Source organism: Lates calcarifer, linkage group LG5 (genome assembly GCF_001640805.2).
Source record: "Lates calcarifer isolate ASB-BC8 linkage group LG5, TLL_Latcal_v3, whole genome shotgun sequence".
NCBI lineage: Eukaryota > Metazoa > Chordata > Actinopteri > Centropomidae > Lates > Lates calcarifer.
In genome coordinates, this window is record NC_066837.1 from 20,395,479 (window position 1) to 20,504,010 (window position 108,532).

Sequence of the window (108,532 nt, forward strand, 5' to 3'; positions counted from 1 at the left end):
GGTTTGTAAAATATTGCCGTGGGAATATAGGATAGATGCCAGATGGACAAGCCCTGCATATTTCTACAGGAAAGGAGAGAAGAGGAGGGGTAGTGAGATAAGGTGAGGCAAAATATTCAAAACCTTTCTCTCTAAAGGTCCCTTTGACAGCTCAACCCAGAGGCAACCTCTTCCCTCTCCCCCCATCTCTCACTGTCTCTCTCTCCCCCTCTCGTAATCGACTTTATATCCAGGTCCTGTACAGTGACTCAGGTTACATTTCTCTGCAGCAGCTTCAGGATATCTCCAGACAATCTGAATGTCAGCCAGGCAGACAATAACGTGATGTAGCCATCTGACTCACCAAGACATGCCTTTTTAGCTTTGCCAAGTGGACATATACTATATGTACTTTCTTTCTTTACACCTAGACACTGACGCACATGCAGATGAACACACAGTCATGCCCATACATACACATACACTTATGGCGTGGAAATGCACATACGCAAGTGATATCATGGCAGACAGGAAGACAGTAACCTTTGGCTTTTTGCTAGTTGAGAAGGCGAGTCCCGCACACACAAGGCAGACACACTCCTGGTTTATCCGCCTGCAACAAACAACTTATGGATACAGAAATGCAGAGACACACAAATACAAAAGAAGGAAGTGCATCAGTGTTGGGCACATCGCTTGAAAAATGTAATCAGTTGCTTATCAGATACTACATACATTACATTACTTTAGAAAGTAATTACATTACTAAAAAAGTAATTGGTTACAGTACTTTCCTACGTTTATTACTTAGCTGCACTTTATCAGCTGTGCCTTTAGGCAACTTCACATGTTACATCTCCTGTATGTAACACATGTAGAAATAGAAAACAAGACATTAAAAGTACTCTTGTTTGTCTCATGCACACGTGCACACAGATGCACAGTCCTGCCAGTGGTTTCCCAGCATTCCAACAAGGTGGCGGCAACATGCCAAGAAACTAATATTGTTCCAATAAAGGCAGGGAAGAAGAGGAAAAACATGAATGAAAACAATACAAGATTGGAAAAAAAAATAAAAAGGGCTTTGTTTATGAGGAAAGAGGTACATTCAACGTTTGTTAGACTTCAAGCATACACACAATACATTTTGGTGAGTAATACTGAGTGTAAGTACAACTTTTGTTTGTTTACAAGAAACCTGCACAGGGCACCTTTAATGTTTAACATAAAAACTCTTTGTGTCACAGTTCTGAGTTACCAGGAGTTGCATTTGTCCTCGTCTGTTAGAGGCTATGCTTCTCCTTGTCTTCAGCCTTTGCACCAAGCTAACAAGTCCTGCACCAGTTTTTCCAATGAACCCACAGAGACCAAACCTACACCAACTCTCCATCCAATTCCCAGTAAATGAGCAAACAGTATGATACCAGAAAATTGCATGCCCAACATTCATATCAACAAACATTCAACCACATTTTCCACTCCCCTGTGGGTCAATGCAGCTGTAGACACATGCACAGGTCACAAAAACAACCTCAGGACACTATGAAGCAAAAGAGGAAGCAAAGACTTAAAATGAAGAAAACTTGAGACAGTGATAAATGAGAGGAAAGAAAGGGAACAATAAAAGAAGACAGATTTATAGAGAACAACAAAAGAAAAGTGAAATGTTACAGTGAGAGAAGAGAAGAGAAAAAGATGGGGGAGTGGGGTTGAGGGGGAGATACAGAGGGAAAAGTACTCCCAAAAGAGTTTGGCAATTAAGAGCACTTCGTTAAGGAAGCTCTCAGTGACTAATGGACAAGACACACAGCTGTACACACACCGCAGGGGATGAGTGATGGGCAAATGCAGACATTTAACAGCTTCTGCAGTGAAATCTTTGCATCCTTTGCATTTTCTTCCCCTCTCCCCATCTCTCCCCTTCTTGTCTCCTCAGCTTACCTATAATGAAATCTGGAAAACATGACTTTCCATTCTACACTTTTATCTGTCTAACTGTCTGCCTTTTACACTCCTCGCTTGATATTATTAAACAAAGGAGGTTTGCATTTTTGCTGCTCTAGGTTTTGAAGGTCAGTACTAAAAAGATGACGTCAGTGTATTAAATGTCTTCTTCACCGTGTGCCATGGGCGATAGTGCAGCTTTTGTTGCTGCTTAGGAGACAGTTAGTTTCATTTCATCACTTTTGTGTGCAAAGATAATTCTCTGTTAATGACTGTGCTTGATATCAGAGTTTCATTTGTGTAAACAGGTTGACTCTGCAGTGTCTCAATTAGTGGGAATGGGATGCTTTATTTCCGTGTGCAGCCCCACTTTAGGCTGATTAGATGAGTGTATTTTTACGTAACAGTCTGCTTTAGCATAACTGCAGTGCCATGGTTACTCACTGAACCCATTTCCACTCTCTGCTTGTAATGTAGCAACACTGAACTGAAATGAATGTAACATAAATGTGTCCGCATGGCTGGATTCCCTGCACATATGATTTCCTGTACTCTCAGGATCAAATCAAAGTAAGGTTCAAGAAATGCCAGCTGCATGCTGCTGTCCAGCTCTGTCTGGTTTACCTTTTGAGCAATGAGTCCACCAGGAGCTGTCTCATGTTGTTACAGTCAGTTCACTTGCCTACACCACACCAGTCCCGTGGCTCACAGTGAGGGCCAGACTGGGTTGTTTGTAGTCTGGAGATTGGAAAAGCCGGCTTGTGATTGTAAGGTCACAAGAATCATAGTACATCAGGGTGGGGAGATGTTGGTATGAAAGTTAAAGCACCAGTGTGTAACATTTACAGGGATGTTTTGGCAGAAATTGAATGTCATATAATATCATATAAGTATGTTTATTAGTGTATATTCACCTAAAACTAAGAATTGTTGTGTTTTCGTTTGCTTAGAATGAGCAATTTATATCTACATAGGGAGCAGGTCCTCTTCCATCAAGTCTGCCATGTTGCGTCAGTATGTTTCTATAGTAGCTCAGATTGGACAAACTGAACCAAACAGCGGCCTCTCACATTTTAAGTTGACGCCACAGCTTCTATACGAAACGCAAAAACAATGTACAGGAAGAAAGGAGAAAGTACATGTCAGCTATTACCTATAGTTTTATAGACTACAGTTAGAGAATAAATACCAATACCATACCTAAATACCATATCTATCCATATCTATCTATCTATATATCCAACTGATTGGCCCAGAGTGTTGGGCTCTCTCTCTCTCTCTCTCTCTCTCTCTCTATATATATATATATATATATATATATATATATATATATATATATATATATATATATATATATATGAATAATTACTCTTGTAGCATTTTTGGAAGTGCAAGTGCACTGTTTTTAACTATGTATGTAGCAGTGTGGTTTTAGGTTTGTTGCTGGCATACATGGTAAACAGACAAAATACCACAACAGAATGGCTGTAGTGTGTGTAAACTGTAACGATCATATGGACGTTGGCCTGAATGTTATATTTCCAGTGCAGTACATTATGCAGTACATTATAGATAGCCCCAGATTTAGCCTCTCATGTGTTGTCATTGTCACATGTTCCAAGTTGCATGTCCATTTCCTATGAATGTACATGCTAATAAAGATGTTGACATTTTGTACAATTTTTTGTACACACTATTAGATTAATACCTCACGTCTATGTCAGACACGTTGTCATTTTATTTTGAGACAACACACACAGTATAGCAATCAAAATCAATACCAGCTGTGGAGTGTTTCCCTCCCTCTCACACAGGAAACAGCAAAAAGTAATAACTTTGATAAGTTAAACATTATCAAATGTAGGGATCATGATAACAATTCTGAAGTGTTTATATTGTAAAATGGAGGAGGTATTTCTAATATGATATGGGATTTTGTAGGTCTGCAGCTTCCTCCACTTTTCAAATGCTGCACACATGTTTACTCAGGTTTTGGAGAGACTAACCAAAGTGTAGAGCAGACAGTTCTTAGTTACAGGGAAATGTTGTATGTTCAGCAAATACAGAGCTACACAGTTTGAAATCTCAGCAGTCACTAACACAGGAGTGACTGGCACTGATCAGCAACACTTAGAAACCCTTACTGATAACTGTGTGAAGGAATATTACAGATTGCACCTTTAGTCAGGCAACCTTCTCCCTGAACAACTTCTGCAGTGTTGATTGTGCCGAGCTGCCTCCAGTAGTGATTGCAGCACTCAGGTGTGAACATGCTGAAGAGAAACAAGCTCTGCAACTTTTAACAAGCTGGAGAAAACAACTGGGAGCTGCAAGCTGTGCTTTACAAACCCTCTTTTTTAAAGGTTACCAAAGATATTGCTCTCTGTGCTCAGTCAATTTTACTCTCACAGGCCATATTATATGATTTGTCTGTCATGTGCCCATCAATACATAATCATGAAAATAATAGTTCCAGTGACTGGCTAAAGAAAATGATGACAAATTAGCTTTGAGAGACTGAGACACTGTTACCTGGATTGGCATAAAAATGATGTCTAGCTATGGGTATGAAACACCCACGCACTCTCCATACTCCATTGCTAAGAACAGGCTATAATTTCTTTCATATCATTTTAGTTTTGATTTTGAAGTTTTGATTGAATCACTTTCTCATCTGGTGGCTCAATTACATTTTTAATGGGAAACTAAATTGAGTTGAAATTGTTCCCTGTGTTAAAAAACGAACCGCCTGCCACTTTGATTGAGGAATAAAGTCACATTTTCCTCCTCATGTTCCCCCACTCCTTTTTCATGTTCACCATCCACCTGTCTTCAGAGATCCATTTTATCTTGACACTGCTGTTTACTTTCACACGATGCTTTGTCAAAACCGTGGCAACTTTTGAAGTGGCAGACTGAAATGAATGCATGCACCTACCATGCCTGAATGATTAATCACTTCATTTCTGTGTTTGTCCTGTCAGTAAGGTTTCATTTACTTTGTAAACATCTAAGTCCTCATCATCAGTAAAGGCTGATATTGTTTTATCATTCCACTTTATATTTTTTGGAAACATGCGTATATGCCACACTCAGATTCACTAACAGCACCAACTTACAGTGATGGATGATGATGATACATGGTGCTAAGATAAATGATGATATCTGGAGAGAAAGGGGAGAAAAAACACAAAGGTAATAATAGATAAAGGGAAAGAATGCTCTGAAAAAAACAATAAGAGGTAGTCACGAAAAGACAAAATGGTAGATTAACAAAAAAAATATGCAAAGTATGCGGCGATCGTAAGATGAAAAAAGTGGTAAGATACTAAGATTGTCAGGGTTTGAATGTTTCCTGTTTTATTTTGGTATTTTTGTCTTGTCTTCCTGTTTCCTGTCCCTTGGTTACTCCAGTTCTCTTTACTTCCTTGTCTTGATTACTGTCCCCGCCCTTATGTGTTTCACCTGTGTCTCGTTATCTCCTTGTCTAGGTGTATTTAGTCAGCGTCTCTTCTTCTTGGCAGTTGCCAGATTGTCTTGTCCCTCGTGTCAGCTTTCCAGCGTTGTTTCCTGTTTTGACTTCTTGTGTTCCTGACCGTTGCCTGTTTACCTGATTTTGGATTTTCGCCTATTCCCTTTGGACACTGTTGCCTTATCGGACTGCCTACTCGTGTACTGGACCTTTGCTTGTAATAAAGAACCTGAACTTTGATTGTGTTTGAGTTCTGCATTTGGAGTCCTGTCCTGCCGTGTGCTTGATAGTACAATCTGGCCACATTATGGACTCCGCAGACTCAGATCACCTCCGGTCTGCCCTCAGAGCCCAGGGGCAGCGGATCCTCCATCAAGAGGAACAACTTAATGCTCTCCGTCAAGAGATGAGGGAGATGACAGAGCACCAGGGGCAGATGCTCTCGGCCTTGGGGTCTCAGCTAAATTTCCTGGTCGACCATGTTCAGCGTGGGCCTCAGTCATCTGATTCTCCTAGTTCTGCTTCGCCCCCAGCTACTCAGGATGCAGAACCCCAGCCATCTTCACCGCCTCCAGGGTTGGGATTGAATCCCCACGTTCATCTCTCCAGCCCGGAGAAATTCTCTGGGGATACGGGAGATTGTCGCTCGTTTCTTGCTCAATGTGAACTTCACTTTGAGTTTCAGGCGGCCTCCTTTTCTACAGACAGAGCCAAGGTTGCCTATATGATCTCCCACATGTCAGGGCGAGCCGAGGCTTGGGCTACTGCTGAGTGGAGTCGTCGCTCAGCAATCTGTGAGTCTCTTCCCTTGTTCATCCGGACTCTTACACAAGTTTTTCAGACTGTTTCTCCGGGCCGTGAGGCTGCCAGGTCCTTAGCTGCATTACGGCAAGGGAGGCGCACAGTTTTAGATTATGCCGTTGAGTTTCGCACTCTAGCGTCTGACAGTGGGTGGAACCAAGCTGCTCTGTGTGATGCCTTTTTTAATGGACTGTCTGAAACACTCAAGGACTATCTCACACCACTGGATTTACCCTCAGAACTCGAGGCTCTCATTGCCTTGGCCTCCAAGATGGACAAACGACTGAGGGAACGGCAGAGATCTCGCCTCTCTTCCCATTCATTTCCTCACTTCCCTCAAGTTCCTAGTCGTCCTCAGATGAACTTTGAGTCCTCCAGGACACCACCTGGGTCGACGGAGGCACCTATTGTTCCCCCGGCAGAGCCCATGCAGGTGGGTCGCACCCGGCTTTCCTTGGAGGAACGTCAGCGTCGTATGGATGAGGGTTGTTGCATCTACTGTGCACAGATGGGTCACTTCCTCGCCAATTGTCCCATCCGTCGTGGTGGGGCCTCTAGAAGTCGTGAGAGCCTGGTGAGTAGCACACTCACTTCTACTAAGACAATGCGGCTGTTCCCCACAGCCACTCTACAGGCTGCCTCTGTTTCCCTTTTGCAACCTGTATTAATTGATTCTGGGGCTGACGCTAATTTTATGGACTATGAACTGGCTAAGAGACTGAGGATATCTCCTGTGTCTCTAGATGAACCCCTCGAGGCAAGTGCCCTAGATGGACGCCATCTTTTCCAAGTAACTCACCACACTCCTGAGATCTCGCTCTCCTTCGGCAATGTACACTCGGAGAAGCTCTCCTTCCACCTGGTTAATGCACCCCACCATCCACTTCTTTTAGGACTTCCTTGGCTCAAGACTCACAACCCCCATATTGACTGGTCCTCTGGTCAGATCCTCTCCTGGGGTGATGCCTGTCAACATTACTGTCTTTCTGAGAAACAGGCTTTGCCCGTTCCTGTCACAGTTACTGAGGAAACTGGTAGTCTTCCTGTGGACCTGGCTGGTGTTCCCTCCTGTTATGCGGATCTACAAGAGGTTTTCAGCAAGACCAAGGCGGCTTCATTACCGCCACATCGCCCCTATGACTGCGCCATTGATCTGCTACCTGGTACTATGCCACCTAGAGGACGTCTTTTCTCCCTCTCCACACCTGAAATGAAGGCTATGAAGGAGTACATCGATTCCGCACTGGCAGCCGGAATCATTAAACCTTCCTCTTCACCAGCAGGGGCTGGATTCTTCTTTGTGGAGAAGAAGGATAAGTCTCTTCGGCCTTGCATAGACTATCGGGGGTTGAATGAAATCACTGTTAAGAACAGGTATCCCCTTCCCTTGATTTCCACTGCTTTTGAGTTGCTGCAGGGCTCAAAAGTTTTCACTAAACTGGACTTGCGTAATGCATATCACCTGGTTAGAATCAGGGAAGGGGATGAGTGGAAAACAGCATTTAACACTCCTACAGGACACTATGAATACCTTGTGATGCCTTTTGGTTTAACCAATGCCCCTGCCGTGTTCCAGGCTCTTGTGAACGATGTCCTTCGAGATATGCTAAATGTTTTTGTGTTTGTGTACTTGGATGATATCCTCATCTTCTCTCCTGATGAGGAGACCCATGTCCAACATGTTAGGCAGGTTCTTCAGAGACTCCTAGACAACAACCTTTTTGTGAAAGCTGGAAAATGTGAGTTTCATGTGCCTACTGTGTCATTTTTGGGGTTTGTTATTTCTGAGGGTGTGATGCAGATGGATCCTGAGAAGGTGAAGGCAGTGGTCAACTGGGTCACACCTACCTCACGGAGAGAGGTTCAAAGATTCCTGGGTTTCGCCAATTTCTACAGGAAATTCATTAGGAACTTCAGCTCCCTGGCCGCTCCTTTGCACCAACTGACCTCTTCCAAGAACAAGTTCTCCTGGTCCCTTCAGGCTGAGCAAGCCTTCCAGATGCTTAAGCAAAGGTTTGCCACTGCTCCAGTCCTCACCCAGCCAGACGCCCAACGGCAGTTTGTGGTTGAAGTGGATGCCTCCGATGTGGGTATAGGAGCCATTCTCTCCCAGAGGTCAGTAACAGACAACAAGTTGCATCCCTGTGCCTATCTTTCTAGAAAACTGTCTTCAGCTGAACACAACTACAGTGTGGGTGATAGAGAGCTCTTGGCCATTAAAGCTGCACTGGAGGAATGGAGGCACTGGTTGGAGGGTGCTGAACAACCATTCATCGTCTGGACGGATCATAAGAACTTGGAGTACCTTCGAGCTGCCAAAAGACTCAACTCCCGACAAGCTAGGTGGGCTCTCTTCTTTTCCCGTTTCAACTTCACTGTTTCATATCGTCCGGGCTCCAAGAATGTTAAGCCTGATGCCCTTTCGAGAGCCTTTCCCTGTTCTTTAGAACCCAAGTCGGAGGTGCCAGTTCTGCCCCGTTCCTGTGTGGTGGGAGCCATAACTTGGGACATTGAAAGGAAGGTGCTGGCAGCCAACCAGGGTGGTGCTCCTCCCAGAGGTTTGCCACCCAATCGCCTGTTTGTTCCTCCGGACCTACGCTCCAACGTTCTCCAATGGGGACATGCTTCGCTTCTCACCTGCCACCCTGGGGCTCGTCGCACTCAGTTTTTTATCGCCCAACGCTTTTGGTGGCCAGGTATGAAGGGCGATATTGTGGAGTTTGTTGCAGCATGCCCTGTTTGCTCCAGCAACAAGACTTCACGGCAACCTCCACACGGTCTCCTTCACCCCTTGCCAGTGCCCAAGCGTCCCTGGTCAGACATCTCCATGGATTTTGTCACAGGCCTGCCCCCCTCTGAAGGTAATACCACCATCTTAACCATTGTGGACAGGTTCTCAAAGATGGTTCATTTTGTGCCCATGTCCAAGCTTCCCTCAGCTAAGGAGACAGCCGAGGCCGTTCTATACAATGTTGTCCGTCTCCACGGTTTTCCTAAGGACATTGTGTCGGATCGAGGGCCACAGTTCGTTGCCCGATTCTGGAGGGACTTCTGCAAATTGGTGGGGGCCTCTGCCAGCCTATCCTCTGGGTACCACCCTGAGTCCAACAGCCAGACAGAGAGGTTAAACCAGGAGTTGGAGACAGTCCTCCGTTGTGTGACCTCCCAGAGCCCATCTTCCTGGTGCCGGTTCCTTCCCTGGGTGGAGTACGCCCACAACTCTTTGCCCTGCTCCTCTACTGGTATGTCTCCATTTTTTTGCGTGTATGGTTACCAGCCTCCTGTCTTTCCGTCCCTTGAGCAGGAAGTCTCTGTTCCATCCGCCCACACTTTGGTCCGCCGTTGCCGGGCTGCATGGGTTCGAGCTCGTCGGGCCTTGTTGAAAAGTTCCCTGACCTATAAGAAGGCAGCAGATCAGCGCAGAATTCCTGCTCCCACTTACAGAACTGGGCAAAGGGTCTGGCTCTCCACAAGGGATCTTCCTCTCCGAGTTGAGTGCCGTAAGTTGGCTCCTCGCTTTGTGGGTCCTTTCCCAGTGTCTAAAGTTATTAATCCTCTTGCTGTGAGACTAAAGCTCCCCAGGACCATGAGGGTACACCCAACCTTCCATGTTAGTCGTGTGAAACCTGTTAAGGTGAGTGGGCTGGTCCCTGCCACCAGACCCCCTCCACCCCCCCGGCTCATCGACGGTGGCCCTGTATATTCTGTGAGGAGACTCCTCGCATCCCGTCGCCGTGGACGCCAGCTTCAATACTTGGTGGACTGGGAGGGTTATGGTCCGGAGGAGAGGTCGTGGGTTGCAGCCAAGGACATCCTGGACCCCACTCTTATTAGAGACTTTCTCCGCCAGCACCCTCAGGATCCTGGGCCGTCAGGTGCCGGCCGTAGAGGGGGGGGTACTGTCAGGGTTTGAATGTTTCCTGTTTTATTTTGGTATTTTTGTCTTGTCTTCCTGTTTCCTGTCCCTTGGTTACTCCAGTTCTCTTTACTTCCTTGTCTTGATTACTGTCCCCGCCCTTATGTGTTTCACCTGTGTCTCGTTATCTCCTTGTCTAGGTGTATTTAGTCAGCGTCTCTTCTTCTTGGCAGTTGCCAGATTGTCTTGTCCCTCGTGTCAGCTTTCCAGCGTTGTTTCCTGTTTTTGACTTCTTGTGTTCCTGACCGTTGCCTGTTTACCTGATTTTGGATTTTCGCCTATTCCCTTTGGACACTGTTGCCTTATCGGACTGCCTACTCGTGTACTGGACCTTTGCTTGTAATAAAGAACCTGAACTTTGATTGTGTTTGAGTTCTGCATTTGGAGTCCTGTCCTGCCGTGTGCTTGATAAAGATAAATCATGGCTTTAAAAAATGATCACCTATTTTCAGCATAGTTATTAAAGTTCTTATTTTTCCACTCTTTTTCTGCCTCATGGCTGCTCCTGGATTAAGAGAAAGTATCTGTATCTGCATTAGTAAACACGATTGGACCTCAGGACTCTTAGTAATTCATTTCCTCTTGTCCTGTGTTTGTATTCTGCTCATTTTTAGCTTCTGAATTTTCATCAGCTAATTCAGTGATAGATTACTGTAATTAGTTTTGTATCAAAAAGTACTTCAATTCTTGAATTTATCTCTCTGAGACTATCAGATACGCTAAAATAAAAGCACAAGCAACAGTTAAAGGATTAATAAGTGAGAGAGTGTGGTAGACCAAATGTAAGTGTATGTGTTAGAGGGAGAGAGTTACACAGAAAATAAAGAGAGTGAGAGTGGTAATACCCTTGTGAGACCTCTGTATTTACTGCACTGTTAAACAGCATTCATTTATCTTATGAAAAACCTGCTACACACACACACACACATATATATACAGATAGCCCGGTGAGAGCCTTCTCCCCAGACAGCTCCTCTAATTAGCTCCATTTAAATGAATGGGTTAAGCAGAGTTCTTTTTACAGTGTGTGCTGGTACTACTAATGCATTATATTTAATTATGCACTGCCACACACAGACACACACACTCTTCCACAGGAGAGTATGCATATGTCTTTAAAGCACAAATTTCTCCATCTTTTTTTCAAACAAATCCAGAAAAGGCATCCAGGTTGCTTCATCTGAATTTCTTAGGAGTAGAAGAAAAACTGGCAGTGTTACCAAGATGGAGCTTCTGTTTTCCTGCTGGTAGGAAGAACACATTTATTAAGATTTATTTTGGATCAGAGATGTGAGCAGAAAAATGCAGAAAGAGAAATAAAAAATATCAGAATAACAAAAAGAAGGCAGACAGAGAGAGGAGCTTAGTGCCCCAAGCTGTGGCTCTATGTTAACTACTCACCTCCTCCTGCCACTCCTCTATCCACAACTACATTCATAATGCTTTATAGCCAGACTCATTGTCGTAACAGCTGCCCTGACCCTCACTGTAGAGTGACAAGAGTACTGCTGACAAGACAAAACTTTATTCTTTCACACCTCAAGCTAAGCTATACACCCATAGTCCCTGAAATGTGTGTGGGGGGGTGTGTACTCCCACAGGATCACGTCCTTTAGCAATGTTAGTCACTTAAAAATACAAAATACAAAATAGTTTTATGTGAAAAATGACACAATAAACAAACAGAAACTATCAACATTTATCACCAAGCTTCCTTGAATACATAGATATTTGGTGTGACAGTTCCCCTCAGATGAAGATGCCATTCTGTCAGTTTGCAGGCCAAAGCCTGAACATACTATGTCAGATAGGTAAACTTCTCATTTTCACCATTGCCTTGTTCTGAAGCAAATTTCTTGCAAAATGTTCACCAGACAAAGGCATAATATCAACTGAGTCCTGCATTATTGTTTAATCATGGTCAGACATGGTGCATTTTCTCAGATAAAGTTGTGTTTCACCAAATTACTGTAAACAAACTGCCATACAAGAAAACCTGGGGCAGGTGGTGTATCAGTACAGAAGTACTGTGGTTTCTTGATCTTGTGGGAACTTGGAGGCAACAAAGGCCCAACAGCATTTTTTGGCCCAGGGCCCTCAAAACAGCTTAATCCTCCCATGGTCTCTGTTAGCAAAAAACATGCACATATACACAGTCATAGTTTTAGCTAAACTGTGGTGAAAACAACAAACTGCTCATCTCTATACCATCTATCCACGATTAATACCAGCTCATCTTTCGCAGGCTCGAAGGGGGCCAGAGCTGATCCTGGATCAGACTGTGTGAGCCACCACCAACCTAACCTGCATGTCTCTGGACTCCATGGAGAGTCCAGGGCTGCAAGGCCACTGTTTTTACCACCTCACCAATGTGTTGTCTCGATTGGGAATCAGTTTTTATAAAATTTGGAATGAAAATCTCTCTATGACCATGGAAGGACTCGTGAAAGTTTCACATCGAAACAAATAAAAAGTTGGATACAAATAAATCATGAAGAGAACTAGTCAAAACTCCTTCTTCATCTAACATTGCTTTGTTTTTCCTAAATAAATAGAACGGCTTTTAACACAAATGAAGCAAAAACAGTCTGTAGAAATTATGCATAAAAAAAGAGTGGGAAAGAGACACAAGAGATAAAGTATGTGTTTGTGAGAGAAAGACCTGAAATCCTGAGTGAAGTTCATCGCTGTTTATTGAAGTTACTTGGAGACCTGAGTTACCTCATGAAAAACTTTCAAACAAACTCAGTCTTAATGAGCACACTGGAACAAACACACACATAACTCACCATTTACAATTCTTCACTTCATAATGAGCAGAAATTCTTATTATTTCCCTCCATCATTCATCATTCGACATCCTTTTCTGTGGCATTAATAAGTCATGGATGTGCTTTTTTGCCATAACACCTCCCAGTACACCGGCAGGGGGTGGGGGTGGGGGGTGGAGTTGGGGTGGGGAGGGGGTTGGGGGCTGGTAAGAGAAAGTGTGTACTCCCTGAAATATTTAACAGCCCCATGTTCAGCAGCTGTTAACCTGCATGCTCTGTGTGGAGACATACTGTGTGTGGGTGTGCGTGTTTTCGTCTGCATTTGTGTGCGGGCAATAACCTGATTACGGCTCTGATTACCTGTTGGAATGCTATGAATATTTTAGATCCTCCCTGAAAGTCAATGATGATGGAGATGATAATGATGATGGAGATGATAATGATGATGGCGGCAATAATGATGATATTTGTGTGATGTGATCCTCTAATTACTAATTCCATTTGCTCTCATTTTGTTTGAACTTTCTCAAAAGTTTTGACTGAGACAGATTACTTACTTAAAAACATAATGATTCATTTACGAAAAATGATTCAAAGTTCGTCTGTGTGGTTCCAGACCTCTAAATTGCTTCCCTCATCTCTGATATCTTCAGCAAAATGAAAAATGAATCATCATTGAAAATCACTGAATAATGAAGTAAAAGCTAAATGGAAATTCAATATAGATTTGTATTGACAAGTAGCTGAAAAGCTGTGTTACTTATTGCTTGTAAGTTGTTAATATTAACAGGTCTGTGCTGTACTGCGTCAGCCAAACTGTTGTGGTTTACAGTTACTTTGTAACAAAAAAAATGAAAACGTTGTCATCATCAGTCCTTTTGAAAAGGTGTTTACTGAGAACACATTTCAAAATGTCAGATGTTAAATTCCAATACCCACTTGTGACTACAACATTTCTGATTATATTTAGGTTCTGGCAGGACCTGGTTAAGGTTGGAAAAAGATTGTGGTCTCAGTTTAACACAAGTCTGCGATGAACAAGACATTCTATTATCATTCATCAAGAAACACAATCTTTCCTTGCCTCATCCAAAATACTTTTTTCTGCCTAAACTGAACCGCTGGTGGGAGTGAGGGTGTCAAAGTCCTGCAGCTTCTAAAATTGCTATCCACCCCAACCACGTCCTTCTAATGTTGGTATAGTACATGAATACAGGATTGCATTCACACAAAATGTTACCTCTGAACATATTCCAGGCAAACACACAGACACAGCATCACTGAGTAGACATTTTAGTACTATAAATTCTCAGGAGACAGTTGCCTTGCAGCAAGAAACATATGTTTTGGCTGCATGGGGACATAAAATCCAAAATGCTTGTTGGAAAAAAAAAAAAAGTTAATGAAAGTCATTAAAAACTTTGAGCCTTATATTTACCATATCACAGACTGTTATTACTTTGTCAATGGAGCCTTAGTTTGACAAGTGTAAACTTCTAATCTATCAGAATTCATTACTTCTGAAACTGAAAACCAGAGACAAAGACTTGGGTACTGCACTTGAAATTTATGTAAATACACAATTGCATTTAGTATAGTGAAACTCAGATGAGTGCATATAAGGTGCTCTTGTAGCAGCAGTAGAGAAGTCAGTTCAGTTGTCAATTACAGTACATCCAGATGAGGTTGTCTGTTCACATATGAAAAATATTGACCTGCATCAACCACTTTGCATATTATTTGGTACAATTACTGGTTTGCAGCTGTGAAGCAATAGTATTATCAGAATCAGGGAATTGAAGTTCAGGAGGTGAACCCTGAGGGAACATTATCTCCCAAAAACTAGTAAACATCAGCTATTCAGTGATAGCTCTCCTGAGAAAAATGCACCACTTGAGTGGCAGAGAGCTCTCGTAAATGACAAGAAATGGTAAAGGAGAGAGGTGCAGCCTCCCAGTGGAACAGTGAAGCATGTGCAGAAGATAGAGTGTATAGATTTACACCAAGTGGGATAATATTTCTGTCTGAATGAATTTATTTTGACCTGTAGGGTTTGCAGAAGGCATTTTATTTTGACTGAGTTTAGATAAGTGGACAACAAGTCAGTATAAATTCAATGTTAATCAAATCTCCAGTTCAATTTTCAGTCAGCTATTTTTTCTTGTGTTCTGAGACCAGCAAAAACTGTAGGTTACTTATCTTTAAGATCCTGAACAGGGACTGCACAAAAATGGTGTACAAACATATTAAAAAGAATGTTAAAAGACAGTCCACCAGGTTAAAGCCAGCAGGTTCACAACCTATTTAAATCTGAGATTAAATGCAAAGATATCAACTGACTGTATCATCCACTGGTTCCTTCTTTATCATTTTAAACTCACAAACATAAATATCAGCTTTCAGTCACTTTGCCGCGAGTTCAGTCCATAAAGACACTTTTGCCTTAGTCATTTGTGACCACAGGGACAGATAACCAAAGCTGCTCCTGAAAGCATGACAATAATTTCCACCGAGTGATTGAGAGATATAAATCCACAGGTAGATTTGAGAGAACAGAATCAAGTGGACTTAAAAATAAAAACATCAATAAACGAAAGATGGAGGCCTCTGTGTGAACACAGCAGGCCAATCACCCTGAACATGCCAGATAATGGCGCTATATAAATAAAATTTGACTTGACTTGACTTGAGATAAATTCAGGACTAAGGGGATACAGTCAGATAAGTCTCAGTGCTCTATGACGCAGAGTGCCCGAGACAAAGCCACGCTGGCTGGTTAGTAAACAGTACCATAATCCAATGCCTACATCAAAGTGGTGGCGTTGAATTTCTCTCCAGCTTCAAATGAAAAACACAACTTGTTCCTAGTCTCAGTCATTTGAGCACTCAAATTTCCCAAGCTGAAACTATGTGAAATCTCATTTGTTGCAAAGTAAAAAAAAATGCTTTGAAAGCAGGACAGGCAGCAAGAGAATGGAGAAAAACAGAGAGAGATGGGAAGAACAAGAGAGGCAAACTAATTAAGGAGAAAGTGGCAGGAGGAGAGACAGGGAAGAGAAGGAATTGAGTCAGCAGGCTTTATTTGTCTGTATGGATGCGTGTGTGTGTTTGGACATGCTTGTCTAACTTCTAAATCCTCTGCAAAGTCAGAGGAGTCTTTCATTCCCAAGATGAGTAAACATTGGCCCACGTTCTGTCATCATGACTGCTACGCCTTCAACCAAAAACAGCCTGTTTGTTTCTCTCTCTCTCCTCATGCCAACAGCCCATTTTATGGAGAACAGATAGCAAGAGAGTAAAGGACGGAGTGTTGCCAAAAACTAAAAATTTGATTATTGTTCCTCACCCATCAGCTTAATGAGAAAATAGAAGAGGAGGCGAGGAGATAACACATATAGGCCATAACATTCACGCTCCCTCACACACACACACACACACACATACACACACAGCCCTCACTGTATAGGATGCACGCCTCATGAATAATTCAAGCTCCAGATGTAGTTATTATTAAAGCCATGCTTATGATTTCTCATATTCTTACTATTCATATGCAAAGTTGGTGTTTGGTTAGTAGGAGATTCTTTTTCATTTTCTGTTGCCTAGCAGGGTGTGATTTTTAACACTCGTCCAAATACAAGTTTATCACCCCTCCTCTCTCCGTCTTGTCTTCTCATTCAATCCCCAGAGCACCCCAGTGGAATCTGCTGCAATGCTGCTATCATATCAGGAAACACATGCACCTTATACAATATGTAGCCATTAGCTGCAATATTTTCTATTTTCTGTACAACAGAATACTGATACAGGGACAGGGAACCCAAAAAATATATCTTGCAGTGTACTTTAAATGTCTTATCTGCTTGGCCGACACTGTGTTATTCTTCATAACTCCATCTGAGCTCTCTTCAGTGCTCTGGTCAATGTCTGCTGCTGTTGGTTTGCAGGCCACCAGAGCACAGGAAATACTGAAGTAAATATTGGTCTGTTGGACCCTCAGGGCAGTTGTTTGTCCATAAAACACAGCTTATGCTGCACAAGCTGTTTGGAGAAATTTGATGGAAAGTGAATGCTTTTTTTTTGTGGAGCTGTAAAAACATGGCTGTAATGTACTGGAGATTGCCTTCTATTCTGAGGCCTGTTTGAGATCAGATAACCCTAAAATGACCCCATTCATTATGCAATCTACTGCTTTTTCCACAAAATGTCATGTGAACATAACAAATACTAGTGTGCATTAATGATCATATCATGAGTTTTTGTTATCAGACATCATCACTTTTTTTGGGGGGTGGGGGGTGGGGGTAAAGGAGCTCTAAAGGAGCCATGTGTCAAAATATAGTTTCAATTTACAAAAATCTATTTTTAATAAGATTTTAATATATACAAATATATGATTATGGCCCTTTTATGAAGCTCCTTCAGTAGCATGGACAGCAAAAAATAGAGTGACAGAAAGATTGTTTCTTTGTTTTTTCTTGTTTGTTTTTTGGCTTATCCAACATCCCAGCTTGTCTTCTCTATTGCCTAACAGCTGCAACAGCTCCTGCAAGTTTATCTTTGTCCACAGATCATTAGCTCATCCTCTGCAATACAAATCTGGACAAAAGTTGGCTATTACCAAATACGTACAGTAAATGATACATAACCCACTCTCAATGCAGGAATTCAAACAAAAAGCTGGCTATTATTTATTTCACACTGTCAGTTGTGAAATAACAGTACAAGATAATAAATTGACATATTCTTTGCCAGTGTCTGCAGTGGTGGCATCCTTAGCGACAGAATTGCCATACAGATTCATTACCACAGATGAATGTTGTTTGTTTTTTCTTGGTTTTTACATCAGTTATACATCAAATAAAATTTGATTTAATTTAGGGACCTGACATATAAACATGTTACATTTATGTTATTTTTGAAGAGTAAAGAATAACTGTGAATAGAACAAGTCCTACCTGCTGCAGAATAGTTTTTGAAACTCTTAATTATTCAGCAATGTGTTTTAAAAATGAGAAGCGTTTATTTTTTCAGGAATTCGTTTTTTCACAGTTACAGATCCACAAGCCTGGAACACCACATTCTTTTACAGCTGACTAATGAGCTGCAATGCTTTCACAGCAACACTTTGAGGGAACCATAACAGTACTGACAGTGACAGTGTCACTCAGACAAATTCCCCAACCCCAACTTTTGGCTCCAGTAATGGAGTTCAGACTGGTGAATTTCTAGTTGTGTTCTCCAAATTTGGAGCAAAAGAGAGCTGCATGTCTTGGCTTCATTTGGAGAAGATTTTTAGAACAGAACAACATGCTCAGTGTAACAGTGCTCAGTAATTGGGGAAACAGTTAAAAAAAAAATTCCACTTGTGTTTTACTAAAACCAGTAACCATGTTTTTGCACCAAACTTTCACTCTAATGTTTTTGTTATTTAAGCTTAAACCTCAAAACCAGTGAACATTTTCAAAGTTTGAAACCACTCAACAACATCAGCTTATCGTTTTATCACATATGCTCTTTGAAACCCTCTCATTCATCTAACTATATCTTGCTAAATTTGCTTGATTTGCTTTGATTTTGCTCTGTAGACCTGACTCTGTTCTTCCATCTCAGCCTTGACTCTTGTGCCTCAGAAAACCATGCTTGCAAACAACAATGACCATGTTATTACTCAGTTATTTCATTAGAGGCCACTGTTGGCCATCACACATCTGCCAAACACATTGATCACACAGAGAATCGATAGATGGAAAAGATCCTGTCTGTTGTATATAAAAATAAAAAATTGTAAAAATTACCTTGTCATACTAGCATCTGCAGTGTCATAAAACTCGCTGACAGTTTGTGAGCCAACAACAAACAGACAAGAAGAAACCATATTACGACCAACAGTCTTGCAGTTACTGGAAGCCAAATCAAAAATTATTTTCCTCCTAAAAGACAAGTAAATTAATATTAAATAAACAAGAGATGCACGGTAAAGGGTAACTATTATCTTCACTTCTACACTTTTAACTATACATTTTAATTTTCAGTCTAATCTCTGAGGTCCACTAATGTAATGGGTGTGTATATACACCATAAATGTTTTGCCTTTCTGCATACTGATCTCATCAACCCCTCCTTGGTTTGGTAAAATACTCTTGAATCAGGAGTTGAGGCTGTCTGCTGAGCAGGAAGGATACTGCATTAACCACAACAGGTGGAAATGTCTGCATCTTACCATTTCTTTGCTTTCCTCCACCACACACACATTTTGGGACACAAAACCTGATACCAGGATGGGTTTTAATATCCTGTCTGATTTAGTTACGGGGAGAAGTTTGGACTCAGGGTATCAACCAGGCAACAATGAGGCAAACAGGGCCATAAAAAGATAAGATATGGAATCACAGCCATGGCAGGAAGAAATTCAATACGACTGGCCAGCGACTGACAAGCCACCTCAATGGTAGGTTTACTCCTTTTCTTTCCAGGTGATGTTTCAATTATCATCAAAATTACTAGTAGGATTTTACATTTTCGCAGCCCACCAGTGATTGTTTAGATTTTTTGCATGCAAGTCAATGTCTTGTATTTTATGTTCTTGAACATAATGAAGTCATAAAAATTCAAATGAAATAGAGAATATGTGATGTTTTCTGTTACAACATGATATGTGTTTTCATTCGAGTTTAAAGATATTGTATTTATGTGCCGTTTCTGTAAAGAGCAGGGCAAAACCATAGAAGCAAATGTGGCCAGTACAACTTTATTAAGGAAAAGAAAAGAAAATAGGAAACCAATTTTGCATTTTAAAAATTCTAGGAGTTTACTGTACAAGAGTTTATTTGACTTCATTTAAATTTTAAATTTTTAAATTTTTTTATGTTCAGCTACTGACCAAAAATATCTGTTTTGCAAATGTAATTCCCCCTGAGAGAAAGTATCTCAAAGATGCAAATAAGCATGTGGGAGAGGTCATGGGCTGCTCTTCAACAGATGCCTTCCTTCAATGACCTGGTACTAGAACTAAACGAAATACAGAAGTCTGTATAAATTATTTGTGGAGGGAAGTGTGATAGAGATAGTACTTGTCCTTCCCTTTGTCTTTTCGTTCTTCCTCTTCTCACAGAGTGGTCTTTTTCAGTTCTTCGTTACCATGCTCCAAGAATGGCGGTGGCAGCTCATGTTCAAATGTGCCACTGCAGTTTGCTTCCTCGTCAGTATGATCCTGCTCTACTGTCTTTCTACGGTACAGATCAACTTCAGTCCTCCAGAGTAAGAATCTTTCTCAGCATTACTTTGCATTTTTAGTGCAAAAAGGCTTAAAATAATATAACAGCCCTACTAAAAATGTATTGGGAGTTATTAAGAAAATAAAGGCTTCAGTAAAATAAGGCTTTACTGTAAGTGTAGCCCAGCCAGATGCAGGATATTGTCAGAGATTTTAAAAAATGTTATAAGAAGTAACAAACGGACAGTAACTTTGTTAAATCCTTTTTACTCTACTTTTTACTAATGTAGGCTGTATTTTCTAATTTTAGCATTTGACAACCAAATAATTATATTAACAAACCTCATCTATAGACAGTAATAATAACTAAACACATCGATGGCCCTGAATGTAATTGTCCTAAACAGACAGACTGTGTGAACTTTGAACCAATGTGCAAACCATTTGAATATTCATCACTATAGAATTCAATGTGTTTGCTTAATATGAATTTTATAACTCCTAAGCTGCAGTTTTATTCAAATCATCTATTATTCATATGGGAAGTAAGGAAGACTCACACACTTTTTATCTTTTAGTAAATTGATTATTTATCTATATAAATATAATATAATGTCAGCCTCCTGTTTTAACTGCTTATGAACTTTGCTTGTCAATGTAACACATAGTGAGTGAGCCAATACAGCTTCATCTCAGCTTTTACTGAAGCACCATACATGACAGAAATGTGAAGACTTTCAAAACATGTCCCCAAAAATATTATAAAAGGATTCTATCTCATGTGTAATACTGTTAATATTTCATCAATACTAGTAATAATTTTACAAATGATGAATTGTGCTGTAAATCATAAACCTCAGTTTCAAAGTCCACATTTTAACTAAGTCACAAAACTGCACTTGCCCCGGAGCAATTTTACAGTCAGTGAATCTTTGTGCTTCTCTGTGCGCATTTCTGAGTATTTCATTGTCATCTTTTATTCATTTATTTATTCGTTGCCACCACTTATCAAGTTGTTGCCTATTCTGCCGTGCCAAAAAAGAGAAGAGAATAACTGCATTTGTACCTGTGATATATTAACTGAGAAGATGTTGTACAGTAAACATATAAAAAAAATCACATCTCAGCATTTTAAGCATAAAATAAACACTGTTCGCTAGTGAATTTCTGACTCTTAAATCATTTAAGTTGGATTACAAATTTGTCCATAGCCTCTAGGATTATGAGTTTACTATTGTGGTGACAGACGTGCACATCAATCTAAGAGAAAATTGAGGGGGCTAAAATGAAGTCATATCACTAGACTTCAAACTTCACTGGTGTTATAAGTGACATTAGGATAAAACAAATTTGTCATTTTGTTGATGACCTGTCCCTCTAAAGCTCTGTTCACTACAGGGATGTGTAATTAAATCAAGAGTTGAATTATCTTTTTTACATTTTGCTTGTCTTATAAGGCTTGAGGCTTTCAATATTCATGAGAATAAGGTTTGGAAAAACACTGTAAACTTGGACTTTTAGGAAAAAATAACGCAAAGACATGTATTGGCTCACTCTATCTGTTGAGCACCAGTAGACATTACATTATTGTTTTCAAAATAGAATGGAAATTTGTTGAGACAATTTGTGGTTACTCTAAATAATTACCATATGCTGACTTCTCTCTAGGTTTCCAGTGCCTCTTTCATGTGCTCCCCAATCAAGCCAACACAGCACCCAGTCAACTACAAATGTATTACAACAAGACAGTAACATCTGTGTTCCTAAAGTAGACATCATGTTTATGAAGACCCATAAAACAGGAAGCAGCACCTTCCTCAATATTCTGTTCCGTTTTGGAGAGAAGCACAAACTCAAATTTGCCTTCCCCAACAGTCAAAACGACTTCTCCTACCCCTCACCTTTTCAACGCACGCACGTTCATGGCTATAAAACTGGAATGTGTTTTAACATCATGTGCAACCACATGCGTTTCAATGCAGCTGAGGTGGCCAAGGTGCTGCCCAGAGACACTTTCTACATCACGATCCTGCGAGATCCTGCAGAGCTCTTTGAATCGTCTTTCCATTACTTTAGCCGCATTATTCCTCTGACCTGGAGGATACCAGGTGAACATAAGGTGGCTGAGTTCCTGCGTAATCCCAACCTCTACTTCAGCTCGGATGGATTTAACTCCTTCTACCTGAAGAACCTGCTCTTCTTTGACTTTGGGCAGGACAACACCCTGGATCCAGATGACCCACGTGTAGAAAAGAGCATCAGGCTCATTGCTGAGCGTTTTCACTTGGTCATGATAATGGAGCACTTTGAGGAATCACTCATCCTGCTCAAGGATACCCTGTGCTGGGAGATGGATGACCTCCTCTTCTTCAAGCTCAACTCCCGTAAACAATCCACTGTGTCTAAACTGAGCCCAGAACTGAGGGCGAAGGCCTTGCAGTGGAACAGCATTGACTGGAGGCTTTACAAACATTTTAATCTGACCTTCTGGGAGAGAGTGGAAGCTTACGGAAGAGACCGTATGACAAAGGATGTTGCAGAGCTCAGGAGGAGGAATGCAGAGATGGTGAAGATCTGCATTGAGGGAGGTCACTCTGTCGAGGCTGGAAACATTCATGAGGAGGCTATGCAGCCATGGCAGCCCATCGGAGAAAAGTCCATCATGGGATATAACTTGAATAAAAATGTAGACAAAGCCTATCAGGAGTTGTGCCGAAAGATGTTAACCCCAGAAATTCAATATCTAACAGACTTGGGGGTTAACCTGTGGCTTACTAAGCTGTGGGGACATGTAAGGAATATCATTGACTGGTGATGAAACACGAGACAAAAGATGAATGAGCTTTTTAAGGGCGGCTGTGGCTCAGGAGACAGAGCAGTCGCCCACCAATCGGAAGGTCGGTGGGTCGATCCCCAGCTCCTCCAGTCCACATGCCAAAGTATCCTTGGGAAAGATACTGAACCCTAATTTGCCCCTGATGTGTCATCGGTGTGTGAATGTGTATGAATATGTTAGGAAGCACTTTGTGTGTAAAGAACAAGTGCTGTATGAATGTGTGTGTGTGAATGGGTGAATGTGACCTGTAGTGTGAAGCGCTTTGAGTGGTCGATATGACTAGAAAAGTGCTATATAAGTGCATTCCATTTACCATTTACCATTTTGGAGAAATGACTGAAAAGTGAACGTGTTAGTGAGTGATGTTTTCTGAATTCCACTGTATTTATTTGATTTTGCCCTGAAGGCCTCTTTTTTATTGTCTGGCATAAAATAAATAATAATATATTACGTGCCATTTATTGTATTCCATCCATTCCATATTCTGTTAAAGCTGCAAGGAAAAATGATAGCATGTTCAGTTTTGAAATTTGTGCCATCTGCTTGCAATGTGTGTATATGTTTATGTATATGTATATGGACATGTATAACTACTTATTTCCTTTTTGTATTTGCTGTGTGTGTTTGTGGTTGTGTGTGACATTACAATGTAATATATGCAGCACGAACTGTTTGTATTTAATTTTAATCTGTAAAATGCTAATCCTATCCACATCTGTAATTAAATGCTGGTATTATTCATGCAGCCTCTGTGTTTGGAAAGCTTAATCTCCTTTTATGCTATCTTGCACTTAAAATCACACACTCATTTCTTTAGTCTTCACAAATTTGTTTGTTTGACCTTAATTTAAATGGAAAGCCTCAATTGTATGTATACCTATAAATGTACAGTGTTTCAGTAGGTTTTCTTTCAACTTGTGCAGACACAGTGTTAAACTACATTCATTACTGCTTCTTCAGGCACCAGAAGCTGAGGTATTTATATAAAGAAACAAATGCCTTATGTATTCCTTTGGATAACAGATGATTATAATTTTCAGAGATTATTGCAGTAATATCAAGTTATGTCTGCAAAATGATGTTAAAGTGCTGCAGGAACATGTGGCTGCTTTTCAAGGAATACAGTCAATAATGTCATTGGCCATTAGCATGGTTGCTGAGAATAGGACTAACAAGTCTATTGTTCCCTACTAGAAGCATTCACATTAGATTTAGAATTTGACAGACAGGAAAAAGGGAATTTTTAGACAGATGTGAATTCTAAAACAATTTTTTCACGGTTCTCACTTTTCATTAATGCATTAGTTAAAAAGCAAAAGCGAAAAAATGAAATAAGAAAAGTTCTGAAAATGGACCACAACACAATAGCTTCACTAAAGTTCACTAAAAAGAGATGCAAAACCTGTGCTGTGTTGCATGTTGATTGAAATCGTTGGTTTCTGTAGATCCATTTTAAGATGTAGTGAAGAGAATCCAAAGCCTGCAGTTTGTATAATATTGACAGTGAATGCGACGCTATTTGAAAATCCCCTTTCCAGTACTGACCCTTCTGTCCTCTTTACCTTGATCATTGAAACTGTCTTCAGAGGCCTGCCAGCAGAATATTTACTGTCCTTAAAAGCAGTTGTGCAGTCATAAAATCATTTGGTGTGTTTTTCAGTGGTACCAGGCTCCAGAACCACTCCTCAAACTCTATACCAAGTTATAGTCTTTGATATTAGAGACTGCTAATTATCATTTTGTGTGATGATGGTATCACTGATGAAAGGATTCACATATTTTGGAGACAATTTGCAACTCAAATGAGGAGTTGGAGGGTTAGAAAAGTGGGCTTGCAGCCAGAATGTTACTGGTTTTGGATATGTGGTATCTGTGATAAGTCAGTGTGCTCAGCTGCTCTATTTATTGGAGGCTGGCAATAGTTTTGAAAGTAATATACTTTGTGGGTGTGTGTGAGTTTATGTGCACATGTACTGTAAAGTTTCTCTTAAACAGCGCCTTCCTTCTTGAGACCAAAATTTTGAATTACTTTACTGATGTCCTTTTCACTGCTGGTGCAAAGAAATCAACAAGTGAAGATGCACTGGACCCAATTTTCTTTATTATTATCACAGTGCATTGTTGTTGCATGTTTATGATTTTGACACATTTAGCTTGAAAACTTTCAAACTGTTGACCACTCACATTCTTCCTCTGCATAAAGACAGATAAATAATTCATCATAATAACTGCCAGCCCAGCTACACTCTGTTTTTACTTGGCAGAAGTTGTACAACATCAGTTGATCATTGACAGTCTCTTGTTAATGATCAACTGATGCTACTCATCAGTCTGGTTTCAAGACTGGCTGATGATGCATTCACTAGTATTTCTTTGGTCTTCAATGAGAATGTATCAGCATTAGACAAAAGAAAACTTTGCACTGCTGTTTTTTACAGAATTCTTCTAAAAATCTTAAGTAAAACTAATATAGTCAGTTTCAGTTCACTAACTACACTTTTCATCTCCATGTGCTAATCTATATCTTTATGCTGTAATTGTTCTGCTGAAGGGGCGGCATGGTGGTGCAGTGGTTAGCACTGTCGCTTCAGGTTCCAGGTTTGAGCCTGGGGCTTTTCTGTGTGGAGTTTGCGTGTTCTCCTTGCACCTGTGTTGGTTCTCTCCCGTCCACAGACATTAGGTTAATTGGTGAGTCTAAATTGCCCGTGGGTGTAAATGGTTGTTTGTCTGTATATGTCAGCCCTGCGATGGACTGGTCATCTGTCTCTAGCCCAGTGTCAGCTGGGATAGGCTGCAGCACCCCTGCGACCCTTAATGGATAAGAGGTATAGATAATAGATGGATGTTCTGCTGAAAACAATTAATTTATGTCCATTGTGCACTTCAGAAAGACATTTTTATCTTCAGATGTGACAAAACCAATATCAGCTTTTGCTGCTGTTTCTCAAATCTCACTCTGGCCTGGTGTTAGAGAGACTTGTATTTTGAAATTCTCCCAAGTGTTCCATGTCCATAGAGTCCAAGGTTGTTCATTTTGGCCCTACAGTGTTTGTCAAGTGAGAAAAAAATTTATTAAAATAGATGAGAGCTTGCAAGGAAACTGATTCATTTCCATCTCTGTAGATGATGTAATCCAAAGTGCTGTATTTGACCTCCAATAGCCCTGCACTCAATCTTTATGGAGCCTGTGATGTAGTTATTGTTGGCAATGTGTGAATTTATAGCACTGTGTGAACATGAAGTGAACACAAATGACTGCACATAAACAGACATTTTGTAGGACCTACTGCAGAGTCAATTTTAGCAAACTCCAGCTGGATGACCAAGCATAGTTCAAACTAAGTTTTACTGGGGGGATCACAAAGGTTGAAAACACACCAAATATATCTGCCTGGATTTTGAATGGAGTGCAAACCTAGCAACATACTGCTACACAAGATATATTTAATGGTGCAGCTGCAATATTTATGATGGGTTGATATATATATCACTGAAGCATCATATCAGGTCAGGTACTGCAACAATATACTGTCTATGTGATATTGTCGTACGATATTGTTTGAGAGTTAAAATAATAATAATAAAGAAGAAAATTATGAGTTTTAAGGGAAATGCCGCCAATTTTATTCATTACTTCTACTATTGTAGAAGTATGGTACTATTCTAAGAGGTCAAATATTTCTGTAACTTTGGCTAATTCTGTCAATTTTCTTTTTCAGATTTCCCCATCAGACCTACAATTGTCTACTGATGTCAGCTCAGCATTTCCACTGAGGTAACTGTCAATCCTGAAACATCAGAATGGGAATAAACATACCTACTTTTCCCATATTACTTTCCCCATATTTCAATCAAGTGTCTTTTCACAGACTTGAGTATTGTAGAAGTGCTTTTCCCTGAGTAGCACAATAGATGGAGCCAGAGTCCAGCATTACTGCCTCTGCTATCCAAAGGGCAGAGGATGACTCACTCCACAGATGCAGACCTTCATGGTGACTTTAGAAAAACGTGATTATGTAACAACTGTGGACACTGGCACACACACATACATACATACTTCTGTACACCCACAAATAAAACAAAAGACGCACAGCATGGTGATTTACATAAAAGAACACAAAATGAAACACAATTAAAACATATTTTATATATATATATATATATATATATATATATATATATATATATATATATGTAATACCCCTCTGAGACTGAAATGGCTCAGATAGACAAGATTAGTTGAAGATACACTGACCTTCATGCATAAACAGCACTGATGGAAGCAATGCCTGAGTGACAATACCAGGAATAAGAGTAGTGTGAGGGAGAGAAAGTATAGAGGTGATATACAAGAGGAGATAGAGAAAAGATTATATTTGTTGGAAGAGATCGTTCAAAACAGACCAGCCACTCATGATGCACTTTTTTAAAATTACGTTTCATTTTTTCCATGAATTTTGCAGAACTCAAGATTATAAATTCTTAAATTGTTCATTGTTTATTCTTAATAAACAAACTGATTTGCATTAGAAATCACTGATCAGAAGACTTGACTACTTTGGATGGATATTTTAACTGTGCACGGATATATCCACATGCTACTTACGTATGTTAATGTAACAAAATGAAACGCTGATCATCATCACTGTGTGAGATAAAACTTTATTTTTCTGTAAAAGACCACCGAGGAGGGATTCACATTTATAGCGCTGATGTTGGAAATCAAATTTGGTGTTCTATCGAGCAAAGTATGTATCAAGATTGTCAAAGACTGCAGTATTTTGTTTGTCTGTCTGTTTGTTTTGAGGGCATGAATTTGGTTAGTATGTATGAATAACTAAATTCAGAATTTAGCCTACAGTAAAAAGCTAAAGATAACAAACTCTGAAATGAGGTTATTGAACTGGCTGAGCAAAACCAGAAGGTTCAAATAGAACAAGTTTCAGTTTTTATTCTTGTACAGAGCAAAGAAACTCAAGACCAGTGTTAAATTTCTGTTCTATTTGGGGAAATTTAAAAAGCTTATTTTGCAGGCACACAGACTGTTAGCATGCATGATAAGATGAATGAATAGTCATTGGTTTTTTGGGTTACCTTTTAATGGCCACTGCTAATGATGTCATTTCCTCTTTGACTTTCTCATTTCCATGTGGGCTCACAGGCAAAATGAAACCAAATATCTGGAAAAATTCTCAAATTCTCAAATTTTCTGAACTATTGTTCCTTTTTGAGGCCGGTCCTAAAAATTTTCAAAATGAGACATCAACCATTTCCTTGAAGCAAAGGCCTACTCCCACTAAACAACTGCTTGCATGACTACTGAGGTTGTGAGTCATTATTAAACTGCTGCTCTCTGCGCAAGTTTTATTTCCAATGAGAGAAACATGTGGATTCACTCTGGGACACATTCTTAAATATTATTTTGACATTGCTTTTGAACCCCGTATGATACATATCCACATCCTTTTTAGTACACAGTGGATGGAACACGAACGATCCAGGTTTTACTCGGACTGAACGTGGCTGACTAAACGATGATAGAAGACTGTAGTCGATTTCCCCATTCCCCCAGCCAAAACCATCACATAAGAGATTTATTTCTATCCCCAACTCATTAGACCAGAAAATCACCAAACCAGCTTAATCTGATTCTCAAAAAAAAAAGAAAAAAAAAACTGAGTCCAGACACGTGTGTAAGTGTGTGTTTTGTGAATGTGTATCTGTGTGCTCATGTGTACATCTGCAAAACTCATAACTGTATCATTTTGCTATAAAAATTTGATGTTGCGAATATCAATTTATTTAATTTAAACCTTTTTCTCACTTCTTTTATAGACAATATAAATAATATAATATAATATAATATAATATAATATAATATAATATAATATAATATAATATAATATTATATTATGCAATACATTATATACCAGAGACAAGAAAGGATAACTTGCTTGATACAAGTGGATTTTTTAGATTTGATGTCAGACGTTTCCTCCCATCCCATAAAAATGTAATTAATTAATTAATTGAATTAATCTAGTCTATTCTAAATTTTCAAATGGTGTTAAATATTTTTATACTAGAATTATTCCTAATAATGATTTTTTTTAATTTTTTTTGGGGGGGGGGGGGTTTCATCATCCCCTGTAGCCCACTACGTTCTGTTGTTTAAGAAAATGAAAATGTGCGACTAAATCTTCAACAAAACAACTGGCAAAGCTGGAGTTTTGGCCAAGGGATGGAGCAGGATTGCCATGCAGTGGTGTTCAGTCTTGATCCTCTTCCCTTTCCTCCTCCCAGCTTCCCCTGCCTCCTCCCTCCTTCCCCTCCTCTCTCACGTGGATGCGGCGAGAACAGCATGAGGGGGAATGAAAAAGAGGCTCATCTGTTCTTGACTGGGGCAGCTGTGCTACTTCACTGTCCCCCCCTTTCTTTCCTCCCCTCTCACCTGTTCCGTACACCTCTGCTCTTTTCTCTCCTGATTTTGTCAGTCTTTTCTTCTGTGTGTCTCTTTTCTGACCTCATTTGTTTTTGTCTTATCATATCTCTCTCTGCTCTGCTCGGGGTCTCCTCCTCTTTTTGCTGGCTGCGCTACATAATTTTTCTTCATCTCATCTTCTTTTCATCTTCCTGCTCTTTTGAGTTGCCTTCAAGGTCACTTGCAGAAAACTCATATACCTTTGGCTTTGTGCGTGCGTGTGAACATCCTTGCAGAACTCTCTTTGCCAGAGTTTGCTTTCATCTCTGAGATAAATTGTTTCTCATTTCATCCACTGTCCAATAATAGATGCAGCTGTACAGTGTGCTTCTAGTCAAAATTAAAGCCCTTTTTACATCAGCATTGCAGGCACTGCTGAAACATATTATTTTGCAAAGGCAAAGGCTACAATAAAACTGACTTCTGTGGTTCTGACAGTTGGATACTGTCTCTGTAATGATTACCAGCAGCGCTCTTAAGCCAAATGAGAGCTGGGATGAGGACTTTGAACTATTAAATTTAATTTTTCCTCCAGACTGGGTCAAATGCTCACAAGCAGAGCACTGCTTTGTGATATAATCTCATTAATCCAACCTTAAAGTAAAAGAGCAACATTTTGGGAGATACTCTTATTCATTTTCATGCGGAGAGTTGGTTGAACAGATTGAATCAGACAGAGCTGTGCTATATGTTTCCACCACACTTCCAGTTTTTAAGCAACTTGCTTGCTGCCTGCAGCTACAAATGTGTGGTATCAGTTGTCTCATCAAAATCTCTGTGAAAAGACAAGTGTGTTACTCAAAATTTTGAACTAGCCCTTTAAACTTGTGATTTGTCAGTGCTATGTCATCATGCCAATGAATGTACCAACAATTATCCTGGTTCTCCTACAGTCTCAAGAGGATCGCCTATTTTATTCAGTCTATTTTCTATAAACCCTCTCTCTCACTCAGTATTAAGTCCTCCACACTGCCCAAAATAGCCATGGGTTCTCCTTTGGGAACTACAGCAGAGCTTTGCTGTAATAATCTGTGTGTGCGTGTGTGTGTGTCTGTGTTGAATGATCCATGCCTACAAGGACGAGGCTAATGAACAGGAATTCATCACCTTCGTTATGCACAAGTGTTATTTCTCCATACTTCATTCATGTTTTGATGTGATGTTCTAACTGCTTGATTCCCCCTCTGTGGAAGGCTGAGTGCTCTAGTTTCAACATACAGTGACATTGTCACATATTTAGCACATTCATCCATTAACCACAATAACCACTGCCAACACAGTTTCACCAACTGAAGAGGAAGTTTCAAAGCTGAAACTATAACCTGTTGGGAAACAGTTTGTTTCAACACACTTAGATTTCCTAAATACTCAGGGTAATCTCTAAGCATGCGATGTCCATGTGTGTGTGTGTGTGTGTGTGTGTGTGTGTGTGTGTGTGTGTGTGTGTGTGTGTGTGTGTGTGTGTGTATGAATAACTTGCATGGGACACAAAATGTTGCTTTATCAGCAAGAGAGGCCCTGACAGGAGAAAACAACCACGGCAGCAGAAAGAGAGAAAGAAAAATATGGGACAACTATTCCAGATGGTGGGGAGAGAAAGATAGAAAACACACACACACACACACAGAGGGAGAGGGAGAGAGAGAGAGTGTGTGTGTAACTGGACAAACACAGCAACAGGCATTACCTCTCTCCAAACACAGACCAGAGAATCCTAAAATGGCCAAAAGTTGACAGGTAGATTATAGATAAATGGTGGAAGAGACAGGAGCAAAACACAGCCTACATACAGTAAATACAGGGCTACAGACAGAGAGGAACACAGTCAAATGACTTGAGAAACAGAGATAACCATGGAAAGCTAGATGTGTGTACAGTCTCTTTGTCGTGAAAACGAATGGTATCATCGACAGTGATAGCATATTGCTCAGGCTCATATGTGGTCCAGAATCAACAGTGCACAGTTCATATCTATTATTACCTGCATGCTCTTCCCCGTCATTGTTTTGGGCCTGCTCTGATGTTACAAACAGCCATCCATGTATTTGTTTCACATTGGTATAATTAAGCTTCTCTTCTATTTGTAATACACAAATAAACAGCATATGAATATACAACAACAACACACAGCGACATTGCAGCAATAACTCATACCCTTCATGTGCAGACTGACAAGATCATTAAGTTGTGTTCAAAGCTATTGTACATATGAGAGTTATGTGTAATTCTTTTCACCTATTTTGCTGTTCTGGATTTGGCAAAAAAAAAAAAAAAAAAAAAAAAAAAACAGGAACTACTGTATGTGACCCATTTGGTTGTCATACATATTGGTTTTGACCCAGAAGTGTGTGTTTCTGCCATACTTGTCATGACAGACCTGGAAACACAGTTTAATGTAACTGATTCACAACATGGGAGGGTTAATACTTGTTTCCGCTACAGCTGGACTGAAAAAGCATTACCACTCACATACTACTTCCCAGCCACTCTACAAATGTCTCCAACACCAAAATAGATCTGTGATATTCCAGGGATTCCACAAGCAGTGGGAGACCTCAATAATCAGACTGAGAAAAGAACAGCAGACAGACAGATAGAGAGAGAATAGACAGAGGTCAGTGTGGCTGCCAGCTGTTTGAGATGAATAGACCATTATATAGAACAGAGGGGTGGCAGATGGCGAGTCAGCACACTGATACACACACATGCAAAGAGGAAATTTTAGAAAGGCTCGTGGGTACACTACTCAAAAACACTATCTGATGGTTGGCATGTTATCATTGGTAAGTACTGATGAAATAAGGACATTTAAGTACAAACAAGTATATTTTTACATTTTACATTTTCATACTTTTTTACATTTGCATCATTCAAGGTCTGGTATCTGTTAACACAATGCTTTAAAAAAGAATAAATTAAGATTTAATATCAGTGAATTTCATCCACAGAAAATCCATGCTCACACCATTTGACTGACATGTGACCTCTATAAATGTACTGCACAAAACTTATCTGCATTGCTGCTCAGCAGCAGCAATCCAGATGTTCCATCAGTATGTAGTTTATAAATCAGCCACTTATCACAGCTGCTAATCAAACAGTACACACTCACTTAACCTCTCAACACAGGCCCATATGTGGAAAAAGATAATTTCACTCGAAGCACTTTGAAAAACCAACTCTCTCAAGCACACACAAAGATGTGAGTTGTTACAGATACACTCAACCTTAAATGCGCTCTGATACAACACTAACAGATGCTCTATCTTAGATACACACACACACACACACACACACACACACACACACACACACACACACACACAGTGGCTTGGTCTGTTGTAATTTTCCACTACCTTTCTTTTACTTTTTCCTTATAAACGTATTGTTATAGTTAATTTTCATTTCAGTTTTTAATCTTGGGCTGCAATAAGATCATTATCATTTTACTATTATAAGTGGTAATGGTTGCTCACTGACAGCACAATATGAACACATAATGCAACACACTGCATTCAATAAACAACTTTCACCAACACTAAACCCTGCATTATATGCAGTACTTACACACTTCCCTCGAGACCTTATATATTAAGAAATATATATTAAGAAATGGATTTTCTACACAGAAATATCTAAACTGTTTACTCATATGATAAGCTTGTTTGGTAATGTTTATCTGTAAAAGTAAACACAGGATACAACAGGGTGATACCATTCATTTATAAGAGAAATAAGCAATGTTTCCATCTTGTTAACTCCTTGCATAAGCCAGTTAAAGTCTGAGCACAGGTATGTTCTCAAGTCTTACATAATTATGTTTATTTTTAAACTTTTATGCAGGGAAGGGTTTTGTTGAGTGTGTCATGATCTCCCTTTGGCACCAGCTTCAGATTCAGCTGACTGGTACATACAAAGTCCTGACTGCTGGGCAGCTTCACATTACCCCATTTATTCACCTCTTTCATCCAGGCTGTACAAAGTCAAGTTAAACTTAAACTCTGAACTGGACTTTGGTTGTAAACTTGAGAATGTTTTACTTTATCAGTTCTGCTGGCTGGTAATTGTAACTTGACATCCATTCTTAGGTTTTTCCCCTCACATGGTAGTCTGAGAATTTGAAATGACATTATATAGCTTTTAGTGTTCTCACTGGTATTTTTTTTTTTTTTACTTGTGACTCAGTATCCTGGTCAGGGATTATAAACCTTTCCCACAGCAGACATCCTAACATGTTCTAGCAGGCAAAGCACAGGTGTAATTAATTACATAAACAATGGCTGCATTCCATTTAGCATTGCCAGTTTCAGGGCCCTGCTATTAGACAAATGGAACTGAGTCATTGTTAATTGTTAATAAATGTTATTAGTTCCACCTGGATTCTTCCTGACAAGTCAAAAGGTCTGCTTTTAAAAAAGTTTATTAACGTTTCAACTAATCCGATTCATTGTTGATATTCCTTAAAACTTTTTCAACCGGTCATCCTCTCAGTGTAGAAATACCCATGTTGACTATCCCTGCCATTTCCTACATGTTAAAAGACTGTGTTCACTAAGGCCTGTAATTGAGCATTTACCCGCAGCACATGACTTTCTCTGACTTTCTCTGAGGCATATTGTTGAAGGAAAGAGGATGTTTGCTGATGTCAACACAGCCTGCTCGGTCAACACCTTAGGAGTCTCTTTAAATAGGCATGAAATGCACACACACACATTTATTCAGATACTTGTGCACACACTTGTGAGTCATACCTGCTGCTGGATGCAGGCAAGAGAAAGAAACTTCTAGTGTGTGTGTGTGTGTGTGTGTGTGCGCGTGTGCATGTTAGACACAGAGAGCATTAATATGTTGCACTGTCTCCACAGAAATCTGAAACAAATTGCCATATGCAACACATCAATATTTCCTTGAAGTGTGTGCACAGGTCATTTCTCAAAGGCTGCTGAACACTTAATTTGATGTCTGTGAACATACAGTACTCTGGGGTCTGGTGGGTCACAAGGAGGCATTTATAGCCACTACATTTTAATACGGCAGTGATCCTTTGTGTGCTTTGTGCAACATTGTATTAATGATGACTGTAAATTAAATGTACCCAGTGAAATGTTCAGAACACAATATGCCACATCAAATCAGTGTCAGCAACAGAACTGATGCATTTATTTAATTCAGTCAACTGTAAAATTCAGTGTGTCTATAAAAAACTGTGGATTGTTTTTCCTGGAGACATGCAACTAAATCCTTTCACTTACTGTATAGAGGCCAGGCTAATGGGATCTGAAATAGGTGTTTTCTTCAAAGTCACCCTTGAAATGAGAAATTAGGCTCAGTCCTGAATTCTTGTTGCCAGCTTAGATTTACACAAATGTTATATACAATATCTATTTGATCATCTTTCTTATTCTATGCATTCTTCTTCCTTGACAGCACCTGAAGCCTATGTTACCTACAATTCAACTCAACCGCAGACGGTTCGGTCAGAGATTCAGGTATGTTATGCTTATAGTACCTAATGTAGCCGTGAGCTATTAGCATAAAGCACACTCCTTTCTAACTCCACACCACCAGATTTTGTTCATTGTCAAATTTGTAGTCTTCGGACAGAAATTTGTATGCTCCAAGACCTGTAAACAGACTTTGATGTGTAAAATTAGTGGGGTTACCCTTCAAGCTAGAGTTAAAGCCATCATCATTGATGTACTAAAGTCGGACAAAATATTAGATATGCAGCTCAATATAATCAATAGAACACCAAAAAGGTCTCTGCTGAGAGGGATCACTTTCATGCTCCACACCACTATTAATTACAGCCTCAAAATGACCTTTGACTTGATTCAAACATGGTTGTCATGGATTCTGACATACTGTAATAAAAAAAATCTAGCATTATACACTTACACAACAAGAAGAATCTGTTACACAACTGTTGTTGTGCACATGAACTAGAAATTCAGTCACAGTAATTTTGCAGGGGCTTGTTTGTGTTGCCTCACACAAATACTGCATGAAACATTAAATCTACAATTTAGCAATGAAAAATGAAACAGTACATAGTGCACACATAACAGGGCAGAAATTAGTCAGGGTCATGACTTATGATGGTAAACTGTTTTCAAGCAAAAGAAAAAAGAAACTCAGTGTTCCAACAATGGCCTCATTCACCAATTGTGTAAAGTAGGACACTTCTAGAGGAGCCAGAGAGCTTCATTACAGCTGCATGGGAAATCATTATTCAGTATGAGCCCATAGGTCACACAAGTGCTGTATGCACTAAAATGGGGTACACAGTAACATGTATGTGTGCAGTATGTATGTATATAGGACAAACACTACATCTTTCATAATAATTCTGTCACTAATTCAGGGGTTGGGGAAATATTGCTCATGTCCTAGCACATAATCCACACACATGAATTGTGGTACATGCACAAATGAACAACATAAATACACATGTTGTTCATACACATGAACAACATAAATACACATTTATGTGAAAAACATAAATACACATATATATCATGTTACAAGATTACTGCACACAGCAGCTGTGTATATAATCAAGGGTTTCACATTGGCCTGATTAGGTCGTGCAGTATGACTTTAAGGCTACTTATGGTCTTATCTGATTAATTATTTCTTAGAAATGTTGTTTTTAAAGCCATATGTTTCCTTGGACAGCACTCTGTAATAGGGTAATGCATGCAAAGCGATGCTCCTGTTCAGGAGACTCTGAGAATTTCTTGTCACGTCAAAGCAAATAGTAGCTGATTTATTTCATATCTTTTGAAGCACAGGTTGACCTTGTCATTCAGGTCTGATAAGAACAAACTCCTGCAAGCCTCCTAACAAACACTAACATAATTCATCTTTTACAGAAAATCATTGTTAAATCTTACCAGGAACCTTACTGGAAATCATTCAAACGGCTTTTTCTGAGTAACTCTTTCACTTGCTGACCTGATATAATTTATCATTGAGCAAAGACACGGAAGAAACTTCAACATTTATGTAAGAATTAAATACTGTATAAATATACTTATATAAATATTACAGAATTGCAACTGGAGAGAAAAATCATTGAATAATGACTGTGGATTACTGAAGATGCAGTAAATATCTCAGTGTTTTGATAATATGATAGGGGGTTCAACAATACTGTCACATCAAAACTATCTGGTAAAATGCAGCCATCCTCTTTGTTTAAGGAGGCTGACATTCTGTCATCAGTCATAGAGAAAAAAAATCAATAATCGGCTTCTTCGTTGCTCTATTTCTGCCCGGTAACCACTTCCAGTAGCTTTGGGGCCTTCATTGTTCTCCTCAGTCGTCCTCAGCCAGGCAGTGACATCATTCCCCTTTCACCCAGTTCTCTGATAGCTGCAGTGCGAGGTAACCAGCGGTCAAACCACGATGCATTCACGGGCTCTTCCACAGCTCCTTCATCCGAGCATCAAGGTAAGGTACTTGTGAGATAATTGGATTGCTTCTGCTCAGAATAAATAATTACAATAACTGACACATGACAAGGCTAACCTTAATGGTTGACAGTATATTACATAAATAAATTCACACAGAGGGGGGTCTAAAGTGAAATAGACTGTGATGTATCTGTGAATTCACTGACTGGCAACCAGGAAAGTTATAAACAAATTGGATAATGTTTGAGAAAGACAGTGTCTACCTTTTAACTTGTATGTGCTTGTTTGTATCTTACAATGCGAATCAGCTGAAAGTTATGATAAATATAATAAACACGCAAAGAGACAAGAGAAAAGGTTTTGCTAAAATAAGTTTTGATGTATGCCTTTGCCCGTCCTCTGTAGGAAGATGTGTTGAGCAAGAAAGTGAAATCTTAACATCACATTTATTTGACAGTAAAAAAAAAAAAAAAAAGTCAAAAAGTGGTCATCGTTTCAACATAAAATGTCACACAATTAAAATATACACTTAGTGTGCGGGCTAGTGAGTTCAGTTTAAGTGTGACGTGGGGTCACTTTAATGAAAACCTGTGTGACACGTTCATTTGTCCCAGAACATGGCAGATTAATTTACAGTTTTTTGTTTGTTTTGTTTTGTTTTGTTTTGTTTTGTTTTGTTTTTATCAATGGTCTTTAATTTGTAATTGCAGTGTTTCCGACAGCACCTGAAGGCTACATAGGTGTCGACGTTGCAAGCGGGAGGAAAGCCTCAAACCAGTGTTTGTTTAACACAGAATTCTTGCCGCTGAGACAGTTTTCTCTGTCAGCATCGTGGTTTTTTTTCGTGAAATGTTTCCCATCGTTCATCCAGTTCAGTGTTCACTCCATGTCAACGCTCACGTTAACTGCAGATTTAGATGAATTCTCGTGCACTCCGCATATCGCTTCGTCCTCAAAGCTGGCGTGGCATCGACATGGTTTCAAAAAACAGATGCATTTTGAGGACAATCGCTTATTTTTTTCAGTACCAAACAGATGTGACACATTTTTTGCAGTGCAGAGTTAAATATAGGCAATCTGTACACCTCCCCCCTCCTACCCAGCTTCCCTTCATCATACTCTGAGCTGGGGTTACTATCGGACAACTCTCCCCTCCTCCTTCATTCTCTGTGCTGGGGTTACTATCAGACAAACCTTCCATCCTCCTCTTCTTCCTCTCATCCTGCTTGTCTGTATCCGCATCATACACACAGACATGCCTGTATGTTTTCTTTACAACAGCTATGGGACGACGTATTGTTGCAGCACGCAGTTTTATGAGCTCGACATCGGAAATCACACGATGAAAACTGAGCCGCGTTTTCAGGTTTTGTTTATTCTTGGGGGGAAAAACACGCTGTTGTATGTTCTCTGGGGCAGTTTGTGTCCTGGGTTACTATCGGTCAAAGTGGAAATGAGGAAGTTTCCTCCTGCTCATGAAACAGGACTAAATGAATCAGGAGAAGAATCCAAGCATTCAAATCGACCGAAAAAATAAAAAACGCATTGATGAACAGATGTATTTTCGGCCGCAAAACAAGTGTATTTACACTGAGCCCAAATCCCAAACACCACTGTTGTCAACAGGCAAAGATCCAGTATGGCTAAGATGCCTAGAAGTCCTATTTCTAAGAAAGAGATTACAGGTTCTTCACCTTATCCTCACTGCTCAAATCCTGACATATGAGTGCTGCCGTGCTCTATTTTCCCCTTATTCTCTTGATTATACATAGACAAGTCTCTCAATTAAAAAGCTATAGTCAGAGATTCTCCAGGGAGCCTTGAATTGGTTCCTTTGTTTAACCCCATGGATGTAATGTTATCACAGTGATGTAAAATTCACACAGATCACAGGATTCGGCTTGTGGGTTAATTGGTTATGGCTATCTGATATGGATATACAAAATGGTTAAGTTGTTCTTTGATGTTTTTTGGAGAGTGGACTGGTAACTGTGAACTATTGAAAGTGTTTAGGTACCATCTTTGAATGGTAAATAAGTTGTGCTGGCTCAATCAAAACTACAGGCAGCAGACTTAACACTCTCAGATTTATTTATTTATTTATTTATTTTTGATGAGTTTTTGTATATGATTCAAAGATTTTAACACTGAAAAAAGCTGAGAGCATGCTCCTTAAAATGTTTTAAATCAGTTTTTTTACTCATACTTCATCCAATTATTAAAATAAGTGCATGGTATTTGAGTGAGTGAACTGTCCTGTGAGCTTGTATTCTTGCCACTTTAGGTCAAAGGCTTTATGTAAGATACAGTACAGCTTGTGTCAGACCTTCTCTAGGCCACCTACTTACTATATGCACTTTACCCAATTACTATGAGTTCAGTACAAATCCATTGCCATGACTCCAAGAAAATCCAAGAGCATTTTAACATCTCAAGTGGGTTATAGTACAGGGATCCCATCAACTGTGAGTGCGCAAGCTAGCTCTCGCTGTGCCAGCCATAACAAACCATTGTTCTCCAGCCAGTGGGAATAACCACACCTGACAGCTCACTACAGATAACCTCAATGAATGAGATGTGAACTGCTGAACTCTCTACAAAAAAGAGACTGATATTTGTCAATTTCAACACTACTGACTTTATAACCATTTATTTTCTCTGCCCTTTCAGTATGATTTCATTAAAACTGACCTCTGTTCATTCATTCTCCCCTTCCAACTTTTGTCCTGGACTGGACAAAGATGAGCACCTTGGACTTGTGCACATTATTTGGAATTTACCACATGATTTTTGGTAAATTTCATTCTTGCAGTTCAATGTCCTCAAATGTCCTGGAAGAGGACAATGATTGCCTGTTAGCTTCAGGGAGCTAGTCTGTAGCTAACGGTAACCTCTGACCCTCTGAAAGGACAGGAGGTGACAGTAGAAAAAAACTGTTTACTTCTTTGAATCAGTGCATTATTACATTGTTCTCTTAACTGTCTTTTTAAAATCCATTAAAAAATGATCAGTTTACAGTATTACGTGAAGACAGAATAAATTAATGAACATATTAAATGATTACTGATTATTAAAATAATCCCCAGGTTTAACAGATGATAGTCTGAGCTTCATTACATAATACAAAAATATACTTTTAGAACCATGTAACCTCTCAGAAAAAGTGCACAAACTCATACATGTGAGTCTTTGTACTAGTATTCATTTATATTTAATTCTCTCTAATAGTAGACATTTCTAGACCATTTCTTAGATTCAGTGACTCATGAGAACATTTTAGCACCTTGAAAATGACAGCAGCTTCAGTCTTCTTCAGTGACCTTGCATTCGTCAGATGAAAAAAAAATAGGTTTTTTATAATTCAGTCATCTCGGATGATTATCATCTGTCTTCACCCATGCAGACACTTCTGGAGCTTCTTTAATGGATTAAGTAGCTAATCACTCCAATTGAGGATCCTGTTTTAATGAGACCTCATACTGGGAGCCAAACTGCACCCCATCCTCCAGTGGAGGACAAAGTATTTAAGTGACACATTTTCTACCATTTTGCCACATTTTTCCATCACCAACCTTTTCCTTCACTTTGTTTTATCTTGTTTGAGCTGTCAAGGACCACACAGGACTTAATGTACCAGGCAAGGCTACATACAGGTTATCATGTTCTCATTTTTCTGCCACTAAATCACTCGAAACTTGCAAGACCAAAGGGTAATGACAAATTCTGCAGTTTACTCCGTCAAGACTCGTGCAAAGAACGTGTAGTCTATGGTATTTGAATATATTCTTTTTGGCTCAGATAATTCTATAAATGTCTGACCATGTTAGATTGAGATGGTTTGAGAAAACAAATTAAATTCAATTCATCTATTGGAGGCCTGGAGTAGAAGCACTGGGATGTTTAAATTTAACAGCACCTTCCTTTATTTCATTGGATCTCCTTGGTATCTACAGATTTAACTAGAAAAGGAAAGGAAAAAGAACAGTTTAACTGTCCACCATCTTTAAACTAATTGTACCCTTAAGCTAAGAGAACAGAATAAAAGACAGTGGAGGCAGACTAGGCTAGATAATCACTGCCAGATGGTTGTCATGTTCTTTCTACATTAGTGAGCCGGGACTGCACACCAGGCTCCTGTAGCTTCTCTGAAACATAAACAAAGACAAAACATGAGGAAAAAGATATTACAGCATAGGAGAAATTATGCTTCTGAGGATTTAACAACGGAACAATCAAAAAGTTAATGATGGTGTGAGTGTGGGGTCAGCTGTGGTTGATTTTTAATTTTTTGTAAAAGGGGTTTTTCCTCTCACAATATGCAGCGCAAGGTCATAATATCCTGTATGGTGGAGAGGAGTATGACATGCAGTGAATCTTACAGTGTGGTTCTTTTAAACCAGGCCAGCTGAACCAGCCACTACTCTTCTTTTTGATGCATCACTGAGTTGTTTTGACTTGAAACATGTATGATATTCAGCAGGCATTGTTAAAGTGTAACAGAAGGAGAGCAAGTTGTGCAGCCTCACTCTCCCTCTCCCCCTTGACCCAAACATTGTCTTTGTGAAATGAAAATTCCTCTCATAAATTTGTGCTCACAGTGTCATCCCTCAGACCACCTATTTAGATCTGTTTAATCTGGTCTGGGTGGCAGGCAGTCACTCAGTCAGACAAACATGAACCAGCCAGCCACTGGTGTCTGATGACATGTAAAGTGTTTACAGTTGTCCCTGAACAGAATGTAGTTGGACAGTGGAGAGGTCCTGTTATCCAGAGGCCACATGAAGATGGCCAAGTCATTGTTTAGCCACATGCAGCGGGGTGAAAAAGTTTTTGTGACACTTTCATGGAACCGGCAACTAAACAATGGAAAACTGAGTGGGTTTTAACTTCATGCAGGGAAACCCACTTGCACTGCAACACAGGTTATATCAATTCATCTTGATTCTTGGAATTGTTGCTGTTAATATCTGTGTTTCATAAAAACTTTGGTGTGTGAGGGGCATTCATCTAGTAAATCAATATGTGTATGTGTGTTTGTGTGTCTTTATGTTTATGTACTGTACAATGTAAAGTAGATATGAGAAAATACATAAAAGAAAGAAAAATTTGAAAAACTGAATCTGAATGTCATAGCCATGTAATTCATCGATCGAAGAGAAGGTAATTGTCAATTTGAAGCACACAAAGGGCCAGGAGTGATAACTAGCCACAGCTCATCAAAGGTTTACTTGGTTATTGGTTTCTGACGAAATAGGAAATACCATAACTGTGACTTTAATTTATTTAAAAAGAAATTACCTCAGTTAGAAAAGTTATTCTACACCCCCAAAGCGAAATTAGTTGTTTATTCAGTCAGTGAGCAGCATAGCACAAGCGATAGGAAACGTGTATTACAGTAACAACAGGACACAAGTCACAGCAATAAGAACATGGTGCAAGAGGAAGTGATGAGGGTTAAAAATAACAGTGCTGAATACAAGTTCTAACCATGTATTTCAGTTTTATTCTGACCACTTCTTTATAACAGCGAAGACTGTTTTACAGTACTGTTGCAGACATCACTGACAACAAAAATCAGTCTAAGAAATCTTGTGGAAAACTGAAATCAAACAACCTAGACAGGCTGGTTAGAGTATTTCTGAAATTGCTGATGTGCTACAGTTTATTTGGAATTGTGTGAAAAACAAAAAAAGATCCAGTGAGCAGCAGTTCTGCGGAGGGAAAGCCTTTGTTAATGACAGAAGTCAGAGGAGAATGGCCCGACTGGTTGGAGCTGACAGAAAGGCTATGGTAATTCAAATAACCACTCTACAACTGGTGTGAGAAAAGCATCTCAGAATGCACAACACGTCGAAGCTTGAGGTGGATTGACTACAACAGACAAGACAGTGTTGGGTTCTTCTCCTATCAGCCAAGAACAGAAATCTGAGACTAGGCACAGGGTCGCCAAAGATTTCTGGTTGGAGCACACAGATTGTAGGGTCAGAATTTGGCATTTAGAGCATAAATCTACGGACCTCACCTGCCTTGTGTCAACACTCCAGGTGATGGTGGTGGTGTGATTGTGCAGGGATTATTTTCTTGGCACATTTTGGGTCCTTAATTCCAATCAGTCATTGTTTGAATGCTACAGCCTATCTGAGTTTTGTTGCTGACCATCTGTATTCCTTTATGGCTACAAGTTTCTAATGTACCTTCAGCATAATAATGCAACATGTCAACAAACAAAAGTCATCTCAAACTGGTTTCATGAACATGATTTCAATGTACTTCAGTGGCCCCACCAGTCACCAGATCTGAATCCAGAAGAACACCTTTGGGGTGTGCTAGAACAGGAAATTGGCAACATCAATTTGCAGTTGACATATCTGCAGAAATTACATGATACATTTAAGTCAGCATGGGCTAGCATTTTTCAGTTTCCAACATCTTGTTGAATCCATGCCATGAAGACTTGAGGGTGGCCCCACCCAGCATCAGTATGATGTTTCCAATAAATTACTAGGTGAGTGTATTGTGCATCACTGCACGTGGCCTGCTGTCTTTGCCCTGCTGAGGTCTGAGTCTAGGTTTGATGGATGAAAGCAGCAAGTGCAAATGAAGCAATAGCAAGTTAACATCCATCCATCCATTTTCTAAGCAGCTTATCCCATTCAGGGTCATGGAGGGCTGGCGCCTATTCCAGCACAAAGAGGCAGGGTACACCAAGGATGCCAATCTGTCTCAGGGCAAGCACACATACAGACATATTACCACATTCACACTCACCTACAGTAATTCTTTTTAGGAGGAAGAAAGAGGAGGAGGATGTCAGAAAGATGACATTTAATTGCAGAAAGGTTTGCATGGAGACTTGGACAGATAAGACTGATGTGCGTGGGATGTGTTACAGTTAGATTACCCTGCTGGTTCTCTGTTTTATTGTTAGTGTCTTCCTATCAAATTTCAAATTTAAAAACTATAGATTTGTGGTTTTTAGATACAAGGCTCTCCCTTGCAACCATGAGTACCTGTGCAAACAAATTAATGATATAGTACTATCTTGTATATGCAATTAAGTATATTTGCACTTACCTCTGTGTTGTTTATCTTTTGATGTTCATATTCTGATTTTGTTCCTCATGCCCCATTGCTCTGTCATATAGATAGATAGATAGATATATGTAAAATACCCATATAGGATACCTCATATATGACACCTGTATCATCATATATAAAATCATATATAAAATTAGGATTATTGTTATTTTAGTCGTAGAAGTAAAGTTGTTCAGTCCAAAAGTAGTATTAGTAGTAATTTAGTATTTTCCTACAACCTTCCTGAGCCTGAAAGTGATTGAATAGAAGCACAGTGCGTTGATGAAGCCCTTGGAGGTGTCTCTGGCCCTTTAAGAAATGTTTTGACGCCGCACGTGCTTGCCTTATATGGGAGCAGCAACAAACTGTGACCGTTAGTTACCTCTGCTGCCGCTCTCCTCTGCTCCGCTCCGCATTGAGCAGCGCTATATAAGCCTGCTGGATGAAAAAAAAAAAAACAGTTTTGCCAGACACTGAGACTTAGAGCAGCGGAGGACCGTAACGGTAAAGGAGTACACTTTATTCACCATTTGTAAGTGTGTGTTCTGGATGCAGGATTTCAATTTATGAGAAGAGAAGGAGTGGATATTCACTCGTTCGGGATCAAGGTCGGTGAGTTTGGAGTTTTGTTTTTAGTTTTTGGGGGATTTGTGAGTTTCTTTGTTGGAACAACAACAAAGAGATGTATGCCACCGTGTCACAGTTAAAACATTTTTTCATACCACTATGTGTGCATGTGTTACCAGCTTAATGTTCTGTTTTTGGCTATGAGGAATTAAATGTCAAGACAAAAAATAATTTTGGTCTTCGAATGCAAATTACTGCAAGATAATTATTACCCCGATTTTTTTTCTTTTAACATCGTAAAGTTAACAATACTGCAGTGTGATGAATGAATGTTATACGTTCAAGGCAAAGTTGTTGTTTAGGTAAAATGACAAGTATTTTTCCTGCTGGTTTTTGGTCTTTTATGATCATCTTCGACCGTCTGTGAGCAGGGCTAATGTCAAGATAGCTACAGTCCACACATGGCTTCCGGTGAGGAACCCCCAAAATAAAAGCCTCTTTGTTGCAACGTTTTCTTGTGATACATATTATCAACCAAAAGGAACAAAAAGGGAAGTGGAAGGGAGAAACATCGTCTCTCCCTTTCTCTTTTTATTACTTGCCTTCAAATGAAACACATCACGTTCTTTAAATGCCTGCTGATACCTGCTGAGAAGTAGTTTCAAGTCTCTTTTTTTTTCACCTTAATGCTGAAGGCTCGTCCGCTTTACTTGTAGATTAATTTGGCTAACTTGACGCTACTGTGGCTGAGCATCGCGAAGCTGAATGACCGACAGTAACCTCAGTTCAATAGAACAATGAAACACAAGCACATAAGTCAGTCAGTCAGACAATGAATTTTGACAGTCTGTCATAATGTTAAAACTTTGGGTTGCGGTGAAAACGATAGTCCTGTATGATTGTCAACTGCAACCTGTTTTTCCATTCCTTTCATTTTTGTTATATGTCTGTCATTTTCCCCAAAATGTGTGTGAGAACAGCGCAGTCATGTATTGTTTTTAGTGTTTTTATTAATATACATGTCTACAGTTAAGCTGCAACGTCGACGAAAAGCATCTGCTTTCTGTTTTCATTCGTGGTTTGAAGAAGCAGAAACGTCTCTTTCATGCAAAAGCATCGACGGTCTTATTTCGTCTTTTTCGTCATTACAAAAACGAACTGCTTTTCTTTTGACCAGTTTTCCGTTTTGAATGATCTGTCATGCGTGTTGAGAAAACAGAGAAAGACAATGGAGGTGAGAAAAAAAATCCTGTATGAGTGTGATACAACACGTGAGCGAGGATTGATGGTAAACAAGTATAAAATAGAAAAAAAATAATCAGCGTGTACCGCTAGAGGCGCCCTGGCTCTGCACCATTTGGACTGCTCAACACTCAGCTGATAAACCCCCCTTATCTCTGCCTACGATGCATCTCCACCGGAGTGTTTATCAGAAACAGACTGTTCACGGAGATGAACTCAAAAACCGACTCAGAAAAACCGTCAGTAGAATCAAGCTGATGCAAGTTCGATGAAAATCAGGTCTTTAAATCACCAACAAACATGTTCACACGATGCTTTGTAAGGTATCAAGCCCCACATGAAGAGACACAATTTCTTTCAGTGATCCCAAATGACAAACCGCCAAAAATGAGTGTATAAAAACTATGAGGGAGAAGAGGAAATCCATTCAATGTATGCCAAATGTGACAAAGATGCAAATTGTATACATTGTTTTCTACTCACACATATGGCAAATTTACAGACCACAGTATGGGTATGTAGGTGGTGTTTGTTTTCCCTGATTCATTTCATAGGATTTGTGTAGTAGTATAGTGGAATACATTCAGAGAGAAAAAAAATCAACATCTAAAACATAAGTAAAGAAGATGCTGATTTATGGACCAAACACAAGCTTGTGCTGATGATGTTTTGCTCTTTAAGCTCACAGCAGTATGAGCCATGTTGTTTTCATGGTTTCTTTGTCCCTGTTAAATCACCTTTGCTCGCCGTTGCAATTGCTTATTCAATGAAATTGTCAGTTGTGTTGTGTTGAATGTCCGGCTGTTGTATTATGTGTCTTTCAGTAAGCCTATAGCAGGTACTTTTGCTATGTTTCTCAGTGAAACAGTTTAGTGTGTGCTGAGAGTGCTGGCATTAAGCAGATTGACTCATAGAGAAAACAGATGTACCAGATATTGTACATTGGTCACTGTGTTGTTTGATGATCCCAAAGTTCCTGTTGGTTTTTATTGCAACATATTATACATTCCAGGGGATTTATTCAAGACAGCCAGTTGCATGCAGCTGAGTTACTGGTATTAAACGTTAACATCTTCATTGTATTTTATCTTGCATTGATGCTTACTGTGTTATCTTTTTGGCCATCTGGTAGAAGGGGAAAATATTTAACGCTAGAAGGCAGAAACTCTGGTAATGATGTTAGAAATTTGTTTTACCCTGCGAGTAAGTGGAAATTGTTGGGAAAGTGGTTAACTGTGAATCCAGTGTTGTTATGATAGCTGATGGAGAAAACTTGGTGTAAAACCATAGAAAACTGGATGAATCGTTTGGTTAGGGAAGGGTTTTTTTCATCCCACAAGCAAATTATCAGTGGAAAACATTATGTTTGAACATAACTGTGTCCTTGACATTGTTCCGCTGTCGTTCCACTCTCTAAGACAGCCAATCAGCTTTATTCTGTATAAAGGACATTCAGCATAACAAACAGGAAGGCCTTGATTCTTTGTCTGAAGATTTAAGATTTCAGCTCCAAATGTGCCATCAAACTTGACGTAACAGCTTTAGTGGTAGAATTTTTTTCTAGTGTTGTATGATGTTTAGGCATGTACACATGGGAGTGTTTAGTATGCTTAAGGTTACATCAGTTTTTCCCTCATGTGCTGCAAACCACAATGACCTTAATAAGGAGTTAAGGGTCTCAGTCTTGACTGTCAGACTTGATTTAACTCTTGATGGCCAGGTGTCTGTCTTAGAAAACAGGATTACAACATCAGGTCGGATAAATCTATGTTTCTGGTTTGTTGGGCTTCCAAGGTTTACTCACTTTTCAGTTAACAAAAAAAATAAAAAATTCTATACAAAAAGGAACATGAAACCACAAACCTGCAGAAAGTATTTCGTGTGCTTTGGTCTGCTTCCCGGAATTTGTTGTCTAAAGGATGGACTTGGTGGTCTGATCAGAGCATGTTGCATAAAACCAATCGAGGGACTTTTGAATCTGCAAATAGAATAAACAAATAGGCACAAGAAATTGTGCACCACACACAGGTTTTCAATAAGAATGCCATTTAATAAATCTGACAAAGCCTAAGGGTCTAACAAAAAAAAAAAAGAAAAGTGGAAAAAAGTTAAAAAAAAAAAAAAAAAAAGTAAGTAAAAGTGTGTCTGTTTATCACAGTAGTTTCAATAAACCCAGCAGTGCTGTTTAATCAGTGGGTCTTTATTAAAGATTGAACAATAGGGATGGGAGAGAGGGAAAGAGAGAGGGAAAGTCGTATGTTATTTTAACATTTACATCAAATGCAGTATTGTATATGATACTGAGGTGTTAACAGGGTGAAAATTTGTGATGATGAAAGGCTCACCAACAACTTTCACTGCACAAAAACTGCCCACCACCCACTCATCCTCCCAGTTGAACTGTGGCTTGACCTTTGAACAGATGAGTCTACATCAAGTGGACCTCAGTCTGCAGTGGTTAGCAGCCTTCCTCAGTCATCAGTCGGCTTCATTTGCTGAGTGGTGCTGTACTTTAGGCTGCTGTTTTTTCAATAGGTGAATCTGTTTTCTGTTAGAAATGATTCTTTGTTTCTTGTGGCAGCTTAGTGTATTTAGATTTTAACTGTTTTTTTTTTTCGGAATCAGAATCTTAATAACCTGTGAGGTAACTTGTGTTGTGTTTCTCTTTGCTTCTTTCTTTGGTTATTTTTGTCATAGTATTTTGTTGATTTTTATCTTTAACTTATAAACTTACATGCTGTGTTGTGGCACGAACAACTGGATGTTACAACCATATTTGGTGCAGTTGCGTGCCCCTGGTTATGGTCAGTTGATGTAGTGACTTTCTGTTCTGTTTTCACATCACTTGTGTGCGTCAGTGTATGTGGGAATTGCAGTTTGTCTTTTTCCCCAGGAACAAAGCTGGACTGTAAAGGGTTAGTTAGCTGACTGTGTTTAATCTGTGGCATTTTCACAGTAAGGAAAGCGCTATTTTGGTGTATTTGTGAGTGCTGGTTTTGTCTTCGGTACATATACAACTTTGCAGTTATTAACCCTCTTCCTTTGTCTTTTTGGGTTCACAGTGAGGAGCTGGAGCATACTCAGTGAGGTTGGGAAGACGGCAACATGGCAGTCTCCACTCAACTGGGTTTACTGCTTTGGAAGAACTTCACCTACCGACGGAGACAGACTGTAAGTAGGAGTGCCTCAAATAACTGACTCACAAGAACAATGAACTGGATGACTATACTGTAGAGTACGCAGTAAATTATAGTTGTTGGTTTTATGTGTTTACTTTTTTAATGTCATTTTCAAAATTATTTTGCACTCCTCATGATTGTCTCTCAAATCAGAAGTTTTCGGCTTTTAGTGCTGCTGGATAGCCTCATTAGCCTCTCCTCTTGTTTGAAGTTACCGTGGCAAATAATGCAATGTAGACAAAACAATTTGAAAAGGTAAAATAGAAGGTTTCTATTTTCAGTTTTCTTGTATGACTTCTCTTGAATGCCTTGTCTCAGTCACATTTTCAGTGGGTCGACTTTGAATCAGAGATGATTTTTCCAGTAGCACATGACTAGTCATAAAGACATTACGATGCCCTTCTACATGTTTATGTTTTTTCCTCATTAACATGCATGAATCCAAAGCGTATGCAGCCCACAACAATAGAAATGATGTAATTCTCCTCAGGGCCACTTGGACTGAAAAGCGTTACAGTTTGCTGATTACTGTGAGTCAGTCAAAGATGTGATGATGACACATTTACATGTCAGATCCATTATCCAGTTACCGCTTTGTGCCCACACAAAGTCATGTAAATCAAATTCAACTCCGAGCTGTAGCATAGTACCTCTTTATATGTGAGGAGGCTCATCTGCATACAATTAAGCCATTTGTCCATCAAGCAGCAATCTTTCCTCAAAGTGACAGCTGTGGCTGCTTGACTTTCGGTCCAGTTATTTCCAACAAAGGGCTACAGTGCATTCACAAGACAGTGTTTATTCTTTATCCCTGCGCTGCATGTCTGCCATGCTGGTTAAGGCCGAGACACAGGCAGCTGAAGTAGAGGGGCCATATGGAGCAGATGGACAAACACATAAACCCTGCAGACCTCTCTCCCTCTCTCTGTCTTGCTCTGTCTCCCCTAATTAACCCATATACTTAACCCAGACTCACGGTGGGATTACTGTTTATAGAGGACAACAGCTGACAGCCCCCTCCACACACACACTCTCAAAATTATGTTTTTTCCTGTAAAGCAGTAGAGATAACCTTAGTTGAACTACAAAAACTTCAAAAACTGCACTGCACAAAGGAAAACTTGTCTTGGAGTGATTGACTCATCTACTTCATGTGTCTGTCCAAGAGTGTAAAGCCTTCTTTTATTTGCTCAATTTACACCCTTTTTGTCTTCCTTTCTTAGATCCAGCTGTTGATTGAGATCGTCTGGCCTCTGTTCATCTTCTTCATCCTGATCTCGGTCCGAATACATTATCCGCCCTACGAGCAACATGAATGTAAGCAGACATGGAGGGAGGGAGGGGTGGTTGTAGAAAAAACTGTCTTTACTGAGCCGAGGACTGGTTGGACAGAACAACCCTTTGATAGAAATCGAAAATAAGATTATTAATTAGTTAATTAGTCTTTTATTCTTTAATTCTAATACATTATCTGTTAGTAGATAAAGTGTTTGCCTCTTAGTTCTTGGTAAACTCAACATACTAGTCTTCCAGGGTTTCACTGTTATTGTTCCAGAAGGATCTGTTGAATCTGTCAATATTTGTTCGCTCTGTGAGCATGTGATAGGACCTTCAGCTCCTGGAAGAGAATTACAGTATCATCCGTCATCAAAGCTGGTTTCTCAACCTTGACCACGTTCTAACTCAATAAGATTATCACTGGTCACAAAGCACAGAAACATCCTGTCAGCACTTCAAATCTGTCTTTTCGCTTTTAAAAAGAAAAACAGTGCACCCAGAGTTTCCCAAGAGATATTTTTACTATTTATTTGCTTAATGTTCTTAAGGGTATTTTTTTTTCTTTTAAACTCATTCAGATAATTTTAAGAATCTTGTACATGTCATACCTTCGTTGATGCAGGTTTACGCTTATTCACGTACACAGACACGCACCTGTTTCCAAATGAATCAAGTGCAGTTATGTAATTATCGTGAGCTTGCATGTGATCATTTTGTTGACCACCATACCAGTTTGGAACAAAAGCAGTCACACCAAATGTCTATCAGGTCTATCACAGTCTATCACAAGTCAGTCCGAAGCCAGTTAACCCAGTAAACTCCAAAGAAATGTGTCAACTTCCTGACCCCCTTGTTGCTTTGTGTGCTTATCTTTCCTATAGCTAGTTAACCTCAGTGAATTGCAGCAGTAGCACTAAAAGAGCTGATAAGAGACCAAACAATTGAGTCCAAAGATAAAGTCAGCACTTTTTAAAGCTGATTCCAAAGGCAGTCTACACGTTGACGTTTCTGTGGGTTATACTTAAATCATATTTTTGTTATGTGACAACTCCTTTAAATGGTTCCTAGTTGAAATGTTCTACACATTTAATGCCGGCTCTATAGTGAGTTTTCTAACCACACTATTTTACTTAAATATATTCAGTCCAAACCTAAAACTCATCACAGTATTGTGCTTATTTTTCCAGGCCATTTCCCTAACAAGGCCATGCCCTCAGCAGGTACCCTGCCCTGGGTACAAGGCATCATCTGCAACGCCAACAACCCCTGCTTCCGCAATCCTACCCCTGGAGAGAGTCCTGGGGTGGTGGGAAACTTCAACGACTCGATGTGAGTAACATGACCTTCATACTTATTCATAGTTAAACTAATACTAATAATCTGATGGATATGAAGTACTCACTTAGTGAAAATAAAAAGTAGGTTTGAGTGATTTTGTAGTAAAATTATTCAGTCTTTATCGACATAATAATTGTGATTCAGGACCTTAATTCATTCTTTTACAAAACTGTTAAACTTTGTGTCTGTTTGTGTCTCTTTCTTCTTGTGTTTCTGTGGACATGATCAGAATCTCCCGTCTGTTCATCGATGCCAAGAAGATCCTGCTCTACACTCAGAATGATAAGAGCTATGAGGGCTACAAGGGGCTGCTGAGGGCTCTCAGGAAGATGCAGAAGAACATTGCCCGTAAGGACACAACTTTGATTGTCCACTTGTTTTGTGTTTTATTAAGTTGTTGAATGACCACCCAGTTGATCAGTTCAGTCACCCCCCGATTCAGATTGATCACCCATTCATCCCTTTTTCTCGCTAGTATCTAACACTCCCACTCAACTGCATGTGCAGATATGCTTTAATTGTGTCAGTGACTCACACCTACTGTCTGCTCACATACTGCTTTAATAGCAGTATGTGAGCAGACAGGCTTATGAGCTTCAGCTGATGTAAATGATGTCAGTTCTGCGTCTTCTGAGAGTTGTTGAGGGTGTAACATATCCATGTCTTATCACTGCCTGCCAGCCATGGTGGGCCCGTTTCCCAAAAGCCAGTGGGTGTTGCACTTCTCTACCTCACTTATTACGTGCAAGTGGTGGTGGTCCAAGACAGGAAAAACTGAAAATTGCACACCACCCAGACAGTCACTGTACAATCACGGCACAGATCTGGTAGTAAAATGTCAATTTGTCCTGACTGGAATGTTGCTGCTTCCTGTGTCCAAGGACAGATCACAGACACTGTCTACCACTGATAAAGTGCATGCTATTCTGCAGACTCTGTTATCAATTTCACACACACATTCAAACATCATCTTAAACATTGGTGCTGAGGTCTCTGGAGCAACATTTTGAAAAAAGAAAGAGGGAGCAATTCCTGATAGTGACCTCGGCTGTTGCGGAGCAGAGAAAGATCGTCTCTCTAAAATAACATCTTGTTGATGACTCCACTGTGCTGACTCAGTCAAAGCAACCTGAAAATAGGAAAGTGGGCTGCACTGAACTCTGTACTTACTTGAAGTGAAGTCACACAGACACATTAACTTTGCTCTGAAAAGATTTTCATTTAAATTCAGCACCCATTACTCTGACGTGGGAGGTACACAGGGAGCAATCTCCATTTTCCAGTTGACCATGTTTACAAAGACAGCCAGGACAAAAAGAAAAAGGAAAACATGTTACAAAAAAACATTACTACTGTATAAAATGGAGGATAATAAGACAACGAATTAAGGGCATTACAGGACAGAGTGCAGGAACAGTAAACAGCAGTGACGTAACTGCCAACCTTAGTTAATTGCTGTAGCAGAACAATCAAGGTTCTTGTTGTTTTGGCTACCGTCTGCTCTGTTAGCCCAGAGGTACAGTATGTTATGCAATGGTTCCTAAGCATGGCGTGGCCTGAAAAGGAGAGAGATAAAATTAAAAGAAAATATGTAAAATAAGTATTTTTAATTGTAAAAAATTAAGTAATTAACTAATTAAATTAAGTAATAACTTTGCATGTCTCTGATTTTGTGGTGTGGGATGTCTTATTTTTGGTGTCTTTCCCATCCATCTTGTTTGTACTAAACATTAGAGGCCAGTAATAGATCTCTTTATTATCTACTATTAATGGGTCTTTACATTTTAACTGGACTGAACAGAGGAGCCAAGGAGTCTGCATTGATTTTTTTCTTTCCTTTTCATTTTTTATTCAGGATGTTTCATTATGTTAACGGGGTTTTGGTGTGTCTGTGCATCTGTGCAATTCATCATAATTGATTTCTAAATGCACAGCGGTCTGACAGAACTCAATCCCATATTCCACTCTATATTTGTCTTTAATCCACGTGAGGGAATGCACTGATGTGGCATGTGGACAGTCGTGATGCAGGAGAAAGCAAACAGAACTGCTGCTGCTGCAGAGTGACGCTATAGGAATAACAGCATGGATCAAAGAGCCCATCACGTGTCAGTTAATAATTCAGCAACTGACGGGGTCAGCGAATGAGATTTACACTGATGGAGAAAAGGGGCTGGGAAAGGTCAGGGAGAGGTACAAGCTTTTTGCCTATAGTGTAACTAGATAAATCACACAGGATCTGCTTTTTTAATGCATTCTGTTTTATGAGATAGTGCAGATTGAAAGTCAACAGATACTTGAATGCTTTAAGAACAGAGTCATGCAACATTTCTGAGGAGAGAAAGGTTTCTTAATACCAAAATAGATGAATGAGATGAAAGATAAGTGTTCAAATACCACAGACTTTTTTTCTTATTTTAACACCAGTTTTTTTTTTTTTTTTTTTTTTTTTTTTACAAAAGTGTAGCTGAAAGTGGAATTGCATAATAGAGGGGGACAGCCTTTCACCACCTTCATATTTTATCTGGCTGGCTGCTTTAAAAGACTCCATTTGATTCAGAAGCTTGACATGTCCGGGTCAGATCTTTTAAAATGGAGACCTCTGAATTTAACTGTGCTGCTTTTTTTCTTGAATGTGCAAGTTTTCATAGACACACAAACACCACAGTCTCTCTATCTTTACAAGGAACCACAAGGACTAAGTTCAGTCCTTATCTGCAGCCCACCACGTCTACCTCAACCATCAACTTTAACCTTAACCTAATATCTATAACCTAAAAATAGCATCACTTCTCAGAAATGCACTGATATATAAGGTCTAAAACACAAATAAGCTCTCACAAACAGCTCACCCACAGCTGGACATGCTCAGATACAGACCAACAAGTTATTTTTCCATCTAGTCTCTACATCAAAATAGTCCACCCATCACACGGCCATTAATTTCTCTGCCGTCTGAATTCATCTTTTGTTGATCTGACTGCCAAGACATTCAGGAATGCGACTTAGTGCTTTTGTTTTTTGTTGCGGTAAATTTAGGGATATGTAGCTCCACAAAGATTACAGCCTGTTTGTGGACCAGTTTGACCAGTCATCACACTGGCTGCTAAGGTGTGTGATGTCAGTGCTGTTCAATTTAAAACAGGATCAGCACCACCAGAAGCATGTACAGACTTGTAAGTGTTAATGTAGGGCTCACCCTTGTATCCAGCTGGCATCAACATAGGAAAAACACACACAAACAAACACAGATATGGTTTGTTACTTGTTACGTTGTCTTACTTAAAAAAATGTCCCTGTTCCTGATAACTCAGGGGATTTAAACCACTTAGGCTGTGTAAATAAAGACAAACAGGCACAGATAAGATAAAAAAAATGAAATGATATGCACACATACACACACACAAGTACCTTTGCTTTCTTTCCATTTTAACAAGGTTGCACCATCTAGTCTGGTGTGTCCTCAAGGGCCTTTGGATGCAATGCACCATGGGAGCTGTGACTTCCTACTGGGACACTGATTAGACCTTATTAGCACTCCCTGGTTGTTCACCCCTGAGAGTTGAGGTCACATACATGCACACACAGGCACAGGTGCACAGTTACACACACACACACACACACACACACTCTCACACACAGAGGTCCACGGAGAGCAGAAATGATAGCCATGTATGCGTAATACATGCTTACACCTCAAACTCAAATCGGATTGCACAAACTCTGGTGCACAGTCATGGAGGGAGTAAGGGAAGAGCGACACCACATGTGTGCTCCCTCAGTTCACAGAAACACACTGTTCTCTTTCACTTCCTCCCAAAGGATGCTCAGTTCAGTAGAAGCAAAGTGTTTCCTGTTCTCGTGTGTGTGGTGTGTGTGTGTGGATGTGTGCTTGTGGCTGTCATCTGATAGCTATAAAAGATAGAAAGTAGAAAAAGATAGTACAGGAGGAGTTAAGGGAAGGAAAAGGAAACCGGTGGGGGTGGGGGTAGGATGACATTTAATAACAAGTATTCAAAATTCAGTTAATCAGAGTATGAAAATAGGTTAAAGGCAGAGGAGGAGAAATTTTGGAAGAGGAAGGGTGAGGAAGACTGTTGGACAGTATTTAGGCCAAAGTGGAATACCCTATAGTAACCCCTGACTGAGTACTCAGAGTTGAAGAGAAGAGACCAGTGTGTGCGTGTGTGTGTGTGCACGCGCCTGTGCGTGACACCACACAGCTGACTCGAGCCAGTTTCAGAAATGGTTTGACTTCTTTGGAATGCAGCAGAAGTACAAAAAGCTCTCACAGCATAGCGACAGTGTGTGTCTGTGTTTGTAAAGTCATTATTCAAATATATCATTTAAATTGGGGTCAATCATTTAATCCAGTTAAGTATTTTTATGTTCTCAGATTGTGTCCATTTGTTATTGATGTATTACATATTATGGTTATCACTCATGATTAAATCATTGCATTCTTTCACTGGGGTTTTCCACTGGTCATAGGAATATTAAGAGGTATAATCCAGACAAGGAAAGTCTGGGAATTTGATAATTACTGGTGCACTGGCATATGCCGGGATAAATTGTGTAACTTGTTTCTTTCAGTCATTGCATGTGACAGTGGTTTCCAGTCCAAATTTTAAGTAAAAAAGTAAAAACCCTGCTGATTGTCCTGGTATTGGTACCAACCACAACATGTCATAGTTGGTTGACATAGTACTTCTACTTTTTTTTCTAGGTTTCAAGTTGAAGGACTTTTTGCGAGACGATGAGACCCTTTCCCACTTCTTGCACCACAATGCCTCACTTCCTCGTCACGCGCTGAAGCAGATAGTGGAGGCTGATGTCAATCTGGAGAAGGTAAACTGTTACAATTTGTAACATTTTTTAAAATAAACTACTATGTATATTATTAGTTTTACAGAAAATAGATAGAAAATACCAGTATACACCTACTGCTGCTTGTATTTCCTCAGTACAAAAGCAGACAGTAGTACAGTATTATATTCCATACAGCCTCTTTGTTGTGTCCTTTTCACATATGAGATAATCATACTCCCATGGCTACAGTGCGCGTGCATAAATCCAGTGACCTTGGCTCAACAGCGTCTGTTGGGCCACAGGACTCTGCTGGGGCACAGCTAAGCCCTTAATACCCAGCAGAAAAATCACTGTGGGTGGGTGTGGAGGCTGTTGGGCACCTAAAACCCCAACTGTCGTCTTTCTCTTTCTTATGTGTTTTTTTCCCCCATCCAAAAAGAAAATCAAATTTTCTGCTGGATATAATTATTTACATTTTCCTTTCATCTCTGTAACCTGACTCCTGTCTCTTCCCATTTCTGTTCTCTTCCTGAGTGTCTGCTCTTAATATCATGCCTCTATTCCTGTGCATCATTTTTTTCTAGCTGAAATGATGATCTGTTTCAATGCAACCCCATGCGCACATTGTTACACATATACACACATACAAATTTCTTCCTCTCCCGTTCATATTAGGTTTATTTGCATATCCCTATACTCTCATTAGGCTACCCGGGTCCACCCCAACAACAGCTCCCATCCCAGCCCATCACAACATCCCTGCTTCGCAGTTGGAGGGCTGGAGTCACATGACCACCTCTCTTCCCTCCTCCCTTCCCTCGTTTTCTCCTCACGTGCAGAGACAGAAGAGCAAAGACAAATTCATGTTACACCATCCCTTTCTCCCAGACATCTATTGATCAAAAAAGAGATAGTACAGACAACACGGTAAAGAGTATCCCATAGTCTAGGATGGTTAACAGGAACATTTTTTAATGACAGGAGTGACAATTGAAGGAAGCTTATTATTGCTGTTCCCCTTGTTATATGGAGTGAAAACAAATTTGTCAGTTGTTTGACAATTATTCTGCCGCAATGAGAGGCACACAAGAAAACCCACAAATAGACAACCATAAACATCTCCCTTAGGAAAAATATGTTTTGAATTGTCTGTTGGATGATGACTATGACTCCCAATCCTCCAAACTGACTGCTGTAAGCCCTGATGTTTTTCTAATGAAAAGATTACCAGCTGTGACTATGTGATAGACATGATGGCATAACACAGACTGGTCAAGGACATTTAGAAGATGAGTTAGTGTGCTCCTCTCTCTCTCTCTCTCTCTCTCTCTCTCTCTCTCTCTCTCTCTCCCCTCCTCTCTATCTCCCTCCCCCTCTCTCTCTCTTTCTCTCACACTGACACTCACACACATGAATACGAACATCTTGACTCTGTCAGAGAAAAGAGAGGCTCTCTCCAGTCCTTGAACGCTCTGATGTCCCAGAAAAGGGACATTTTTTACTCCGTCCGCATGGACGCAGCTGTGCTCTCTCTTCCAAATAATGTGTTTAAGCAATTCTTTCAAACAAGGGTAGCGAAGCATTTTTAAATGACAAAGATTTTTTTTAAATGGTATTTTTATCATCAGAGGAGTCCTTTGGCATAGAGTTTTGATTACATTGCTTGTCAAAAAGCTTTACTGGAGGTATCTCTGGTATGCCCCAGCACTGACATTCGTATCATTTCTTTCCCTCATGGTCACCCTGGTTTATATCTTTCTGAGAGCATCATTGTTTAATTCTCATGGTCAGGTTTAAGGAATGTAATTTTTTTTGGACTGACACACAGTGATAAAGAGTCAAAAACAACCACCAAAGGAACTCTGTGTGTTACTCAACACATATTTATGCAATAGCACTTGTAGAAATGTTCTTTTTCTATCTTTGTTTTTATGCTCCTGAAAGGGAAATAGGGATTATTGACTGGATCATCTCAAAGTATTTACTGGCAGTATGCTCAGCTTTCATGTTGTTTGTAGTATGTTTCAAAGTAAAACATTTATTGTGGAGTATTTATTTAAACTGATGAATGAGCATACAGTAGTTCTATGTTCTCTCACAGTATCTAACACACACGTGCTTCCATAACTCTCTACTCTATTTGAACTGCTGTGCTCTTCTATTTTCTTTGTCCAGGTGCTGACTAAGGGTTTTGGCTTCCATCTCAGAGACCTCTGTAACACCACGCCGTTGGAGGAGTTTGTCCACATTGCTGACCGCAACGTGTCCCATATGACTCAAGAAATTATCTGCAAGTCCTCTAGTGACTGGCTTAACAAGGCCCAGAGCCACTTCCTGTCCAACTTGGACTTCCTTAAGCCCATTCGGGTGAGTATATTTGTTGAGTCACACACATCGAGCCAGATGGTCACATGTGTAGTAACTTTCTGGGTTTGACAGTTCTATCATTGCATGTGCTTAACAATTAGGTTAATAGCAAAGAAGGAACAAGAATTATGAGCAATCAGATAGTCAGACATGTAACCTGTCAGTACACCATCCCCAGATCTCACCAGGACGTTGTATCTTGTCCAACGGCACCAGACCAGAATGACTCTCCCTTCCCATTTTAACAGGAAAACACATTGTATCATCAGTGACCCATGTTGCATCACTGCCAGATAGTTGGGTGTTCTCCAGCAAGATCAGAGTGTCTTTGTCAGGAAGTCAATATTCCAAGAAAATGGAATACCTTTCATTCAGCTGGCAGTCATATTACTATTTGGAAACAACAGCATTCTCTTTTGTCTTTGCTTGCAGAAATATTTTGGATTCATTGCCATTTTATTTGCTCTAAACACTTTTTTTCTTTTCAGCAACTTGGGTGTTTAGAGAATATGAGCTGGGTCATGATGAACAAGTGCACACACAAAGATACAAAACAGAAAATGCAAACACACGTCTACATGATAGATGGTTGTCCCTGCTTCTCAGAGTCTTGCTCTAATTGCTTTTTGAGGTTGTTTTACGGTGACTGCTAAAGGGAAGCCAGAGACTGTGACACTAGTATTATGTGACAGGAGGAATCACTGTTTGTGTAACTCCGGCATGCAATCCCCAATCACAGCCAGACCTGGTATCTATCCATTTAAAGTAAATCCCTGATCCTTTGTCTATTCTGGTCACTACGAAACTTTGTTCTCTGTATCCACTAGTTTTCTGTACTCGTTTCCCCTCCCTGTCCCATCCTCTGTCCCTCCTTTCCTGTCTGTCATCACCTCTCCTCTGCTCATATCTTCCCAAACAGCCTGCCCCCTTCCCATAAAACCCGTGACCTACATGTGAGTCACGATGGTGAAGGGTGGCAAGAGGTGAAAAAAACACAGTGTTCTGTAGTGCTGATCTTTAGAGGGAGAAACAGACGAAGGAAGAGAGGCAGAGAATGTCTTAATAAAACATCACCGTTTTAGTAATAAATCAAGTCTTCAGTGCATAATAAATAACTCATAGCCTTGTTGTGGTTGCTGCGCTGTTAAAGAGATTAGAAAAGCTTTACTCCTGAGTCTTGGTATGAGAATGAAATCAGTTTCTGGCTCATTGTGGACCTTATTCAGCCCAAAAACACATCTTGTTCTTCTTTGTCTATGTCCAAACTTTGATGCAAGAGTGGAAATTCTTTTCCAAAAGATACAAAATTGTGTAAAAAGTGAGGTCAAGAACTTTTACATAATTCAAACTTTCTCCCATTAGTTACTCTGTGTGTGGGTTTATGTGTGTGTAAGACAGAGAGGGGGAGAGAAATCGTTAGTGGAAGAGAAAACGAGAGAGAGCAAATGAGAGTGGGAGAACGCACTAGAGAGCCACGATATCTCTCTCTTCCTAGACGGCTGTTCTGTCTTCAGCGTCGCCTGTGCTTTATCGAGTGTCAGATGTTTCAGCAGCTGACAGCTTAGTGTGACAGATGAGAACACACTCACACACATCGCTCAGAGATTCTCACACAGAGCAGTTTGACAGACAGGAACACAGGAGGTCAAAGCCACACTGACCTGTTGTTCTTTCTCGGCTCCCCTCTTCCCTCACCTTTGACCCAAATGTTGTTCCTCCTATTTCCCTCCCTCCTTTACCACAGCTTTCTTATCCCCCTCACCTTTCTTTGCCTATGCAATTTACTTATTCCTGTCCAGTGTATTATATCATGCCATATGAGAGAAAACACACAAAAAGAAAAATGTAATGGTACCTGTAGAAAAGTTTCAAAATGGATACAAGGTAAAAAATAACATCAGTAATAATAGGATAATACATAGTAAATAACAAAGAAGAACATAAGTAAGATAATAAGACGCTAGCTAAATGAGAAAGCATGTTATATGACTTCTTAATGTTAAGTTTTATTGTATTGTCTTAATTATGCACACTAACCGGAACTACAGTGAAAAATCTCCACAACGTAGTAATGATCCCCTTTCTCTCCAACAGAGGGATGTGAGGTCAGACCCCAAAGTCGTTCAGGAAGTCTCAGCTGCAACCAACAGTCTTCTGGAGAGCCTGGGAGCACTGGCCGTGGAGGTACACAAACAGACGCATACACACATATTGCACTACCCACACCTGGTATAACAGGTACAAACAGGACTACTGAAGTATTTGTTTCCAAAGTTCAGTCTTCAGTAGTAATGTTTGTGAATAAAATCAATTCTTACCAAGAACCAGCTCTTGGTGAGGTTGTTTCATTTATTGGTCGTTTGGTAGTAGGGCAGTTAGGGTCACGGCCATATTGACAATATTAACACATACTGTATATACACACACTGATTAAGAGTTTCAAATCCCAGAAAGCACATAAAATGGCTGATGTGTGCTGATATGGTCCCTGTCATCTTTCAGCCATATTAAGGCTCTTTAACTTTATTCTGCCACAATGACAGAGCGATGCTTTGATTTTCTGGGAATCCTATTCCCCTTTTTTGAAACTAGCATAAAGATGACAGATAACAAATTAAAGTCTAAATCAAAAAAGCCCTGAAAAAAAAATCTTTCTCAAGTGTAGATAAGAACAAACAGGCTGTGTGAAATGCTCCTGTAAGTAGTGGCTTGAAAGCCTTACTCAGCCAACAACCAGGTGCACTGTCTTCACTGTCTCACATACACATTCGTACACACAGGGCATAGGCTCTCATGCATGTGCATTCTCACACACGCACATGCCTGGCCTAAGCTAATGTAACCCAGTCTGAGCGGTAGGAATGTAGTGGGAAATGGGGAGAAACAGCAGTTGGTGGAGCGATCACACACACACACACACACCACACACACACACATAACACACACAGCCCCTTTTCTCTCAGGCTCCTGCTCTGCTGAGTCGGCAGAACATAAAGACCCAGCTGTATGTGTATGAGCGCGCGTGTGTGTGTGTATGTTTGCAGGTGCGATAGCATTTCCTGTCTAAGCAGCTGTGAGAGCATCAATGAGGTTGTCTTCTCTTCTGTCCTCAGCCACTAATGTTGCAACCTTCAGCAATCCTTTTTATCCCCGTTTCGCCATATCAAATTCCTTTTTGCTTGGCACTGTACGAGAGGGCAATGATTTACAAACGTGAACTGGTGAAATATTCAAAAGACAAAAGTGGAAGGCATGTCAGCCCGATATCATTCTTGCACAACATCCTGAATTTCAACATGTTTTTGTTTGTTTCTGAACCAACTATTGTTGATCTTTTATACTCCTGTGCTTATTGTAGTCAAGTGATACTTCAGGTATGACATGTCAACACACAGTGGTATATTCAGTGAAAGGGCATCTATTTAATCGTTGATTATTGTGTTGTTAACCGAAGTCATTCCTCCTCAGTTTGTATTAGTTTGTTTGAAGCAGATTATGTGGGTTTGCTCAGCTGGTTGAGGCTGGCAAAATGGAGAATTGCACTCATGTAACCTCTAATTCATAAGCAGTAATCATCTGCCTGCCTGTGTTTCAATCCAGGGCTTATCACTGTTGGAAGGCAAAAAGAACTGCAGCCATAATGTATTTTCAAGAAATGGCTCATTTTCACATTGTAGGCCATGTGACAAACCACATGAAGATTCTGCCAGTGGAATGAAAATGTAGAAATAAATCTTGTTCGCTGTGCACTTAAACTTCTCCTGAATATTTTGAAAAAGGGCAGAATAGGCCAGCATTTATCTACTGAGCTAGCATCGAGAAACAGACCCTGAAACAAGTTTAACTGCACTTGAAAAGGTGACAGTTTTTATCCCTTTTTTGAACAGAAAAACATGATACTCAATCGCGATCATCATGGTATCAAAAAATAAGATGGACTTGTTGCAGTGTCGTAGTTTTCTTGACATACACATTTTTCCATGTAGCAGCTCAGAGCTACATGGAAATAATGTAAAACTTGCTCATCAATATTATTCAACAGCCATCCATACTGTAAATGTATTGTTGTTAAAGACGAATTAGTTGCACTATTCCTCTCTTAACCTTTTTTCTCTGTTTGTAATCAGATTATTTTGTTAAGCTTGGGGGACTGGCAGTGCAGAGATCTGAATCTGAATAATCTGGACTCCCACTCAATCTCAAGCCATTATAGCACCTTATACTAAGGCTGTTATTTTGATTGCTGGTAATAAAGGGAAAAGAGGTCATTAATTTCCTCCCCCTGACAATCTTGGCTTACTATTAAATACTTTTTTAAAATTATTTATTCTAATTTTATTCAACATACCTCGTAAAAACATTAGTGACACTTATCTTCTTTGTATCGTTTGCCTTAAGTAGCTTAAGTGGTTGCGTAGCAAAGCGGTAGGGAGTGTGTGAATAAACTCAAGTAACCTCTCTGTTCTCACTGGTCACTGTCATCATGGAGAAATCTACAACCTGATATCTGGATAGTCTCTTAATTTCACTGAACCTCTCACCGTTTAGAGTTTACGTGAATCTACAGCAAAAATCTGTCATTTAAATCCAGTACATATTTAACTGCACTTCATGTGATTCATTCTAAAGTTGAGCAGGAGTGAACTCTAGTAACACCAAGACAAACTAATTCTATTCTAAAATCTCACAATCTGCAGGTCACAACCTAGTTTTGATGTAGATAAAATGTGTGATTTCATGTTAATTCGTTTATGATTGGCCCCTGAGCTGCTCTGGTCTAAATAACTGGAGTGGAAATTTGAACTATAGTAACCTCAAACAGGCTCAGCTTTGAGGTTACTCTGGGACGATCCTCCTCTGCTGCCAGTCCGTCTGTGTGTGTGTGTGTGTGTGTGTGTGTGTATTACTCACCTAGTCACACAAGTTAACATGAGCATCTTCCCTCCAGGGAAATGACACATAGTCACACAAAAGTGTTTTCAGCACAGGTGAATTAATACTCAGTGCATAGACTCAACACGCATGCATACAAATTTTCGGCTGGCAGAGTTGTAATTTGGTCGAATATATCTGTCTCTGAGTGTGTGAACATCTGATACTTGAACAGGAGCAAAAAAAAGAAAAGAAAAAGAAAGAGGTTGAGGTTGAGGTTGAGATTCCCTGCAAGAACATATGTAGCATGCACATGCGCACACACACCATCCGGAGACCTTTTTAAAGCATGAATGCACAGACAGCCACACAAGAAAACCACCTACACAAAGACCCAGATATGTACCCAGTCCAACACAACAAACACACGCACACACACACATGTTTATCACAACCAGTTTTGTGTGTGTGTGAAGAAGCAGGAAAGCATGTGATGGTCTGATGTGGCTAAGGGCTCAGCTGCAAAGCAACTGCATACAGAACGATCTCAGAGTGCGTGTGTGTGTGTGCGTTTGTGATCTGAGACGCAACAGTTCTTTCAGTCTCACTTTCTTTTTGTTGGAAAACAGTGTTGAATATCTTGTCGACAAGCAGAATAAGGCAGAATAAGCATTACATGCTGTAGACTGTCCAACAGTTGGTTTGAAATAACACAGAGCTGACAGAGAAAACAGTGTTATTTGTTCTGAAACAGCAATGCATCATGGAGCATCAGGATCTTCTGTGTGTTTGTGCCTCATCCCACCCTTTTATGTGTTTGTGTGCTTGTATTTGTGTGGCAGTGAGTGTGTAACAACTCTAAGTATAACAGTGCTCTACTGAAGGAGCCTGCGGAGTCTTGCCTATTAGGAGAACGACCGATAGTAACCTCTCTTTGTTCTCGCACCTTCCATTCCTGCCTTCTGCGCTCATTTTCACCTCCCGCTCCGCTGCAACCCAATATTTTTCTTGTCTTTCTTTCGTTATTTCTTTCTTCCTCCTTTCATTTCTTGTCACCTATCACTGACCACCTCACATTTTCACCTCAGTATAACATCTGATTTCGTCAGCTCCCATCCCTCACACTCGGGATCCTGAACTTATTGTAAGCCTTAGTACCCTCCTCTGGTTCACGCTTAGGAAACAAAAGCTCCCCTCTTCTTCTGCCCTTCCTTTGTTTTACTTGCACGAAAAACATAAACCCCCTCCTTTCATTCCTTCCTCCATCACGAGTTGGTGACATAATTGCGTGTGCAGTTGACCAGTTTGCAGACATAAACGAGGAACTTGTGGAGACTTGTCTTTTGACCTGAAGTAACCTCTGTGTGAACCAAAATGAACTCACCGCTTCCTTCAGCCTGATGTAACACAGCATATGGCTGTTGATGGGTCAGACAAGAAGAATGAGTTCTTTTGATATTTATTTAAGACAATTGAAGGCCACAGAATTGTATGTAAAAACTATTATATAGTTTTACCACAAACTTGTCTGTTTCCTCCGCTTGGATTGAATTTAATAAGGGATATCTGAACAGCTGGGAAAACAAGAGAGAACTATTTGTGTGCATGTGTGTGTGTTTTTACTGGCAAAATTACAACAACACAACATATTTGGCTGTGTTGAGGAAGACTACTGCTTCTACTACTGTGTAATTAGTGTTACCTTATGTAGGTCAAAAACACTTTATTGGAAATATACTTGGCAGCATTTCACTGAAAACACTCGGGCTCTAACCTTTCAACAACACAAGTAGCAGCAGCATTTTTGTGTAGTGACAAGTACAACAAGGCTACTACAAAGTACTACTCTGCCCCCAATCTTTCAGTATTGAGATTTTTTTTAATACATAAACTACTGCATAGAAGAGATGCAAGCTTTTCAACACCAATAAATACAATATACTTACATACTTTAAGAAGCTCCATTTTATCCTACATCACCATAGTTTCTTTTTATATAGATTACATGCAATATAGATTACTTTTTATATAAATTCCATGTTATAAGTTATCTGACCTCTTCTCTAGATAGAAATGCAAATCCACGTGTGCGCCACACACACACATAGAGGGGGATTGATAGGACTTGGAACAGCAGTCAAATTTATCTTAGCCAGGCAAACAGCTAAGTGCTAAGTGTCTCCACCCCATAGTGCAACACCTGACTTCCATGTCTAGAATACCGCTCATAGTGCAGATGATAACCTTTAATAACTTCAAACCTACAGCGTCAAACACAGACACACACACACAGGGCACATATAAGCTGCCTCTGTTGTGACAGATGATAGTTTTCCAAATGTAGATGCAGGCATATTATTTTCACTTCCCAGTCTATGAGTGAAAGTATACAAGATGTCTGCTTTTCTGAAGGAAGAAACATGTACAGAGCATGTTTGAACACACGTGGTGATATGAGGGAAATATGACATACTGTACATTCAGCAAGCCCATGGTTAGTACAGATAGCCCTTGTTCTGTTGCTGGAAGCTGATGTCATTTAGGATTACAGACAGGGACAGTCATGGATTTATATAATTTCCACACTAAAATAATCTTTCTAGAGTTTTCCCTTGTTAAAAAGTACAACTATTCATATTCATGTACTTTGAATCACCTTAAAGCATGACAGTAAACACCTCTAGCCACAGATTCCAGAATGAAAATATCAATGATCTGAAAATGAGATTGTGTTAAAAAACAAAAAAACAAAGCAGTACTGTGTGCTTTGGAAGATGATATCAACACCCACATGTGGCCATTTTTTTTCTTTTGGTGAAAAGCATACCAGTTTTGAATGTTTGTGTGCATGTGACTGGGCCTGGGAAATTGTGTCTGATATACTTCTGGCTATCTACTAAACATCATTATGGCAATATTTCTGTTTGTGTCTCTCCCCCCAGCTTGCCAGTATGAAGAGTTGGAAGGAAATGCGAAAGGAGATTCTGTATCTAACCGCAAATGCCACAGGCTCTCCAAACCAGATGTACCAGGCTGTGTCACGTATCGTCTGCGGACACCCCGAGGGAGGCGGCCTCAAAATTAAGTCCCTCAACTGGTATGAAGACAACAACTACAAGGCCCTGTTTGGAAACCATGGCAACGACAGTGACAGCGAACCTGTCTCTGCTTACGACAACTCTTCCAGTAAGTGGCCGAAGCTGTTGTGTCTGAAGGTCTGACCTTTTATACTGACTTTTTATACTTTTGTCCGAGTTATTTTTCACAGTCTATAACAATTCAATCAATTCAATTCAAATGACTAAAAATGTCTGTATTTATTCCCCAGCCCCTTATTGTAACAACATGATGCGGAGCCTTGAGTCCAGTCCCATTTCCAGGATGATCTGGAGAGCCCTGAAGCCACTGCTCATGGGGAAGATCCTGTACACCCCAGATACTCCAGCAACACAGAGGATCATCCACGAGGTACAAAAACCCCCTCTTTAATTCTAAAACCTTACAAGAATAATCACTTAAGACCCATTAAATGACTGAGGACGTGTATGTATACGTGTGCTGCAGGTTAATAAGACCTTCCAGGAACTCGGTGTCCTGAGAGACCTTGGAGGGATGTGGGAGGAGATGAGGCCCAAAATTTGGAACTTCATGGAGAATAGCGAGGAAATGGACTTGGTTAGGGTGAGTGGGACACACTGAAATTATTCAAGTACACACATCAGAGCTGTGTGTTCCCAGTGTTTTTCCTGTTTACATTAGGGGTTGAAAGACAGTAATTTGTGCATCTCTGTGACTCTAGCATATTTATGTGTCTGATGTGACTTGCAAAGGAAGCACCATTCATGTTTAGACTGCGGAGGTCACCACCCAGATTACTTTAGTTGTAACAACATTAACAAAATATATGACTGGCTGAAAGAGACTGTTGTGAGTTGAGGTCAACCATAAAACTTAATTAAAACAAAAAATAGAGGAATTGTCAGTGTGGTGTTTGGTAGTCATCTAAAAACATTAAGCAAAACATGAAATGACTTCATTATTTGTTCTCACTCTGGTCAGATCAAACCAGGGACAAGCACCCTAAGTGCTGATTTTCTTGCACACAGGACTACTTGTTCTATCTTGATTACTGAGTGTAAAAATGTGTCTTTTGCAGGATCAGCCATTTACTGTCATGTGCTTAAGAAAAAAATGTCGCTGTCAGATATCACAGGTGTTTACATGGCTTTCCTGGCTGGAGAGATGTTTTTCTTCATATTTCCTATGTAAATTGCATAAGCACCACTTCCACCTAGTGGTGAAAGGTGATATTGACACTCAGCATTGTTCTGCTTTTTGTCAGTGATGCACCACTGAGGCTTTTGATGTGCGTCACTTATTAAAAACCAGTAGTTTAAAGCTCAGTTCCAGTTTTATTTTGTTCTGATGACAGCTTTAAAAAATAAGAGGACTTAAATAATCTTCCATTATGTGCAGTATTTGATTAAATTAAATACACTTGTGTGTCCAGGAAAGAGGTAAATTGCTGCAATAATACAATGATTTTAAGAAAAGCCCCAGGGAGCTAAAAAAAAAAAAAAAAAAAAAAATCAAATGACAGTTTAAAAAAAAAAAAAAGATCACAAGCCATACAAAAATAACACATACACACTAACACACTTAGAGTGCAGCAGTAATAAAGGTCAGAAAACCAAACAAGCCTTAAGGCATGCAGCGATTATTCAGCTGTTTTGTCACTGTTGTTTGACATACATTTTACAGAGTGAGAGTTAATAAGGATAATAAGTTAATATTATCCTAATATAAATAAAGAAGTGGCTGTAAAATGGCTGTAAAAAATGAACACTGAACCACTTGCAAATTTTTATCTGTAATTTTTTTTTATTTTTAATTTCAGTGGGTAATTACACATTGACTCACAGACCTAAATAGATAGTATATAATGATCAATTAAAATCTTCCGCCCTTTTTTGCAGACCCTGCTCCAGAATAACGCCAGTGCTGCATTCCTTAATGCCCAGCTCAGTGAGACTGAGTGGCGCGTGTCAGATGTGTTCAACTTTCTGTCCAAGACCTCAGAGGACCAAAGACCTGCAGGATCCGCCTATACCTGGAGAGAAGTCTTCAATGAAACTGACCAGGCCATACAGACCATCTCACGCTTCATGGAGGTTAGTGTGTTAGTGTAAGACAAAGGATAAGTCACCAAAAAGACAACACACACAAAGTAAATAGCACTTTATAATATAATGATGACAATATTCACAGAATGACAGCAGTGAGGTGTGTGCAGTGATGGATTTTTTCCCCAGGAAATATATTGTATGTTGTGCATAAAATTCCAAGACAATTTTGACTTCAAAGCAAAATAAATGTAGAGCATGGTTTGATATTTCTCTATGACCAGTCCAGTCTATAAATGTAGAAATTATATTACTGTGTAGTCAATAAACCCATATTTGTATGGGTCTTAAGTTGTATCTGTAAAATAGTTATGATCCAATATCTTCCATTTAGGTCAAGATGCAAAGAAAACCTAGGAATAGGTTAAATGCCCATTTAGGTCAAAGCATTACTACATCTTACAGTGTGTTTTATTGTTTCTTAACACACTTTCAACTGCATTTAGATCTCACACAGCTATTAAAACCCTTGAAATCAAATGTCCTTTTCCTTCCCTTCCCTCAACAAATTAAATCATCCCTATGCCGAGTGTGTCACTGCTCTCTGTCTGCGTAATGGGTTTGTATGCCAGATCCAAGCCCTAGCAATAAACAACCACCCCCTAAACTCCTGCCAAATATTAATCAATGTTCATGCCCCAGTGAATAGGCAATTATCACTTATTTATCTGTGTCAGGGGATTTTTTCATTGAGATGTCTGAAGAATAAACATCATGGTTCAGTAGTTAATGTGACGTAAAAGCCTGGTGATGTACCTCTGATATATATTAATAATCACATTACCTAAATAAATAATGATGTTGTCCATTCCACATACTGGTGATGCAGACAAATGTGACAATAGACTGATCTTCAAATATAAGAGATGATTTCAATGTGGTTTTGAATCAACCTCATGACCTTACACTCCCCTCAGTCTACTCTTTCTGCTTACCACAGTGGAAAATGCAATAAATTACGCAAACACAATACCAATCATTTACAAATAGAGAATATTAAACACTAACTTAAGGTCAGTTGGGTATTATTGTCACATGAGCATCGAACCCTGTGAATTATCTTTGGCGCTCTTTACATCTAGCAACACTGCAAACAACCCACTGACCTACTGACTGCACCTCAACCTTTAAGAAGATCATATATAATGTGTGTAAACTGACTTTACTCACACCAGAAACTATGTCAAGGCCTTACACGACTATAAAAGACTGTCACACCCATAGCATTAGGAGCACTCATGCTGTGTTTTCTTAATGCTTTCTGAACTCATTGGCTTCTCACACACTCAGTATGAGGGGATGGGGTATAAGTCAGCTTATGTCAGCTAAATATGTGAGAGGCTAATCTGTAGGAGGTCTCAACAAACCAGCAAAACAACTTACTCAGTGCCTACCCGAAGCACATGAGTTTGTGTAATAGGGTATAAAGTTCATATTTGTGATCTTCTCAACATTATTTGTGAGGAAAGCATGTGATTGTTTTAGGAGGAATTTTTATGACTTGCATGTAAGAGCTGATTAGTTTGTTTTAGAGCTGTTAAAGACATGTCACTAAAAATGAGCTGCAGGCTGATGACTCGGTAAACTACAGAAGCCTCAAAATAAACAGTTATAGTCCAACCTTTACCATTAGGACCATTTTACATTAACATTGAAAATACTAGCGTTTGTCTGTCCCATTACAAAACATCTGACTACATGTCTTTTCCATCCTTAATTAATTAACGTGTTTTCTGACACCATTTACATCTCACTACAGCTAATACAAAAGCACCATCTTCTCTCATCAAACTGATCAAACCATGGTATAAATTCACTCTCTCCCCTTCAGTGTGTGAACCTGGACAAGCTGGAGCCAGTAGCAAATGAGGAGCGCTTGGTCAACAAATCCATGGGTCTCCTGGACAACCAGAAATTCTGGGCAGGAATCGTGTTTCCTGACATCGGCCATAGCAACAGCACTGACCTGCCTCCAAATGTCAACTACAAGATCCGCATGGACATTGACAATGTGGAGAGGACAAACAAGATTAAAGATGGGTAAGGGGTTGCATCCAACTACTATTGAATCTGTGAGCTTTATGTTGCTATGAGACTTATAATTTTCATCTTGCATCGTAGATATTGGGACCCTGGTCCCAGAGCAGACCCCTTCGAGGACCTTCGGTACATCTGGGGCGGATTTTCCTACCTGCAGGATGTCATCGAGCACGGAATCATCAGGGCCGTCACTGGCTCCCAGGAGAGGACCGGTATCTACATTCAGCAGATGCCCTACCCCTGTTATGTTGATGACATGTAAGTGGACAGCGTGGGAAGAAAAACTAAAATCCAGGTACTTACAGTATATACAGGTACTTGAAAAGGTGTGTGACTCATTTCTCTCACTTTTGTTTCACAGTTTCCTTCGGGTGATGAGTCGGTCAATGCCTCTCTTTATGACCTTGGCATGGATGTACTCAGTGGCCATCATCATCAAGGGCGTTGTGTACGAGAAGGAGGCACGGCTCAAGGAGACCATGAGGATCATGGGACTGAACAACGGCACACTGTGGCTCAGCTGGTTCATCAGCAGCTTAATCCCGCTGCTGATCAGTGCAGGCTTGTTGGTGATGTTATTAAAGGTTAGTGTCAAACAGGCACACATACATGTGCATACAGGGCATCATCACACAGGAATGTCAGCAAATGATAGGAAATAAGTGGACATATTCACACTGATCATCAATGATGTTAGGACTCAACATTTAACTTGATAGTCATTCTGTTTTTCCATGACTACAACACCTCATTGTCTAGAAATGTCATCAACATTTGGACATTTGTGGAAAACAAGTGATATCATAGTGCTGTAACTAGGAAACTATTTAACTTTGTTTGTTTTTTTCTCTCTCTTTTTCCCTGTCGCTCTTCTCAGATGGGCAACCTGCTGCCTTACAGTGACTCGGGTGTTGTGTTTCTTTTCCTGGGATCATTCGGCGTTGTGACCATCATGCAGTGTTTCCTCATCAGCACCCTCTTCTCTCGTGCCAACTTGGCAGCTGCCTGCGGAGGGATCATCTACTTCACTCTCTACCTGCCCTATGTACTGTGTGTCGCCTGGCAAGACTATGTCGGCTTTGGAGCAAAAGTTGTTGTGGTGTGTGAAGGAAATTTAATAAGAATCTTATGAATGCATGCATGAATCAGATGGGCATACTCAAAAAGTCTAGTTTATTTTTCTCCACACTAAACTCTCTGTTTCTCTGTTCTCCTCTCAGAGTCTGCTGTCTCCTGTTGCTTTTGGGTTTGGTTGTGAGTACTTTGCCCTGTTTGAGGAGCAAGGGGTGGGTATCCAGTGGTCCAACCTGCTGGCTAGCCCTCTAGAGGAAGACAGCTACAACCTGACCACTTCTATCTGCCTCATGCTGTTTGACGCTGTTCTGTACGGAGTAATGACCTGGTACATTGAAGCTGTGTTTCCTGGTAAGTCATGGACAAAATTTACAATTGCTAAATCAGTGATGTACTGTTAAATCTTGCTAGTACTATGAGTTCTTGTAGATTATTCTGGTGTACAATGATTTAAAAAAGACAATTCTTTGTATTCCAGGTCAATATGGGATCCCAAGGCCTTGGTATTTCCCTTTCACTAGGACATACTGGTGTGGGGAGAAAGAGAACAAGAACATCTCCACCCCTCTGTCAAAGAAGGGCAACGCTGAGGGTACGAATCCTAATCATTGTTATTACTAGAATTTTCACATATAAAGCCTGAACCTTACCTTATTTCAGTGCTAAAACTCTGTTGTCGTTTTTATTCTGTCCACAGCTGTGTGTATTGAGGAGGAGCCAGGTCACATCGACCCAGGTGTTTACATCGAGAATCTGGTAAAGGTCTACAGCCACGGAAACAAGCTGGCTGTAGACGGACTGTCCCTGAGGTTCTACGAAGGACAAATCACATCCTTCCTCGGACACAATGGAGCTGGCAAGACCACAACTATGTAAGATAATACACACTTCATCATACACCACAACTGCAATGGCCCAAAAGAGGAGCTACAACTATCTGAAATCTACTTAGTTGAGGTGATGATTGACTGTTTGTATCCCTGCCTTTTTTCTAATAGGTCAATCTTAACTGGGTTGTTCCCACCTACCTCTGGTACAGCCTACATCCTCGGCAAGGACATCCGCACCGAACTCAGCACCATCCGTCAGAATTTGGGTGTCTGCCCTCAGCACAACGTACTTTTCAGCATGTATGTATATGGTATCAAGAACTCAATTCTTAACATACACATAGCCTCGTGCTCTTTGGTAATTTTGTGACTTTTTACATTGTTTTTTTTGCTTTGCTGTAATCCAGGCTGACGGTTGAGGAGCACATCTGGTTCTATGCCCGACTGAAGGGGCTGCCAGAGGAGAAAGTGAAGGCAGAGATGGAGCAAATTGTCAACGATGTCGGACTCCCTCACAAACGAAAGTCCCGCACCAGCACCCTGTCCGGTCAGTCTAATTATTTCAATTATTTTATCTTTTAGTAGTTTCACATTCCCCATGTTTGACAAGGGGATTTCCATATTGACAGTAGTTTTTAAAGCTTTCATTCTAACTTCCTTTTGTGTTTGTAGGTGGGATGCAGAGGAAGCTGTCAGTGGCCCTGGCTTTTGTTGGGGGCTCAAAGGTTGTGATCCTGGATGAACCTACTGCTGGGGTTGATCCTTATGCACGCAGGGGCATCTGGGACCTGCTACTTAAGTACAGACAAGGTAAATACAACTGATAGTATACTCTTATTCATGCAGTACTTATTTATTCTTTTCAGTTCTTGATATATATCAGTAAGTCAAAGACTCCCCAGAAACATAATCTTCTATCCAATTAAGCTGAATTTGTTTTTCACTGGTCAGGCCGCACCATCATCCTGTCCACTCACCATATGGATGAGGCTGACATCCTGGGTGACCGAATCGCCATCATTTCCCACGGCAAGCTGTGCTGTGTAGGCTCCTCGCTTTTCCTGAAGACTCATCTGGGGACAGGCTACTATCTGACCCTGGTCAAGAGAGATTATGACTTGACACTTCAGTCATGCAGGAATTCGGCCAGCACCGTCTGCTATAGCAAGAAAACAGAGAAGGTAAAAGAGATGCAACTGGTAACATTAGTTCGTTTTTGAAAGATAAATAGTCTCACCTCCAGTGTCGTTCTAATTACAGAAGCTTGTTCTTTTTCTGTCTGAGTAATCGCTTTGAATGTAACAAGTACATCATGATTCATTCTCTCACAGTGTGCTCAAAAGTAAAGAAGTGAAGATTGTGACAGATTTCTCCTCTGACAGTTTAATTGGTACAAAGACTTAAAAATAGAAAGATTCTGTGACTCAGTGAGAATTTATTATCACAAAGAAATCAAATGTTTGATTTAGTCCTACTTACTTAACTTGTTGCCCTCTTTGTCTTTTGTTTAGGAGGACAGCGTATCAGAGAGCAGTTCAGATGCTGGTTTGGGCAGTGAGCCAGAGAGTGAAACTACCACTATTGGTAAGAACTTAGTATAAAATGGCTACCTCAAAGTTAGTCAAGTTTGTTTCCCTGTAAAATTAACTTTGCAAGACATATAAGATGTTGATGTTTTTAATTTCCTCTCATCAATCTCTTGCTCTTTCTGCCCCTTCCTACAGATGTCTCCCTCATCTCTAACGTGATATTCAAGCATGTGCCAGAGGCTCGCCTGGTGGAGGATCTCGGCCATGAACTCACCTATGTCTTACCCTACCAGTCCGCTAAAGATGGAGCCTTTGTGGAGCTCTTCCATGAGCTTGACGACCGACTCACCGACCTGGGAATATCCAGCTATGGAATATCTGACACCACCCTGGAAGAGGTAAGGAGCGCTGAAGAGCTGATTGACTTTTTTTGTCTGATCTTCCACAGCTGACCTCTCATTATTGGTTGTAAATATCTCATTGTCTGGTGTGTGTGTTTTATATTTGGTTTACTGGTTATATCCCCCTGCACCATCTGTTTTCAGTTTAGCCAATGTTTTAATCTTGTGTCTTCCAACTCTGCAGATTTTCCTGAAAGTGGCTGAGGACAGTGGAGTGGACTCTGTTGAGCTCTCAGGTGAGACTTGTGAGATTTTGTGCAATGATAATTAGATTTACAGTATTTATACACCTAACACGGTTATTTTAAAATGATTTTTTCACCCTTGTTTTAGACATAATATTAGAAGAATCACAGATAAATTGCAGACTATTGTATGGGCCAGAAAGTCTTGAATGAGAAAGTCTTGAAGAATGGGACATCATCTTTAATCAAAATAGAAAACATGACACTGAAGAGAGTTAAATGAATCTGTTTACTCTCCTGTGACTGCAGATGGAGTCGTACCAACCAGGACTCGTCGTCGTCATGCCTTTGGAGATCACCAGAGCTGCCTGAAGCCCTTCACTGAGGATGACTTTGACTTCAACGACTCTGAAGGTGATCCAGGTAGAACTGCACTACCAAGCATGCAGTGCAATGATAGCAACAGTCTTGTTGCTGCCATTCTTTTTTTTTTTAACTCTTGGATAATTGGTGCATGTGTTACATCTCTTTTTTTTTTACTGGGGAAACAGTGCAATTTCTCCTTGATGGAAACTAGACATATTTTGTAAAGCATAAAAATTGCTGAAAGTTGCTTCATAGCAGTAAAACTGCAATTGCAGGCAGTTTCTATTAGCAATATTACAAGATCAAGACAGACACTTGTCATGTTGCAAATTTGCTCATGTGGATCATGGTGTCTGTGTCCAGAATCCCGTGAGACTGACTGGCTCAGTGGAACAGATGGCAAAGGTTCGTACCAGGTCAAAGGCTGGAGTCTGAAGAGACAGCAGTTTGTTGCACTTCTCTGGAAACGATTCCTCTACGCCCGGCGTTCCAGGAAAGGATTCTTTGCTCAGGTATGCAGATGCTATTTTCATATACACTCACTGTACATATAGAGGAAACCAATGTGAGTGAGTCTTTCTGCCTTGTATGAATAGTGCAAGATTTTCTTAACAATTTCATCCTACAATGAAGCAATAGTTCTGAGGTGTTAGATGTAATAAATCTTCATGGTGTTATTTTTCAGATTGTTCTCCCCGCGGTGTTTGTGTGCATTGCCTTGGTGTTCAGCCTGATTGTTCCTCCGTTTGGAAAGTACCCCAGTCTGGCTCTGGATCCCGGCATGTATGGAGAACAGTTCACCTTCATCAGGTGAGATATTGTTCTTTCTGTCTGTAAAAAAATGCATTTTCTTCCTCTTCATCCATTTATTATAATAATAATAATAATATAATAACTAGTCAATCATCTGTCAAACCCCTTCTCAATCTTAGTGCACAAATATTTCTCTTTTCCTGTTAAGAAAAAAATGAACGGGCACATTTTCCTAAAGAAATGTGTTATATCCATCTACAATGTGCACAGCCAATTAAACATTTATAAGGTTACATAACCATACTTACCTTCATGTGTTGCCTAACAGATGTATTTTAAGCTCACTAGCTTAGCAGCAAAAAGTGCTGAAACTGCACTGAATACAATAGTTACATACTCAATACGCATTTTTTGTTTCATTGCCTTCTAGATGAGGTTGTCTGTCCATTATTACTTGTGTCCAGATGACTGCACTTTTCTTAAAAGATAACAGAATGATAAGCACCTTCTGCATGTGTTATTTAATGGGTTCCTTGTGTCTTTATAGTAATGACATACCTGAGGACCCTCACACCAATAAACTACTGGGAGCCCTGACAGAAAAACCAGGATTTGGAACACGCTGCATGGAAGGAGAACCCATACCGTGAGTTTTGTTTGTTTGTTTTTTATCTTATTGCAAAAAAGAAAAAAAAAAACACAACCAACATTCAGGAAAAATAGAAATATATATACACAGATATAGGGTAGATTTATGTATTGTATATAGTATTAGTATTGTATTATAATCATATACACACATAAAATGGTGATTTGGAGTTTAATATAAACTTGTCTCTTTCTCTGTGCTTCAGTGACACCCCCTGCACTGCAGTAGAGGATGAGTGGTCGGTTCCGCAAGTCTCTCAAAGTGTGAAGGACATGTTCGACAAAGGCAACTGGACCATGGAGAATCCGTCTCCCCTGTGTGAGTGCAGCTGCGAGGGGCGCAAGAGGATGCTGCCAGAGTGTCCAGCTGGTGCTGGGGGACTTCCACCACCACAGGTTGGTGTCACCAAACATTTAGAAAGTCAAAACTAAAGTTACAAAATTACAAAAGTAAAGATCAAATGACCTTCCTGTGTTCTCTTATACACACATACACACCTAATTACCCTCTCTCCCTGTTTGTGTATCCAGATGAAGATCAGTGAGAAAGACACTCTCCAGAATTTGACTGGCAGAAACATCTCAGACTATCTGGTTAAAACCTACGCTCAGATTATTGGCAAGAGGTAACATTCATCTCCCATACTTTTGTTACAAACTTTCATTTGTGTTAATTATGGCTTCATTGTATAATTTCTCACTCAAGCAATTGTTAACCATTAAATTTTTTGTCTTCTCTGACAGTCTGAAGAATAAGATTTGGGTCAACGAGTTCAGGTACATTATCAGTCATAATTCATTTTGAGCTTACTGATATATCGATAATAATGAACTGACTTCAGCTCTGCTGTGTCCTTCACTGATATTAAATGACTGTTCTCCACAGATATGGTGGATTCTCATTGGGTGCCAGGAGTTCTCAGCTTCTGTCCAACAGAGATCAAATTGACGATGCAATCGCTCAGCTGAGGAGGCGCTTCCGTCTGGAGAGGGTAAGAGATTTCATTATTATTTTACATGCTAAGACACTGATAAGATACTAACTCTTGTATACAGGGAATCAACAGCTGTGGCCAAACTATATTTGATAAACTCATATTATTGTGGGTTTTGAACAGTGTGCCCCTTGTACTTAAGAGGATTCTCTCCTTCTCCCACCCCTTCTCCCTCTGTCTCACTCACCCTCCAGGGAACTGCAGCAGATCGTTTCTTTCACAGTCTCTCCAGTTTTATCCGAGGATTGGACACCAAGAATAACGTCAAGGTTAGCACAGACACTCGCACGTACACACATACATACACACACAGCCTGGTTATACATCAGCATGTGGCTCTGTAGGTTACCGTCAAGCCTGCCTGATCAAATTCTTCAACAATGCTGCTGTTATGCCCTTGAGGACACAATATTCATCAGTCATTCTATTCATATTGTGTAATTTGATTCATAACAATTGATTTCTACTGATAAATTTCATGGTTTTTGTTTTTTCTTCTTTATATGCCACTTGCACACTCTGCGTATTTCTTTTCATATTCCTTAAATTTCACCACAAAAAAACCCATTAACATTGAACAAAGAAAGGCATAGACATGGGGCTAACAAAGGAGACAGTACAGAGCAAGTCATTTAGTGGGAATAGAGCCGTGTGAGGCACTTCACAAGGACAAAATCTTCCAATTTTTACTCTGAAGGCACTCAGCCTATTTACCTCCAGGCTGTTCTGTTTTTTTTTTTTCTCTCTGACGTTACAGAAACTAAAATGTCACATCTGCTTCTCTTTTCTCCAGATCTGGTTTAACAACAAGGGCTGGCACAGCATTGGCTCTTTCCTCAACGTGATGAACAATGGCATCCTGCGGGCAAGTCTGCCAGCCGGCAAAGACCCCACAAAGTTTGGCATCACTGCCTACAATCACCCGCTCAACCTCACAAAAGAGCAGCTGTCACAGGTGGCATTGTGAGTATTACGATATGAGGGCGTGTTTGAAAACTAACCTAACCCTTTTCTGGAAACACCGCGGCTCATTCTCATTTCTTCCTTCGATCTTTTCTCTCTCACTCAGGATGACGACATCAGTGGACGTTTTGGTGTCCATCTGCGTGATCTTCGCCATGTCCTTTGTCCCTGCCAGTTTTGTGGTTTTCCTCATCCAGGAGAGAGTGAACAAGGCAAAACATATGCAGTTCATCAGTGGAGTGCAGCCTTTCCTCTACTGGCTGGCCAACTTTGTCTGGGATATGGTAAGCTCTTGGTTCCATCGGCTCTTCTCTAAATTGTATGAGAAATCAAAAGAGAAAAGAATGTGCTGCACTTCTTTTTGTCTTTGTAAAACTTGAAAACTGATTTTCTCCCTCTCTTGCAGTGTAACTACATCGTCCCCGCCACACTGGTCATCATTATCTTTGTGTGTTTCCAACAAGACGCCTACGTCTCCTCCACCAATCTGCCTGTGCTGGCCCTGCTGCTTCTGCTCTACGGGTGAGTTTGACTCACATCCAGTTTAACTGATTCTTCATTCAATTCAATTTTTCGCTTTTTTTATTGAACCTCTCCTCGTCTAAAATGATCTTTGTGTCTCCTTCCAGATGGTCGATCACCCCTCTGATGTACCCAGCCTCATTTTTCTTTAAGATTCCCAGCACGGCCTATGTGGTTCTGACCAGTGTTAACATACTGATTGGAATCAATGGCAGCGTCTCCACATTTGTACTGGAGCTGTTTGGGAGCAATGTAAGTAATGTTTTCATGGAGCAGTCAGTTGATCGATTGATGATCTCACAAAAATGTGTAGAGAGAGAGATTTTTTGTAAGTGGATTGAGAACTGTTTGAGAGCAAATGGTCTATCTTGATTAAATATTAACTGTGAATGTTTGCATATCCCTCTTTCAGGAGATTGGTGGTATCAACGACATCCTGAAGAACGTGTTCCTCATCTTCCCTCACTTCTGTCTGGGCAGAGGACTGATTGACATGGTGAAGAACCAGGCAATGGCTGATGCTTTGGAGAGATTTGGTAAGTACAACAGACTTCTATTAAAACCTGCCATGTATGTAAAAAAAATGTTTTCAAGGCAGTCAAGAGAATTTTTCTAAAAGTGCTGAAATGTGGGTTCTGTTGCAGGTGAAAACCGGTTCCGTTCCCCTCTGGCCTGGGACATGGTGGGAAAGAACCTGTTTGCAATGGCCATAGAGGGCATTGTCTTCTTCTGCATCACTGTGCTCATTCAGTACCGCTTCTGCATCAAGGCCAGGTCAGCTTTAGTATTCTACAGACTCATTGATGCCTCCTCTGCACGTAATGCAGCATTCATGTCTGAGACCTCCTTATTCAAATAGATAAAGACATTTAGTTATGAATTTCCCCTATAATTTTCCAGGTCATCCACCAGTCATCTAAAGCCTATTGGAGAAGAGGATGAGGATGTGGCCAGAGAGCGACAGAGGATCCTGAGTGGTGGAGGACAATCAGACATCCTAGAGCTCAGACAGCTTACCAAGGTTTATAAACGAAAACAGAAGCCAGCAGTGGACCGGCTGTGTGTCGGCATCCCCCCTGGAGAGGTACGATACAGATATAGTATCTTAATCCTAATCTAGACCAGGCCACAAGGAAAAGACAGGAAAAGATGGGCTTTGAGCGATCATACTGTTTTATTGTTTATATGTTTATATATGAGCTGGTTAATTTTTGATTAAAATTAGGTTAAAAATTACCATATTAGATAATGAATTTGTAAGACTAAGATTGCCCTACATTCTTGCAAAATAAGTCTTGTCTTGAGATTAATGTTCTAATCTTTTTTGTTTCCTGCAGTGCTTTGGTTTGCTGGGGGTGAATGGAGCAGGGAAAAACCAGCACCTTTAAAATGCTGACAGGAGACTCTGTGGTGACCAGTGGAGAGGCCTACTTGGCTGGCAAAAGGTAAGGACACATCATACCACAAAATAAACAATGCATCCAATCATTTATTATAGACTATTATAGAATATAGAAAATATTTGCCCACGTAACCTATCTAACTGGCAAGAAATAGGGATATTTTCTCAGCACCAGTGAGATAATTAAAGGTACTTGAAATAAATATATTGAATCAAGGCAGAGTAAAGCAACTCTATCCCACTCCTGTTGAGATAAGGACTTGAGTAAATTTGTTCAAACAAGCAGAATTTCTTTGAGATATGAGAAAAAAAATACAAGGCTACATTATGAAACTTAATCATGCTCCTCTTTGTGTTTATTGTACTCCAGTGTAACTACAGAGATTGATGAAGTGCATCAGAACATGGGCTACTGTCCTCAGTTTGATGCCATCAACGACCTGCTGACCGGCAGAGAGCATCTCGAGTTTTATGCCATCTTGAGAGGAGTGCCCGAGAAGGAAGTCTGCGAGGTCAGTAACAAACAAACACATACATAAACATACAGTATCATCTATGACTTTATTGTTGACTATTGATCTTCTTATATGAACATCAGACTTCTATTTTTGTAGACTCATGATACATTATATGAGATATACAAATAAACAGCCTGTCTTTTATTAATAGTCTATGTTATGAAATAAAGTGCATGTGTATATAGTTGACACAGAAAACTTTACCCTGTCCACTAGGTGGCAGAGTGGGGCATCCGGAAGCTTGGGTTGGTCAAATATGTGGACAAGGCAGCAGGCAGCTACAGTGGAGGAAACATGAGGAAACTGTCTACTGCCATCGCTCTCATAGGAGGACCACCTGTTGTGTTTCTGGTAAGTGGAAAAAAATACTTTTTTCATAAACCCACAAATTCCTGAAGATAGTAGATTGTTTGTTCAACTCTACACTGTAGCACCAGCTGAGTATCTGTTGTTTCATATTCACAGGATGAACCAACTACAGGCATGGACCCTAAGGCACGTCGCGCCTTATGGAACGCCATCCTTAGTATCATCAAAGAGGGACGATCTGTAGTCCTGACCTCTCACAGGTTAGCCTGGCCATCTCAACTACATCCATTCAGTTAACTACACAATTATGTTTCAACACACAATAAGCTATTTTTAGATTTGCATCAAATACATAATTTATTCTTTTTTATCTCCTTAATTAATGTATGTATCCCAACATGACTAACCTCATCTTGGTGTGTTATGGTATGTTTTTACAGTATGGAGGAGTGTGAAGCACTTTGCACCAGGATGGCCATCATGGTCAATGGCAGGTTCCGCTGTCTGGGCAGTGTACAGCACCTCAAAAACAGGTAGGAACACACATTACAGCAATAGCACACACATACACAGGCCTCTCAATTCTTTTTTAAATGAGACAACTTCCTGGATTGCAGTGGCTAATATTGTCTTACAGTAATAATAATTTGCAACACTGTCACACTTGTTTGTTGAAATATGCTTCTTTCTTTTCTCATCAGGTTCGGTGATGGCTACACCATCATCCTGCGGGTGGCGGGGCCAGACCCTGACCTTCGGCCAGTGATGGAGTTCATCGAACAGGAGCTGCCAGGCAGCACACTCAAAGAGAAGCACCGCAACATGTTGCAATACCAGCTGCCCTCGTCCCTCACCTCCCTCGCCCGCATTTTCTCCCTGCTCTCCAAGAACAAGGAGGCACTCAGCATAGAGGACTACTCTGTCTCTCAGACCACTCTAGACCAAGTAAGCAAATTTGTCCACGGCTACACCCACTACTATTGAGTTTTTGTCTTCAACTTAAGCAATGTAGTAATTTCCTTTTCCTCATCTTTACCCTTGCAGGTGTTTGTAAATTTCGCCAAGGACCAAAGTGACGAGGACCATTTGAAAGATGTCCACCTGAGCAAGCGGGACGCTGTGGTAGTGGACTTTTCCCAGCTAAACTCCTTCCTCATGGACAGCAAGAGTAGGGAGAGCTGTGTCTGATTCCACAACATACCATCAGTGGGAGTTGCTATGCTTCGCCCACCCTCCCCCTCAACCACAGAAAATATGGACCACTAACCTGAGGGGGAGACGAACTATGTTGTTTTAATTTTCTTTTCTATTTTTTAGTCTTTTTTAATTGTTCTCATTTCTCAGTGGACCTGCACTTCAGCGCACAGCCTCTTGAAAAAGGCAGAGACTGCAGGTATCATGACAGACACTGAAGCAATGAAAACTCAATGCAAATCAATGCAAGACATATATAAATATATTTAAGATGAGAAAATTTTCCTGTGAGGGTTGGAGACTGGTGCTTCTCCTTCACTAGGGTGGGCAGAGAGAAAGAAAAGACTCAGAACACTTGAAGCAACAGCAGGAACATAACGCTGTGTTAGACTGGAAGGCTTGTAGCCCTGCTGCTCACATGGATGGACAAGGCATCGGGGATGATGGAAGGAAATATCTCTAGTTTTTGATCCCCATTCCTAGAAGTAGTTAGCAGTAGTCAGTGAGACTGTGTATGTGCTACTCTGTATCGTGAAATCACGGCCAGTGTAAGACAAACAAAAACAAGTTCGGATCATTCACTGCCAACTGCTAAAAGACGGACTGACTGACTACTTTTTTATTCAGGGTCAAACCTCTCTCAATCTCACTTCGTTACCAAGCGCAGTTGTTTTATATTGCTGATGGTAAAAAAAAAAAAAAAGTATTTACAATCCAATTGATTTCATGCTATCATGCAAGATATTAATTTTTACTAATTAGATTTTTTAATTCAACTTGACAAACATAACCTCTTTGGAGTTTTTTTATTTTATTTTATTTTTTGTTTGGATAACAATTAAGATTGATAACCAAATTGTCTTTTTTTTTATTTGTTGTTCTTGGTGTCCTTGACATTGTCCAGCACAGTGCCTATACTGTATCATGGTGGAGAGAGGAATCTGAGCACTCCATTAAAGACAACAATGTATGTAGGCTGCCAAGGAATGTATAAGACAGATACCAACATGCATCAAAGCACAAAAATGAGCTTTTTGTGGAGATGATGAATGAAACTTGACTGTTTTTTTTTTAATTGTGTCCTTTATTGTCAAAAACAAAACAAAACAAAAAAAATCTTGTGGTTGCTTGATGTCTGTACAAGATGTGCAGTCTGCTATACTGGCTGGTTTTTACTCGCCCTGTCCTCTTTAAAATGGAACTGAAGGTTAATCAGAACAGACACAAGAAAGCTGAAGATGGCTGAAGAATTTGGACTGGTTTCTGAAAGTTCATTGGAAATATATATTGCATGCTTTCCAACACGCCACACACCTTGACTGTCAGCACTTCTGCGTGTGTGCCGAAGCATGCCATCGGATCGGCTTGTAAAGGACTGGGGAGGACTGAATTCTGCTTCATTGTTGTTGGGTTTACCGGCGCATATATAAACGTGGAGTCTACATCCAAATTCTGTTGTAAAAAAAAAATGTGATGAGATGATTCCTGCAGGTTATCGTGTAGCTCTCATACACAGCTATTGTGCTTGTATGAGATCTAAAGTAGGTGCCTGTTCCAGTAACATGTTTTTATACATGCCTGTGTGAGGGCATGACGGGGGGTGTTTAAGACCTGAGCCAGCGCCGATGTGGATATTATGTACAGTAGCAATTGTGTGATGTCAAGTAAAAAAAAAAAAAAAAAAAAAACGTTACCAGTGGAGTGAACAAAAAGTATCTGTGCCAAATGGAGCTGAATATGTATCTTTGATCAACCAGCATAATCTTGAGGAGGCAACTGTTTTGTGAATTTTAAGTTGTGCTTTCATTTCTTTCTTTTTTTTTTCATCGGCTCACTTACAGAAATCCTCCTCTGTTCATTTTCAGCAGCTCGAAAACAAAAAGCACATTTTGTGTAATATTTGTGCTCTCTCATTCAGTCTTCATTAGACTACAAGTTCTTTCTATCTTCTAGTGATGCTGCCAAATTCCAATCTCTCTGTCTGTCCACATTAATAAGCTGCCACACTGAAGTTAACTGTACTGTCAGTAACTCAAAATTTTTAGACAAGGTTGAGATACATATTATGTTTCCAGAGCTAGTCGATAAGCCAGACTACATGTAAACAGGGACCATGGCAATTAGAGTTGTGCTTGCAATGCTTTATAGTTAAAAAAAAAAAATCATATCCAGGGTTTAAATTGATGACAGATTGTCATTACGGGTGCTCTGTCTTGGAAAGGGGGTTTCCGTTATCTCGGGGATCTAATAGTGTCGTGGGGCTTCAGGCTCAACCCTGCCACCAACACTGAGGGCCCAAGCCACCGCCACCCACCCCACACCCCTGTTAAATGTGAGCACTTTACAGGCTTAACAGCCTTTTATTTCAAAAAAAAATGTAGAGGTAGAGATTTGGGTATGGCAAATTAAGACATTTAAAAACAAATCTCTGCACTGGAACACAACAGATACGATTCAGACAAACTGAAGCTACACCACTGCATTAAAAGATTTGTGTGTAATAGAATGAAGGATTACATGTGATTGAGAGAAATTAGTAAAAAGCAGAGACAGCAGAGAGATAAAGAGAGAAATGCAGAACAGTACCATGGTGGTGATTTTTCTCTTCTTGTGCTCAATATTATTATTTGTTTACATTTTTAAGTATTAAACAACAGTTTGAGTCTGTTACTCTTTGTGTATAGTTACTCTTTACATTAATAAATAAAATAAAATTCATACATTTTGAATGATTTGATTTTTTTTTTTTTTTTTTTGCCAGAGTAAAAAAAAGCTAATGTGGGCTTGTCAAATGGAACAAAAGAACAAAAGATATGTTTACTGTATGTTTGGGCGTGTGTGTTAATGTGCGCTGATGACTCTGAGTTTCTAGATTGTGCATGTGACTGTGTGTCTATTTTCACCTGCTGCGTTCCCACAAGCACACGCCCACCCCACACACAGACAGCTATATTGCTGGTGAAAACAGAGACACACTCAGAGGATTCTGTCACCCACCAACATCATGACTGGAAGAGCTGTTTTCCTGGGACTCCTGCTTATTTGTGTGGCTGCAGGTAACAAAGAAAAGCACTTGATTGGATTTGTTTTTGTGTTCTAGTTTGAGAGGTGTTATAGATTGAGATTTAAGTCTATAGACAAATTTTGAGTGATTTATATTTAAATGCCCTAGAATGAAACAGGAAGGTTTTCATGTTTTATGGTCTTACAACATTGAACCAAAGTACACTGGGCTGTACAGTATATTATGTACTGACATTTAGGGATATCACATATTTAAAATCATAGGTATGTCATTATAGTAACCACTCATGTACTCTACCTGTATAGTGAATTAACAATAATGGATCAGAAATATCAACGTCAGAGACTATGACTTAAAAAAAAAACCCAGGTAGTGTATTGACTTTTCTAATGTAGTTCAAGTATTCACATGTGTTGCCAATGATATTTTGTATGAGTTGGGCTGTTTATGTATTTATCTGGACTTTATGGAGTATGGGGTTTATTATTTATACATTTATGGTTTTATAAGTCATGTGTTTTTTTTTCACAGATGCAGAGAAGGAACCTGGACTCATGATAAAGGTGAAATATTTTAATGGAAAAATTTGATTTAGTGGAGCACACTGGAATGTGTTTTGTGTCTTACTCTGTGTGTGTGTGTGTAAGAAGAACAAGAAATAATCAACTCTAATATAGTACTTTTTTTTAGATTTGATGAGAATCATTCAGTGAACCTGTAAAACTCAAAACCTCCTGTGAGAACAGAATATTGTTATAATATAATGTTTTATTTTCTGGCAGCCCTCTTGTTACGACATGGCAGAGATTCCAGCGTGCCCTATGAATTTTGCTCCTGTGTGTGGCAGTGATGGAAACACTTACGCCAACGAGTGTGCCCTGTGTGTCCAAAGACAGTGAGTACACACAGCTGCTCCTTTCTCATGACACTCACACACCATCAAGACCAAAGTTGACCTTATGGAGTAAAAAGTGCTCAAGTCGCCATCTGGTGGTGAAATAATTAGACTACAGTCACAGCAGCTAATTCAAATGACTGGGAGATATCACATTTTGTTTCGCTCATTTACGGGGGATGAACTAATGGTCACTTATCTTTACTGGAAAATGACAGTCACACCTCTGGTGACTAAGTAATATTCACATATGCCTTTTTTTTTTTCTTTTTTTTTTACAAAGAATGTATTAAGAGATCCTTGTGGATTAGTGCTTACATTGCAGTGACAGAAATACTGACTGAAATTTTCTTTTGCCCAGTAAAGCGTTTGCTCTTGATGTTATCTTCAAACCTTTATGTTGTTTGTATGTTTGACTGTTGGTGTTTGTATGTTAACCCTGTAACAGTGACTTTGTTTTATTAATAAAAGTCTACAGCTGTCTAACTTAAGGCATAGCTGTACTTTGAGTTAAATGCTAACAGGAGCATAACAACACTAAGATAATAATCTTTAGCAGGTGTAATGTTTATCATGTTCACCTTAGTTTAGCTTGTTAGCATGCTAGTATCTGCTTATTAGCACTAAACACAAAGTGCAGATGAGGCTGATGGGAATGTCATTAGTTTTGCATTTGGACATAAACTACAATATTTGACAAACTGAAATTTGACCTAATTAGCACCAGATGAAAAGTGAGGTGACTGCAAAAGTCATCTTAATTAATTATGAGAGGGATGTGAATGCAATTCTTCCAAAACTTGTACAGACTGTCCAAAATTGGTATCCATGAAGTCAGTCTGCTGGTTTGGCTAAAAACCATCATTGATGACCTCTCTCTCTACACCCATCTCTCTCTTACCAATTGCTCGACTTTACCGTAGACATGATGAGCTTAAAAGAGTCTTTTGGCTGGCGTTTTCACTTTTCCACCTACACTGAGCTGAGCAGCGCAGAATGAATCACAGCCAAGTAATGTTATGATTCTCTCTGTAGAGTAACCAAGATGGACATTATGATCGTCAAGGAGGGGACCTGCTGATCTGCACAGCTGGTGATGTCACCGCCCAAGCATCCAATCAGGATCTGGTTATGTGTCCGACATGGATCTTTGATATAACAACTGGATCCCAACTGTCCCAAAAAAGTTTGTTCTAATTACCACAAGCAATAAATGTCCTTCAGCATCAAACAACGTTCTTGAGATATTTTCATTTTTATCAATAAAATCCAAATCTCACAAAGTTTAACATTAATAGGAAGCCTGGATAAAGTACAAAGAGGAAGTAAAACAGATGCCAGAATTAAGAAAAATAAAGAAGTGAAGCCCACAAATGTAATTTTTGAAATGAAGCTTATATGTGGTGAAAGGAAAAGAAAAGAAAGGTGATTTAGTGATTTCTCTAACAATCTGAAAAGCATTCCTTTGTGAGGTGGAGGGAGGTGAATGACCAGTCGGTTATCTCTGTTGGTGAGCTTATTGTTTACACACCTTATACTGAGTAACACAGTGGTCAATAATATTCGTGTCTATGTGTTTGGGATTTAGACAAAGTGAGAGAGTGTGAGTTAATGGGTTGGTAAAAGTAAAAAGGGGCAGAAGACACAGAGACACACACAGGGAAAGAGGACATAAAACAAAGTGTTGTGTCCTGAGGTCAAAGGTCAAATGTGTGAGTCACATGGTTGAAACCAGGAAATGGAGAAGTGGTATCAATCCACAGTCGCTTTCTTTATCTTTACAGTAGCGCAGAAACAAGGCTTTTCAGGTTTCAGTAGTGACTGACTTATTGAAGATGATAAGAAACGGAGTGGAACTTAAGTAAGTATAGACTGTAAATAATCTGCTGTACTTCTACTACCACTACTTCTACTATTACTGCTCTTTACTTTTTTTTTACTGTCAGATGATAGTTTGTTATGTTAATGTCATGTATAATTTAGGATTTGAAAAAAAATTAGCTGATTCCAGCAGTTCTGAACCAAGACAGAGGAGCAGCAAACCTGAACCTGAGCCTAGACAGGCTCGAAACGGAGAGTGAATTATATCAATAGATGTTACAAACTCATGTTATTAAATGTTAATGATTTGCAGATTGCAGAGACAAGCACTCCAATGTTCACTTCTGTTCAGTTTTTATGTTTAGTTTGGTTAAGTTTAGCTTGGTTCAGGTCAGATCAGGTTGTTAACTTAGTTAGCCTGATCTCTTTCCTCTTTTCCTCTTTCCTCCTCTTTTCTGCTTTGTGTCATTACAGCTACATTATGTTACATCATTTGTATTGTCACTGTTTCTATAGGCTCACCAAAGTTCAGGACTGTCAAAATGGAATATCTATAGACCTCTTCCTGCACCTGTCACTCATACCAGCAGTGAGTTGTCTGTCCATTTAACCTGCAATATGAACATAAAAAAGAAAATATAAAGTTGACTCACTAAAAAATGCATCAAAATAGCCATAGTAAAATCTAAAACTAACATTTTGTTGTGTCAAAGCAAGTTGTTGATCAATACAGCTTTTCAACCTGTAAGGCAAGGGTCATCTTTCCTATAGCAGTTTGGATAACGAAAAACTACACAGTAAAGAAGCAATGCTACAAAATTCTCAGGACACAGAATAGCAGAATTCCTGTTCATAATGCCAAGAACACCACTATAGTAGCAGAGTGCATACTGTACATTCACTGCAACAGCATTTAATGAGCAGGTACAGCAATGCAAACAAAGCATTGTTCCAGTAGATTTGTTTATGTGTTTATTTATACATCTATTTGTTGTCTTCCAGGTGTTGATTGTAGGGGTGCTCTCATTCCTCCAGAGAAGAGCCCAGAGACTGGGCATCGACCACAGACTGCCCTTCCTCAGGGGACGGTTTGCCATTGTGGTGTAAGTAGGCACCAGCAACAATAAATATATCAAAAGGAAACAGTAACAAACTCCTTGGTACACACATCAGCCATATAGCTCAGTTTATGTTTACATGTTGTCATTGTTGAACCCCAGACCTTTGGATACTATAGGCAGCCTCAGTAACCGATGGTCCTATGGATTTGCATTTGGTGCCGTTTCCAGCAGCGTCCTGCTGCTCTTCTCCGAACGTTACATCCCTTTCACAGTCCCACCCTGGGCCAGAGGTACTCCCTCTATTTACAGTTATTATATTCAAACATCTTTACCATACATATACAATAAGTACATACTGATGTAATGTTTCCTAACTGCTTTCCTCAGCTATCGTGTATCTGGTTGGAGCTTTAGAAGTGGGTCTGGTGTATTTCCCTTTCTTTGCCTGTCTGTCAACACCTTTCAGAGCAGCTGGTGCTTTGCTGGGAATACTCTACTCTCTGTCCTGGTAAACAATCCTTCCACAAAATATGGATTAGTATACATGATATGATAGTTGTTGGTGAAACATTATATTATCATTATGTTATTATTTAAATATTATATTACACATCCAAATTATATAAACAATATAGATGGAGAAATGAGTGGGTGTATGGATAATCACATTTTACTACATCACATGACTTGATGCTTGTTTGCAGGATCATCGTTACAGTTTGGGACACATTCACCTGTCCTGATGGTAAGGTAGGTGAGTACTAAATCCATGAAAGCTTGTGGAAGTGTAATGCACCTGTTGCAGTGTGTCTGCATGAAAAAAAAAGAATTCATGCAAAACATTGTGTGTATGATTTTAAAGATTTTGGGGAGACACCAGAAGATAATTATCCAGTGGCCCTGCATCCTCTCCCTCATCTTCCTCTTGGGTCGATTTGTCTACATGCTGGTTAAAGCCATTCGAATACGTCTGCAACTGGAACAGGAGGTCAGCATGTAAAATCTCTACAATGATTCTAGCTGTATGTTTGGAAAATCTGATGATCTAAAGGCTATTTGAGATTTTATGTAATGTTTATTGGTATATTTATTTTTTTTATTCTCCCTTTCTGCTTCTATTTTGTTGGTGACTAATGGACATGAGGGCACGAGGAAGATTTGTTGTCATTGTAGTACCCATAACAAAATTCGGTTTGACACTCTCCAGTGGCAACAAAACTTAAATAAAATAAATAAATAAATACAAATCAACACAAGATGCAAAACAATATGTAAACAAAGTATAAAACAATAAATAACAAGGACAAACAATAACAAATTTAGGGTCTGTAGTGATTGATATAACATTTTTGTCTGATTTCTGAACAATAAAGTCTGTGTGAGAATAAATCTGCTCAATCTGCTGCCAGGACTCTGAGGAGCTGAATGAGCAGCACCAGGTGGAGCATGTTAAAAGACTGCTGAGGAAAGCACCTGCACACAGGTAGAATACGCACTCATACATGGTAATGCAGTTCAGCGCATCCTAACTTGAAATCCAGTAATCTCGAAAGCAGCGGCACACATGGATACACTCACCTACATACATAAACACACACAGTGGTTTTGACCATTCTGTGTTGCAGTAAGCCACTCAGCTGGTTCCAGAGCCGAGTGTATGAGTGGGACCCCTACTTCAAATTCCCCAACAGGATCATTGGCACCGCCATTATATCCCTTATAGGCCTATATACGGTAAAGACACACCAAGACATCTCTTTGGATTCCGGTAAAACCAAATATCTACACTATAAGCTTTATTTCAGCCTATTCATTTCTCCTCTTGTGATTCCTCCAGATGACTCTGGCAGACTACAGTCTCAGTAATGTGGCTTTTACCCAAGTAGAAAAGTGGAAGAATACACTGGAACAGCTGGTTTTGTCTTGTAACCAAACTGAAGGTCTTAAAGCCATGATACCAGCGCTGGAGGAATTCATCATCGTGGCAAGGAGTGAGTTGGTCTGCATCCACACCCCATATAGTCTGGTGCATTTATGGTCTTTGTGATTATTGAGGATGAAAAGAAACACAGTGGTAGATGGTAGACATCAGACAAGTTTCCGTCCTGCCTCTTTGATTGTGAACATTTCTGATAAGAAAAAGTCAAAAATCATCTCTCATCTGTTTTTTAAGGTGGCCAAGACTTCATGAAACAAAGTGTCTTAGTTTCTTTTCTTTCTTTTTTTTTTCAGAGTCTTGGCTGGCTACAACCATCTTTGCTAGTCTCAACTCTGTTGCCTACACTTTCCATGTATTGGCATGTTACAGGTAAGAGATACTAAAAAAACAAAAAAGAAAGATATCAAGTGCATTAATGTTTTAACTGAGAAATGATGATGTAAAGTGGAAGAATAATAAATAATAAGTGAATGGACTGTTTAGGTTTTATGGAAATATGAAAGAAATTTCTCTAACAGTTATCACCTGATATATTGATGCTATAGGAAACACACGAAGAGACTGTGGAAAGGACAGAGGGGTTTTCTTCCTGAGAAGTTTCAAAAGCCTAGTTCCGCTGTCAGTGTAGTACGTAACATGCACACGCGCACACACACACACACACACACACACACACACACACACACACACGTAGCAGATGGCAGACGATTCCAGAGCAAATCAGATTTCAGCTTGGCACTAGAGCCTCAAAATCAGCAGTCACAAATGTGACATTGGCTACAGTTTAACTGTGTTTCCAGGTCAGGATGTGTGTGTCACTGCGTATAAAAATTTGGGGGCCACATATTTCAAACCATATGGCCACTGCACCCTACCAGCTCTGCAATAACACTAAATGATTGTTACAATTTGGTTCTGGCTCCCAGCCGTTTTAACAAGACTCCCACAGCTGAGAACAGGTTGTGGCTGATTGGCTACACAAAAACAAAACCAGCTTTACCAAACACACACAGTTGCACGTGTCTGAACATTTTGAATTGTGTGCGTGTGCTTTTGAGTGTTTCAAATATGTAGAGCATTTGGACAATCTGCACATATGAAAGTTTTTGTCTCTATTTGGCTTCTTATATATATTTACTTCACACATGCTTTTGATCAGAAGATAAATGCACAAACCAAAATTTTCTCATTGATTTTCACAGGCTTCCATTGCAAGATACTCTGGATGGCAAATAGCATTTACACTGTGGGGTGAGTTTTTCATTATCTGAAACATATGAACAATATCTACAACCTCTTGCAGTTTCACAAATGACACCAGCACCAAGGTTTACGTCTCTCTTTTCTTGGCATTTTGAGATCATAAAAGTGGTAGAACAATGTGAGATAATTACACTTGTGTCTTTTTTAGGCTATCTGATTGTCCATTTTGTCCACTTTGTGTTTGCCCTGCTCTTGGCATACGGGCTGGCTCTCCCTATAAAGCATGGAAGAGTGGTCAGCATGCTCACTAATCTGGGAATCATCATGTAAGGCTGGTTTCCCTGTAGTTGTGGATATATGACAGCATATAAATGAATGGTCAGATTGACAGATAGACACACTGACTGATTGATTTTTACTTTTCTCATGGGTCTCTCAGTCTGACCATCGGCCTTGTGATCGGCCTGGTGATTCTCCAGGTAGCTCTGGTTCAGATCTTCTTCCTCCAGGACAAACTATCTCCTACGGATAAACAGAAACCTCTGGCTCTCAACAACAGGTGAATACATTTCAATACAGTTATTCAGTGTGGGCCATTAAATCGTCAGAGGACATACTAAAACACAAATCCTCCATTTGCCAGCAAACACTAGCTGTTAAAAGGGAAGTACTGGTGATAAAGTAGTAGATAAAAGCAGTAATAGTATGACATTATTATCTATGTAATGTAGACTGGTTGAGGACATAATGTGATGATGAAGTCATAAAATTTGAACTTACTCAACAGTAAAGCAGTAAAGTAGCTTCAGTGACTTACTGGAACAAGCAGATGCTGTGCACTTCATAGTATGGGACACCTCTTAACACCAGTTTCTCTAATATTAATAGAAAAAGTGCATATGATTCAAGTTTAATCTGTATGATACAGTTTCTTGAAATCACCTCCCCACCCTCTCCCACAGGAAGGCATTCCACTGCTTCAACTACTTCTTCTTTTTCTACAATGTGGTGATGGGGATCAGCAACTGCATCTTGAGGCTGCTGTTCAGCATTGTCGTAGGAACATGGCTGGTGTCCCGCATAGACCGGACCATCATGCAGAGAGGATATGAAACCATGGATGCTGGTAAGCCTAAATTGAAATGAAAACGTGTGCAAGACAAAATAAAATAGTAATTGAGGTGTCTGCCTTCAGACCATTGTCCACAAGATGGCAGTATTTCACAAAGCATCAGCATCTAGTGTTTCTCTAGACAAGAACAGGAAGTTGATGTGATAGAGTGGAAAACCTACCGTATTCTGGTGTATACAGCTGGAATATTGAGCTTAGAAATATGTTAGAGAAACTTCCAATAAACTAGACACTATTCATAAGTGTCTTACTGTTATTATTATGTTAATATCAGGACAAACAAACTTTGCTGCTATTGTTGATCCCAAGAAGTGAGTGTGTGAGAAGCTTAGGGTTGCAGCATATAATTCATATGTACAAGCCAATTCACTACTACATCTGACTCATTCAAGGCTACAGTACGTGGATTGGAATGATCTTCGCTGACCACTATCATAACAATCCAGTCATGGTGTGTTTCTGCCAGCTGCTGGTCTGCAATAAGCTGGAGAGCCACACCGCACCTGATATACTCCACATTCAGCAACATGCCGCCCGGTCGTATCCTCTTTTAAATTACCTCTTAAAATGCACTTTATTTATTTTACCTATTTTTTAAATTTCCAGTTTATTAACTTTTTTTTTTCTTTTTTTTTTTTTTTGCAGAGCACCCTGTGAATAGCCTGGCCAAGAGGCGCTGGAAGTTGTTTTATACATTACTGAGAAACCCTCATCTGATCCTGCTCAGAAAACACCACCTCTCCTCATCTTCATCGATACAGTCATCATCGTCTCCCCAGTCAGACTTGCTGGTGCAGGCTTGGGTCATGGCCTCACAAACGCAGAGTCAGCAAACAGTACTACCAGAGATTACAGTCACACCAGCAGAGGACTGTTAAAGTAACATTTCCATAGATTGTGCTCTTGTTATAAAGTATGGTTTGGAATTCAAAGCTGTATTTGAGTCTGCTCTGAGGCTGTTGTGATACCAGTATCACAGACTGTATGCAATTTAAAGCGTTTAATCAGTGTGTCATTGTCTTGAATATCTATGCCTTTCAGTGACCCTTGTCTTCAGAGTTCACATTAGTTCATGCCCTGCAGGCCTGCCACTAAATGGTCGAAACCAAAGCATATGCTGAAAAAGCATAATTTAAGTCAAATTGGAACTATTATACTGTATTATACAGTAAAGATTCAATGTGAACCTTTGTACATAATCACAATGTCACCTGTAACATCAGTTCTAGAAATAAATCTGGTCATTTCTCTATTAAACCTTTATGCACAACTTCTGTATATGATCAATAAACATTTGGTGGCACTTCATGGTAGTCATGCAATTTGTAGAGCTCTGCAGGCATTAGGCCTGTGCAAACAAAAGAGAGGCTTCTACTTTGCACAAAGTTGTAAATATGGCTCAACTTTCAGCCGGAAATGAAATCAAAATGGTGAAAATTACACTGTGTTACTCAAAAAGCTAACGTGTATTTTAAGTCTTGTGCTTAACAGTCGAATGTCCGATAGTAATTGAACGCAGCATAGTCTGATTTTGAAATTTAGCAGAAAATGTGTATATAATGTATATGCTTGTTTATGGATATTTATCTAGATAAATGATTATTTCATAAATATAAATAATATTTAAGACAATATCACAAATGTCAAACTAGAAAAAAAAAAAAAAAAGAAAAAAAAAAAGGCAGTGACCTCCTGAACCTGTGGGCTTGAACCGTGCTCGTGATTTTGAATGCGGCGAGAGAAGATTCATGATAGTTTGATTCTGGCAGAGATAGCAGTCAAATTTTCAGGTAATTTAAACATGGGGATACTTTGATATGTGATGATATATGTAGTTGCTGATTGCGAATAATTCTGGCTACCCTCTACAAGGTCGACTGGATGTCGAAAGTCACTAGCTTTACCTTACCGCTAGCAGCAAACGAACCACCATTTGCTAACAATTAGCCGTTACCTAACGCCCACGTTGTACACTCGTTAACCATCCAGCAGATAATTTAGCAGTTAGACGTCCTTAAAGTCCTGTTGTCACAGAGAAAGCACCTCTGGGGTTAGAGGTAAACGTAATATCACATAGAAAGTAGACCTTCAACACGTAGACAAATGATTTTATACACACTTTTAAGTTGAATCGTACGTTACTGACGAAACCAAGAAATCTAGGTTGAGATAGCACAACTGTCATGGACGTCGTTACGGGCACACATAACGACCGCTTGTTGTTCTGCTAACTTGAAGACGAACTTTGTTGTTATAGACCACAAAATTTGTCGTTAGATGCGACTCTCCAGCAAACACGATTACATTAAAATCTCAGGAGAACATAAGTGGAACCCAGAATCCCGACGTTATCCCTCAAAACGCAGTGGTTAATATATCTTTAATCACAATCGTTGAAAACACGTTTTTCATCATCAGGTACGTCTGTTGCAGCTTCCATTGAATCATAGATGCCATAAGATTTCCCCTCAGCTCCTATTTTGATGTACTGAACTCTCCATAATGCAAAGTACCACCGAAAATTCTTATACAACGTGAAAGCACTTTACTGGTTGTCATTATTCTTTTGTCTCTTGGTATCTTCAAAAGTCATGAGAAATGTAGAACTTAAAGGTTGGGTCTGGCTTTGATTGAACACAGTAGAATCCAATGACAAAATGACACAATGCTTTGACAACTCATGCCTTTTGATTGAACAAACCAATTACTCTCTCAGGTGTTTTTGATGTACTTGTGCTTTTCTAACTCTGATTGATTTTATTTCTGTTTTGTTTCTGATTCAGTGTGTATTTACCAGGATGTCGGACACTGAGACTATTAAGAAAATGTTGCGGTCTGTACTTCAGTCCAGCAAGACCGGCGTGTCTATTAACAGCCTCCAGTCAGAGTACCGGTCACTGTGCGGAGAGAGCATCCCGCTGAAAAAGCTGGGCTACTCAAAACTGGAGGATTATCTCATAAGTATCCCCTCTGTGGTACGGTTAGAGTACCGCATGGGTGAGGTGAGGGCTGCTTTTATTTCTTATCTCGGTTTAAGGCCATTGTCTTACCAAGTAACTTATTCATTTTGTCTGACTTGGTGTGGCCGATATATTTTTGCATCTTTATACTACTTAGGTCAGCTAGCATCAGCACAAAACAGAGAAAACTCAGCTCAGCAAATTTAGCAAAATCCTAAGCCATGTTCTGACTTTTTCATGGTAAGGAGTGTGACTCTAAGTGTAACCATGCATTTGCTCTGCAGCTAAAATGCTTTGCTGCAGTCTGTCAAGAGACGGCCCACATTGCTGAGCTGGTGGCCAGGCAGAAGAGTTCCAAGAAATCTGGTCGCTCCCAAGTGGTCAACTGCAGGATGAGATTCAAACCTTCCAACCCCTACATGCTCAACAGTAGGAGTCTTTTGTTACTTTTAAAAACATGGCTTTGTTTTTTAAATCAGGGCTTTATCTCTTCAAATGCATTTATAGGAACAGAGTGGCAGAGTTCCCATCCTAAGTTTATAGTACATGTACATTCCTACAAGAGACCTCGTCTTTTAGGAATGAGAGCTGGGGACATAAACTTCAAAAATCTTTCTTGGTGATTTCTAACTATTTATCAAACATACTCTGTATCACACCACCTTTTTTCTTCACTCTAACCTGACCAACTAACTAACTATGCATTCAGTGAGGCCAAGGTCATCTCTCCGCCAGCCCTCACCTGCTGATGCCTCTAACAAGCCAGCAAACCGTTATCGGCCCCATGGTGGCTACAGAGGCTTCAGTGCATCAGGAGACTACAGGTAGACAATATGATGAGCTATGAGTGGCTACACTTAAAACTTGTTTGTACAACATTGTCTGTAAGAAAAATCCCCAAGCTAGCCAGGACTCAGAAGTGGTGACTGCTTTCTGTAATCAAAATATTCTGTTTTTCAGATAATGGACAATCATGTTTGATTTATTCTTCTCTATTTGCTTTGTCTTAAGTGCATTCTGAAATGAATAAACTAGACTTTTTGCTTGTGTTCTGCCCAAACATCAGGCAGCTGGACCAGAGGTTAAGCTCCATCACACCTGTTGAACACAGACATCCGGCTCCTCAACCAGCTGTGAAGCAGTGTGTGATGCCTGACAGGTGAATGTACTCATGTGGATAAACTTTATAAGTTACCAGGCAAACTCCCTTTATGAAATAGTCTGTGGTACCAAAATATTGCTTGTGGTTATTTTTCTGTGTTTGCAACTGTGTAGTCATTTCAGTTTCCCACCCACTACTCTCATAACAGATCACAGGTGAGTTTCAAAATATCATTACTGAGATGGAAGGACATTTTTAGGACGTGGGGCTATTATATCAGGCAATATAATAAATGTTATATGGGAATACACTGCTGGACAAACCTGTATTGGCTTACTCTGATATCTAGAACTGCAATAGGGCATTTGTATTAAATAACAGCACTGCTATGAAAAGCATATGATACTCAAAAGGCTTTTATGTTGTCAACAGGAAAGAGAAGAACTGTCAGAAGCCTAGAGGTATGTGGCACCTTCTTGGTTTGTATCCTCATTTATTTTACAGCAATATATGTATTTTGATTCTTGAGTTTTTGGGAAAGTTGATCATTTTGGGAAATCATATTCCCCAGTCACTGTCAGATTTTCCAAAGGGGAGTAAAAGACACAGCTGAGATGTTAAACACATGTCACTGGGGAAGTAATTGCAGAGCAGAGTATAATATCAACATTTGACAACACTACCAAAACAAAAAAAAGTTGATAGATGTGAATCAGATTAACTAACAACTAGCAAAATCAATCTCCTGCTGCCTCTTGTGATATCAGAATCTGTTAGCATTTCTCTCTTCGTTTGCACTATTTTTCACAGAGAAGCCTCCTGAACAAGTCTCCAGACCCAACCAATCCCAGGTACAGAAAACCCTGTCTCTGTTCTTTATGTGTCTGCTACTACTTTATGTATACACTCTACTGGAAATGACTTCACAGCCCATGGGCTACCCTCAAGAGCTACAACAAGGAACTCCACTGAATTCAGATATTAGGCAAGCACCATTTTCTCTTTTTTTAAACTAATATTTTTGAAATGAAATTATGAAGAAAATTGTAGGAGGAAATTCTGTCTTTGCCTGATATGTTAATTCTGTCTTTATATATGTGTGTGTGTGTGTGTGTGTGTGGATCCACCCCGGTCTGTAACTGAACGTTTTCCATCAGTTCCTTCAATTAGTTATTCTTTTTTTGATTAGTTTTTCTGTGTGTTTATGTATTTTTTGGGAGATTTATTTTAAAAATCTAAACCAAAACAGCTTGGGGACATGCTTGTAAAATTGTGAAATCTCCCCATGCAGTCTAGCCTGTATGATGTGGGGCTGGTGCAGAGCAGAATAACTCAGCTTCTGGCGAAGTACTGCAGTGGACTGTGGATTTCGAAAATATCAGGGATCTACTTTGAAATGTTCAATCAGAAGCTCCACCCGCAGGTGCTCATAGACCTGGAAAAGTGGACAGACGTCTGTATGGTGAGAAATGTAAAAACATATGCATCAACATGCTTTTTAGGTTTGTAACTACAGTGTCTACCCTTATTTCTTTTGGAGAGGAACTTTTTTAATTACATGATGTTCATTTATAGTCTGTGTGTGACTGGGTATCAGATTTTTTTTGCTGGAGAGGGCGTTAAATAGTTTCATCCTTCAAATATTGTTCCATTTATCTGCACCGGATCTTTATTTAACTCAAATGCTGGACTAAAAGTTCTTAACTAGAGAACAGTTGCCCAACCTTCTGTCATACTTTAATGATTCAGGAATTATAGAAAGGCTTTATATTTTTGTTCAACAAATTTATTGTTCCTTTTCTTTAAATTCAGAATCTTTACAGGAATTACCGTAATTTCCGGACTATAAGCTGCTACTTTTTTCACATGCTTTGAACCTTGCGGCTTAAACAATGATGCGGCTAATTTATAGGTTTTTACAGGCTGACGAACTTCATGCCGGCAAAACATTTAGCCTTGTCACATCAGACCAATGAAATTACCAAAGAGGTCAAAGTGGACCAATGAAACTGTTCGAATTAGATCAAACGCACTCACACAAAATTCTTCTGAACAGTCATTTTGCGCTTAATGCACACACCCTCATCATGGAAGACACATGAAGAAATGCATATGATGCAGCTTTTAAGTTAAAGGCAATCGATCTGGCTGTCGAAAAAGGAAATAGAGCTGCTGCATGTAAGCTTGGCATCAATGAATCGATGGTGAGACGTTGGAGATGGCAGCGTGAATGTGTAAATATCTCATGTTACAACGTAGACACCTGCGGCTTATAGACAACTGCGGCCTATATATGTACTTTTTTTCTGTTTAAATTTAGTGGGTGCGGCTTATATTCAGGTGTGCTCAATAGTCTGGAAATTACGGTAAGAAGAGTTATATCTCTTTCCTTTTCTCCCTGTCTCTTGCTCATCTGGCCCTCTCAGGTGGAGAAATCACCCTGCACCAACCGAGCTGACCAGCTGGTCTACCCTCCTCTGCCTCCCAAGCCCTCTCTTCTTCCTGAAAGTAACACCAAAAAGTCCCCACCAACATCACCCTCCAATTCAAGCGCTATCACCACACCAGTTTCACCTCGACCTTCGACACCTGAAGAATTCTTTACTCCCTCCCTCTCTACCCCTGTTCCTAAACCTAGAGTTTCCCTGAAAAACCCTTTAGCTAAGCCCACTTTCCTTTTTCCTTCACAACCTGTTGCTGCCTCGGTCACATTGCGCAGCCCCGTCCACAACCCAGCTCTCGCTCCCCAGCTGCCCCCATGTGCCGATCATGCAGCCACTGCCTATGGTGGATGTAAAGAAAATCATAACTTGACAACAGCTACCCCCAACCAAAACACCAGGCCTTTAGCCCCTACCTGGACTCACCCTCCACTAGCCAGCGCTTCTGCAGTAGCTTCCTCCCTCCAACCAGGCCTTGACATTTTACCCCTTTTGAAGGTCACTTTTTCCCCTACCTCTGATTCTGCCCCTCTCTCAAAAGCTTCTGCTGTCACTGTGCCAGCTGAGGTGCGGCAGAGAATAAAGGAGCTTCTGTCCAAGTACAGTCACGGTTTGTGGGCCCATGCTTTGCCTAAACTGTTCCTAGACACATACAAGACACCATTCCCTGAACATATTCTGGACAACTTGTCTCTCTTGCTGGATATATGCACCGTGGAGTACCCATTGCCACATGACAAGAAGAAGGTAAGCAAATGAGATGGCACTGTGTGTACCCGAATTCACAAAATGTTCAAGTTAGGGAAGTCGTCAGCAGTACTATGAAGTCACCTTGGAAGATTATTTGCTGTTGGGAAAATGATTGGTGTGGAGAAAACAGGGATTGCCTCCAGGAAGCTTGGGACATCCTCTCTGTTTGTCTTTAGATATTTCTATCTATAAATGTGTCATGTTTCATTTATGTATCTCCCTGGTGTTAGGCCATCCTGTATAACTCCAGCAGAACAGACATGGAAGCCACAGACACCCAAGACAGCCAGCAGTGGAGAAGTCATCTGCTCCCCTCTGGTCTTGAGGTCCTTGGGCCTGTGATTCCTCCCTGTCTGGTTCTTCCCTCAGAGCAGTATCCCTCTGTTCTGGTTACTGATGTAAAGAGTAGCAACGCTGTCACTATAAGGTAGGACACACATTATTCATGCATTCACACTGAAGCTAAAAACAGTGTTAACACTGGGTACACAGATAAGGAGAGGGATTCCCTTGGCAACAAAGAAAAACATATCAAAAGTGATTTTTTTTTCCCCAGTATGTACTTTTATGCGTGATAGGTGACATGTACATCATCAATTAAACCAGTAAGCTTCTTTGAGTGTTTCAGTCTTACTCTAAACTCTGTTGCATATGCAATTTTTCGTGCTACCCAAGAGGGGAGAATTTATTTTCTTCAAATTTAGAGAAATTATTAAAATACTTCTTTCTGCATGTTTCTAAATCCATCATGATCAGCAAACAGCCAAGTATTAATCCATATAACACGTTGTTAAATATCATCAGAAGTGCAACAGATTGCAGTTGCCGATTCTGATCCTCTATCCAGTTTGTTAGTACTTAGCCAGACAAAAATAATTCACATGGGCTAATTTGCATTAATTCACATTAACATTTCTGGCATTTTTAATATCTTCTTAGGTTTTTCTACGCAGTTATCACACTGTCTGGCTTACAGGGATATGCAGCATAATACAAGTATCTCAAACAACTGAATTTTGATGCAGTAAACAAATATGAGCCACAACAACAGCCATGAACACATTTTATATAGCAACATCCAGGTTACTGTTTTGAAGCCTGCTATGCATAGCTGAAAAAAAGTTGGTCCCTGTTCAGGTATGTGGGTGAAAACTACTCCAATGCCCAGGAGGCCATGGAGGACGCAATGTGCTCTTTTTACAATGACAGCTCCACCCACCATCCTTTGTCTAACCCTGATGTTGGTCAGCTGGTAGCAGTCAGAGGAGAGGATGAAGATGAGTTGGCCAGAGCTCAGGTCATGGAGGTGATGGCCCCCAACAAGGTCAAGGTAACGTTATTTGATTGCAGTTAGTGATCAAGTTGTTTTACTATTAAGATATTTTTCTGTTAATCGTTGCTAAAAACTTCCCTTCAAAAAGGCAGAGAAAATATAGTTTTCAAGGCACTTTATGGTCTGTTTGATTTAGAAATGTAGGCTTAAGAATATACAGCCTCTGAGCTAGGACTCTGTTTATAACAATCTTTTGTTTATTGGAGGAAGATATCCACAGCATGGATCAGTGTTTCTGCAGCAAAAGAGCTTTTTGTATGTCTGTCTGCTTGCCAGGTGTACTATGTTGACTATGGCTTTTCTGTGGAGACAAGTGGGAATAATCTGCTGGAGCTGCACCAGGATTTCCTCTGTCTGCCCTTCCAGGCTACCAAGGTCAGACTCGCAGGTACGTACAAACTCACAGATATCACAGCAGAACTTTTTCTGCAAATGAAGATCAAAATATTTACATCAGCCAGTATATGTCAGGGGTCTTTAACATCCCTATATTTTCCCTTCTCTCCCTTTTCCTCACATTTTTTCTTCATCTTCCTCAGGTTTAGAGACTTTCAGCTCCCATCCACTGGTCCTGTCCTCACTGGACAAGTTGGCAGTGGGAAAGATCCTACTAATGGAGACATTAGAGCCATGTCAACAGACTGAGATGCCTGTGGCAGTGCTGTACGACACTTCCCAGGATGATGACATCAACATAAACTCCACCTGCCTCAAGACTCTGCAGGATAAGTCCATGAACAATCCACTGACTGTAAGTTTGGTGGTATTAGGAGAGTAGAGAAGGAGAGCCCCATGTTAGTGGAGCAATCTTTTATGTGCCACTGTAATAGCAGTCAAGGGGAGTTTTTATATTTTTACCAGGACTGACAGTGAGTGGTGCTATTGTACCATCCTTACAATAGTCAGTCTTTTCCTACAGTGGCCAATCATGTGTTATAGGAACGCTGCAGGTTTTCATTCATTTGGACTTCCACCCTCAGTAACACATAATTGTGTGTTATCAATCTCTGTATTTTCTAACATTACTCTTTCCACCTGTAGGTAAGTGTTACCTACCGGGATGTGTGTGTCACAAATGTGTGTACAGATGGCATCATCTACTGCCAGCTACCCTCCAGAGGAACAGCAAGACTCAGCAAGCTACTGGAAAAAACAGAAGCATTCTTCATCTCCCAGGTAGACAAGACTTCAGAGTACACAAATATCTCAATTTGTCCAAGCACTTAACAGTGTGGTAGAGCATTTGAAGTTTTACAACGATAGTATATAGAATAGCTGCAGTCTAATTTTCAGTTGTGTCTCAGTGGGCTGCTTGATTTAGAGAGAGGCTGTTTCATGTCATGATAATGCATAAATTTGACTGTTCGCTGTTTGAAATATCATAACTGCAGTAACTTTACTTAATTATGAAGCACTTTTTAAAGCAATAGTTCAGAGTGCTTTATAAAAACAAACCTGTACGTCAGGATGCACATCTTGTTTTTGTTAAGAGCTGAACAGACTTAGACAGACAAACAAGGTTTTTACAGTTGTTGATATGTGATGTGATAAGAGCAATGGATGACTTTATCCAAATATTTAGAGCAATAGAAAACCCACCGTGAATCACAAACACAATACTGTTGTAACACATCTCTTAAAGCTTTTAGCATGTTGCAGTTGATGCCACATCCCAATCTCTGATTTCAAAAGAGGTACTTAACTGTTGATAGCTGATGAAAAGCAGCTGCCACCTTATGTACCTGACTGGGGGTTTGCTACATAAAAGTTTAAGCCATCCCTCTGATTCTTTGTACAGTACTGAATTTATTACTGCGGTGCTGATCACTGGCTCCCAGTGCAATACAGAATACTTTGGTTTGCCTCCCAGATACATTTCTGACATTTCAGATCATCAGGTGGTTCCAACTGTATCTCAGATAAGATCAAGACCTGCTGAGGGAGATCTGAGCCATTGTTTAAGGACGACCTCCTTTATCATTCTCTGGCTGTCTTTAGTCCAGGCTTTCACAAATGTAGTGTTTCCCATAGCTGCTACATTTGTTATCTTATCCAACTGCAAGTTTCCTCTCTTTTACAAGTGTTATCATTGTCCTTGTTCCTACCAGATAACATCTGAGTCTTTAGTGTCTAGACCCTTCAGTGGCAAGTTCTGTCTAGCCCGCTACAAAGGAAAGTGGTCCAGAGTTGAGGTAAGATCAGAATCGTATAAATGTATTTTCTTGAAAAGCTTAAAATTATTGTGGACAATGAAACTGGGATATCTTATTATTTGATCATACAGTTTAAGATTATTTCTTTGCCATTAATTTATGTGCCGATCCTGTTGTTTTCAGATCACCAACATGTACAGCAACAGAGTGATGGAGATTCTCTTCATTGACTTGGGTATCCCAGCAACTGTAGAGGTGACTGATCTCAGAGAGATCCCCCCTGTTTTCCTCAAAGACTTCACCATCATCCCACCACAGGTTAGTTTTTGTTGTTTAAGTGTGGCGGTATATATATATATGTATATATATATATAAAACTCAATCAATAACAATCCATTGGCTGGAGTAGCATCCACTTCCTGAATTGAAACTTCTGTCTTAAAGGGTCAATCAGCAAAGCACGTTAACAAACATTGTTTTTAAGGTAGCTAATGGTGTACAGTTTTTTTTTTTTTTTATCTGCCCCAGGCTATCAAATGTCGTCTGGCTGACCTCAAAGTTCCAGAGGGAGACTGGAGCCCAGAGGCTGTTGTCTGGGTGAAGGAGGCTGTCCTGGGCTCTGAAGACTGTAAAATGAAGGTAACATACTGTTACGTCCGTAATATAAAGTTTAGTGCACAGTTAAGTTAAACTTCTGTTATAATCCAAATATACACACAATACAAATGAAGCTTACAAATAAGGGCTTGTTAAAGGACTGCTTAATAGACAGGAATGCTTACATGCTGTAGCTTTAATTGCTCTCGTTATCAGTTAGCTTCTTCACAGGAGTGTAAAACAGTCATGCTGGACTCTAGGCCTCTCTGACTTTGTATATGTGGGCTTTTTTCCTCCATTTCTTGCCCCATTTTAGATCTTGAAATTAGATGAGCACAAAAGGGACCGGCTGGTCTATATGTACCTCTTCATTGGTGCTGACAGCCAGGAACTAGACAAGAGCATTAACTATCAGCTGGCTCACTCAGAGTTATGGCAGAAACTCATAATGCAGAACAACAACAACAACAACACAATCGTCAGCAGTAACAGCATTGTGGATACAGGTAATACTAGACAGACTTTCTACCATTTTTAAAGAGTTTTGCTTGTTCTCAAACTATTTGATAGTGTGAAATCTAGATATTAGGACAGTGAGACTTTTTTGTCATTTTAGATTCGTATTTAAGCCTATTGACTTTGAGATGGACTTGAATCTCACAAGTTGAGGGTGCTCTGTGTGTGCCTGTGTTTTCCAATTCCTAGGTCTCAGCGCTCTTGTGGAGAAGTTGACTCTGAGCAGCTCAGTCCAGAACCCCATTGTTGAAGCCTCAGCCCAGCCTTGTCAGGGAGCAGAGGACTCGTCTGACCCAGATGTGACCACCAAAACTGGGAAGCGGCCAATTCCAATGCCTCCCCCACTGGAGCTCCCTCAGGTGTGTGGAGTGTGACATACTTTTTCTTAGGGTTTACTAAAGTGCGTACAGTGTGCTATGGCTTGTCTTCATACTACTAACTGTCATCATTTCATTATTCATCTTTTCTTCCTTTGTAGATTTCTTTCCAAGAAAAAATAACTTGGTGGTCTATGATCAGATCTGAAGTAAACTTCTGTGTTTTGGTAGCAATATTAACTTTGTTTTGGATTGCTCCACTGTCAGCAGACCCTAACAAACTCTAACTCACCAAAGCCTTGTGGTAATATACACCTCAATCAACCCCTCCTTTTCTTTCAGCCTGGTCAGAACATAGATGTGTTTGTACCAGTGGCCTGCCACCCTGGTTACTTTGTGCTGCAGCCATGGCAGGATGTGCATAAGCTGGTAGTGTTGATGGGGGAGATGATTCTCTATTATAACCAGACGTGGAAGAACGACACGCCCCCAAACATCCAGAAAGGAGATGTCTGCGCTGCCAGAATAGAAAAGAAGTAGGTGACTTAATGTGTTTGCACCTCATGCAAACGTGAATTGTTGTTAATACACACATGTCCACTGCAAAGAATGTGAGAGATCCCTGAGGTGAAAATCAGGTATGTCAGAGTTATCATGTTCCTCCATCACAGACATTATGTCTTTGTAGTAAAATCTTTCTTTAAACTCATTATGGTGATTAAGTGCTACCTAAACAGTAGATAATATGATTTGATCTTGGGGTGTTTTACTTCATAAATTTACATATGAGGACATTTTCTGAGGAAATTATGAGCAAAATGTAAAAACAAGTAATGTCCAGTGGTTGATGGCTTATTTGATGCCTGTCTCTACCCAGCTGGCACCGCGTTCAGGTGAAGGGGATTCTGGCCAATGGGTTGGTGTCTGTGTATGAGCTGGACCATGGCAAACATGAGCTGGTCCTGTAGTAATTTCATCAGGCCTCTGATTGAGGAATTCAGACAGCTGCCTTTCCAGGCTATCACTGCACAACTGGCAGGTGAGTTTGACTGTAATTGTCTTTCTGTGGCTGGAGTGGTTTTACAGGTATTAAAGTAATGTGAGGGATAATGACATGAATTGCTATCTGAAGGTTAGTCATAATCTTAGTTATGAATCAGAATAAAACGATAACTTTTGAATTCTCAGATTAAAACTGTTTTAAGCATTAAGCATTTCCTACACCACTCCCACAACTAATGATTGTTGTCTCAGTAAGTCTCAGTGAGCCTTGATGAGACAAAGCGGAACAGCTTGTGCCATCAGTCTGATTACGGATACCCTGTGTCTGTCCACATAGCAGCTGTTTCTCCCTCTGTTCGTCCTCCAGGTGTGACACAGCAGAGCTGGTCAGAGGAGGCCTCCATGTTGTTCAGAAACCATGTGGAGAAGCGAGCGCTGGTAGCCCAGGTGGAGAGCATGCAGGAGATCTCTGAGGCTAAAGGTGAACTGTGGGAGCGCAAGTTGACTGTTTACCTGGTGGACACGGAAACGCAGGACAAGGACCTTTGGATTCACAGCATCATGGCTGACATAGGCGGTGAGCTGTCTTCAGCTGCCTGGGATGTCTCCTCAAGCACGGTGGGAAATTAATCAGCAAGCTGACTCTGACTGTAAATGTATGAAAGGTTTTTTTTCTTTTTCTAAAAAATGTGAAAGTGCTCAGTGAACTTTAGAGTGTTTTCAGCATTTTCTCCATTCTGGCTTTCCAAGACTTTAATACCTCCTATTTGTTGTTGAGGAATACATTTTTGCCAAATTTAAGGACTGACACACTGTTGCAGGGGAGGGCAGTATTGAAAACAGTTCAATTCAACATTTATGGGGGGAAAAAATGGTAGACATTACGTATCACCATATGCTACTGTTGCTTACAAATAATCATTTTGAAACAAACTCAACTCACTTTGACTCTAAAGCATTTTTTGTTCCTTCAAGTTAAGTCGCCTGTGTCTTGCATGTTTTGTTTGTGTAATTTATACCCCCATCTAATTTTTGTTTGATTTTGTTTGCGGTGCCTTATGCATGCAGTGGTGTGGCTGATAAGAAGCTGTAATATTTCTAGTGTTGGTTCTACATGAAAAGCTGTTCACTCAGATGTATTCTATTAAAACTTGGAGCCAAATGGGACGTACTTTGACTGTGAGCTTTAAAAAAAGAGATGGGCCAGTGTTGTAGCAACATGAGCTGCTATCTCAGGTTGAGCTGCCAGTGATGTAGAGTGAAATATCTCTTTCTGTCATATAGTGGATTTTGTCCTTGAGGGTCAAAAAAAAAAAACAAACTTACCTGTCAGAAAAGACAACCAACATCGTAAATGCAATTAAAATGAATGCAGATGATTTTATGTTTTCCATAGCCTTTATATAACAAGCACCTGGCAGATTTAGCTACCTCACTTCTCAGTTTGACCTTACTTCTTTTTAAGCACGTTTTATTTATTTATTTTCATTTTGAGAGATATTTCCCACTTGGCAGAATAACAATGGCTACCTCACCTCAAATAATATTCCATTTGCTGGATAAGTTAGTTTAGGTAAATATGGGGATGTGGGCTGCTGCATGATTATGGGTACAGGGATGGGTGTCATACAGCTGTGGCACTTTTGACCAGTGGAGGAAAATAACAAGGTTTACGATTAAAATTTTGAGAAAAATAACAAAATAATAAGGGAAATAATATATGTATGATGTGCTGTTAAAGATTTATCCAGTGGTTTTCAGCCTTTTTGGCTTTTGACCCCTCACAAAAAAGCAGTGTGTGGGTTGGGTC

The 108,532-nt window shown here is 40.0% G+C and overlaps 5 protein-coding genes and 1 long non-coding RNA gene across 7 annotated transcripts; 5 read left to right on the forward strand and 1 right to left on the reverse strand.

The window, feature by feature from the left end:
• Positions 1-19,176: 19,176 nt before the first annotated feature.
• Positions 19,177-23,680, forward strand: LOC108885461 (galactosylceramide sulfotransferase-like). 2 transcript variants are annotated; one of them, XM_018679824.2, is made up of 3 exons: positions 19,177-19,334; positions 20,013-20,143; positions 21,768-23,680. In XM_018679824.2, the coding sequence occupies exons 1-3, from the start codon at positions 19,332-19,334 to the stop codon at positions 22,912-22,914; spliced, it is 1,281 nt and encodes a 426-aa protein (XP_018535340.1). In that variant the 5' UTR covers positions 19,177-19,331; the 3' UTR covers positions 22,915-23,680. The 2 variants fall into 2 exon arrangements, with proteins under 2 accessions (XP_018535340.1, XP_018535342.1); XM_018679826.2 differs by lacking the exon at positions 19,177-19,334 and having other exon boundaries at positions 19,903-20,143.
• Positions 23,681-40,733: 17,053 nt separating this feature from the next.
• LOC108885462 (uncharacterized) lies at positions 40,734-44,207 on the reverse strand. Its single transcript, XR_001961255.2, has 2 exons — positions 43,909-44,207; positions 40,734-40,979 (listed from the first exon to the last, which is right to left on the reverse strand). It is a non-coding gene; the product is annotated as an uncharacterized LOC108885462 (long non-coding RNA).
• A 2,097-nt stretch (positions 44,208-46,304) lies between these two features.
• Positions 46,305-85,204, forward strand: LOC108885358 (phospholipid-transporting ATPase ABCA1-like). The gene is given in 50 exon segments (XM_051070723.1): positions 46,305-48,364; positions 48,783-48,891; positions 50,123-50,216; positions 51,365-51,506; positions 51,745-51,863; positions 56,242-56,363; positions 58,500-58,691; positions 60,786-60,875; positions 66,506-66,749; positions 66,892-67,031; positions 67,128-67,244; positions 68,540-68,734; positions 70,578-70,786; positions 70,868-71,044; positions 71,148-71,370; positions 71,664-71,885; positions 72,007-72,211; positions 72,339-72,452; positions 72,558-72,732; positions 72,859-72,990; positions 73,098-73,237; positions 73,363-73,500; positions 73,642-73,871; positions 74,202-74,274; positions 74,415-74,617; positions 74,805-74,856; positions 75,115-75,228; positions 75,535-75,683; positions 75,857-75,981; positions 76,472-76,570; positions 76,779-76,968; positions 77,104-77,198; positions 77,317-77,349; positions 77,459-77,564; positions 77,762-77,836; positions 78,361-78,530; positions 78,637-78,814; positions 78,937-79,052; positions 79,160-79,304; positions 79,465-79,588; positions 79,697-79,826; positions 79,953-80,136; positions 80,390-80,419; positions 80,421-80,497; positions 80,825-80,966; positions 81,189-81,323; positions 81,438-81,541; positions 81,722-81,814; positions 81,983-82,226; positions 82,326-85,204. Coding segments are annotated over 49 exon segments (6,816 nt in total). The 5' UTR covers positions 46,305-48,364; positions 48,783-48,825; the 3' UTR covers positions 82,470-85,204.
• Positions 85,205-85,394: 190 nt separating this feature from the next.
• spink4 (serine peptidase inhibitor, Kazal type 4) lies at positions 85,395-87,629 on the forward strand. Its single transcript, XM_018679676.2, has 4 exons — positions 85,395-85,531; positions 86,032-86,063; positions 86,283-86,395; positions 87,431-87,629. Exons 1-4 carry the CDS (start codon positions 85,480-85,482, stop codon positions 87,474-87,476), a joined length of 243 nt encoding a protein of 80 aa, XP_018535192.1. The 5' UTR covers positions 85,395-85,479; the 3' UTR covers positions 87,477-87,629.
• Positions 87,630-87,917: 288 nt separating this feature from the next.
• Positions 87,918-94,859, forward strand: stra6l (STRA6-like). Its single transcript, XM_018679675.2, is given in 19 exon segments — positions 87,918-88,256; positions 88,733-88,805; positions 89,219-89,319; positions 89,437-89,567; positions 89,665-89,785; positions 89,982-90,027; positions 90,140-90,265; positions 90,687-90,760; positions 90,903-91,011; positions 91,115-91,268; positions 91,510-91,585; positions 91,762-91,843; positions 92,419-92,467; positions 92,628-92,745; positions 92,859-92,978; positions 93,382-93,545; positions 93,944-94,053; positions 94,055-94,088; positions 94,197-94,859. Coding segments are annotated over 19 exon segments (1,947 nt in total). The 5' UTR covers positions 87,918-88,230; the 3' UTR covers positions 94,430-94,859.
• Positions 94,860-95,012: 153 nt separating this feature from the next.
• On the forward strand, positions 95,013-107,457 carry tdrd7a (tudor domain containing 7 a). The gene is given in 23 exon segments (XM_051070724.1): positions 95,013-95,341; positions 96,335-96,553; positions 96,796-96,940; positions 97,221-97,335; positions 97,578-97,670; positions 98,046-98,074; positions 98,424-98,464; positions 98,905-99,075; positions 100,040-100,801; positions 101,035-101,231; positions 101,942-102,134; positions 102,414-102,525; positions 102,677-102,888; positions 103,179-103,313; positions 104,246-104,329; positions 104,474-104,608; positions 104,819-104,929; positions 105,204-105,393; positions 105,593-105,762; positions 106,063-106,256; positions 106,598-106,685; positions 106,687-106,759; positions 107,090-107,457. Coding segments are annotated over 22 exon segments (3,717 nt in total). The 5' UTR covers positions 95,013-95,341; positions 96,335-96,349; the 3' UTR covers positions 107,353-107,457.
• Positions 107,458-108,532: the final 1,075 nt, after the last annotated feature.

Bases quoted from the DNA above. Each gene is read 5' to 3' on its own strand.
- LOC108885461 (XM_018679824.2), top strand. The intron at 20,144-21,767 runs GTAAGAATCTTT...ACTTCTCTCTAG, and splicing joins ATCAACTTCAGTCCTCCAGA to GTTTCCAGTGCCTCTTTCAT.
- spink4 (XM_018679676.2), top strand. From the start codon at position 85,480: ATGACTGGAAGAGCTGTTTTCCTGGGACTCCTGCTTATTTGTGTGGCT. The intron at 85,532-86,031 runs GTAACAAAGAAA...TTTTTTTCACAG, and splicing joins GCTTATTTGTGTGGCTGCAG to ATGCAGAGAAGGAACCTGGA. The intron at 86,396-87,430 runs GTGAGTACACAC...TTCTCTCTGTAG, and splicing joins GCCCTGTGTGTCCAAAGACA to AGTAACCAAGATGGACATTA.